The sequence below is a fragment of the Diabrotica undecimpunctata genome, chromosome 5, assembly GCF_040954645.1.
Source record: "Diabrotica undecimpunctata isolate CICGRU chromosome 5, icDiaUnde3, whole genome shotgun sequence".
Lineage (NCBI taxonomy): Eukaryota > Metazoa > Arthropoda > Insecta > Coleoptera > Chrysomelidae > Diabrotica > Diabrotica undecimpunctata.
This window is the reverse complement of record NC_092807.1, coordinates 92,874,221-93,018,399: the sequence shown is the minus strand read 5'-3', so window position 1 is coordinate 93,018,399 and position 144,179 is coordinate 92,874,221. Positions and strand designations below refer to the sequence as shown.

Below are 144,179 nucleotides of genomic sequence, written 5' to 3'. Positions count from 1 at the left end.
ATGGTTAGTCTATAAAACTATTTGTCACAACATGCCCCTGTCACAACTAGCCCCGATCTACCCTAATACTTATTCCAAGTAATACTCTTACGATTTACATTTTAGTACGAAAACGTTCTGTGATGTAGCCTGAAAGGGTCTTTTTCATTATATACTCCTTATACAGGATTTTTAAATAAAACTTCTGTGATTTATTGTATACATTCAACTACCGGAATTTTATATTCGTAGTGGATCTTCCATAAGAGTTTTAAGTTACAATAAATTCATAAGTATACCAGTAAAATATCCCAAGACTTTAATAATAGTTTTTTCTTTATTTTATTATAACGATTGGTTTTTAAGGGTGGCAACTTTTTAATGAGTTAAGCTCTCTACTGGATAACAAACGAGATAAAATACATTGTGAATGCACAATAAGTTCATTTAAAGCTGCAAAAAACGTTTTCCTATTTTTATGACACGAGGGGGTAGTTTTTAAAAATTTAAAGGGTAAACAAGTAATTTAACTTCATAAAGTATCTTAAAAAACTTGAAAATAACTTTATGCAACATACTGGAACATGAATTGAATCAAACAATGGAAGTTTTAAACCTAAAAAGAAAAAAGTACATATCGAGACAATATAACTTTTGAAATGGAGTGTGTGATAAGCTAGTATTTTTAGTAAAATTCACGCAATGCGGAAAAATTTGGAGCCTTTACTTCATTTTCAGCTTTAGTGACTATACTACTATTCGCTTGTGTGTTGTGTTCAAGCAATGATTTACCTTTGAGAATGTTAATAAAGAGTTGTAAAAGTATCCTTACTCTATAAGTATTTTTTTTGAGATAATCTATATTAAAATAAGCGTTTATGTTATTTTTTATTTATAATCAATAAAGACCGGAATATGTGCAAAATTCATTTTGTTCCATATCTGGCATATTTTGTATAAATTTCATATTTTTACGAGAAATTGCATATACCTGCATATTTTCACCAAGTAATAAAATCTGATTCTTTGAATCATTTTGGGCGTACCTGCTACTAGAATAAAATGTTTTAGGTAAACATTAAACAATTAACAACCCCGATATTCTAACAAAATAAAACATACATAAACACTTTCGGTGGGCGAAATCTTCCAAAAAAACCCAATGCGAGAAAGTGCGAAGACTATAGAATTATAAGCCTTATGAGCCATTTACTTAAAACATTTCTAAAGGTCATCCACAAAAGAATATATACAAAATGTGAGGAACAACTAACAAGAACACAATTCGGATTTCGTGATGCTCTGGGAACACGGGAGGCCCTTTTTGCTGTACAGGTGCTATTTCAGAGATGCAGGGATGTGAATTGTGATATATACGTATGCTTTATAGATTACCAGAAGGCATTTGACAGAGTAAAACATGACAAATTAATGACTCTAATGCAAGAAATTGGAATTGACAACAAAGATCTTAGAATTATCAGAAACATTTACTACAATCAAACGGCCAAAATCAAAATAGAAGACCAGTTAACTGATAAAATTGCAATAGAACGTGGAGTACGACAGGGCTGTATTTTGTCTCCATTGTTGTTCAATATTTATTCTGAATGGGTATTTAAGGAAGCTTTAGACGGTTGTGCGAAAGGAATACTAATAAACGGTGAATGGTTGAATAACATTAGATATGCAGATGACACTATAGTTTTTGCCGATAATCTGAATGACTTACAGATATTAACAAATCGCATAACAGAAGTCAGCAACAGATACGGACTAGCTCTTAACATAAAGAAAACCAAATTTATGACAATTAGTAAAAAACCAATACTAAACGCTCAACTTACAATCAACCAACAGAATATCGAAAGAGTCGAGCAATATACATATCTAGGCACCAATTTAAATAGCCAATGGGACCACTCAACAGAAATTAAACAGCGAATAATAAAAGCAAAAGCAGCATTCGTTAGAATGAGAACTATTTTCAACAGTCGAGACATATCATTAAAAACAAAATGCCGTCTATTGAACTGCTACATATTCACAGTTCTGCTCTACGGAATGGAAGCATGGACACTGACTGTTGCATCTATGAATCGGCTCGAAGCTTTCGAAATGTGGTGTTATAGGCGCATCTTACGTATATCCTGGGTTGACAGAGTTACTAATGTGGAGGTCCTGCGTAGAATGGGGAAAGAATGTGAAATTCTCATGACCGTCAAAACTAAAAAGTTGGAATATCTAGGTCATGTAATGAGAAATCAAGAACGTTACGGCCTTCTCCAGCTGATTCTCCAAGGGAAAGTAAATGGTAAGAGAGGACCGGGAAGAAGACGCATTTCCTGGCTTCAAAATTTGCGAAAGTGGTATAACACGACTACCAATGAACTGTTCCGCGCTGCAATAAGCAAAGTGAAGATAGCCGTGATGATCGCCAACGTCCGGAACGGATAGGCACTTTAAGAAGAAGAAGGTGGGCGATGAAGCTGTAGAAATAAGTAGCAGCTTTATGAATCTCCGAAACTTACAGTAGTCTTATTTATGGTTTACATATCAAACAGTGTAAACGTGTGTATTAAGGCAAATTTTTACGTAATTTTATTATGCAACCCGTGACTTCGTTAATTTGTTTATATCGCGATGTCCAAACTAAGTGCTTAGATTCATCCATATCTTGAATTGAAGCTGGATGGAGGAAAAGTATTTTATTGAGTTTGCTTTACAATTGTAAGTATTTTCATTTTAGCCCATTAGTGCCCACGGATACCATATGGTATCAAAATCCCAATCAAATCAATATTATTGAGGCTCCACTGGAATTATTTTAGTGGTAGTTCGAATGTATTTTGTTTCAAGGTTAGCAGACATGACAGACTTTTAGTATATGTCATTTGTTAGCCGAACTCTCTGTGTTTTATTGGAATGCAATTTTTTTTTCTGGAACAGTTTTTATTTTCAGTCCAAATTATGGCTGTTCAATGGGTATATTTTCGCACTAGTATTACATATTTTAGTAAAACTTTGATATAAACTAATGTAAATAGATTAAAGATTTGTTTTGAGCATAAAAAAATTTGAATCAGTTTAAATTTGTTTTTATATGAAGCGCTAAATTAGCGTGACACCGTTTGGTCCGTGAGACGAGGACGTTTAGGAATGGTGACATGTTTATATAGTAAGTGCAATATATACGGTTTTTGTTTTATGTTAAATATGTTGATGACGATATAGGGTTGGAGGGGGTACTTTTGAACGTGGGGTAGAATTGAACAATTCAAATTTCCCTCTTACAAGTACCGCAATATTCGTAATTTTTTTTACCCGGCGCTGGCTACATTTATACTACTAGTCTGATGTTGCGTGAGCGATTGTTGTTGTGTTTACAAATGTAACAGCGGAAGTAAGGTTTTCGGTATTTAAACGCATCTGTGTGTAATTTTGGTTGTAAGGATAATACAAGCAAAATATTCGGAACTGGGTGGTGTTGCTGCTAGCCTGCAATTCGCAGGCGTTTTCAAGATATGTGTTCGATATTTAACTTTGTAATTCTATCCCTAAATTTTTAACTTACCTAAATTTTAAATCTGTACTTGCGGGCACATTTGAACTACAGGAATGGGGCACTTTTGAACTTTGTTCAAAAGTGCCCCATTGCTGCAAGCTCCATTAGGAAGAATTAAAATTAATGTGGATTTTTATTAACTGAGATGGTACGTTCATACAAAAGAAAACGTGCAGAGGTGCCTCCAAGTGAAGATGATATCCAAAATGCCATACAAGCAGTGAAGGGTGGCATGAAACTTCGCACGGCTGCTGCAACGTATGGAATTACACATATAACACTATTTTATAGAATAAAAAGGAAACAGGAACGAGAAAGGGCAGAACAAAATGGTGTAATTTATAATAATCTGTCGAATTATTCAAGTTTGTATTCTACTGGTCAAGCTTTTAACAAAACTGACGAAACCCTTTTAGTTAATTATATATAAAAATCTTCAAAAATATATTACGCTTTAACATACACCCAAATCAGAATTTTTGCTAATGATTATGCAAAAAGACTAAACAAATCTATATGCAGCAGTAAATGGGATGCCAATAAAATTGATGGCATAGTCTGGTTGCAGTGTCTTAAAAACAGGCACCAAAATTTGGCATTGAGGAAACCTAAAGTCTAAAGTTTAAGTGCACTTCGAAATTTACTGAAGAAGGTAGAATTTCTATTTCTTCAAATTATTCGAAACTCGATTAGTTACGCCAAAAAGACTTTATTTAAATATGTGTTAGAAGTCATTTGCCAAAAGTTTACCGAATTCGTACCGGCACAGGTACTAGAAAAGAATCTAGCCGTAAATACTATTTTAAGAAAAGAAATTATTCAAGTATGCAAAAAATTTTTCTTAAAAACTCTGTGCGTTAGACATGGTCCAGTGGATCATGCTTTAAAACGCAAAAATCAAAATGGGTTATTTAATATGAAAGATAAAAGGGGAAGGCATGCTCCTTACAATAAAACACCAGATAATCTTGTACAGAAAGTTAAGGAGCATATTGAGAGCTTTCCGACTACAGAATCACACTATTGTCGGAAAAGTTCAAATAGGTTATATTTGGATCCCAATTTATCAATTAACAAAATGTTTGAGCTTTATATGGAACAGTGCATAAGTTAAGTTGAAGCTTATGTTAGTGAAGTCACTTATTGTAGAATATTTGGAAACCATTCTAAAATATCTCATTTTTTAATCCAATTAAAGACCAGTATGAAATTTGCAACCAGTACAAGAACAAAACTATTAATGAAGAAGATTATAAGCAACATTTACAAAGAAGGGACGAAGCAGCCGAGGCAATAAAATCTGACAAACTGCGAGCAGCTGAAGAAAAAACATTTTTAAGTGCTTCGTTCGATTTACAAAGTATATTGCAAATACCATCCTTAGATGTGTCACAAATGTATTATTCTCTTAAATTGTGTGCTTTCAACTTTACAATATATGAAGCGGCACCTCCAAATAATACACACTGCTATGCATGGACAGAGATTAATGGTCAACGTGGCAGCTCCGGAATTGAAACAGCATTGATTAAGTGGATAAAAACTCTGCCAAAAGACATCACAGAGATCAGTTTCTATTCTGACATCTGCAGCGGCCAAAACCGTAATCAGTTCATTGCCGCATTATTTTTGTATGTTGTAACACATACCCACATTTGATTTTGCAGCATAATTTTATGGAGAAAGGACAATCTTACATGGAGGTAAACTCAATGCAGAGTGCCATTGAGTCTGCCAAGAAAAATGTTGCCATTTTTATCATGCATGATTTGTTGAATATCTTCAAGTAAGCCCGTTCTACAAGACGCAACAAAAAGAGCAGCGCCTACACAGTTAAAGAATTACGGTATTCAGACTTTTTCGATCCTAAATTCTCAGCACATGTGTTCTTAAAAAATAGAGTCAAAGATAAAAATAAAGACAAAGTATCATGGTTAAAATTAAAAGTAATGCGTTGTGAGAAAAGTAAACCTGGCTGTATTCTTTATAAGTATAATTATAGTAATCCTAACCATAAGACTCTTAGAGTATGTGGCAAAGGAAGACCAGCTGTTATTCCAAAGAACATTCCAATGTTATACAATGAGCTATTGTCTATACCAGAGAAAAAGAAAAATAGCCTCCTTCAATTGTATAAACAAAATTGTTTCTTCAAAGTTCCATGAGTGGTATAACTCGATTCCAGTAGACAAGCAAAAAAAAAAGGTTTTAGTACCGGAACCAGCTTTTTCCGAAAGCGACGACACAGAAACTGATTAGATTTTAATTTTGTTTTATGTACTGATCATAGTTAATAAATATCATTTCCTAATAAGGTGTTAATAATATTTTTTGAATTTGACTAAGTCAAATTTCAAATTTTTTTTACAACAAAAAGTTACCAAGTACATTTTTTTTATAATTATTCAGTCCCAAATGTTTACATTATGGTGGTTAGAAACTAACGTTTTTAATACACAGGATATCAAAATTGCAGTCATATAAAGTTAATATCCGATTTTATATAAAACTTGTGGTATTTTATATATAACCTAAACTTTAATTTCTCGAAAACAGTGATTTTTGACTTGGTCAGTTTTTGCAGTATGCCGACGATATCTGCAAATATTATGTATATTCTTTAAAACTTTTTGCATATTTGCGCCAATTTTATGCATATATATGTGCATATTTATTCTGTTTTTTTTTGCATATAATATTCCGATCTCTAAAATCAGGTATGCTACTGCATAATTACAGGCAACCACTTTTTTCGAGCCTAGGACAACTTATATCAATTGATGTTTCTTTTTTTCCTTATGTATTTGTTTATGTATGTCATTGGGTTTCTTTGTATATCCAGATTAAAAATAAGGTGACATCCAACTAAAATGTCTTGTTTTTTTTTATTTTTCAGCACTGTCTTTTTTATCTTGCTAGAATCTTTTGCCAAATATATTATCCACAACTAAATTGCTGCCAAAACTGAATGCCGTTCGCAGTTGCCATCTTCTCATTCTTACTTCCAGGACCTATCACCTACTGTCACTACTAAAGAATATACAGACATGGCTATGTATCACTTTTGTTCACCAGGAAGCTAAATAAACTGACCCCTATCAGACTTTTTAGTTCTCATACGTTGTAAACGTTCAGATAATGTAGTTTTGAAGCTATTTTCTTGTGGATTTCGATGGAAAATTAACTTATATATTGTATGTAAATAAAACATTAAAATAATAAAAAAAATTAAGCTCAAAATAATAATTCTATAAATATATTCAATTAAATTTTTATCGCTCTGTATGTGTAGAAACCTTTTTAACATTCTTGTGTACAGAATGTCGCAGTCTGTGCGTATGGGTGATTAGTCTACTTTTCAGAAGTTCAACGACCGTTTTAAAACATATCTTGCAAATTTTGGCACTTTAAAATAATATTTTAAAATATCGATTCAAAACCTTATTAAAAAACGTTTGTTTTTAAGATCAAAATAAAAATAAAGTAAATAAACTAAACAACAACAATGTAAGTACAAACGCAATTTTCATAGAAATCACCATAATTTTAAAAAACAAAAGGATTTGCTAAAATCAATTAAACAAAAAATTGATAGAGATTCTCTTGTACTCAGCAAGGCTGATAAGGGTAATTGTGTTGTAATCTTAGAACAAACTCAATACATAGAGAAAGTAGAATCTTTTCTTTCAGATAACAGTTTTGTAGTTTTGGAAAAAAATCCACTTAACACCTTTATTAATAAAACAAAAGCAATGGTCAAATTGTTTAATGATACTATTACTAAATATAACAACAGAAAGTTAATTGTATCTAATCCTATAACACCTAGGTTATATGGACTTCCTAAAATCCATAAACACAATTGTCCCATAAGGCCTGTAGTAAGTTTTTGTAACACTCCAGTTTCTATTTTATCAGAGTTTATTTACAACACAATTCAGTCTATCACTAATTTTAAACCTAAGTTCTCCATCAAAAATTCTTTAGATCTAATAGAACGGTTAAATAACATTAGGATAGAAGAGGGTTTTTATTTAGTTTCTTTTGATGTTTCCAATCTGTTTACTTCTGTACCAAGAGATGAAACATTACCTTTAGTACACAATCTTCTAGACAATTGCAACATATCGGCAAAAGACAAAGATGCTATCTTAACTATACTTAAATTCTGTCTGGATCAGGACTTCTTTCAATTCAATCAAAAAATATATAAACAACCAACAGGTTTAGCAATGGGATCTCCACTATCACCTTTTCTGGCTGACATTTTCTTAGACAGCTTAGAACAGAAGTTTGTTAACAACAACAACAAAATAGTTTTTTGGTCAAGGTATGTTGATGATTGTATAGCTCTCATACAGGGAACCCAAGATGATGCTTTACAGATTCTGGATGATCTTAATAACCTCCATACCAACTTCTCTTTTACTCTGGAACCAGAATCTGATAAAAAGTTGAACTTCTTGGATATGACTATTTCCCGTAATAAAGATTCTTTAGAGTACAATATTTACAGAAAACCTACCCAAACAGATCATGTTATACATGATACATCTAATCATCCAACCCAACATAAAATGGCTGCTTTCAACAGTTACATTCATAGGTTACTCAAATTTCCACTTTCTAATGATAATTTTAATTCAGAACTTAATACTCTTAAACAAATTGCTTTCAATAATGGTTATGATCCTAACATTATCTATAAGCTTCTAAATAGAGCTAAACTAAAAATTGCAGAAAAGCTTGCATATTCATCACAATGTTTTCTTCAACCTACTGCTTCAAATAACACCAGATATTTCTCCTTCACCTACATTAGCAGCATTTCCAATAAAATATCTAAACTTTTTACTTCTACAATCGATAACATCAAAATTTCCTTCAAGTCACACAACACCTTAGGTTCCTTCTTAATCAACACCAAAGATAGGATGAACACACTTGACAAAAGTGGTATTTACAAATTAAAATGTGATGATTGTGATGACTGTTATGTAGGTAGAACCATTAGAAAGTTATCCACTAGAGTTTCAGAACATTTGAAAAGACCAAACTCTTCAAGTTTTGGTCAACACTTATTATCCAGTAAACACAATTTTAACATCAACACTGGTTTATCTATCTTACATGACATTAGTAGAAAGAAAAACTATATGGAGTTGGATTTATTGGAAGATTTGGAAATTACAAGGGAAACAAATGAAAACTCTCACTGTCTTAATACTCAAATTAATTTAAATTGTACTAAATTTAAACCTATTTTTAAAAACTTTATTACAGCTTCACCTCGTAGGGGACCCAGCTCGACTGTTTAGACTTCCTGCACTGAGCACATTCATGACTGTGGGTTCAACTGAACTACTTGGATTACACCCCATTTATATACTTTGCTTTCCATTTTGATTTTCAATTATTAGTATTTTAATTACATAGTCAGATCTCTTCCTTTCTACATTACAGATAGTGCTTGGTAGACCATTTTATTGTAGTCAACCACCCACTGTCTAACATATTGTTTAGTCCGCTTCTTGCATTCTTACTTTTCGTCTATTTCAGTTGCTCTCAAACTAACACCTTAAATTACAGACATGTTTGAGTGTGAGATCTGGATTATTCAATCTACTTAAAAAATATTCTATATAATTTTATATTTCATCAGTGACCTCCTATAGTAGTGTCAGTTGGACTTATGCTCAATACTTAGTTTCATAGAATTGTAAAAGGTGCAGATCACATATCTATGATTGTGACTGCTCATCCAAGTTGTCATTTGTCACATGTCACCCCAACATTTCCGTTAGATCAGGAGCCATTCTGTCTCCGGCTTCTTCAAGTAATGTAGCCTTCCTTAAATTATTTTAAAGTGTTTGTTTGTCCATTTGTAGTGTAGTGTAATGTACATTTATATGTTTATGACATCTTGTTCTTGCCGGATGGCCACAATTGACGAAGTAAGTCTATAAACGTTAATCACATAAAAACCTTTTTTCAACCATAAACTTCGAGTTTTTATCGAAGTTAATCAATTTCTTTGGTTATAAAAAAACGTTTCTTGGCTTATTTCAGATGCCCCTGAAGATGATCTAGGGATCGAAAGTACTTGGGCAAGATTTAATTAAACTGTGCTCGATATATGCCTTTTATCTGATCAAAGTTTAAATACATTTCACTTATCCGTAATTGCTTCAAAGTGGTATTTACATGTTTGAAAACTTTGGTCTTTTTCTTGAAAACTGCTTTTAGATTTTTCCTTTCTGGATGTCTCATCCATCTAAGTTTTAGTGCTTTGATGAAGCTGACGATGTCTTTTCCTGTCAAAAGTTCTATGATTTTGGGTTTCATCATTTTTCTAATTTCACCATTACGTAGATTTATTGGGCTTGCTATTCTCCGAATTCTTTTTTTAGGTCTTTATTATTTCTATGCTAAACACATTGTGTATATACTGGTCTAAATGCTGCTTTGTAAGTTTTTAATTTTGTGTTTTAAGTGAGCTGCTTAATTTTGACATTATATTTCCAGTATTTCCTTGCCAGCATTGGTTCACCTCTATGCTTCTATTATTAATTCTATTAATATTGCAATCCCTAGTTACTTAAAGTATTGTATCTTCTCGAGCAAATAGTCTTCAATAGTTATATCGATCTTACTAACTATATTTTTTCTGAAGCATACTATACCTTATTTTGTACTGGTTTATTGCTAGACCTCTCTTGGATACCTTCTTCCACAACTTCACTTTCCCAATTCCAGTTTCTACCTCTGGTTGGTATTGAAGTGCTTATTTGGTTATGTTAATATAAACAAATAAGTGAAGAATTTCTACCAAGAAGAAAACAAGGGAAACTAAAAAGAATATAGAATATAGAAGAATTCTAAACAAATATTTATGATATACCACAGTGCTCTGCTAGATTTTATGAATTTGTTACCACCTTAGTAATTTTTCACCCGTTAACCCTTATGGAAAGTCAATAATTCTAGATAAAATTTAAGGGGAAAAATTTTTTTTTTTTCAAATTCACTCTCCTTTACTTACATAAAACTGAAATAAAAAAACTGTTTTTTAAACGTTTACTAAACTTTAACTACCCTGATAATCGTGCACCCCTAAACCAATCTTATTTGGAAACGTTCTTGCTAACTTAATATTTGAGCCAGCGAAATTAGAAAAAATATATTTTTGAAACACCACACTGTTCTGCTAGGTTTTAACGAATTTATTACCACCCTAGTAATTATTCACCCCTCAACTGCCTCTTATGGAAAGCCAATAAGTCTGTTTGTTTAAAATTTAAGGTGAAACAATATTCTTTTACAATTTTACTCTCCTTTACTTATAACTGAAATAAAAACTGTTTTGTTTAGACTAAACTTTGATCACCATGATAATTTTTCACCAATAAACCAATCTTATTTGGAAACGTTCCTGTTAGCTTAATATTCGAAGCAGCGGAATTAATAAAAATTATATTTAAAATACCACAGTGTTCTGATAGATTTTTACGAATTTGAAGATGATGAAAAATCTATTTTTACACTTTTACTGTACTCTATCAATCAATATTTCTGTTAGTTTAAAATTTATTGCGAATTTTTTTTTATATTCCACTTTACTCTACTTATAATTGAAATAAAAAAGTGTTCTGGTAAGTTTTTACTACACTTTCACCACCCTGATAATTTTCCACCACTAAAGCAATTTTATTTGCAAATGTTCCCGCCAGCTAAATATTCGAACCAGCAGAATTTAAAAAATATATATTGGTGAAGTACCACAGTGTTTTGATAGGTTTTTACAAATTTATTACCACCTTATTAATTTTTCACTTCTTAACTACTCCTTGTGGGAAGTCAAAATTAAGGTATTAAGCGGAAGCTCGAATATTAAGCTAGCTAATTCAAATAAAAATTTTGAAATACCATATGATTCTTCTCGATTTTTACTAATTTTTCACCTCTCATCTAACCAGTGGTAGCTTAAGTTAAAACAAAAATAGTAATTTTCAAATAAATACCACTGTATGCTAGAAAGCTTTTGCAATTCATTTACCACCTTCACAATTGTTTAAAGATGGGATACCAAACGAGTTACTGAAATATTGTGGTGCAGCAATGCCAGAACAATTAACAACATTAATTAATAAAATTATAAAACACAATAAAATACCGAAAGAATGAAAAACGAGCGAACTAATTCTACTATTCAAAAAAGGAGATAAACACAGCCAGAAAACTACATAGGTATAAACTTGTTAAATACTACGCTAAAACTTACAACTAAAATTTTCCAAGTGCTAATAAATCAGAGGAAAAGTTTAGCAGATGAACAACAGGGTTTTCGTAGTGGAAGATTGTGTACAGATGCAATATTCGTTATAAAGCAAATTACTGAGAAATGACTAGAGTATATTAAACAAGCATTTCTGTGTGTGATTGACCTAAAGACAGCGTTTGACAGAGTAAGATTCAAAAATGTAATCCATCTTCTGTTTAATAGAGAAGTTCCCCTAAAAATTATAAAAACTATCGACAACATCTATCCAAACAATAAAATGAAAGTCACAATAGAAGGACAACTTACAGAACCTATTGAAATAGGCAGCGGAATAAGACAAGGGGATTCATTCAGCCCTATGCTTTTCAATTTGATCATGGATAAAATCATCAAAACCTTTAACAGAGGAAGAGGATACAGCATGGGAAACAAAGAAATCAAAATACTCTGTTATGCAGGCGACGCAATATTGATAGCCCAAGATGAAAATAATTTGCAAAGACTGGTCCACAGATTTAACATAAGAGCCAAAGAATTTAATATGGCTATCTCATCTCAGAAAACTAAAACAATAGTAGTCAGTAAAGAACCAACCAGATGTAAAATAGACATTGATGGCATCAGTATTGAACAAGTAATGTAAATAAAATACCTGGGAATTACACTATCTAGCTATGGAGACCTAGACAAAGAAGTGAGAGATCAAGTACAAAAAGCAAATAGACTGGTAGGATGCCTTAATAACACTATATGGCAAAACAGACACATTGATGCAGATGAAGTCAAGAATTTATAAACCCAGTGTAAGACCAATAATGACATACGCCTCAGAAATAAGACCCGACACAGCCACAACGCAAAGGCTACTGGAAATGGCAGAGATGAGAGTACTAAAAAGTATTACAGAAAATACGCTGAGAGATCAAAAGAGAAGTGAAGACATTAGAAGAAAATGTAACGTACACTGTATAAATGAATAGACAGAAAATAGGAAAATAATGGAATAATCACAGAAGAAGTATCGGACGACCGCGCAAAAGATGGAGTCACAACCTTTCATAGAGGTACTAATCCGCCAATGAACAATAGAGGTACTTCTGCTAGGTTAAATTTTGAACTGACAAAACAAAATTATAAAAAGTATTTTTAACAATTTTTTTGTATTGTACTTTTACTTCAACCTTTTACTATTTTTTGCTATATTCTTGCTATTTTAGGGGCGTTAAGTCGTTCTTTTTCGTCCGGTATAAAAAATGTACGTTTTCACATTTTAAGAGTTAAAAATCAACTATAGCCGTAATCGTGCGTAGATGAATGTGCACTGGTGTTTACTATTAAAAATTACTTAAAAACTATTGTACTCAGCATACAACACACTCAGGGACAGTACAGAGGCGCTATATGTATTTACAATTTATTGCCACCGTTAAATAATAGTGAAGAGGGCGGTATAAGGGATGGGAAAAACCTGCCGGTTTTAACCGAAAACCGGTTTTTTTACTTCGCAATAACCGGCTTTATCGGTTGTTTTTTTTGTCCCGGTTATAACCAGTTTTTTATTTTTAAAGTAAAAACCGGATATTACGTTTTTACAGTAATTAGGATTAGGTTAGGTATTATTTTGGATCCCAGTCATAATTATTATTCAAAATTATTATATTAAAAAACCAAAAACAGGTTTTTGGAAAAACTGGTTTTTTTGGCCGGTTATAACCGCCAGGTTAAACCGTAAGCAAAAAACCGGTATAACCGAAAACCGGTGTTTTGTCAAACACCGCCATCCCTAGGCGGTATCAACCTAAAATCCGATTAAAACTGCAGCCCTCACTACTTGATTGGCGGTTCACTTCGCTCAGGTCTATGGATGTACCCAATAAATACAAATCTTTTAATCTTTTAACAATAGGTGCACAAGATGTACTGACCCTCCTTTACAATTAGGTAATTAATGTAGTAGACAAGTAAAATATAATTTACATATGCTAAAAAATGAAAACAAAGAGAAACAGTTCTAGTCACATATAAAAGAAACCCTAGAACACACCTGGGCAGTCGACCAATCAAGCACGGAAATGTGGAACAACTGCAAGGAGGCTCTGAAATTAGCAGCCGAAAGCACATTGAGAATATCCCGAACCCAAGAAAGAAACGACTGGTTCGACCAAGACTGCAAAAAAAAACAGATGAGAAGAACGAGGCATTTAGGACCATGCAACAACGAAAAACTAGAACAACAATGGATAGATACAAAAACTTAAGGAGAGAGGAAAAACGCATACACCGAAAAAAGAAACGAGACTCGGAAAATGACATATTAGAATGGCTCGAAAGCCATATGAGTCACGGAGAAACAAAAAAGTTCTATCATCAAATAAATATTATTAGAAAAGTATTCAAACCAAGAATCAACTATTGTAATGATAAGGAACTTACTTACGAACAAAGAGGATATCCTTTTACGATGGGTAGAGCACTTTCGAGAGTTGCTGGAAGGGGAACCTACTAACAATATAGAGCTGGAATACCGAAATGAGGAACTCGTGGAACCCCCCTCGGTAGATGAAGTGAAAATATCTATAGAAAAACTAAGGAACCATAGGTCCCCAGGTAGCGATGGAATCCCAGCAGAGTTATTTAAGCACGGTGGAGAGCAGCTCACCAAGGTGATGCGAGAAATTGTTTGTAGAATTTAGTCTGAGGAGCAAATGCCTAAAGAATGGAGCTTAGGCTTAATTTGCCCGTTACACAAAAAGGGAAACCAACTGGAATGCAATAATTACCGCGGAATAACTCTCCTAAATACAGCATACAAGATATTGTCAAATATTTTGCACGAGAGATTAAAGCCTTATATTGAAATGTTTCTAGGAGAATATCAGGCGGGATTCAGGCGTGGACGTTCAACCATTAACCAGATATTTACACTACGACAGATCCTCGAAAAAGCGCAAGAGTTTAACATAGATATGTATCATATTTTTGTCGATTTTAAAGCGGCATATGACAGTGTCTTAAGACCAAGTCTTTACAACGCTATAAATGAGTTAGGAATTTCAAAAAAACTCATATGTTTGATAAAAGTGACAAAGGCTAAGATGCTATCAGCAGTAAAAATTCAAAACGACTCGTCAACCCCATTTCAAATACATAGGGGGTTAAGGCAGGGAGATGCGCTGGCGTGTTAGCTTTTTAATGTCGCCTTAGAAAAAGTTGTACGAGACGCTAATTTAGATAGCAGGGGAGCAATATTTAATAGATCAGTCCAAATTCTAGCATATGCAGACGACGTGGACATTATAACAAGAACTAGGGCGAGAACTGCGGAAATCCTAACCGAGCTAGTAGCAGCAGCAGAACGAATGGGGTTACAGATAAATCAAAATAAAACCAAATTCATGGCGACTAACACAAACACAAGAGCTGGAAATGTTGACACAAATTTAAACATCAATGACCAAAACTTCGAAGCAGTCAAAGAGTTCATATATCTAGGGACATCGGTTAACCCCAATAATAACACATCTGAGGAAATAAAAAGGCGAATAATAATTGCAAACAGGTATTATCATGATCTATCAAAGTACTTAGCTAACAAACGTCTGTCTCAAAAAACTCGTATAAGGCTGTATAGAACACTGATAGTCCCCGTTCTCACATATGGATCAGAGGCATGGACGCTAACGAAAACAGATGAATCCGCTCTATCCATTTTTGAAAGAAAGGTGCTACGCAAGATATTCGAAGCGGTCCGTGAGAACGGAATATGGACAATGACCAAAACTTCGAAGCAGTCAAAGAGTTCATATATCTAGGGACATCGGTTAACCCCAATAATAACACATCTGAGGAAATAAAAAGGCGAATAATAATTGCAAACAGGTATTATCATGATCTATCAAAGTACTTAGCTAACAAACGTCTGTCTCAAAAAACTCGTATAAGGCTGTATAGAACACTGATAGTCCCCGTTCTCACATATGGATCAGAGGCATGGACGCTAACGAAAACAGATGAATCCGCTCTATCCATTTTTGAAAGAAAGGTGCTACGCAAGATATTCGAAGCGGTCTGTGAGAACGGAATATGGACATGTAGCCCGGGCCCCTGAGTCAAACATGATAAAAAAGATTCTAACAGCGCAACCCGTGTGAATGAGAAGACGGGGTAGACCAAAGCTGAGGTGGATGGACGGGGTAACACAAGATGCCGAGAAGATCGGAGTCGGCAACTGGAAAATGCAAGCGAGGGACAGAATAGAATGGCGTAGAAAGCTTGAGAAGGTCAAGGCCCTCTAAGGGCTGTAGAACCAAGATGATGATGATGATGATGAATTAATGTAGTAGACATAATACAATTATTTCAATTTGTTGCCGTCTTTACGATAATATTTCTATTGTTGATTCAGTTAAACATAAAATATCAAATCTGAATAGGAAAATAGGGGGTTGAAGATTTGGGACAGAAATTATTGGGGTGGAGATAGGCTACTCAGGGTTTATTTGGAGAACTGGGTCATGGATAAGAGAAAAGGGGTACTTACATGAATCTCTTGGACAATATGACCAATTCTTCACACCTTATTAACTGCACATAAAACTTTGCACTGCTACACATTTTTCCAATAAAAAAAGGCAAAAAATGAAAATCCAATACGAATTTGAAGCTAAATTCGGAATACAACGAAACCACCTGCTTTTGGCAGCGTCTTTAGGGAGAGTGATGTACTTATTTTTAAAATTCATTCGCTCAACTTGGTATAAACAAAACATATAAACGAGAATATTTATTTAACGCGCAATATTAGGCGGCTTAACGATCAAAGAATACCAAGGAAATATGCATATGTGATATATAAACACAAATAAAAATAATAAATGAAAATGTGTTTATTATCAACTAGTCGAAATACACGGAAAATATTCTTCGGTGTTTGAACATATACGGGGTGATTTCAATACATATTAAAGAACTTAAAAATGCTACAACTTGAAGTTTAGAAAATATACCAAGAAATAATAATACAATTTGTTTTGAATTCAAACCGCACAGTATTTAACCTAACTTTAAAATTATTTTAATAAAAATACTGCATATATCTAAATTACAAATGCATATTTGGATATTATTTGTGTATATTCAGCCTGTTTTAAAATGAATATTGCTTAATATTTTAGACTTTTTCCACTGCACATTTTACAGTCTCTAATTATGAGACTGAGACATTCTTTCGAGAACTGAGAAGGAGTAATCACCATAAATGGCCCGAAAATATCCTTCGACACGCTAATGATCACCCTCATCGCTGCATCTAAAGAAGAATTAGAACTCATACGAGTAAAGGAAAAAAGTTTGGAAGTCAGTCTCCAGATTAACCAACAGAAAACCAAAATAATGATACTAAACCTACAGACCTTACATAATTAAATAACATCGAAACGGTTAACACTTTCACTTATCTTGGCTTGTTAATAACAAACCAAGGGGTATGCAGTAAAGAAATTGGAACAATAATTGCACTGGCCAAACAAGCCATGAAAAATCAAACAAAGATTTGGAAAATTCATCGTATAACAGACAAATGGAAACTGACAATACAAGACACTTCGCGAAATTACGATGCTTAAAAACAAGCTAATGACTAGGAGAAAGAAATAAATCTGTTGCCATTATCATTGGTTTTTGCGGTAATATTATAATTAGGTAGTTTTTCTGTTTGACTATTGAAGTCATCTATTAAAACAATATTTCGAGAGTTCCCAATTGTATTAACAGTTTCGTTGATAATCTCCAAAAAGAACTCTATTATTGATTGATTTATCCTCTAATAGGACATACGTGACTATTAACGTGATATTCTACTGAAAGGTTTAATATTCACTTATTAAGGATATTTTCGTTGATAATTTAGAAATAATGTTATTACAAAATTACAAACTAAAAAATATTTAAATGATTTTTTGATGATAAAGCCCTTTTAAAGCAACGTATACGATATATACGTCTTTAATAATTGTCATCAAAGTTTATTAGCCGGGTTCGTTGAACCCGTGGCTTCTTAGCGCGGTTATTCACCTACTGAAAGTCGGAGTGGCTGATTACGATTATGGTGTACAAGCCCACCCTAATAAGGCTACGTACTATAAGAAATCGGATTTGTATAAACAAAACTCCGGCGTGAAATTCAAGTAGTACCATAAACTGCTGAAATTAGCCGAAAGTTTAAATACCGAACATGTTTAGCAGATAAGCCAAATATAAAGACAATATTAACTTGCAGAAAAGTTTATAAAGCGAAATAAAGAGCTTATCTTTGTTTAAAAAAAATTTCATTTGCCTAAGTCGAAACTTCTCACTACCAGAAGAAATCTTCTGAATTTAAATATTTTTTTGTCTGATTTTTGTATGGGATTAACCGCAATTGACTTTAATGACAATTACATTTTCATTTGTTTTGGCGCTTTAAAAATTTTAAAATTAAGGAATTATTAGGATTAACTTGTTAATGTTTATAAATTTGCGCTAGGTGACAAAAACCAATTTGACACACTTGGCCTCGATTTTTGAGTGAAATTCTGAAAAGCGTTGTTGTACATTTGAATTGATATCAAATTCTGATACTTCTGTTTCTATGTAGTAGTAGTAATTATATATGACGTGTCTCTGCTCTTCTATTAACTAATTCTTATTCTTCTAGTTCCTTGACCGTTATCAATTGTTAGATATTCCATATTCGCTATCGTGGTTTTTTGACAGCAGTTTGAAATTATAACGTAGTCGATTATCAGTACCATTGTCTTAAATACTTCAGCCATGATGTTCTTCTTCTACCCGGGCTACGTTTACCTTGGATATTTCCCTGAGTGATCAGATGTAAAAATTCATATTTTCAGGTTGTCTCATAATGTGACCGAAGTATTCCAGCTTGCGTCTCCTTATTGCATTGACCAGTTGTGTTGTTTGGTTCAGACGTCTAAGGACCTCTCTATTTCTAACCCTGTTGACTCAGCTTATTCTTAGTAGTCGTATGTATATCCACATTTCTGGAAATATATAATAATATGTCATTCGAACGCGAACTAAAACCGTGTCTGCAAAGTACGTTCCTCTTTTTACAAAAGTGGCTCTAAATTGTTCTATTTGGCTTTTAATTGATATTACTGCTTTTACTATATATATATATATATATATATATATATATATATATATATATATATATATATATATATAAATAATATATATATATATATATATATATAGTATATATATATATATATATATAGTATATATATATATATATATAGTATATATATATATATATATATATATATATATACAGTATATAGTTAGATTAATAATACTATAATAAAACATAATTTTTCTATGCTTCATTGCTAACAATGTATGAATGAACACTCTTTTGTTTGCAACATTGTATAACAACCGTTAATTGTTTAATCGTATCTTGGTTTTTTGTAAGCGAAATCTTGGTTAGCTATACGGGGAGAATCAAAACTAACAAAAAGTCTATTAATATTTTAGCAATGTTTATATAGAGTTGCGACACTGCAACAAGTAAGATGGGATGGGACTGTAAAAATCAGAAAATATTATAACCCTATTAGTATTAATTCTAATCAGAGAAAAACATTAAATTAAAACTGTAGAATGGAAATAAACTTGAAATAAACGTGGAAATGCACAGATCTCATACGAATTATAATATTATATTATAATAAAAAATACAAAAGAAATACATCCCGAAAGTATTTTAAATGACACAAATTAATCTTAGTGTTACATTTCATTTCATCAAAATCAACTAACAACTATATAATTTTCTACTGTGTATAATACTGCTCAGTTATCGGTTAGTAATGTAAACACTCACCGTATTGACACACATTTTTCTGTAAATGGTTTTAATTACATAAACGTTTAAATGTTCTCATGCCTCATTTAAATTTACTACAACTACAGTTCCAACTTACACAGTATACAGTTGTAACTGTTTAATCTACCAATATGTACATTGCAGCATTACCGATTATAGAAATAACGACGGTGATCTGAGTTTATTTACTTACTTCTTATATCCTTATTATGCATAATTTTTTTATAGATTTCTTGTTATTTTATTTTAGAAAAAAAAACTATTGATTTTTATATATTGGAAGTATTTTCAGGTGGAGTTCTGGGACGATTTCATTAGAGGACACTGCATTTGATTACATGACATCAATTTTAACTTTAAAATATGTCAGAAATATAGTGAAAACATGGCACTTAAAAATCTAATGCCAAAGCCACAACCAATCATGGTAGTACAATTTTCGTGTTAATATTCCTAGTGTAAGTGTAACACCACTCAAAAAAACTAATCTGTCATACATTTAGTTTATTCCCAATACTAGCATTAAGCACACGGCAAAATTTATATTGAGTATTTATTGAGTTATTTATATTGAGTATTGAGTAATTATATTAGTTCCTGTGTCGATGAGCGCTCTGTATGTTCTTTGCCCTATTTTTAGTGATGCGAACAGTCGAATGTCATTGCTTGCTGGCTGTGTAACGGCGAAAACGAATGGAGTCGAATCTTGTTTTACAGACTGGGACGACTCCTTGTTTCTCCAGTCTGTAATTCGTTTCCCTGACGCCTAAAACAGCAGTCGCTGCTGTAAACCCCTTCTCTGCCGCAACGCGAACAAAACTTTTTCCATGGGTTTTTGCAGTTTTTACGGCTGTGACCTGGCATCTTGCATCTAAAGCATGCCGTTTTCGCATCGTACTCTGCTTGCTCCGTGCGTCTCCAGTTTCCACGGCAAATCTGATTTGCTTGGGTCTTTTCGTCTTCTAGAGCTTCGTATTCTTGGGCTAAATCCTGTAATTCGGCTAAGTTTCCGAAATCCCGGCGGCGAGCATAAAGCTTATATTCTGGTAACAAATTTTTGTATATCCTTTCGAGTTCTTGGTTTTTGGAAAAAGAGCTTTCTCGTCTGATTAATGTTTGAATCTCCGTGATATATCTATCTACTGGTTCGTTCTGTCTCTGTCTTCTGTTTCGGATTTCCTCTTCTAGTTGTAGCAAATATCCCCTGGGATAGAAAGCTTTTTTAAAATCTTCGCTGAAATCTGTCCATGACTTCCAATTTTTGTTATTGTTTCTGTACCATAACAAAGCGGGGTCTCCTAATAATTCAGGTAATGCTCTTAGTAGATCTTGTTTATCGATCTCGTAGGCCAAGCTTAATTCGTCTATCCTCTCTAAGAATTCTATTGCATCCGAATGTTTCTTGTCGAAGTGTGTGTTCCACTTTCGTACTTGATTTAGCAATTCTGGTTGCCCCATTTGTTTCGTTATTGTTAATTCCTGTAATTGTCTTCGGATGCCCGAAATTTCCTGGGTCAGTGTGTCGGATTCTGTTCCCTTGGAAGTTTTTTCTTTTGGGATTGTTCCTGTAGCTTCCTCGCGATTTTTAAAATAGGTTCTGAGTCGTGCTCTCAATTCGTCGACGGTTCCCTTGGGATCTAAGCCGCATTTTTCGGCCTTGCTCTGCAATTCCTCTTTGCAAAGTCGATTTATCCACGAGTCTGTGTCTTTATCTGTCGGCATGGTATTAATTTTTGCTCGGGCGCCAGTTTGTGATGGGTAGCTCTTTCGGGGCAACAGACTCAGTAAAACACAGGTTTGAAATTAAAATAAATCTATTAAGTATATATATACAATAAATAAAAACTAAAAAAAAGGAATTCTACGTTGTATACTTATAAAACAAATATAAAATGAATTCTACGTTTCCGTCTGGGTCCCGCGATGAATGAATTCCCCGGCAAACGTCTATAAAAGAAAAGAAATTAATTGGTACTACTAATATACTCGCTTTCGCTTCAATTCAGCGAAAGCTCCGAATATGCTCGCAAACAAAATATTTAGCTGTGCAGACCCGCGGCAATGTTCAATACACAATGCCGACGGGTTCCGCTTGGCTAAGGACAGAGTATGATCCTCAATACGGAAATCTATGTCCCGGTTGGTTCTGTGCAGATCCACGGTAATGCTCAATACGCAATACCGATGGGTTCCGCTTGGTTAGGGACAGAGTATGATCCTCAATACGGAACTATCTCTGTCCAGAATGGCTCGCTGGTTCACTACACCGGCGAGTCAGGGAGCCTAGAGCGCTAGCTACAAGACTGTCTAATTCCGCTATTCACACGCCTTAAATAGCCGTTCTGGTTCCCACTTCGTCATCACGTTGTAGAAGTGGATGCGCAAATATTGACACTCCCACGGTTCGAACTGTTAAACGATCAGAGCATCGTTACAACAGTCATGCGCTAATAGGGCTGAAGTATTGCGGAACATAAGCAGGAATCACCTCAGGGTCATAACAGGCACCAGTCGTTACTATACACGCACGTGTTACTATACACGCACCAGTCAGGGGCACCTACAGACAAGGATGCTCTTTCATGCAGACTTAGGCTGCAGACGGTCTAACACCTATAACAGTCAACCATATCTTGCATAGTGCAACATACGAGATTGCAGATGGCCAACACTCTTTGGAGACTACATAGTGACTCCAAAACATGTAGTATCCATTCATCAGACCTGTACAAACTGGTACAAGATTCCAGCATTCTGAAAGGGGTATCACTAATAAATAGATTTTATATGCATATCCTTACCATTGTAGGTATTTTATTTTTATTGACCTGTTTGCTGTTTGCTTTTGTAAATGTCCACGTTTGGGAACCATAAGTGAGAACAGGGAGTACGCATTGATTGTATACTTTGGTCTTAAGATACTGTGGATATCTTTTGTTTTTAAGAATGTAGCTTAGTTTGTCAAATGGCGCCGTTGCGAGTCTAACTCGTCTTTTTATCTCTGCTGTTTGGTTTTCCTTTGTTAGGTTTTATAGTTGTGATGAGTTGTAATGATATCCTCATTGTGATGTCTTCATCTTTATTTGTTACGATTTTGGTCTTGCTGTAATTCATATTAAGGCCTATCTTTCCAGCTTCTACGTCCAGTTCTTTCATCATTTCAAATAATTCTTCTTTTTTATCGGTTATCAATGCGATGTCATCAGCGTACCTTAGATGGTTCAAACGTTGTCCACAAATTTTTATATCTTTTTCTTCCCATTCTAATCTTTTAAAAATATCTTCCAGAATCTGATTGAAAAGTTTCGGTTATATTGTATGACCCTGTCTCACGCCTCTATTTATTTGTATTAATTTTGTTCCTTCTTATACTTTAATTGTTGTTTTGGCTTCCTTATATATATATATATATATATATATATATATATATATATATATATATACATATATATATATATATATATATATATATATATATATATATATATATATATATATATATGTATATATATATGTATATATATATATATATATATATTATATATATATATATATATATATATATATATATATATATATATATATATATATATATTGGCTATTAGTTCCGTATATCTGTGGTCAATTTTGCTGTTAATCAAAGAACTTTTCACTGCCCAATGTTCGACACGGTCGAAAGCCTTTTCGAAATCTATGAACGCTATATATAGAGGAATTTGGTATTCATTTGCTCGTTCTATAAGTATTTTCATACTTAGTAAATGGTCACTTGTGCTGAATCCCTTTCTAAAACCAGCTTGTTCTTTCGACTGGTATCCGTCGAATTTTGTCATCAATCTATTGATTAAAATTTTTTGTTAGGAGTTTATACATTACATTGAGGAGTGTTATAGGACAGTAGTTTTTTATGTCTGCTTTATCCTCTTTCTTGTGTAGGATAATGGTTACGGATTCCTTCCAGTTGTTTGGGATTCTTTTTTCTTTTAATATTTTGTTAAAAAGGGAATGTAGAGTATTAATTACCACTTTTTCACCATATCTCAGCATCTCTGCAGTTATTCCATCTTTTCCAGGCGATTTGTTGTTTTTCATTTCTTTCAATGCCTTCCTTATTTCCAAGTTGCTTATTTCTGGCTGTAGCTCTGAGTTGACATTTTTTATTTTAGCCTTAAGTTGGTTTTTAATTTCTTCTGGTGGTTCCTTTTTGGTTTTATTTAATTCTGAGTAGAAATGGTGGATTATATTTATGATGTCATCTTTAATGTTTGTTTCTACTCCGTTTACGTCTTCTATTTTGTTTGTTTCACACTTACCCAATTTGGGTCTTAAGCATTTCATATTTTTGTTCTTCTGTATTACTTCTTCTCTTTTTGTTTCTTGTTCTTTTCTCTTATTTTCTTTTATCATTCTGCTTATTGTTTTATTGATTTCTACATATTTTATAGATTTCCTTTTGCCTTCTTCGTTCAGCTTACTTCTTTTATTCATAAGCTTCTTTGTTTCTGTTGATATATAGTTGTTCTTTTTTAGATCCTTTTTTGCTATTTCTTTTCCTGATGTAATCTTCGTTGCTTTAAGTATGTTGTCTATTTCGGCTATATCTTTATCATCACTGTATAATTTTTGGGTAAGTTGTTCTTTTAATGGGTCTTTGTACTATAATAGGTCCTATTTAAATACACGGTAAATGTGTATGAACTACGAGCACATGGGCGAAACGCTGATAAAACCTGTATCCTAGATATGTACACATGGTAAAGAACTAAAACCGCTTTTAATTACTATTTAAATGGGAATAAGCCACAATTAAAGGTTAAAATACGTTTATTGACGTTTCAATTTCCACTTCGAAAATCGTTCTCAAAATACAAACATTAGTTTAATGTTTGTATTTTGAGAACGATTTCCGAAGTGGAAATTGAAACGTCAATAAACGTATTTTAACCTTTATTTGTGGCTTATTCCCATTTAAATAGTAATTAATTTAAAATGCCACAAGAAAATAGCTTCAGAACAATATTAAAACTGCTTTTGTCCATATATAGTACTTTTGGCAGTTAACGTGTTAATATAAACGAACTAGCAATTATAGCCTATTATATATCATCTAATATAAACATAATACAGTATATGGAGCATGTCGAAAAAATCATATAGACGTCACAGGGATCGCTGTTAATATAAATGCAAATTCCATTCTTTGGTGGTCCCCAAAAAATGATAGGAGGAGAGAAATTAAAAAAAAACGGATTTCTTTCGCAAACTTGACTATAATAAACAAAGGTAAACCCAGATTTGAAAGAGGTGAGTCGCGAAGTCACATAGACATTATTCTAGCAACCAACAACTGCACCAAGAAGATTTCGGGATGGGATGTGCTTGATGATAGTGTCTTCACGCTCCACAAGTACATGTTATACGATGTCGGCATTAGGGTCATAACAAGACACGGCAGGAAATTACTCTAGTTGGATAAGACCAAATTTACAAATCATATACGGAACTTACAAGACGAAACTAACGACTTTAATAACTTGGAGACAACATAATGAAAGCACACAAAACGAACAGCTAAAGCAAACATGTCACATACACAGTATCATACTGGTGAAATGAAAACATTCACCAAAAGTGGACAGAATATCTTAGACTCAGTCATACGGTACAGAGAAATAGGATCCAGCAAACTAAAGAAGCGTATAAGAGCGCCAAAAAGGAACTCAACAAAATGATCAAAAGGGCTAAACGCACATACTGGCAGAACTTGTGTGAGTCATTAGAGAACGATATATGGGGCAAAGCATACAGGACCGCCACTAAAACGCTAAGCCGCCAATTGCATCATGATAGATAAATCCCCTGGACCGGACCGTGTGCCACCAGAGACGATAAAGATACTAGTAAATAAATGCCCAGAAGCTACTAGAAGGGCACTAACCGAGCTGCTAATAAGACAAGAATTTCCAGACCAGTTAAAACCAGAAAAATTCACATTGATACATTAACCTAGTAAACATCCGGGCGAAGCCAATTCATACAGGCCTGTATGTCTCCTAGACTGACTAGGGAAATTATACGAAAATATCGTTAAAAATCGCCTCGAAGACGAACTGAGTAAAAAAGAGACTATATCCAACAGACAATAAACTTATGGGTTTATTATTTTAAATTATTATTGGGTTATTGGTAAACTGGTTTACTAACACTGTAAGGAACGTAGGTGACGACGTTTAGCATTGTATCTTTAGATGTATTGTGTTTGTGTCAGAACAACACAGAATGAGAACAAAGCTAGGAGAGATATCCCCTGACAACGTGACACGTGTTGCTATGGAAAGCAGAGAGAACTTTAAATTCCTCATAGAAGAAGTAACAGAAATTATGAAAAACATGATAAGAGTGATCTGGGGAAATTCATCTTCATTTAAAATACCATCGGCAAGGCCGTGTTTTATTTTTTATATATTTTCATACATTTTTTCTCCTGGTTCCTTAACGCTCTTAGCTAATACCTTCGACAAGGCCGTGTTTATACATTTTCCTTCTGGTTTCTTACTGTTTCTAAGTAAGGACCGGCAACCTTTTTTCCACGACCAATCAAGGCTGCACAAGGCAGTCTTATGTTTCGTTCACTTACTGAACACGTACGGGGGTGTCTAGACGAACATGGATGGTTTTAGTTAGCAGGCAGGGCAACAGGACAGTAACTGTTTGCAGGACCTCCTCTACCCAGGGGAAAATGGACGCGGATGTTTTCCTCTGCTCTAAATCCAATACACGCTGAACAATGGTATGGTGTTATGAACATTTCTATCTACATAAAAAAGGCACCGTGACAAGAAATATATACCTAGTCATAAAAAATATATATTATAATCTTTTATAAGTTTGGTTTGCAACAAAATTATATTAATTTAATAGTAATGAACAATTCACTGATTTCTTTGTTGATAATAGGCAAATTACAATATAAATCAATAAAAAACAACGATAGAAATTCATGGAAAATTCCAACATTCTCACACAATTATTAAATTCGGCAACACAACGCAGGCTTTGTAAAATTAAAGTCAGGGGATTAGAACTTCGGTTGATTGTGCTCTTGAGATGCCATTCGTACGGTGCGATGCCAGTGGGTCAGTAAGACCACGAAACAGAAGAGGTGTACCTACCGGTGGATATACTGTATGGTTTGTTCTTTTTCGATCTGACAAATTTATCGGCCATTGATATTAAACAGACGGATTTATAGATGCTTCATGAAATTTTCAAGTGTTTTTGGATGGTTTTGTTTATTTATTGTGTTTTTCTTTGTTACATAGATTAACGAGCTATACAAAAAAATCTACTTGAATTAGATCTTGTAATTTAGAGGAATGGAATTTGTAGAGTGAGATTTAAAAGTAGTATACAAACTTAAAAATAATGTTCACTACAAAGCAAAAAGCAAAAATTTATCTAATATGAATTACTTCCGGGTGTAGCTAGAGCAAGAATATTAAAGTGGCGTTAAAAGGGCACTTCTAAAAAATATTGTGCCATTTTACCACGACTTCTTGTTCTAGTTCCTTTTCTACCGTTACATAAATCGCATTTCTTGCACCAATCTTCTACATCTCGGCGACAATGTATCCAGTAAAATCTGTCTAGAATTCTGGCAAGTGTTCTTTAGGTGCAAAATGTACTTCAGAAAGTCTGCTATAAAGTTCTTGCATCACACTTTTAATGTGTGATTTAGGCAGTACCAATTGTACGTACTTCATAAGGATTTCTATGCTTCCGATATAATAGATCATTGGATAGATTCACAGATTTCCATTCAGACCAGTACGCCATTATATTTCTACTATATTTGGTTATTTCCTGCCAAATAAATCTTACCCCATTTTTAAGCCTTCTCGTATATCTTTTAAGTCATTATCTTTTTTTTTTGGCCCTTTTTAAGGTTTGCCAGGGAAGTCTAATCATTATCTTCTTTCTGCTTAATTGTGGTTACCTGAAGATTTATTTCTTCGGCTATATTCTCTTTTTCTTCAAACTGACACTGCTTGTAAACCTGTAATTAGTTCAAAACATCTTGGAATTATTGAAATTATTCATTTAACGCATTTTGCTCCTTCACCAATTTCTAGAATATATGTTCCAGATTGGATTGTACAGTTTTCGCAATATTTCGAATTTTTTTCCTTCAGTTATACTATTATTACTATTAGTTACTGTCTTATTATTATTTTTAGTGGGATTTTGCGAGAGGTTTCTATATTGTCGATCCGGGCGACCTTTTGACTTAATTAATTCTATATTCATTTCCTGTGACCGGATGTTGCAATTATTTTGCAAATTCCTCTTCTTCCGTAATTAAAATATTTCGTATTTTCATTTTGAATTTTTTGTTAGAGATCATGTAGAATGCGTTAAATTTATAATAAAATAGGTTGTTGGTTATCTGCAGTAGTGATTTTTTTTTAAATCTTATTTCTTTTAAGTTTGGAAGAGATCTGGAAATACTTCTCGTCGCTTCATACTGCTGGACTTAGATTAATGATCCATTTAGCGTCTTGTAATGTTGTTGTAACATCCTGTAGTCTATCTATGAATGCCTCTATACGAATTTCTTTCAGAAAATCTTTAGTTGCCTGAAGGTACGCTAAATATAATAATCTTTAATATCGGCTTCAAATTTTGACAGATTTTCGTTGTTTTTGATATCGAACTTTTAGCTGACTTTAAAGAAAAATCTGTTTTAGATGCTGCTGGCTATATATTGTCTCTAAAGCATGAACGAGAGAGGTATAACTGGGTGTATCTTGGAAAAATATGCGCTATCTTTGATCTAGCAGCAGCTTTGAATTGAAAACGATAAGTTTCTCATGCTGTTTCACCATCGAATGTGTGGGGAAAACTTTTCTAGTTCTAATTGTGCCTGTTTCAACTATGGTAGATGATAAGGATATTGGTTCAGATTAGACACTAGTTACTGAAACATTATTAGATGCAGAAGCTTGGGTACCAATTTTTCTTTCTAACTCAGCTGCCTGCCTAAAGTAGATCTTAAATCATTTCTTTGTTGTTTTAAATCGTTTTGTTGTTATTTTAATGCAATTAAATCGTTTTGTCGTTGTTCTATTTTATTTTCTAAATCGGTTTTTATAACATTCTGTTATTCTTCTAATTTGTCTATTTTACTAGTAATTTGATTTATTTCTAACTTAAAATTTTCGTTAATTTTACATAGGCTATTTATGATTTTTGCCATTAAGTTGCCACGCCTCTTTCTCTTCTTCTTCGGGTATACAACTCTCCTCTTTCTCTGTCTGTTCTTGTCTAAGCTTTTTTTTCACCTTTATCTTCTTGCTTACACTTGTCTTCCTTTTCTTATCTTCTTGTCTAGGCTTCTCTTTTTCCTCTTCCATTTTTAAACACCAGACGGGTATTTAAAAAGTTCTTCATCAAATTCATTAGATCTTGTATGAACTATTAACAATTCCTTAATATCTCTTTTATCCTAACGCTGTCACCAATGTGACACTTTTTTTTAATAATTTTTATTGAAAACAGAACTATTCAAAAACTCAGTTACTACTACATTCTTTCTACTCCTACCAAGACCAATATCCTCGAGGTTTCTGTGAAAATTAGCGATATCACACTAGCTAATATTTAAAAAACTTCTGCCCCATCTGGCTTACCATGTGATTATCCATATACGTAGGGGATTTGAACAACCCCCACGAGAGTTGGAGATACTCTGACAATGTCAGAATTGGCACTTCCCTTTTCGGAATGGTCAGACAAAGTATGCACGCCAAGGACATAAAAACTTTCTGAACTGAAGCCAAAAAGACAGAGTATAGCCACGAACCTTGTTTTATTACCACTGATAACAAAAGCCAACCTATACCAGTAGAAAGACATATATGCATAAATAGACAAGTATCTACGTGGGTTCTTATAAGCGCTGAGGTGGACTCTAGGCTAGTATGTGAATGCAGAGAGGAACTAAACAGACAGCCGGAACATAAGAGTGTCACATTGGTATGACTATCGAAGAATACACTGCACCAAAGTACCACCAGAAGAACATCAGCTGCAGAATATTTCGGTTCAAAGTCGGCCGTGGTAGTCCCAAAAAGCATCGTTCACGACCGGAAAAAATCCTGAACAAAAAGGTAAAGACACTCACTGGTAAAATATACCTGGTCAAACAAATGATAAAATGTATATTGGGTAAACATTATGTTAATCGAATTGAAGTGCTGCTGAAAACAAGGAGGAATCAACTCAAAATATGCGACAGTCAAGGGATAGCTGCAAACAGTAGGACTGTTTCATGTAGTCTCTGTAATAAAAGACCGTCTTCTTCTTTTTATATAGATTATATAGGTTTTTCAATGTGCCTCCAGTAAGTTGTCGTTCCATCGTTTTCGTGGTCTTTCTACTGATCGTCTTCCTATTGGGGAACCGTCTTTTGCCGTCTTTACTACTATATTTCTTGTCATTCGGCTTATATGATCGTTCCATTCTACTCTTCTATTTCTTACCCAGTTCTTGCTTTTCTCCACCTTGCATCTACGTCGTATATCTGTACTTCTAGCTCTGTCAGATAGTGTCTTGCCATCAATTTTTCTAAGTTTTTTCATCTTTGCTGTTTCTAATAAAAGACTTTAAACAGTGAAATATATCTTGGGGAAAATTCCTTTTGAAGACTATCTAGTAATTCCAAAAACATATAGTAACCATCTCCTAAACCTACACAAACTAAAACAGGGTTCCAGAGTCCTGGAATTAGTCATCATCACAGGCATTAACATCTTGGCAGATGTGTTGTGGTCCACCATTGAGCTTCAGCAGCTCGGATAGTCTGATCAATGATACTTCTCCATTGGTTGCGGTCATCTGTTACATGTACTGCCTCAGTATACTGCTTATTGAGAAGCTTTTTCGTGATGTCTGCCCATAGCTCTGGAGATCTGCAGCGTTGGCGTTGACTCTAAGGCCTTTCTTGGACCACCAACACTCCATTTTATGATCACTTAGATAAATATGACCAAATAACTTCTAAAAATTCTAGAGGAAAGAGTGCAAGTACTGGAATGGGTATCGTGAGTGAATAGAAGATGAACGGTAAGCCTGGCTGCAGTAGGACCGGTTTCTAACAGACAAGCAAGATTTGTACTTTCCCGTAGATAACACCGCCTTGTTCTGATCAAAATCAGCACTATGATCTAATTTAACTTTTTCACGCCACAAATAAAACTTTTGGAAATACAAATCTAATCTCCAGTAATATTAACAAAATATTTAGGCTGGATTAAACCAAGGAACGTAAACTATGACAAAATGATGAGGGCAATAATAACTGCTGTAAAAACAGCCATTTTTAGAGGTTACCGCAAATAATATATTCCTGCATGGTCTGATGGGAGCCAAAAATTGTACGAAGAATTCTATAAAAAGCGAAAAATAAATTTAATCGAACTGCTCTCCGCAGCAATGATGCTAAAAGGCTCGAAAAATAGACTATTTTAGTTACACCTACGCAACAGCACACCTGACCCGTCATCATTAAATGAATGACATGCTAAAATAATGATTTTATGACTAATTGTGTCCTTTTTCTTAAGGTAATCTAATCGAAATCTTTCATCACTTGAATCAGCTTCTTTTGTGACTAAATTCTATTACAATCCTTCAAAACCTAAGAAATTTTACTGTCCACAGCTCAATATTTAAAATACCCCGGGTGTGTCAAAAATTGTTTTGGTTCACCTTGTAGCAATTGCCCTCAAAGGCCTGTTATATGGTATTATTTATGTACGAGCGTTAAAGTTCAATGAACCAGTGTAATGGACCTAAATGCCAAAATATACATATCACTAAAAAGTCGCGTACTCGTACAACTTTCCAAAAGAGCAGTAAAAGGTTATGTTTTGGTTGGTTGGTTGGTCGAGAACAGTGAAGTACTATTAGGTAGTCAATTCGAACTTCTAGGTAATTCATTTCCAAATAAAAAAAAAATCTTACACACACAATTTTTATGTAAAAACTTTTCATGTTGTGCATATTTATGAGAATATTTAGAGGTTGGCATATTTTTATGAAAGTTTGCATTATTTTAAACTAGTCCAGTAGGGATCTCATTTGACCTTGTATGGCGAGCTACCCCAAAGCGTATTTTTCTAGTGTTTAGTTGACACAATTGTAGTGTAATTTTAAAATCGCGACTGAACCGCTGTTGGCCGCCATCTTTAATTTAAGGAAGAACCGGTTATAGCTCAATATCTCCGCCATTTACAACTTTTCTACAAAAATCGTACGAACTGAAATTGTTGCAAATGCGATTTCCTACAATTTCTTCTTTACCAATTTTTTTGTTCCGTCAATATATCCGAGTTAAGGAGTTATTCATTTTACGAAGTAAATGCATATAAACAAAAATGGAGAGAATTATTTTTTATACAATTTTTATTTCTTTTATGTTTTTTTTTTGTTAAAAATCAGTATTTAATATCGTACGTAAGTATATCGCGCGGTCAAAAGGTGCGAGCGTAAGACCTTGCGGGAATGGTTTTATCTGAATTTTTGTGTTCAATATCTCAAGTTTTCAACAAAATGGCATTATTAATATTATTATGGCATTATTAATAATTATATTTTCCAAAAAAATAAATACATTTTTATAATAATGTTGTAGAGACAAATTTAATGTTTTTATTATCTTCAGAGCATATTTTGTGTTTCAAATTGTCTTAACATTCTCCCCGAAAAATATTAATTTTTGGTGGTTTTCTGAAGAAATTGTAATTATGCTAACTAATTATTAATCTTCTCGAGATTTGGTATATTTAAACTAATTATTACTAAATAAACAAATTTTCATTTATCAAGTCAATGTGAAATAAAAGTAAGCTCTAAGTGAAGTGAAAATGTTTCCAACAGGGAACGGACCAGGGATTTTCAGTACCCTACAGTGCAGTTTCCAACTGTAATGCAGAACGAGCCTATAAACCTAATACATCCATATTACCAAGTTAGTCAAATAAATACTCAAGATCCACCATTGTGCTCAAATCAACCAACAGTCAACAAAATGATACCTTTTGATAATTATCAACAACAATATCAGGTACAGCCAATAGTTGCACAGCAAACTAACTTTTCTCATTCTACATCAAACTCTCAAGCTAAAGGCCATGAAATAGTGGCAGATGCCTTGAAAGTGGCTGGAAAAGATTATGACAGGTCCTTGCCAAAACTATTCATTAGATGTTTGCAGGGAGCAATAACACCAATCCAGTGGTATAACGCAGAAATTATCATACTTCATAAAAAAGGGGATGCTACCGACCTCAGGAATTATAGGCCCATAAGTCTACTTTCACATATTTATAAACTATTTACAAAAATAATTACGAAACGACTAGAAATTAAATTGGAATTTTATCAGCCCATAGAACAGGCGGGTTTTAGAAAAGGCTATGGTACAAACGATCACCTACTGGTAATAAAAAATCTTATAGAAAAATGCACTGAATATAATAAACCACCAGCTTTAATATTTTTCGACTATGAAAAGGCATTCGACACCGTAAATCAACAAAAAATGTTGGAAGCCTTGACAGAATGTCGAATTGACTATCGGTATATAAATATAATTAAACACATATATCAAAACGCAACAGCCAATGTTAGAGTGAGTGATCGTCAAACCCAGAAATTCCCGATACAACGTGGAGTACGCCAGGGGGACACCATATCGCCGAAACTGTTCACTACGCTTTTGGAATATATATGTAAAAGGGCAAAACTGACATACAAGGGCATAAACATAAAAGGAGACAAGCTTAGCCATCTAAGGTTTGCAGATGATATTGTACTAATAGCTGATAGGATAGATGAGGCCAAAGAACTTTTAAATCAGCTCTACCTTTCGCTAGAAGGGGGATTGAAAATAAATATATCTAAAACCCAGATGATGACAAATCTTGTAGTCCGCGAAGATATATGCGTAGGAACAAGATCCATAGACCAGGTAATGGCCTATAAATACCTAGGCCATGAGATCCACATAGGAAAATATAACCAAACCGTTGAGCTTCTCCGTCGTATAAGACTGACTTTGGCAGCCTTCAGCAAGCTGAACCATATTTTCAAATCGTCTGATATACCAATATGCCTTAAAAGAAAAACGTTTAATCAGTGTGTTTTGCCAGTGTTAACTTACGGTGCGGAAACGTTGACCATGACAAAGAGAACAGTTCAAAAGATCCGTGTGTGTCAAAGGGCGATGGAGCGTGCTATGTTGGGCGTTTCACTACGAGACAAGATCCCAAATCGCCAGCTACGACAAAGAACAGGAGTGGCTGATGCAGTAGAGAGAGTAGCAACACTGAAATGGAACTGGGCAGGTCACGTGGCTCGAATGACAGATAATAGATGGACAAAGCGGATACTGGAATGGAGACCAAGAGATGATGCCTACCGAAGCAGAGGTCGTCCACCAACACGTTAGACTGACGATCTAAAACGTTGTCATAGGAATTGGATGCAAGAGGCACAAGATCGAAATAGATGGAAAATTATGAGGGAGATCTATGTCCAGCAGTGGATAAGCGAAGATTGAATGATGATGGTATAAGAGCTGCCTGGCGAGATTTCGTAAAGGGATCATAACCAGATATCAATATTGAGCCCATACTAGATTTCACTGGGATTGATCATATGGTTTTATTAAATAAATATCATAATCATAAAAATATATGTCCCTTATATTTCCTACGCGTAGTTCCGCACGACACTGGTAATTAATTTCCAAATATAATTTACGATACAAATCCAGTTTTAAAAAAAGTGAAATAAGCTATTAAGATATTCAAATTGTTCAACTTCATTAATTCGAATAAAATAATGAGTTTGCGTAAAAATGTAAATCCGCTTATAATAACCACAAATCGCCTGCCAAACGTGATAAATTAAAAAACTATAAAGAGGTGTATATATCGCGTAAGGATGCGAGATCCAAATTCGGTTCATGGCCCGGTTAAACTTTTAAATATTGGATGTGGAGAAGCTGGGTCAAAGCGGTCTTAATACCAGTTGCGTGCGATTCTTTGTACGCATAAAAAAATACGGCAGCAATGAAAGAATACATATTAGCCAATTGAAGTAAGAAGTGCCAGTCCACTTTAAGTGTCATCATAAAGGAAATTAAATAAGCCCATAAGCTGATATGTAGATGATACTATCACTACAGACGAGAATATGCAGCAGCCGTTTCCAAACGGTAATAAATTATTTTTGGGGCTAAACGCGGAAGAATAACGTTGGTTCATAGCAGACGATCGTCTCTATTTCAAATAATTGAATACTATTATTTAAAGTCTATTGTTCTACAAATACATAACATATAGTCGCTAAGATGTCAAAACCTCGTATCTCAATTTTCGATGGTTTTGAGTTTTTTGGGTTCCCTACGTTAGGAATTCGAGCTTCATTAATTGCAAAACATCTTATCTCAAAGCGTGTAAAATTGCACCTGCGTTACTCGAATTTAGAAACCTCGTATCTCTTATGTTGTACACAAAACCTCATAAGTCAACACGTAACTAAACTTGTAAATTATATGGGTTTATAAAAAGTTTTGCACTTTATTGTGCAAGTTATATGGGTTTATAAGAATTGTGTTTAGTAGAACCTATGGTAAGTGAAAACATCTTAATACTTTGTTTTAATAATATATAGACGCATTGTTTTACGTTAAACAGAAATATAACTAATATTATTTTGAAAAAATTGAGATTATGATCATTCAATTAATCTATTTCAGTTGATCAACTAAAACAAATTATATAAATGAATTAAAAAAAACAGAATCTTGTCAGTCGGTTCAAGAATTTCCAAAATAATGTACTTCAGTAAATTTTTCAATGAAAAAAATTGTGATACGAGGTTTTGTTACCTACCTAAATTTAATTAACTATGCAGATTAATAAGTTACGAGGTTTCTTTAAAGAAAAATAAAGTGTTTTTTGTGTTTTATTTTTAGGCAAGTCGGGCTGCGAGAATGGTCAAGTCAATATTAGAAAGTCTAAAAGCGAATCCTGATATGGACCATTCCAAACTAATGCCACAATTTTACGAAATGATAGACTACTTTCAATTGACATTGCTAATGGAAGGAATGATAGTCGGAGTAGATGAGCCATGATAGTGGAGAAGATTGGAAAAATGCTTGTGAGCCTGAAGGTGTAAAGGTAATTGAAATTTAACAACATACAAGCTCCAATGAAGAGATCCTTAAAGACTTCAATGAAGACATCATCATCAATCAGCCAATCCCGTCCACTGCTGGACATAGGCCTCCCTCAGTTCTTTCCAGTGTTCTCTACACTGGGCCGCTTGTAGCCAGTTTCCCGCTACTCTTTTTATGTCGTCGGTCCATCTAGTCGGTGGTCGTCCTCGGCTTCTTTTATAATTTCTGGGCCTCCATTTCATAATTCGTCTTGACCATCGTCCATCTTGTGTTCTGGCTAAGTGTCCTGCCCAGTTCCACTTAAGTCTCGTGGTTCTTTCGATGACGTCTTGAACTCCTGATCTTTGCCTGATTTGTCGGTTTGTTATGTGGTCTCGGAGGCTCACATTCAGCATTGCACGTTCCATGGCTCGTTGTGTAACTCTTAGTTTATTCGCAGATTTCTGCGTGAGTGTTAAAGTCTCTGCTCCATCAAACACATTGGTTATAAACTTTTGAATCACATAACAATGAAGACATAGAATCGGAAAATACAGGCTTTGAACAAGTTTTTGCGACTTTTCAAGAAGAACCCTTCAATTTTCAGCAAATTTCTTCTTCATCAAGCTATTCACGAAACATTTAAGTACATTCCTGTATTATTTTGAACCCAAAGAAGTACTACTATTTAAACAGGGTCTCATTTAAAAAATGACACCCAAAATAGATGCCTGGTTAGTATTAATGTAGAAGATAAGGGGATAAATGTAAAGGATGTACTCAGGTGGAGAATGTCAGAAAGGATCTAACTTTGAATACCGAAAATCTCAGTAAATCTTAAATCGAAACTATAAAACCGACATTGAATTTGAAGAACCTTTTGAAGGATCAGATTCAAGTTATTATCCAAATACTTTGTTGGATTCGGCAGATGAAGCTGTCAATGTCGCCAGACGCAAAAAAATTTAAAGCGATACCTAAAACGTAAACGCTGTTTGAGAAAAAATAAGAAGAAAAGGCGTTGCAAAACAGGTAAAGCAGAGATTCTTCTACTTGGAAAAGAAATGAACAAAAATGTTTAAGAATGTGTAAAGAATATAGAGCAAAAAAGAAGGATAAATATGGATCTATAGTTACCATAAAGAGAAGCTCCCGAGAAATGAAATTAAAACCTTCACATATGTTGTTAAATGTGTCTATATTGGGTGTCTATATTGGACAAACCAGTCAACTGCTTTAATCCAGAATTCGTTCTCAAAAATATGACAAGAACAATATCTCTGCGGTCGCAAAACATAAAAATGAGAAGAATCATAAATTTGACTTCGAAAACATCAAAATTTTAAAAACCAAACAAAACAAAAACAAGAGGAAGATATACGAATCAACAGAAATAAAAAGAAATACCAATGCTAATTTTAATTTTTGGACATTACGTAAATTAATTAAAATGATATTTCCAACAAAATATTTGATAAAATTAAAGATTTAACTGACAATCTACGTTACAGTAGGTTGTATGAATAAAACAGAAGAAGAAAATTGAATTTGTGGATTATCTTATTTAAAAAAAAACACGTGATTTGTCTTTCTTGTACGTAATCATTGGATTCCAGTTTTTAAAGTGGACTAAAACTTAATTGCGATCATAAATATTAATCTGAAGGATATCCTTTTTTAATTAAAAATTAATGCTATTGCTAAACCGATTAACGGACACTAGCGCTATACACCTAGTGCCACTGCTCCAAAGACTTACAACTTTCGATTTCATAGGTAGATGATCGCTAGAAGCACACCTCTAGTTCTGTTGCCAATTTAGAATTGGCAGTGAGAAAAAAAATAAATTAACTGATCTCAAAATGAATATGCGGTAAATGAGAAACCGGTACTTTTAGTAGATGGAGATTTGCCCAGATGTGGATCGTATGAAAAGGTCTCTTCGGCACATCTCAGCGACGGTACAAATTCATTTTTTAAGGGGTTGTTATCAATTTTATTTCAATGTTAATATTTTCTTTATAATCTTGTTACAACTTAACTCATAAATAAAAAGCAAAAAGTAAACAAAATTTAGAGTACATTTATAAAAAAAAACTTCTTTATTCCAGTGAGTAGGCAATCGCTTTCAGATTCCTTTACATCCCTCTTACTCTTTGAATCACTGTAATTATTTGGTATATCATTTTTTCTTGATTTACAACCATTGTATTATTAGAAATAAACTAAGCTAAAGGAATTTCTTCTACCTCATCGAAATCCTCTTCTTCTTGGAGATTTTTAAAAAATCTTACTATTCCAAAACATTTGGAAATAGTAGTTGGCAAAACATTTTTCAAAACTACGATTAAAAGAACTGTCGTTTCGAAATTGTCAAAAATTTCCGTAATAAACTATTAGTAGTGGTTTCCTTGTTTTACACAAAAAATGTATTTTTACACGGAAAACTGAGTTTGTAAGAAAATCGAAGATTCCAGTACTTTAGTATTGAAGAGTGCTTTTCAACATACAATAAAAACAAACTTCGAGATAAAAACAATCTATTTCTGGCTTCTGAAATAAAAACAATTTTTCTTTCACAACTTAATAGCCTTTAGACCTTTATAATAACCTTTAGACCTTTAATTTTTCTTCTTCTTCTTCGTGCGACTAGGATTACTCCTGTTTGTCTGCCTCTTATTCTGTTTCAGTCGTTGTTTACTGTACATTATCTTTCTAACTTTTTGGTGGCCTTCCAACGAATCTTCCTTTAATTTTTAAATTTTTGAATTAATAATCTTTAGACCCAATTTAGGATCATTAAATTCTCGAGCCACGTCAAATATAGGAAAGCAAATAACTTACAGTGAATCTCGAGCTCGGCTATTCATTATCTCCAGGACTCTCGTAAAACAAACACGTTCACTCACAACCTTTTCTTTGTAATATATTAAATTAAATTTGGTAAAAAAAATTCTCTGCTTCTCATCTTTGAAAACCGAGTTCTTTCAAATTTTCATTCTAAGATCCTTCCTTGCTTCGTTTCCTTACTTTTATCTTTTCGCTTCTCACCTCCCAAAATTAATCCCAGTCAATCCGATTTTTTAGTTTTCTCCCCTCAGACTCTTTCTTAAATTAAAAACAAAACCCACTCTTCGTTATCATACCTTTCCCTGTCTTCTTAAAAGTTTTCGTGTAAATTAGAAAGTTTAGAAACTTAACAAATGTACCTTCTAAGAAATTATGTGAGAGCTATTAAGCCGTTTAGTTTACAATGATTTTCAAAAATTTACAATCTGTTTTCAAACATAACATTGTCTTATTTATCTATTGAAGTGTGGGCAGCTTAGAAACTTTTAAACCAGATAGAAAGTTTTATTTTCCCGCACACTACAACATTGCCCTTTTTTCTTCGAATCACTAATCACCAAATACACTGTAAACTATCTATATCTAATTATACGGTAAATATTTGGCTTTTTGCTGCAAATTTTTATTTCTAATACATTTCAACACTCACAAAATTGAAGAATCATACTCCCCTCCATTTGATGAACAGAATTTGTGCCCCATGCAACATTTTTTTTAAATTAAGTCGTCTATTCAATTTACTCATTATGCTAGATGTAAACGATTTTATTTTCAAACAAAATTTAAGCACCTTAAAAAATTTTCCGCTTATGATCATTTCTTTTTTAGTTTATGAAATTTATTCATGATAATCCAAATTTTCCCCAATTACTAGTTTTTCAGGTTCTACCTTTCTTTCTCCTTTATCAACTTTCGTTTCTATCCTGTATCGTTTTCTTTCTGTTAATTCTCCACTCTCCTCCACTTCTTCTAAATTTTCTAATAAGCATATTTTATTCACTTATTTTTTTTCCTTTCTCTATTTCATTTGTTTTTCCTTACTCGTTACCTTGCTTGTTTCGAGTTGTTTTTGTTTATTCGCCATACTAAATTTCTTGTCCAACCCCACAGAATTATTTATATCAATTATTTCTCCATTTATCTTTAACTTCTGTTCTTTAAAGTCTATAGATACATGCTTCCTTGTTAATTCATCCACTCCGACCACTATGTCGTGACTCATTTCTTCCATTATTACACATTGCAAAGAATGAAATTTCTTTCCAACTCTTAATTTAATTCGAATTTCTTCATTAATTGTTGACAGTTTTTTTATTGGCACCCACAAAAGTTACCCCAGGAATCTTGTATAATAATTTAAATAAATCTTTTTCTAAAAGTTTGTTATTAATAAAAGCATCTACATACATTGAATTTGATGTTTTTACCTCTTACATAAATTCCAGCTCATTTGATGAATTCTTTCGGATGACAAAAAATTTCGGTTTGTTTTTTAATTTTATGTAGTGGGTGCCCTCGAGAAAAAAATGACTGTTGTGATTCTTCTTTTACACTGTTCTGGTTTTCAACTTCATTTCTTTCAAAGTTAATATTGCTTACTTCTCTTCGCTATCGTCTGTGTATCGGTTTTCTGTTATTACTGTTATGATTTCGTTTCGTATTTCATTGTCGTGCCTGATTAAAATTTCTACGTGCTTTGTAATTATTTTCCCGATTGTAGTTGTTAACATCTTCTCTTCCTTGTTCAAAGTTTCTTAGTTGACGAGCTTACCTCTCAGATTGTTCTAGATCTCTGTTATACTGCACTTCTGTGAACTTTAATATTCATATTTCTTCTACTTAGCTTTTCCTTTCGACGAAATTTTTTTACGTGTAATAGCTGACACAGGCTATCGATGTCGTGATAATTTTGTGTGACGTGATCTTCCATGGTTTCATCAAAATGCCCAGCAATTAATTCTAGTAATTGTCCCTGAGAATAATTTTATTCTAAGTGCTGCGCGTTGTTGTATGTTTGTATGACACATCTTTCCTTGGATATCCCTGATCTTTCATTGTCATTCTGTAGTGCTTGATTTATATCAATTTGCTTTATTCTGTCCCAGAAATACCGGAGAAATTTTGTTTTAAAATCCATCCATGACCTTAGCTCATATTCTTTGCTTTCAAACCACAAAGCAGCGTCGTCTTTAAGACAGCTTCTTATAATTTCTTTGAAGTCATAAAAAATATAGTTTTTTAGGATTTTGATAAAAGGTATTTGGTGTTGTTTTCTGGTCTCACCGCTTAAATGGATCCTGCTCTCGCTATAGCTGTATACAATTACTTCTTGACGGTCTTCTTCTTTTTGACATTGTCCATATTTATTCTTTAAGCATTCTCAAATTCCCATTTCACCTTTTTAATCTCTTTTTGAAAGCGTTTCTGTATCTTATTCTTATGTGTTTCTAATTTCTTCTCAGTTGCCTCAACAAACCGATTTACCTCTTCTTGCATTTTCTTTAGTAAACTCATATTTTTGTCATATTTTTTCATTATGTTTTGATTAAAGTGCTCCATCTTATCCCTCACTTTGTATTACCGCTTAATAACACAGTTTCAATATTATAAAATGGTTTCAAGTTTGTAAAAATATTGAAATTGTTCAAATATCGTGTTGTCAGAATTCAAATATCATCATCATCCAGCCTCAAGAGTCCACTGCTGAACATAGGCCTCTTCCTCATGTTTCCAACCCCGTCTATCTTGCGCCGCTCTTATCCAGTTTTTATTGAGTCTTCTTAAATCGTCAGTCCATCTTGTAGGTGGTCGACCGACGCTTCTCTTGTCTTCACTTGGCCTCCATTCCAATAACCTCTTTGTCCATCGCCCATCTGTCATTCTGGCTATGTGTCCTGCCCATCTCCATTTTAGTCTGGCTATCTTCTCGATGATGTCAGTCACTCCGGTTCTTCTCCTGATGTCTTCGTTGGTTATTCTGTCTCGCAGAGTTATTCCTAACATGGACCGCTCCATTCTTCTCTGCGTGACTCTCAGTTTGGTAGCTGCTGCTTTTGTTAAGGTAAGTGTTTCTGCTCCGTACGTCAAGACTGGGAGGACGCACTGATCAAATACCTTTCTCTTTAGGCATGTGGGCAGCTCACTTTTAAAAGTTTCTATCAGTTTTCCAAATGCTCCCCACCCAAGGCCGATTCTTCTCTTCAATTCATGAGTCTGGTTATCCCTGCCAATCATAATTTCATGTCCCAGGTATTTATATCTATCTACGAGTTCTATTTCTTTCCCACCAATACTGATGTTCTGGTTGGGTACCAAATTGGTCATGATTTTTGTTTTCGAGATATTTATATTTAAACCTACACTTTCTGTAGCCACAACGAGTTCCTGTACCATCTCTCTTGCCATACCTAGATCTTCAGCTATTATAAGTATATCATCGGCGAAACGTAAGTTGTTTAGATATTCTCCATCTATTTTTATTCCCTTTGTCATCCAATCCAAATTCTTAAAAGCATGTTCTAGCACCGTATTAAAAAGTTTAGGTGACATTGGGTCTCCTTGTCTAACCCCCCGTTCTATTTTTATGCGATTACTGTTAGTATGTAATCTGACAGTGGTTGTTGCCTGCAGGTATATTTTGTATAATAATTTAGTATATATATAATCTAGCCTGCATTCTTTAAGCGCCTGTAATATTTTGCTTAGCTCAACTGTGTCAAAGGCTTTGTGAAAATCGATAAATATTAGAACTAGAGGTTTATTGTATTCCACTGCTTTCTCTATTAGGGTTTTTATACTTTGTAGATGGTCATTTGTTCCGTAACTTTTTCGGAATCCTGCCTGTTCCCTTGGTTGATAAGTCTCTAATTTTATATCCATTCTTTTAACTAGTATTCGCGTAAACAACTTATATATATGGCTGAGGAGGCTAATCGGTCTGTAATTCTCTAAATTTGCTTTGTCTCCTGCTTTGTGTAATAGAAACATAGTAGCGTTGTTCCAGTCTGTTGGAATATTGGCGCTGTGAAGGCAGATATTGAAAAGTTGTTTAATTTTTTCAAGTAATACATCCCCTCCAATTTTTAGTGCTTCTGATACTATTCCATCTTCACCCGGGGTTCGATTATTTTTCATTTTCTTCAGGGCTTCTTTGATTTCTGATTTTGTTATATCGGGCATTAGATCTGATCCTTGGTTTAATACCCCAGTTTTTAGTGTAATTGGAAGTTCCGTATTGTTATCTTTTTTTCTTGATCTGTATAACTCTGTGTAGAACACTTCGACTATTCTTAATATTTCATCTCTGTTCGTTGTTTCTTCTCCAGTGCTGTTTCTAAGTTTGTTAATTTCTATTTTCCCCTTTTGTACGCTCCGCTTCAAAACTTTCATGTTCTTATTTTGCTCTATTGCCTGTTTTGTTTTTTCTACATTGTAGTTTCTTATGTCTTTTCTTATTGCCTTTGTGATCGTCTTATTTATTTGATTTATCGCATTTTTGCTTGTAGTGTTATCTCCTTTTATTTGTCGCCTTAGTTCTATAAGGGTTTTCGTGGGTTGACTCAGTTTTTCATCTTTTTTGCTTGTCGGACAATAGTTAGTTTGAGCCTGTTGCATTGTGTTGACTATTTGTTTGTTCAATATATTGATGTCTGCTGTTGTTGTATCTTTCAATGAATTACCAATATATTTTTCGAACTCCTGAATGTTAGTTGGTTTTGTCCATTTCTTTGGTTGTTTCTTATTTATCATTTTGAGTCTTTCTTTTTCGGTTGATATCGTTATTTTAGCTCTTACTAACCTATGATCACTGCTTGTACTGAACTGGTTTAGCACATTTACGTCTTTAAATAATTCTTTTTTGTTTGTTAAGAAATAGTCGATTTCGTTCCTTGTTTTTCCATCGGGACTTTCCCATGTCCATCTTCTGTGTTTTTTCTTTTTAAAGAAGCTGTTCATTTGATAGAGATTGTTTTCCAAAAGGAAAGTCAGTAGTTGTTTGCCTCTATCATTTCTGCCTTCGCTTCCAAAATTTCCCAATATTATTTCAGAGGGGTCTTCCTTAGTGCCTATTTTGGCGTTGAAATCATCACCTATTATTGAGAAGTGGCCAGGATTTTCCTTGATTGCACAGGATATTTGGTCGTAGAATATTTGGACTTCTTCGTCTGGATGTCCTGTAGTAGGGGCGTACACTTGAATGAACTTTAGGATATATCTGGCGTTTATTTTGATGTTTAAGTAGACCACTCTTGTTGAGATTTGGTTTATTGACACAATTCTGTTAGTAATTCTTTTGTGAATAAAGAAGCCGACGCCTCCGACTGTCGATTCCTCTTCTCCTTTGTAATAAAATAAATGGCCTGATGGGAGTGAGGTAAGATTCTCTCCCTTTTTTTTCTAACTTCGCTGATACCTACAATATCCCAGTTCACTTTTGAGAGTTCTTCCTCCATTTCTTCGAATCTTTCTTCGGTAGAGAGTGACCGAGCATTGTATGTGGCGATGTTGAGGTTTATCTTTTTGACGCACATTGAATAGGGTTGGTTTACAGTGGTCGGGTTTTTGGCATTTAAACACCGTGCTTGCCTAGCATGTTGGTGAGTATTCATATTTATTCCCACGAGTAGCTGGGGAACGTTGGTCGATTCCTGTAGAGCCCCGCGTACAGGAACAAGGCTAATATTCAATGGGATTTCAACCGGTGTCCCAAGAGCATCGTTAGCGGCCGCGTGACGTGCAACCATTCAGTTTTTAGCACGATAGCTTCCACCTTAACTTACGGATTTTTTGCATCTGGTTTTCTCCATATTTTTGTTGGGTAGATGGGGAGGGAAAGAAGGTGTGGATGGGAAGAATATATTAGAAAGAAATATAGTGACCCGTCTGCCTTCGGAAACCTAATCGCCATTCGGGGTCGGAAGAAAACAAGAGTTAGCCAAGAGAGGCTGATAGAAAAGATTAAAGACATTTCACTCAAGACAAGTTGAAGAAGAGTAAAATGTGAAGGCTCTTATGATCCGCCAGGTGCGTTTCATAGGAGTATGAGTATTGATACATTTTGTGTTCCCGCTCATACTTCGGGGTGTTGAGACTACAGACTGTATGGCTCGTCCAGCATGCCATAGCATGGATGGATGGGGTGCACGCCATTTTACAATGTACACACCCCAAACTCCATGGCCTGACAGAATTCAAATATACCAGAGAGCAAACATATATGAGCAAATAAAACTGCAGAAACCTATGATTATTTCCAGTTCACCCGTAATTCCAAATGCAATACTTGATATTCTAAGGCTGACTCGTTAGGCGACAGTTATTATGGTAACCAAAATTTACTCAACTAAAATTTTCATTTGTTTTGCTCATCACAAAGAAGTTTTAAAAAAATTAATCAATTTCATAAATGATTCTCTTACGGTTATTCGTGATTCATATCTTACTGCTGTATTGCATTTAGATTCATAGAAGCCAATGGGAAAATATCCAAATATCAGAAAACCAAAAATCTGGAATATACACGAAGCACACATTTACACAATTAAGCAAATATCTTTACACAAATACATTGGCGCATGGATCACAGAAAATAATGATCAATCAATCTTCTTTATCAATCAGAGGTTAGTCCAATCTCTGATATTTCTCTCAGCCAAGATTTCTTCTTTCGTCTTATTAGTAGAGTAGAGGAAAGTATTTTCTTCCCTCTACCCTTTCTTGCATGATGACATGCAGAAGAGAGAATTTATCTTTTCGAAGTATGTGGCCCAGATACGATGTTTTTCTTATTTTAATTGTGTTCATAAGTTTTCTTCCATGTCCAACTCGTCTTCGTTTGAGACTTTTGCAGTTCAAGGAATTTTTAGAATACGCCTATATATAGCCACATTTCAAACACCTCTAATTCTTTTACGGATTGGGCATTCAAAGTCCAAGCTTCTAACCCATTTAGCAGTTATGACTATCCATAACATTCGACGAACCCTATATTTTTGCCATGATTGCGGTATCGTCTGCAAATCTTATGTTATTAATGATGCTCATTTAATCCTTACACCTTCAGTTCTTTCCCATAGTGCATCTTGAAATATTAGATGGGAGTACACATTAAATAATTGTGACAAGAGCACACATTCCTGTCTGACTCCTCTTTGAATTTCTACTTGGTTGGTCTAACTATCTTGCACACTTAGGACCGCTGTCTGATTGATAAATTTTTGATTAAATTAATATGTGTATGTGTTTCAATGCATGTACGAGTTTACTATGTTGAACTCTGACAAACGCTTTTTGAAAATCTGTATAACATATGAATACGTTTTTATTATATTCCCTGCATTTTTGAAATAGTACCGTTTTTGCACACAATGCCTCTCTAAATCCAAACTGCGTGATGTCACATATCACACATATAATATATAATATTATATTATATACACACACATATATATATATATATATATATATATATATATACATATATATATATATATATATATATATATATATAATAATAATATACAATATATAATCTGACAATGTATCGATCAATACAAAAGATATAAGATGCCGCATTGAAATTGCATGGTTAACTTATCTGGGTAAAAATGCTTCAATGTTATATTTTCTCTACCTCTTTGTATCGGGTTGAGGCCTGGTTGCTGAAAAAATCCAGCATTAAAAACCAGGAAGTATTTGAAATGTAATGTTGCTGGAACAGCTGGAAGACAAATCCAAGTTTTAAATTCCATAAAAATCAGTAAGTTGGAGTACTAGGGACACATCGTGAGGTGTGAAAAATACGAACTATTAAGGAATATAATGCAGGGCAAAACCAAAGGCAGAAGAAGCGTAGGGACGAGTAATACCTGTAGCTATGCAATCTCCGTGAATAGTTTGTATGCAGTTCAATTAAACTCTTCTGGCTCGTAATTTTATCAACTCGACGGTAAAAATTCAATATCTTTTTATCCAAGTGTCATATCGACAAAAATTAGTTGCATTTTAAAGGTAAAGAGTGAAGTTTTCGTATGTTTTTTTTACGAATTCTCGTGAGAATAATAGAATTTATTACTTATATTAACCAGTGGCAGTAAAATTTCGATTTTTAGAGATTAGTCTTTAAATCGCAAGTCGAAAAAAATGTCTCCAATAAGACATTTTTATGCAGTATATAGCAGAAGCTTGTCTCTTTTGAAAAACATACTCGTGTAATTGAAAAAAAAGTTTTAAACGTTTTAGATAGTTTGTTAGGTTAAAGTTTAAATTTAGCGTTTTTAAGCATAATATGTCAAATGCCTTACATTTGTTGTCAAAACTCAAAACTAAACTTTCATGCTATAGCTTTTGAAGGCTAGGCCCTACTCATCAAAACTTCATAGTGACCAGTCAATGAAAGAGATAGATTGTATTGATCTCATGAGAATCATAAAAAATGGAAAAATCGAGTCACGTTTATTTATTTAACACCTTTATAAAATCTGAGGCAAAATGAGTTTATTTGAGGCAAAATACAAAAAATGCATATGAAAGCTGAACTTCTTGTCTTTAAAATGCATGTTGATTTTTGTCCATAGGACACTTGAATCAAAAGATATCGAATTTTTACCGTCGAGTTCATACAAATTTTATTGAACATTGATTTCACGCGCCTAACTGACATTCAAAAAATTATCTTAGCTACATTTTTTATTTAAAATATTTTTTTTTTTCTACGACGTACAACTTCTTGGTAAATCGATTTTTTTGCGTTTTTACCGTTGAGAGGTGTTTCAGGGGGATACCCGGGGTTAAAAGTGGTAAAATTTTTTGCGTATTTTTTGAGGTCTCAAAATTAATATTCTCAGCAAAATTTAGCTTGTTCGTATGATTTTTACAGGTTCAGCATCCAGTAAAGTAGAACTTTTAGTATTATTGAACAGCTTCAGCAAAACTTACTGTTACTACAAAAGGTTTAATGTCTTCCCTTGATAAAAGGAGCCTAGGGACAAATAAGTTCAAATAGTTCATGGAAGACGTACAATAAAGCGAATTCGCTTTAGAATCGCAGGTGTCCAACGGACGTTTTCGAGAGCAAAGATAAAAGAGAAGAAAGAAACAAGAGTGGTCGATCAAGATTTAGACTGGAAATAAGAGGACTTTAGAAGTTGGAAACCGATATAAAATAATAATTTAATACCATATATATAAAATGTACAAAAAATATAAAGCAAAACAACTTATTTAGATTAAAAATATATTGAAGGAAGGCTATTTAAATTATTTCATATATTTTCCTGAATAATGGGTCACCCTATATAGGTCCACACTTATTTTTAAATCGCAGCATCTTCAAAAAATTGCAATAATCCAAATACCACCACGGATCATCTACCTATAAGAGTGAAAGTCCAGTTGGCCGTTATATGGTGTTTGCCGCCGTCGACGGTGGAGTGCCGGAGTCTCGTGCACCCACCCGGATCATTGACCCCGGACCAGAGAACTCAAATATCACCTGTTAGTCCGGTTATTTGTTATTTTTAAACTATTTTTTTCTATTTTCCAGTGCTTGAGATTCAGGGTATTTGTTATTGGTTGCTTACCGGAATACCGGGCGTTCACCTCTTGCTCGGTATGTTTGGGATGACTTGTTTTTATTTTGAACTAATGGCCAGGGATCCTCGTGGATTCATTTCACCACGTGCAGATCGAAACTTGGACTTATACTAAATAATAAAGTTTAATACTTAAATTCAACTCAAAAACAGGCTCACCTAGAGAAACTAGGGAAGAAACATGTTGAAAGCAACAAAAATACAGTAAACTTAAATGATTTCTAGCTGTATAAGTATACAATAAAAAAAGATAAACACTGCAACGAAATTTAATACTATTGTTTTATATAGTAAAGGAAGAGGTAAATAACAAGGCTTATTAAAAGAAATCCACATAGCATAAACAAAACTAAAAACGAGACGAATTACTGGATCAGGTAGTATTTCCGCTGGACTGATTAAGAATGGACCACCCATTCCGGATAAAGTAATAAAAACCATTTGAGAGGTGAATAAATAAAATTAGATGCTCCTAAAACAGAAAGTAGGATGCCAACCAATCTGTAAACCATACCTGTTTCTGACTATTTGTTTAGTTATATTAACCAAATAGTCAGAAATAAGTATTAACGGTTACCTTCCATAGATATACCTATTTTGTTTTTTGTTTTCCTGTTTGCGAGACATGCCATTATATTTTACCTTTATTATTTACTCGCATTAACTTTTTCTATTTGTTTTAAACGTTTTAACGTTTTTCATTCCTTTCCTCCAAGGCAAGAAGCAAAACGGAGCAGAGGACGCCCACCAACTAGATGGACTGATGACCTGAAACGTGTTAGCAATAACTGGATGCAAGCCGCACAAGAGAGAGACATATGAAAAGAGCTCAGGGAGACCTATGTCCAGCAGTGGACGCATAAAGGTTGATGATGATGATGATTCCTTTCCTCAGGTAGCTGTAGCTTCTCCCGTGGTTATCATAAGTTATTGCTCTGGAAACCGTCAGGATTTTCTAACTCTATAGCCAAATACAGTCCATCTAATTTACTTACCGTTGCACGTCATTATCATTGACAGAGATCGAAGTTGACATAGTTGCCAAAGTATAAAAAAATCCTGAATCTATTTTAAACCAAATAGGTCACATAATTATGGCAAAATAGCTACCATCTCTTTACAATGACTATTTAAATTCTTACGTGACATTTATGAAATAAAATACACTAATTTTGTTCTAAAAAGAACAGATTTTAATAAATAGGTAAAAATATAAAACAAGAGGTATTCACTTTAAAATTCAAAATAATAGAGTACTAAAGTGTCAAATAAGTGTTACCAATATATGCCAAAATATCACCTTCGTTCGATTACAGTTACGGTGTGTTCCGAACAAATGTTCTTCATAAAAACGCTTTATAATGCATTTATACAAATTAAATGAAACATATTATTGTGTATTTCTTTAAGTTAACATTAATAGAAATCTTTAAATATTATTTCTGCGCGTATATAATAAAATATGTCTAGTGGCTGTAATGCCAGTGTACTCAGCAAAGTGATTTTAAAAAAGAACACACCTACCGCCTAAATATTTCGTGTTGATATCATGTGACCTCACGGGCTATGATGCGGATGACGTGCAACGGTAAGTAAATTAGATGAAGTATAGTCAGAAATACGTGTTTACGGTTATCTTCCATCGATATATTACATTTTATTGTCAACACAACTTTGCAATCTTTTGTTCATAGATAACACCGATCTCCTTATGTTATATTCAACAAACTCCTTCTATGCGTGCTCAATTGCTTTACTAGTTTAATTCCATTTCGTGGCCTAAGGTTTCTTTCATTTAATTTTTTTGTCAACTCTGTTCACACGTTTTCAATGGAACTGAGGTCTGGACTCCGGGAAGGTCACGGAGAACCTTAATATGAGTTTCTTCCAATCATTCATGAACAATTCTACTCTTATGCACCGGGCAATTGTCATGTTGGAAGATCAAGTTATAATTGAAGAATCTCTGAATCACTGATAGCAACATTATATTTTCAAGAATATGTTTTTAATGTAATCCTGGTAATTTTGCTTTTATATTAGAACAAACGCGTGGGCCTTTATCACTTATCTATACCCATACACTACCGAGAATCCTCCATTATTTCTTAAATTATCAGTATTGTTCATGAAACCTATGATTTTTTAGCCTATAACATCTTATTCGATAATTGAAATATGATTCAAACACTTTTTCATCGAAAAATGCAACGTTATACCAGAAGTTGTCTTCACGGTTTATAAATTCATTACACAATGCAACACGTCTCCTCTTGTGAACCTCAGTCAAAAACGTTTTCCTTCCAGCTACACAATTTAGCAATTCACTTGTTTTAATCCTCTTACGTGGAGTGCGATCTTTTGTCCTCTTGAACCACCCAACCGTGCTATAGAGTAAAAATGATCCCATCTTTTTCATATTCACATATGGTTCACGTTCAAATCTGGAAAAACTTGCCTTAGTGACCCATCTTCTTCTTCTTCTTCTTCACGTGCCATCTCCGCGACGGAGGTTGGCAATCATCATGGCTATTCTGATCTTAGATGCTGCTGCTCTGAATAGTTCAATAGATGTGCATCCGTACCATTCCCTCAAGTTACGCAACCATGAGATTCTTCTTCTTCCTACACTTCTCTTGCCCTGGATTTTCCCTTGTATAATCAATTGAAGTAGGTTGTATCTCTCATTACGCATAACATGCCCCAGGTATTGCAGCTTTCGTGTCTTGATGGTTTCCAATACTTCCATTCTTTTGTTGATTCTTCTCATGACTTCGTTGTTTGATACATGCTCGGTCCATGATATCTTCAGGATTCTTCTATACACCCACATTTCAAATGCTTCCAACTTTTTAGCAGTCGACGCGTTAAGTGTCCATGCTTCTATCCCATAAAGCAGAGTCGAGAATATATAGCACCTTGCCAGCCTAACTCTCAAGTCCAATTTTAGTTCTCTTGCACAAAGTACCTTTCTCATTTTATTGAAGTTTGTACGTGCTTTCTCTATTCGAACATTGATTTCTTTGGAGTAATCGTTTGTGTGATTAATTATTGTGCCAAGATAGTGGTAGTTTTCAACTTGTTCTAAAGCACTACCGTTAATTGTCAGGCTTTCACCATTATTTTGGGTTTTTGATATTCTCATAAATTTGGTTTTCTTGGTGTTTATTGATAATCCATATTTCTCTCCATACTCAACTATCTTGTTCATTAGCTTTTGGAGGTCTCGGAGGTTATCTGTTATTATGATAGTATCGTCCGCATATCCAATGTTGTTAATTGGTGTTCCATTGACCTTGATTCCTGCTGTTTCTCCCTCAAGAGCTCTTTTTATAATTTCTTCAGAGTATGCATTGAATAGTAGTGGTGACAATACACACCCCTGTCGCACTCCTCTTTTAACTTCGAACTCTTCTGATGTGTGTTCATTAATGCGTACGTGTGCCTGCTGTTTATAATATAGATTTGTTATAATTCGAAGGTCATTGTGTTGTATTTGTTTTGCTTTGAGGATGTCCATTAGCTCTTTGTGGCGGACTTTGTCGAAAGCTTTGTTGTAGTCTATGAAACAGACGTACATATCTTGGTTCACATCCAAGCATCTCTGGATTAGTACGTTGAATGCAAATAGAGCTTCACGGGTACCTACGCCATTACGGAATCCAAATTGAGTTTCTTCAATATCCATATCAAGTGTTTTGTAAATGCGTTTATGAATGATCTTTAAAAACAATTTAAGTGTGTGAGACATCAGGCTTATGGTACGGTGGTCAGTGCATTCTTTAGCATTTTTCTTTTTTGGGAGACAAATGAATGTTGAGGTCAACCATTCGTTGGGTATGTCACCCGATTGATAAATTTTATTAAAAAGGTTTAAGAGGACATCAATGTACTCATTTTCTATTATTTTAAGGATAAGGTGATTGATCTTCTTAGAGTTTGGCAATTGCTCTTGTTTTTTGAGCATTATTCAAATGTATTCTAGGCATTTTGGATGCGTTTAATAGCTTTTTATTTTATTTTTCAATACTCGCAAAATTTTTGACCATCACTGCGATTTTATAGTATTACGATGTAAAAATGAAGGTTTAAACTATTGAGTGACCACAGCTGTACGTTAGGGAAGTCTAAAGGTGACACCAGTTGATGACAAAATGAGAGAGCATAGGTTTTGATGGTTCGAGCATCACTTAATACGAAAAATTACTGATCTGCAATGAAGGTGATTACTCCAGACCGATTCACAGCAAAGACTTATTTTTTTTCTCAATTTAAGCAATTTTTTCTCAAAACTTATGTATACCCCTTACGATAAAATAATTCACTGTAAAATTCAACACAGAACAATGATGATAAAGAGTCATGAATCATAAATAAATGTCCTTAAAAAATAAAAGTGCATTAACAATGGTTGCACCACAGCGATTGTTACATCACAGAATATTTAAAGAATGCAATCAATGTAACATAAGAATCAAACATTTTAAAAATCGCAAGGCGTATCAGGAAAATACCAATGACGTTAGTTGCAAGTCTAACCAATTAATTTATATTGACCTTTTGATGGTAAAAATACTATCATAGTTTATGGCTGTGGCGTTATGTAATTATTAAACCGACTGGCTCTGCATTGATATCATTGCGAAATATTCGAAATTTGGGAATAACCGTATAATATTTTTTTAGGTTTATTAATGGTTAATTTGTTAATACTGTTTAAAATATTTTTTTGAATATTCTTATTAGTGATGGACCAGATAACAGGGAAATTCCAACGTGACATCGCTAGGTGAATATAATAAAATAAATTAAATCTCATAGAATAAACAGTTAAAAAATCTTTAAACAGGAGTGATTCAGACGAAATCGACAGCCTAACTGCGAAAACTATGGTAGTAATTCTGGTGTCCCTTTGAGAGTCTTTGAATGTCCCAATATTACCTATTTGGGCGCAAACGTTAACGATAACTGGGATATAAATAAAGAAATAAGAATACGCATTGAAAAAGCCAGAGCCGCCTTCTATAAATTAAAGAAACTTCTAATATTAATAGAGATATTACGTTAAACCTTAAAATCACATTAATACGCTGCTACATATTCTACACATTGCTGTATGGTAGGGAGAGCTGGGCCCTTACAGAGACATTAATGAAAAAATTGGAGGCCTTTGAGATGTGCATTTATCGACGAGTATTATTGAGGATAAGTTGGGTTGATCGAATAAGAAATGAAATAGTTTTACATCAAATGAAAAAGAGCACAGAAATAACCAAAACGATAAAAATTCAAAAGTTACAATATTTCGATCATGTAATGAGACTTCCAGAGAGGTATAACCTTCTACACCTCATAATACAAGGTAAGATCGCCGGAAGGAGAGAGGCCCAGGCTGAAGAAGAACATCCTGGCTCCGAAATCTCCGAGAATGATATCAAGAGACCACCGCTAATTTATTTAGAGCCGCCGTAAACAAAGTTATTATTGCCAATATGATCGCCAACGTTCGATAATCGGACAGGGTACTGAAAGATTTGAACTTAGAAGTGTGAAAATTAATTAGCCTCTTAAACAGATAGTAGTACTGTAGAAATAAATTAATTTTCCTAATTGACTTGGACAACGCATCGTATATATGAAAAAAAAAAACATTTTCCGTTTTTTCGATCTAACGTTTAAACAGCAAATATTCCGAAATAAAAATCTCCAATTAAATATCTCCAAATAAAAAAAACCAATTTTACGACCACTGCCGAATGAAACTGATCACAAAAAAATTTCAATGGCCTCGGTTGCTAGCTGAGATTTGGCAATGCAGATGCCGTACTTTTAAACGAAAAAAACGTATCAGCTGATTGCCAAATAAATGTGGCGTAAAAGAGGCAGCGGTACTTCAGATGTTATGTAGGTATGGCACAGGTCCGGGATTGAATAAAAGCACATTCGCGATGTTGTAAACAAAAATTTAATAAAGCACAGCATTTTATTTAATTATATTGTAATCTCATCACGATATTACCAAGAATCTGTACGCTGTAAAAAAAATGTTTCAAATAAAAAATTTAGCTGAGATGATTTTGAACAACGTTTATCACACTTTTTGTGTAGTCACCGTTCATCGTGCCAGTTACGTCCGCGAATTCAATTTTTTTTTAATTTTTATCAACTCGACTTTAAAAATCCAATATCTTTTGAACAGAGTGACCTATCGAGTAAAAGCAAAATGCGTTTTAAAGGTGAAGAGTGCAGCTTTCGTATGAAATGTTTGCGTTTTGACGAAAATTTAATCAGTTTCTATAAACCTGTTAAATAAATAAACGTTGCTCGATTGGGTTTTGGCAACAAATATGAAGCATGTGAAATATGCCTAAAACCTCTTAATCTAAACTTTCACATTACAAACGATCTCAAGTTACGGAAAATGGTTCTACAAAAACTGCAAAGGATGAAATTTGTAGCTGAAGTTTAGTTTCGAACAAGGTACTTGTGCAATCGAAAAGAAGCAGTTATAAACGTTTTATATTGTTTGTAATTTGAAAGTTTAAATTCATTAAAATGTCATTATTTCTATTTAGGTTATCTAAAGTGTGTATACTGTTTTGTTCTAATAGAATATTAAATTTATTTAAATGAATATCTCTTTGTTTAATATATGAATTTTCATATACTATATGTAAACTAAAAATAATTTGATCAAAATCAGAATTTGATATCATATCGAAAAGTAAATCTTCAATACTTACAATATCTTGTTCAACAAAAAATAAATTACATCTATGATATTGTAACCTTTCGCGGATCATGGACAAGCTGGCTCTATGTAGAATGTTGTTCAACCTTCTGCTTGAATATGCTGGACGTAACTTCAAGCCCTTTGGTATTAGGTTGTTGTCTCTACATCTTCGTAAAAATTTGATTGAATTTTGACAATGTGCCAGTTTCTTGTATAGAATTTCCAATCTCCGAAAATTTTGAATAACGCTGGGCCCATAACGGTTTCTTAATATTGTTCTGAAGCTATTTTCTTGTGGCATTTTAAATTAATTTATATTTAAATGGGAATAAGCCACAATTAAAGGTTAAAATACGTTTATTGACGTTTCAATTTCCACTTCGGAAATCGTTCTCAAAATACAAACATCACTAATGTTTGTATTTTGAGAACGATTTCCGAAGTGGAAATTGAAACGTCAATAAACGTATTTTAACCTTTAATTGTGGCTTATTCCCATTTAAATATAAATTAATTTAAATTCATTGTTTTTAGGTATATTTCAAAGCCTCAAATTTGTTGCCTAAACAAAATCGAAATTTCATGCTATTTATTTTGAAGAATAAGCTCTAAGAACGGAAATTCCATAGTGACCAATCAATGGAAGTTATGTAACACCTTTAATAAACTGACTCATTTGCAGCAAAATGCAAAAATTGCATATGAAAGTTGCGCTGTTCAACTTTAAAATGCATTTTAATATTAGTAAATAGGACACTTTGATCAAAAGATATCGAATTTTTATCGTCGAGTTGATAAACTTTTATATAAAAAATTGATTTTGCTCGCGCAAGTGACATTCGAAATCGCTGGTTGCTTTAAGCGTTGTTTATGAGAGGCCGATTCATTTTAAAGAAAAGGTGCTAATAAACATTTTTGTTCAAAATTATCTCAGCTACATTTTTTTTTAAAACATATTTTCTACAGCGTACAAATTCTTGATAAATAGATGTTTTCAGTTTTCTCCCCTGCAATGGGAGGGGATTTTAGGGGGAATCCCGGAGATAGAAATGGAAAACTTTCTTGTATCTTTTTGTGGTGACATTCTTAGCAAAATTCAACTTCTTCGCACGATTTTTAGAGATTCAATGGCATATTCGTGTCTGACGACTGGAGTAAGAGTGATCCCAATTAGTATTGTGGTGAAATTCTATAACTTTGTTTAAGTTTTACGTTTTGTTTCGTTTAATACATTTCTCTGTACGTAATTTTGATTGCCAATTTCAGATGTATTAGGTATCCTCTTTTCATTTATAACTAGCTGACCCGGCGTCTACGCACCGCCTTAAAATTCTTGAAATTATATAATGTATCATAGTTCAGTAAACTCCTCTTTAGAGTCAGTTAATTAATAGAAATCTCTAGGTAATCAAATGAATCCGGTCGAGGGGCAATAGCGACTTTACCATTTCCAAGATCTAACAGCTGCTTCTAAATTGCACATCTTGTTGCAAAAACACTTGCATGTTATTTGTCAATTGGAGCGTCTTTACATGCGCCACAAATTTGATGATGTTAGGCATGTATTTAGTTCGTCCGCAGCAGTTACTTGGGAAATAATTATTAGATCAGGAATAGTCTTAAAATAGAATCATGGCTTAACGAAAAATATTTTTGATTATCACGAATGTACATTCATCCCAAACGATTAATTTGCACACCTGTAAAATCTTCGCCATTATAATCTGGTCTTTCATTAATGTGTATGTTTAATGGTAATTTCAAGGAAAAATGTGCAATTGGTCCGCCTTCTAATAAAGTTATTATTAATTAGATATTTCAGACTAAGACAAAGCTAGGGCTAATGCGATCTAATCCTTGCAATAACAATAAAGTTTTTTCTGTGAATCCCAGAGCATCAAGGAAGTAAATTCTACCAGCTCGCATCGTATGCAATCCTTGTTGTTAATTAAATTGTAGAAAATTTGTACGAACTATTTCGACATATACTTTAATGTTGAACTGTTGTTCTCTTTGTAACGATGGTTCTCTTTCATAAATTCAGAAAGAAAATGAATAACATTTCCTTTTATTTTTTTCTTTGGCGCACAATAATGGTGCAACATAAATTTTTATTGAAAGATATATTAAGCTTAAACAACTGAATTAGCTTTCTGCGGGACAATTAATATTCGTCAAATTTAACATTTAATTTTATTATATTTTGTTTTATTCCATTATATTTTATGATATTCTATTTTATTCTCACGAGATCAATAAAATTTATAACTTACATTGAGCCGTAATTATGGAATGTTTATTGCTAGAGCCTAATCTTATGAAATTTCAATTTTGAGTTTTGGCAACGAATATGAGGCCTTTGAGATCTGCATAAAAAACATTTACATTACAAACAAACGAAAATGTTTAAAACTCCTTTTTGAAAACTCAAGTATATATAACATCGTAAACTAATTTTCGAAACCAAATTCAGAATTTCGCTTTAATCTGTGCCTTCGACGAATTGCAAGGCAAAACAGACCAAAAATTGCATTCCACATTCCATCCATTCCATCCATAATATCTCCTCAACTAAGCAAAATTCTTAGCGAATTTATAGTTTTAGCGAATTTATAATTTCAAGTATATATATATATATATATATATATATATATATATATATATATATATATATAGATATATATATATATATATATATATATATATATATATATATATATATATATATATATATATACAGGCTACTGGCCTTGTAGGCCCCTAGTTTCTAACAACTTGGTTATTTCCCTCCTCTTTTTTACGTTCCCTTGGTTTCTCTTTCCAATTTCTTACGCCTATTTTTGACAAGTCTTGCTTAACTGCTTCCAACAACTTCTTCTTTGGACGTCCTCTTCTTTTTTCCCCATTTTTCCCTCCTTCAGTATTGTTTTAACATTTCGATTCTCTGGCATTCGTATAATGTGACCAAGCCATCTAGCTCTTTGGGCTCGTATTTTTGCCGTAATTGCTGGTTTTCCATACATCCCCATTATTTATTTATTCTTTCGTCTTCTTCAAATATTCTCTGTGGTCTTTATTCCTCCGAAGATTTTTCTGAGCACCTTTCTTTCCCAGATATCTACTTTATTTTCTTCCTGCTGGTTCATAATCCACGTTTCACTGGTAAACATCACTGTGGGTCTGATTACTGTCTCGTAGACTCGCAGTTTAGCTGTCCTTGATACAGTTTTTGCTGTCAGTAATATATTTAGTGACCCTATCGCTCTGCTTCCCATTAATCTTTTGTCTATCTCTTTTTCATCTTTTCCCGTGTTCGTTATGGTTACTCCTTTGTATTTAAATTCTGACACTATTTCAAAACTATAGACAGTCTCTGCTCCTTTCATTTTGATATATTGTAACAAATATATTTTGCCTACCATAGGGTAAGATCATGGGGTTAGAAAATAGGGACAGAAACTATGGGGGCGAAGATAGGGCAAGCAAAACAATCGTTACTTATGTGAACGGCACTCAGGGGGTTGTTGGAGAGCTGGGGTCGTGGATAAGTGAATGACAAGGGTGTCGGGATTGGGGCAACTACAAAAATATGAAACCAAAGGTCATGAATCACTTGGGACAAACAAAACAAAAGGAAACAGGAAACACTTCTAGTAATTTATAAAGAGCGCCACTTCGAGGTGCCTAATTATAACCATTACAACAGCTAGCTGTAATTAGGGAAATAATTATCAAACTTAAAGAGACATATCTTTTTCAAATGGAAACCCAAAAAAAGGTTAGTTAAAAAAAAGAAACAAATGTTAAGAAACAAAATTTAACATTTTTTATGTCTTACCACAAACAGTTATCAAAAATACAAATGGCACAAAAAATAAACTATATCAATAGTTGCAAAATACAGAATAAAAAAACTTACATGTGTCCGTTTACAAACTCCAGGGGTCGGAGATACTACAAAAACTTACAAATGTTACCGCACAGAGATTAACCTTTTTTTAAACAAACAAAACAAATAAATATCGAAAAAAATAAAGTTAGCTGTCATATGTTAACATTAAACTTAAAAAAAAACAATTAAAATGACAGCTAAGTTAAACCATAAAATTTACAATTTATTAATTATTACAAATCCTTTTAAAAAAGGTAAAAGAAATAATAAGTTAGACTTACTCACAATCAATTTAATTTAACTAATCGGACGACCGGTTTCGCTTTCTATAATATGCAAAGCATCTTCAGGTCACGATACAAAGTTAAAATGCTGAAAATAATAATCCCATATTAGGGTGTTGTCTAATAAAGATAAAAAACATAGGTAGGTGATATAAATTATATAAATTACAGTAATTATGCCAATATTACATGTCTGTGGTTTTATAAATGAATAAAAAATAAAATGTTTAAGCAGACAAGGTAAGACCCACAAATTGGTAACATCGTCTATTAAACTGTAATGAATTAATAAATAAACCACTAAATAAACATTACTTACATGCCGGTACTCTATTAATTGATGGTTGAAAGAACATGGTTCAAACTATCTTGGATTGTTGATTGGAGAACTCAGGTCAACTATTGTAATTGTTTAACAGTAAACTGGGAAGTTCTTGAGGAGACAGATTTTATCCAATGAAGTAGAGATAGGTGGAATGTATTGTTTGTTTTATGAAAGTAATGTTCTATACCATTAATTTCTTTAAAGTTATTTAAGTTTATTCTGGAGATATATTTATGAAATGTGTGTTATTTATTGAGATTTTATGTTTTGTTTTGGAAGGTGACAGTTGTAAGACAATGAATAGGAATGGATGTACAGATTGTGTGGGTGTGCAATTGTATAATCTTGTAGTTATCAAAATTTCTTTGATAAAGTTGTTGCACTATATGGCAAATTATTGTAAAGTCCAAAGATTTTTATGTTAAAATTAAATTAAGACACTTTTACACACACAGAAACACACAGAAAACACTTTAAAAAACGGGGGACGAAACAAACATTTAATTTAAAAGGAGAGGATTTCCAAAAGAACTACATTTCTTACTAGGAGACAATGAGTTTTTTATGTGCTGTATATCAGATTTTAGAGGTAAACTTGACAAATGTAGGTTAAAGTGTGACAGTTCTTCTTCTATTTTAAATGCTGTAAGTTAAGTTATCCAGTTTATGAAACAAGCTGATATTAATAAAAATCTAAAATTTTTTAATTTTAGATATCAAAGTTATTTGATGTGTTAATAATGGCATACTTTAACAAACTTTAAATAATTGATTAAAGTTTGTTAAAGTATGCCAATATTAACACATCAAATAACTTTGATATCTAAAATTAAAAAATTTTAGATTTTTATTAATATCAGCTTGTTTCATAAACTGGATAACTTAACTTACAGCATTTAAAATAGAAGAAGAACTGTCACACTTTAACCTACATTTGTCAAGTTTACCTCTAAAATCTGATATACAGCACATAAAAAACTCATTGTCTCCTAGTAAGAAATGTAGTTCTTTTGGAAATCCTCTCCTTTTAAATTAAATGTTTGTTTCGTCCCCCGTTTTTTAAAGTGTTTTCTGTGTGTTTCTGTGTGTGTAAAAGTGTCTTAATTTAATTTTAACATAAAAATCTTTGGACTTTACAATAATTTGCCATATATTGCAACAACTTTATCAAAGAAATTTTGATAACTACAAGATTATACAATTGCACACCCACACAATCTGTACATCCATTCCTATTCATTGTCTTACAACTATCACCTTCCAAAACAAAACATAAAATCTCAATAAATAACACACATTTCATAAATATATCTCCAGAATAAACTTAAATAACTTTAAAGAAATTAATGGTATAGAACATTACTTTCATAAAACAAACAATACATTCCACCTATCTCTACTTCATTGGATAAAATCTGTCTCCTCAAGAACTTCCCAGTTTACTGTTAAACAATTACAATAGTTGACCTGAGTTCTCCAATCAACAATCCAAGATAGTTTGAACCATGTTCTTTCAACCATCAATTAATAGAGTACCGGCATGTAAGTAATGTTTATTTAGTGGTTTATTTATTAATTCATTACAGTTTAATAGACGATGTTACCAATTTGTGGGTCTTACCTTGTCTGCTTAAACATTTTATTTTTTATTCATTTATAAAACCACAGACATGTAATATTGGCATAATTACTGTAATTTATATAATTTATATCACCTACCTATGTTTTTTATCTTTATTAGACAACACCCTAATATGGGATTATTATTTTCAGCATTTTAACTTTGTATCGTGACCTGAAGATGCTTTGCATATTATAGAAAGCGAAACCGGTCGTCCGATTAGTTAAATTAAATTGATTGTGAGTAAGTCTAACTTATTATTTCTTTTACCTTTTGAAATGGACTCACACAAGCAACACATTCATGATTTAAATCCTTTTAAATTTTAATGAAAGCAATTATTACTTTTAGCAAAAAAAATGTCTGTTTAATTTGGAAAAAATTAATATATTGAATGTTACCTTATTTTCACTTATTTCACTAAAAAAAGAAACTTGCTACATCTCTGGGATTATAACTAACCGGACAAATTCTCCACAGGAACAAAGGAAACCATTTCCATACTTCAGGAACGACGATCCAAGACGTAAATGGGGTTGGATCAAGCAGGCAAACGACAACAAAGCTAGTGGGACATCCTATATACTCATTTTCCAAATTTCATCAGTTCCGGTGTACTGCACAAATCTTATGATGATTACTCATTACACACAAAGAAGTGGGTCTGGATTCAAAATCCGCCAAAAGTCCTTCTCGTTTGAAATCTCTTGCTTGACTCCTCGTTTGCCTTACATTTTACAAATTCAACCTCAATAATTTCCCTTCACGTCTCCAGCCAGTTTGTGGTCCATGAACCTAAACAAATAATCTACCCTTCTTGACCTCGTTCTTAGCAACGAACCGACAAAAAAACATTGAAATATTCCCAGCTTTATTACGTTTTAGAAAAATTGAATACCTGACTTGCAATATTATATTAGGGGACTCGAATGTAAACAAATCGTTTTCATCGACAAAAACAACTCAAATTCGTAGAAATAGCACGAATTATATTGATTATTTTAAACGTCATCTTTTCGCGTCTTCTTCAAATTTCTGGAAAACTTTTTCTAAATATTTTTTTATTCTCGCTAGTATCACCACATCATCCGCATACGCTATGCACTGTTCCCTGCTATTGAAAATAGTCCTGTTTGTGCTTATATTTGACCTTCTTACGAGTTGTTCTAATAATAGGTTAAATAAATTCGTTGATAGCGGATCCCCTTGTTTTAAACCTCTATTCACTATAAACTGTCTTGAAAAGCTTCCTTTCATTGTTACTCTATTCATCGTGTTGCTAAGCGTCATTCTCACTAGCCTTATAAGCTTTGCTGGGATTTCTAGTGTGCGTTCATAACGAGGCGCCGACCCTCGATCGGACCATAGGATGGTATTATATTATCATCGCCACGTAATAAATGCATGATTTTAAATATGAGCTTTCACTGTCAGTGCTATGCTCTAAGCGAGGATACCATGCCATGGTCTCCGTAATGAATGCACCCTATAATGTTCTCATGGCCTCATATAGCATCGTTCTATTTGGCATACCTAATCCTAAGTTTTGTTCGTAGCTATTATTTAAAACCTCCCTGGTATTTTCCAATCACTTTGTTATCATATTTTATTAATCTTATCCTAATAATTTTTCTCCAAATAAGAGCACTATTCCATTGTTTCGGCATTTCTTCCTTTTGCCAAATTATTAGTGTTAAGTGAAATATCCTTTCCTTCAATCTTTTGCCACTTTTCTTAAAAATCTCAGCTGGGATACCACTTTCTTCTGCACTTTTTTTATTTTTTAGGTTTCTTATTATTTCTTTGACTTCATTCAGAGTTGGTTCCTCGCACGTCCCTTCTTCATCTTCTTGCCAATTCTCATTTTCCTCAACTTTCTCTTGTTGGTCTGTATTTAATAGAACGAAATATTCCACCTATCTGTTTAATTTTTCTGTTGTTTCACCTAGAAGTAAGCCTTCTTTACTGTGGATTATTCTTTGTAGTTTCTTTGAATTTCTTAACTTCTTGCTAGAAATTCTTGACTTCTTTGTTTATGTAGGCTTCTTCTATGTTTTTCAATTGCTTTTCGAGCTATTCTCTTTTCTTTTTTCTGCAAATTCTTTTCACTTCCCTTCTTCTTGCTACATAGTTTTCGATCTCTTTGTAGTTTTGCCCTGTTTCTTCTTGTCAAATGATTCCTAGATTCTTCCTTTACACTTTTCAGCTGCTTCCGACATGGCTGTCTGTATGGTCTGCCATTCTTCATCTATATCCTATTTGACGGGATTGATGAAAGTCGTACAATAATCGTATTAATTCGTGAATGTTCTGTATTATTGCTTAGAATTAATTTTAAGTAGAAATGAATTTGAGTGTAAAGTAAAGAATTGAATTACTCATGATGATTGGGTATGGAGACAAATCGCGAACTCAGATGGAAGTGTGTAATTTGTTTAATGATAAATATCCAGAAAGACCCATAACGCAGTCAGCAGTAAGTAAGATTAAAAAGATATTTCGAGAAACTGGTACGGTTGAAAATGCTCGCAAATCAGGTCGTTCCTCTATAAATAATTATGATACAACCTAAGATGGTCTACTTGCTTTTGAAGAAGAGTCGCACGTAAGATTTAAGGTATATTTAAAAAAAGAGCCGATGACGCTATCACCTTAATTTGTATCACCTTGTATATTGAAATTTTATTGTAAAATGTAGAACATTAAACTTAAAATTTAGATTTTTTTAAAAAAGCTTTTCATTTAGGAAATATCGAATTTATTAAATACTTTACGGACACACTGTATAAACTGACTTCATTTGTGGCAAAATATAAAAATTGCATACGAAAGTTGCACTGTTCACCTTTAAAACCCATTTTAATTTTTGTCGATAACTCTGATATCAATTCGATATCAAAAGATATCGAATATATTACCGTTGAGTTGACAAATTTTATTTAAAAAATTTCGCGCGCGTAACTCACATTTAAAATCGTCGGTCGCCTTTTGTTTGAAATATTTTTTTCTACGGTATATAGATTCTTGGTAAATCCATGTTTTCCATTTTACCCGAGAAGGGGTGTTTTTAGGGGGAAGCCCGTTTTTCCATCGTTTTTGGGGTCCTTAAGATTCAGTTTGTTTGCCTCGTTTCAACAGATCAAATATCTAACGACTGGACTAAATTAGCCAAATATAAAGCAAGATACTTAAATATAGCAAAGCAGTTCATAATTTGAAAAGTGCATAAATTGGTAATGTTAGAATGTTCTTCTTCTTCTTAGCCTTCTGTCGTCCATGTTTGGACATAGGCCTCTCCCAACTCCTTCCATCGGTCTCTATTCTGAGCAACATATTTCCAATTTGTTCCGGCTATTCTTTTAATATCATCAACCCATCTCATCTGTGGTCTTCCTTTTGGTCGTTTACTTTCGTAAGGTCTCCAAATAGGTTAGAATGTTAGAACGTGACAAATACAAAAATGGTGTAAGTTTGGTGTAGTAAAATATTTTTTTTTAATCTCAGTTTTGACAATATCTGTTTATCTTTACTAATACTACAAAATTTGTTGACAACGTTGTCCGTTTTTAAGTCTAAAGTCACACTAACTCCTTTCTACAACAAACAAAATAGCACTTTTTGATAAACTTTCTATAAAGGACCATACAAAAACATTACATATGTTTAAACATTGTGGATGTGTATTGTTAAAACATAATTAGTAGTACCCTGTTTGCAGTTTCTTTTTATAAGTTGATTTATGAATGGATTAAGTATTACATTGCCTTATGGCATTTTTCCTCTATCTGTAATACATAGATAAATAAACAGTATCAGGATTAACAATCCATTAAAAGGCATTTTAATTACCGCTGTGATTAGACTCGTTTGCTTACTATTCTCGTTATAAAAAGAAAAGACGTAAAGGTAGAAAATCGTAATATACGACATTTGATCAATGAAAAAACAAGGAAATTACTGGCACGTGAAATCATTATCAGCTTCTGCATACCTAAACGTTGCCTTAAAACAAAACTTTGCAGCAAAGAGCCGGTTTTGAGCGATGACATGTGCACATACATGTATTCACCATCATCAGTCTTTTATTTACTATATAACGTAAACACGGTAACCCGGAATAAATCCGGTTCGGAGTACGTTCACGTACCACCTACCTCCACACTATACGGTAGAGATGGACTAAATCATTCCTTTTAATGACTCTAATTCTCTGAGTTACATCAACAAATGAATTACAATTAATTAAATCCGTCAAAATGTCCATTTCCGTAGTTCACTTTTTATTAAAGTTCCTTCTAACACTATCGAATTTAACAGGAATATTTCAGTAACTCAGTACACGTTGAAATAAAAAAGTTAGAGGTGGGCCGAAATGTTCGATTAACGATTCAATTCCTCGGCTGAATATAATAGTGTCGTATTGGTAAGGGTTCTAGTTCAACAGGGTATATACGGCAATGCAAGAGCTGATAAAGTTGTCAGAAGTAGATCAGCTAGAAGTGCAAAAAGTAGCATTCGCGATCGAACACAATACTGAATCCTAACACAACAATACTCTCACTGAAAATATATCCAATCAAGTAGATGTCAAAATATATATTACGCGAACATGCGCTAAATATTGCAGAAAACAAGCAGGAATCAGCTGACCCATAAAAGGACTCCTTACTAGACGTCCACCGTTCAAGGGACAGTTCCACACAATGGGCTGCTTCTTGAAGACTTGATCTCTATAGATCGTGGGCGATAAACTCTTTTTGGAGACAACCAAGTAACTCCAAAATCGTATGAAACTTATCTACTAGAGGTGTACAAGCTGGTGCATGGTTTCAGAATACTGAAATGATCATGAATGAAAGATATACACAAAGCCATTGGTTGCAGTAGGTACGACTGGTTTATAACAGAAAGCTTAAAAAAAAGACCAGCGATCAATAAACTCAAGCTCAACAAAGCCTCAGGTCCAGATGTGATTGGCAGAAATGCTTCTTCTTCTTCTTTAGATGCAAATCCACTAATGGATGTTAGCGATCACATTTTCCATTAATTCTCTATTTCTTGCAATATGTATCAGAGATTGTATGTCGTTAATCCCTGCCAGAAATGCTTAAGGCTACAAAAGTACAATGGCCCACTGACTGGACATCTACTATGGAGTAATTACTAATATAACCTCAAAAGTTAGACTTTGGAGTTTTTTTTTTTAATTTTATGGGTATATGTTAAACTACATATTTTTTATAGATAACAATGTGGCTTGTTTGATGTAATGCTGTTTGCCGAAATGTCTATATTGATACTTCGAAAGGTAAATGCTAAGCGAAATTACCGTAGAGCTCCTCCCGCGTCCAAAGGTCGTAGAAAACCATGCGAAGAAACTCCTGCTTCGCGACATGAATAACGTCACTGATTTGTTTACGAGAGCCGCTTTAGTTTATTTACAAACTGTTTGGACAAGCAAGAGGAGTGCATATTATAGTATTTATAGTTAAATAGTTGTCTATACTTTATACACTAGGCATATCTAAACAGCTGCAGCGAACTTAATAATGTCGCATTAACTGCTTTCTTTTCAGAGAGTTAAGACATGTTAAGATTTTCAAGTTTGAGTAACTTATTTGTCAAAGATTGAGCATTTAGTTGCAATATTTTTAAACAACTGTCGGGTGATGATAAAAGTAACGTTTCTCTTGGATTTAATTGACTAAAAAAGAGTTTCGTCTATCTTCTCTAGTTGACAGACCTCTATTGTGATACTCTCGATCTAAAAATCTTCTTCCCAACCTAAAGTTAAATCGTTCAATGCCAATTTTTTTCGGCCAAAAAGCAGGAATTCAAATTTCTTCCCTTAAGTCAGGTAGTACACCTATCATAAAACATTGATTATTCCTTCTTTTATAGTCAGCTGGTAACAATTTTATTTGTATATCCTCACAGTTTGTCTTAGTTATTATGAAACTTTTGATGTGGTCACAATTTTTTGTCTAGTTTTTCGGATATTCCATGGAAATTCTTATCACCAATTCCAGTTCCCATTATTTTCTTGCGTCTTTTTGTCATAATCTGAAATCCTTCATCTTTCGTTTTATTCTCTGAACTCCCCGTTGTAATATGATTAAGACTCATTTTTGTGCTTTCCTCATTCTCAACAGTTCAATTTGTAATGTAGTCACATGTTTGTTTGGTTTGAATTTCCATTAATTGTGCATTTAATTCGTTTGTAGTAATTTTTGAAATGCCCTGTATATTGGAATTTCTTTCAACATGTTTGGTGTTTTTATCATTAAAATTAAAATTTTGTATTAAGAATTCGTTAACTGGACACTGGCCGTCTTATCTTCATTACCTTGAGTTTTTATTAAACCCTCATTAACAGTTGTTTTTGTGAGATTCTGGTTCTGGTTATTTCTGATTTCAATAAATTTAATTTTTCTAGCAAATGTTCATTATACTTATCATCTTTTTCAGCTAACAGCCTTTTTAACCACTGATTTTCTATCGCTATGGCACTAAATGATTCGATGGGTTGTTCATCACTATTTTGGCAACAAATTACACTTGAATCCCCTATCTTGACGAATTCCACTTCGTTTTTCACAGCACAAGAGATGTAATAACTATTTCCACATACTATACAAACGAGTGCTTTATTAGGCTTAGTTTGACAACATTTAAATGTATTCTCTTCAAAATCTACATCTTTTACTCTTTTACAGAGAAAGGTGACGCCACATTATTACTTTTCGATGACTTATTTGTCTGCATTTAAAATACTACACCTCAAATTGTAATATTTTTATTATAAACAAAAATAGAACAAAAAATATCGAAATTTTATCCGGATCGACCTCCACTAAATCGGGATCAGGGTCAGGAACACCAGCCACTAACAACTCTTGATAAAATATCCAAAGCTCCATAAGATTTTCCTTCTTTTCTTTGGTTATTGAAACTGGACCATCATGCAGCTTTACCTGTTGAAGTTTAGCTGCTTGTTTTCTTCTTTTTTAATAGTTAACAGACTCAAATTTTTCGCCATTCTCAAGTGACGACTTAAAATAGAGCAGCAAAATTATGAAAATCAATGGATTCCATTTATTTTACTATAAAAGGATTCTTTTGTTTACAGCTTCTTATAAGTTGTATACAATCATACGGATGGGTAATTTTCGTCGTAGTTTTCTTCTTCTCCTTTTCAATAACAGAATAATCTGAATCACATTCCACAGGGTGCGACCACTTACAAGAAACTATTGATCAATACACTCTAGTGTACTTTTGTTTTGCAAAACGCTCAGAAGCATTGCTGAAACGTAACTGTTTTTATTCTGACCTTGGCATGTATCCGAATATAAACATTCTTTTTTACTGGTTGATGAAAGAACTATGAGATGTAGATACAAACATGAAGCAATTTGTAGCAGTAGCTAAATTGAGGAGGACAGTTAGATTGTAGATATAGAGTTACCGTTTGTAAAATGAAATTCATGTTTTCAAATAAGGAGTTGGCAAATATTGTTGCAACTCAAAAGCAAATACTGCTGTCAACGAATCTTGTATAGCTAAAGTTTTATCACCTGACTGTTATATGCTTCTTGGGCTGAAAGTTGATGGATTTTCTGTTTTTCTGCTCTAGGATTAAGTCTTCCTTTTTGGTTTCTGTTTATGAAATTTTAATTTTTAGGCTATAACATATAGGACACGAATCTTTTTGGGGCTTTTTAAATTTTAACCCTCGTTCATAAAATTTTGCAGAGTAAATTGTCATTGAAACACAATTGTTATTTCAATGTATTCTTTATAAAGGCCATACATTGTAGCAATGGTCAAATTTGATTTTAAGTATAGTTTAGATGTAGTTTATCTACCATAATGACTCTCATATGCAGGAAAGCTTTGGATGTTCACATTAAAAAGTGAACATCTTATGTCATCAGAAAACCTTATTTTACACTTACGGCTTAAAGGTTGTTTAATGGGTTCGTGGTTCTTGCTGTTATTATTTTTTACTCTTTTTTGTTACGTATCACTTTACTGTATTCCTTAATATTTTAGCTAGTTTTCTCTGTTTCCTGGATCGACTTGCTGCCTTTAGCTGAATTAGTATGAACGTCTTTGTTCTTTTCCCTTTGAACTGTTGTTTTGTTATATCGCTGTAGTTTGTTTATAACACAAATTGCTATTTTGTTTGATGATGATTCCTCAGGATTACGCGCCAAATAAATATAAACCTTTACACTTAGGTTGGTGGGTAAATGATGCGGGGAAGAGAATGATTTGGGTGATGAGAACACTCTCGGTGGATCCGCTGCCAAAAGCAGTTCGGTTTCATTGTTGCAGTCGTAAAGAATTTGGTAACATCGGGAATTCAGTAATGTAAAGTGAAGTGTAGTAGCAGTTAGAGGAGAAGCAGATTGACTTGGGAGCGGTAATGATCTTTCTCGGCATATAGTTTTCAAAACAAACCGGCAAATTTTTTTATTTAATTCCATAAGTTAAGAAATGAATTTAATCTCAAAATGCTATTTGGCAGTCTTTGTTTAGTGAGTTAGTTAATCACTATTTTGTTGGATGCTGTAGTCCATGCGAAGGATTTTGAAAAACAGCGTTTCCAAAGTTTTAAGAAATCCACATGGTTTTAAGCAAAAATTAAGTAGCCGAGTTTTAAAGAATACATTTTGTTATCATCAGGATAATCTGAATTGAAATTCAATGTTTAACCTCCCCAAAATGTGTCCATTTTGTGTTTCCATGGGTCAACCAGATCATTTGCAGTTAGTATGGGACTGTGTGTTTGATTTGTATCCAATTTCAGGGTGATAAACCTTCTTAATAACTTAAAAGGAAATAATCAGCCAGTGAAGCAAAATAGTTTTGTTAAATTTTTTTAAGTAAAATCTAAGATTTTCTTTTATGACAAATTAAAAAAATTATAAATACTTAATTATAAGTTTTATAGATCAGCTAATTGTTGTATTTTAATCTTCTTTTAAATAAAGTTAACTTTGATAATTAATTAATAAATCAGAAAAGTTTGATATTTCATTTCGACGTATGATAGTCAGTATTATCCTTTTCTGCCATTCGGTATATAACTAAAATTTTAAATTCTGTTTTGTTAAAAGGTTAAACTCAATGTAAGTAATGTTGATCAAAATTAGGATATTTTGATTTATAATAATTGTTTAAATTGCTAAAAATAGTGCCAATGTGAGGTTTTTTGATAAATTTGGATAATTTTATTTGTAATTGTTTATGTTTATATAAAATAAAAATAAATACGTAATGTTTCTCTTTAAACAAGAAGTTTTTTCTTTTTTCAAAAATATTTCTTTCAAAAGATTTTCACCCTTAAAAATTTTTTAGAAATGAAAAGCCTTTCTTTCTAACCAGCAAGAGGATTTTTTAAACAGCGTCCATTTTAATTATTTTAGGAATTTTCTTGTGTATTGTTGCCAAGGAAATCTCTGTCAGTATTTTTTTAAATTTTTGTTTGTAGTTAGTTTCTCTAGTTCCTCAAATAGAGAAACCTTTATCCACGACCCAGCTCTGCAACCAAAACACGAGTCGCCGTTCGCAAATGTTTTAATTTATTTGCTTACCCTATCTCCAGCTCAATAATTGTTCAGTTTCCAATAATAAATCAAAAGAGGTTAGTCTTTGTATGTGGGTATATTTTATTTTATAAAAACCCTTAAAAGGGCAACATTACAAGCACGAACGTTTTCGGAACAACTGTTCCATCATCAGGTTTAAAATGCCTAAAATAAGTATAAACCATTTAATTACAGCAAACGTGGTTTAAAATTTTGACTAAGGTTAAAAACAATAAAATGGTTATACTTACAGGTTAACATGCCTGAGCCACCAAAATATTTGGGTAAAAACCCTTTAAATTGAAAAATGTTACCAAAGATTGTACATGATGTTTATAATATTATGTGATGTTTAATATTTTAATTAGATTTTACTTCAGGTAACATACACCCATGCTTAAGTGAGTTCCAGTGTCCGGAGAGTAAACCTCTTCAAACGGACTACGGTTGGCAACTGATTGATGAAATACTCATGAGCGGTGTCAAAAACAAAATGTCAGTGAACCATGAAACAGTGTTAGTTAAACATTATATTACTACAGCCAAAAGATTAAAAAACTTTGATGATGTTAAAATGATAACAGTAATCCAGGTGTTGGGATTTAAAAATTTTTCTATAATTATTTAATTAATTTATTTTTTGATTTAATTTAATTTGATTTGATTTAATTATTGATTTAATTTAATATTGGATGTAAAAGATGTAAATTACTGGTGTTGTTGAAGGTCATGTTTAAGAGGATGACGTATGCATTAGGCAGCTTATGTTGCCTAATAATAAATCATCTTTCAGAATGTTAGGTGATTGGTATGAACTCTCATTATTTTCTACTTGTTCTGCAATAGAGTTAAGAGTAAAATTGGCATTATTCTCCACATCTGACCAATTTTTCATTACTCGGAATTGAGTGTTTTCTACTAAAATTTTTCTAGTTAATTCATACCGATTAAACTGGAAACTGGAAGCTGAAATTTAATTGTATATATATATATATATATATATATATATATATATATATATATATATATATATATATATATATGTATATATTTACAATTTTAGAGGGAAACCCTCAGGGAAATCGTAGATTACTCAACGGATTATAGTATCCGTCAGACTGAAATATTATGATGCGAGGACATTACAAGAAGAAAGAACAATGCATTTAAACTGATTAAGCAAAGAAGAACCCAAGAAAAAGAATAAAAATATAAAAATCTCAGAGGAGAAGAGAAGTACATCCATCGGAGAAAAAAGCGAACTTATGAAAATAGAATATTGGAAGAACTGGAGGCATTAAAAAAGGACAATCAAACAAGAAAATTCTGTAAAAATCTAAATAATGCAAGAAAAGAATTTAAACCAAGGATCGGACTAGGTAAGGACAAGGAGGGGAATATACTCAATACAAAACAAAAGTATTAAAAAGGTGGGTGAAACACTATAAAGAACTACTTACTATCGAAGTAGAAGATCCTAATTAACCACCCCCAGGAGGAAGCAGCAATACACCATTGGGGCCTCCATCAATTCAAGAAGTACGGGATGCAATAAAACACCTAAAAAATAATAAATCTCCAAGAAGTGATGGTATACCAGCGGAACTCATTAAATGTGGAGGTGCTACTCTGACTAATCATATATATATATATATATATATATATATATATATATATATATATATATATATATATATATATATAAAATCATACTGAGAGCCTGGAATGAGAAACAAATCCCGGAAGAGTGGTGTATTGGGATCGTTTGCCGCTACACAAAAAAGGTGATCAATTGGAATGTAGAAACTATATGGGAATAACCCTCCCTAATACAGCACACAAAATATTTTCGAGTATTTTCTATGGTCGCCTTAGTGCATATTCAGAGGAGCTTCTTGGCGAATATCAAAGTGGTTTTAGGCCTGGTCGATCAATAACAGACCAGATCTTTGTGCTAAGGCAAATACTGGAAAAAACCAATGAATTTAATATCGACACATACCATCTTTTCGTAGATTTTAAATCGGCCTATGATAGTGCCCTAAGAAATAAATTGTATGAAGCGATGGACGAATACCACATCCCCGAAAAACTGATAAGATTGGTTATGGCTACAATGCGTAAAGTTGTTTGAAAAGTCGAAATACAGGGCAAACAATCACCGGCATTTGAAACGCATGTTGGGCTGCGACAGGGAGATGCGCTGGCGTGTCTCCTTTTCAACGTTAATAAATATTGTTCATTTTTTCTTTATATTTTACTATTTCTATAAAGTCTTAATTGAACAAACGAATTTTATTAATTTTTTTTTATATAATTTTGTTCAAAACTGACTGTCTACTTTATTTCTTGTTCTTGCCATGGATATTTTCGGAAGGGGCAGATTTTAAATGGTTTAATGCCAACGTATGGTGTGTGAATCAGTGCATTTGTCGAACGACCCATCTCTACACCTCTACTGTATATACATATACACGTTCTCTAAATAGGTAGATGTACTTTCAGATAATTTTTTCGATGCCTTAATACACCCATACAACATCACGGTGATATCCATTCATCTACCTACCTGCACCTATAATTATATAGAAACTGTATGTACCCATATCATTTATATCAACATTACTCAGAGTCACTCGCCTGAGCCCAAGGAACTGAATAGACAAAGTATGTAAACGTTGGTCCACTAACCTACTGACAACAACAAATCGGATATTTTTAAGTTCCGCTGGATTTTTTGGACGAAGAGGTTCGTTCACCTCGCCAAACAGGCAGAGCAGGCTCTGGGGACATTTACATAATTTAAATCAAAGAAAATTATAATATTATCTAATAACCTTTGGTTTCTTTAAGTAATTCTAAAAATAAGCAAAACAAATAAAACTTATTACCGTGATTATTATAATTAAGAGCCCCCTATCATTAAATTTACAGAAAACAAAGTGGACGTGAGATCTCAAAGAAATTTTTTGCCTGGCCAATGTCGTTCTTAAAGAATTATGGACCGATGACGCTTCCAGCACAAAAGCAACACCGAACAGTGACATTTTCGGGATGCATTGGACACTCTTGGATCTCATATGTATGTCACCATGAGATGATTTTAAGTCCACTGCTGGACATAGCTTTCCCTGTTTGTATCCAGAGTGCACGGTTTTGTGCAGTATGGATCTAATTTTTCGTCACTTTTCGCATTATCTTACCATGTGTAGATGGCCTTCCTCTGTTTTATTTATCTGTTCTTGATCTCCACTCCGTTAACTTTCGTGTCCACCTTCCATCCTTCATCCCCGCCACGTGGGCAGCTCGTCTCCATTTCAATCTGCAAACTCTCTCCACAAAATCTGTAACTCTGTAACTCTGGTTCTGTTTCGTTGGTCTTCGTTGCCGATCTTTTACTGTTACTCCACTCATTGAACGCTCCATCTTTCTTTGTGTTATTCTTAGTTTTAAGGCATTGTTTTTTATTAGCGACAGTGTTTTCGTACCATACTTAATTACTGATAGAACACACTGATCGATGACTTTTCGCTATAGATGCGTCGTTCCAGGAATGCAACTCAGCAGTATTGGCAATATCATTTTAGAGGCATCTACTTTAAAATGTATCTATAATATATATATATATATATATATATATATATATATATATATATATATATCTGAATTGTCAATATGATTGAGTCAGATAAAATTAAATTATTAGAAGAATTTTTCACCAAGTAACCAAAACAAAATTTGTTTTAGTTGTGTTTGTATTTTGAGAAGTGGAGACTGAAACGTCAATAAACTTGTCTTTAAATACGTTTCTAAGATGCCACATGCTGCCCATGCATGTAATATTCTTTTTGGTACCTCATCCTGTACGCTATTTATTAAAGTACGTAGTACGTACCTAGTTGAGAAGTAAACTTAGAGCATTGATACACTGTATATGTAACGATAAACAGTTCACCATAGAGAAAGAGATAGAGATAAAGATAGGTGGTAATAAGAAAACCATACACAAAAACAATACGAAGGACTCGTTGCTTAGTATCAGCAGCGTCATTTGGGGTGGGTATGATTATAATAAAAAGATAACAGTTTGACCAAAAAGAAACCAAGGAATACTAAATACTACGAAACTGCAGAGATAAAATAGGGCGCCAATAAATCTTATCCAGAGATTTATAAAGGACTCATATTCGTTAAAAAATATATAAATCAATACTCAAATCAAACTATTAATATTAACGTGCTTACCTATATAAAGCAAAAAAATAGTCAATAAAATAAAATAATAAACAATAATAAACATAGCTTTAAAAACTGTATTTATTAATTATTGTTGAAAATGGGCATATATTGACAACAATTAATTTTTAAATCAATTAATTATTACTTAAAACTTCATAACTGATAAATAAGGGTTATGGACCACAATTTGTCAACAAAAAATACGTATCTTTCTAATAGTCGAAATTAATACAAATTTAGTCATAAAATGTCCATGTATACTTAACTTAAAATCAGCCTGTGGGTGAACTGAAGTCATTCAACCCTAGGGGCCACGTGTTCTGAAGCAAAAAGGTAAGTACGACTTCAACTTTTAAATGCAGCACGTGGTAAAACTCTAGAAAGATACGTTCTTTCTATATTTTATTATAAAATAAAAATGACAAAAATAAACCTAGAATATACGCAGATTATACATGTCCGGGAAACTTGCAAACACTAAAGCAGAGATGAGAAGAATGAAAATAGACATCTTGTTGATAAGTGAAGTAAGATGGACTGGTTCGGGAAAACAAAAAATGGATACATCTGTTATTCAGCAGGAACCGAGCCAAAACATCAATATGGAGCAACTATATTAGTATCGGACAAATTTGCGCAGTTAGTCATAGACTTCATCCCTCTAAATGTAGACTAGCTTCTTCTTCATCTTGCAGTACCGTCTCCTATCGGAGGTTGGCTACCATCACAGCAATCTTTACTTTGTTGGCGGCAGCTCTGAACAACTGTATTGAACTGCACCCATACCACTCCCTTAAATTTCGCAACCAGGAAATCCTCCTACGTCCCACATTTCTCTTTCCCGAGATTTTTGAAAAATCTATGAAACATACGTAGAGGTCTTGGTTTACATCCAAACATCTTTGCATTAACACACTCAGACCAAACAAAGCTTCCCGTGTTCCCAGTCCACCTCTGAATCCAAACTGTGTGGCGCTTATGTCCTCTTCTATTTTATTAAATATTCTTTTGTGAATTATTTTTAAAAATACTTTTAGTGTGTGGCTCATCAATGCTATAGTTCTGTGGTCTGAACACTCTCTGGCATTAGACTAGCAACGTTGAAATTAAGAACAACCCATAGAAACCTAAATGATATTCCTGAAACCTGACAAAAATAGGCGACATAACGATGATCAGGGATGACTTTAACGCCAAAATTGGTCGTGGTGCTAAAGAAGACAACATAGGAACATACAGTCTCGGTATCAGAAACAAAAGGGGAGACAGACTTTTACAATTCTGCGAAGAGAACAACTTGTTAGTAGCCAACACCCTCTTCAAACAACATCCTAGAAGGCTATACACTTGGAAATCACCTGCAGACAGAAAAGAAAAAATTGTTAGAAATCAAATTAATTTAATTTTGCTCGATAAGAACTTCAAGAACTAGGTACATAAAATCTACTAAAACATACCCTGGAGCTGATATTCATAGCCATAACAATCCAGTTATAATGGAGCTTAGACTAAAAAGGTTTCTTAAAGTTAAAAGGTAAAAGGTGTTAAGAAAAATGAACACCTCACGACTGAAGAACCCTGAAAAGAAAAATGAAATAAGTATCACGGTTCAGAAAGAAATAGAATCGCTAAAGAACTTGGTACAGACAGACGTTAAAGTAACATGGACTGCTCTAAAAACGAAAATAACAAAGATACAAGAAGACGAAATCGGGTTCATGAAAAACAACAGAAAACAAGAATCAAAAATATCTTTGTTTCGGTGCTCCATCTACTGTATAGTTCTTGATAGACATCTTCCACTGTTCTTAATAGTTCAGTTCTGTTAATTATTATTTGACCGTTTTTTTTTTTAATTTAACTCCGTCCAATTTTTATCTATTGAAAACGCAGTTAATGTGACCGTAGTAAAAAACAACCGAATGTAGGAATAGACAAAAAAATGGAAACATTTAAATGAAGAATAATGTAACATATATTTTGCTCAACAACTTTATTAGACTTTTTTAAATCAAGAAGTAAAAAATTCAATCTGTACACTCCATACAATTGACTACACCACTGTAATTAGGATGTAAAAAATATTTCCTCCGGGCATATATCGATAGTTGATTTATTTATGGCATATCTTTAGCTATGCATGCTTTTGAGGATCATTTTTTGTTATTATTGAGTAAGTTGACGTCAAAAAAAGTCCAAAACCAATTTCATCTGTTTGAATTTTGCAACAACTTTTATTTATAAGCCTGTCTAAGTACATTAAATTATTTCGGCGTCCTTAAGGCAGAACTTGTTTTTTATTTTGTGGGTCAATGAAGTCTTGTTTAACAATTTAATGTTTTGAAACCAGACTATTAACTAAAATATGCTTTAGTCCAGTAAAATGAGGAAATTTTAATCCGTGATGAATAGAAGTACGGGTATTTCAATAGTGACTTCCGACATCTGACAGTTGGAAGTGACCATATTGTTGAAGTGTTAAAGCTAAAGCTGTCAAATTGGTGTCATTTATTCAGTCTGTTTTTCCAAATTCCCATGGATTGATAAAGTGTAAAACACGAAAAGATGATAAAATTATTTTATTAAAATACTGTTCATTTTAGGGTTGCTATAATTGTTCTATCGAGAGGACTATTCGCAGTGTGATAGTATGTACACTATTAACCAACAGCCGTACGTCGACTAAACGCAAGAACTGCCGAAAACATCGCCGCTGTGCATAAGAGTATGCAGAAGAATCCGAGGTAGTCGATTTTATAGCAGCCGCTTACAAGAACTCATTCTTTCACATACCACAACCTGTCAAATTTGTGAACTGCGATTTGGTCCTGTTAGACTTGGACATTTCGGATGTATGAGAATGGACATTTCGGATGTATGCAAACGAATAAAAAATGACGAGGATTTCTAACACACACACTTCAGTTCCATTTCAATTTAAAAATAATTAAGAGCTTGTAGTAAACATGAAATGAAATCATACATTTCCATTATCCCGGGTCATAGGACACACAGTCACCTTCTCTGTCGCTCATACTAGTAATTCTTGTCTGCCCTATCCAAGTCGCGGCAAGGGGCTACACATCCCTTGCTTGAGTAGGTCGGAATTAGTACATGACTAAATTCAGATAAGGACCCAGTTCCGTGGGGTATAACACGCCCCCTTGCTCAGGGATATGGGTAAAGACCCCAACGATAATGAAGATGGAGAATAGGTATATTATTTGGTACATGAATTTAACGAAAGTGCCAACCCTGTTTCTAGGGATGGTATAGAAATAACCTGGTGAAGGACAGCAGTGATCACCAGTACCTACTAGGATTAGGCGCAAAGAATATGATCCTAAACCGCATTGTATTCCTTAGGGCATCCGTCCGTAGATTTTTTCTTGTCATGTTTCCTTTCTTCTTTTTCTTTCTCTTTATGAGCAATTCTGCTTGTTCCTAATATTCCCAATATAAACTAATAATAAACTGTAAAATGTGGTGCTTGCACCAAATGCTTAGAATATCATGGAAGGACTGAGTCAGAAATAAGGAAGTATTAAGAAGAGCGGGCTTCCAGGGTGGGAAACTTTTTGATTAGGTATGTAAAATCCCTGATAAATGGCTAGAATCAGAATTCATAGCGATACCTAAAATAGAGGGGGCTAAAAAGTGCGAAGAATATCGAACAATCAGCCTAATGAGCCACATGTTGAAACTATTTCTTAGAGTCATCCATGGAAGAATTTATAAGAAGTGCGAGGAACAAATATCGGACAGACAGTTCGGCTTCATTAACGCAGTGGGTACCAGAGAGGCACTTTTCGGAGTACAGGTACTGATTCAAAGATGCAGGGACGTTAACTGCGACGTATACGCGTGCTTGATCGACTATGAAAAGGCATTTGACAGAGTTCAACATCAAAAGATGATAAACATTTTAAAAAAAGCAGACCTGGATGACAAAGACCTCAGAATAATTTCAGAACTATACTGGAATCAGACCGCATACATGAAAATTAACGGAGAAGAAACAGATCACATAAAAATACTACGCGGAGTTAGACAGGGATGTATCCTATCGCCGTTGATATTTAATATGTACTCAGAGAAAATTTTTAACGAGGCTCTTTACGGAATAGACGAAGGCATCCTTCTAAATGGTGAAAGAGTAAACAATGTTAGATATGCCGACGACACCATGGTGATAGCAGATAGTTTAGAGGGACTTCAGAGGCTAATCGACAGAATAAACGAGTACAGTCAACAGTACGGACTAAACATTAATACCCACAAAACGAAACAAATGATTATCAGCAAGGAGAATATAAATGGGGCTCATCTTTACATTAATGGGACGTAGATAGAGCGAGTAAAACAGTATTGCTACCTGGGAACTATTATAACGAACAGTGGAGCAATGTACAGGAAATAAAGTGCCGCATAGGAAAGGCAAGAACGGTCTTTAACAAAATGAGCGCCATCTTCAAAAGTCACAACATATCCCTAGATACAAAAATGAGACATTTGAGATGCTATGTTTTCTCTGTGTTGTTGTACGGGGCGGAGGCATGGACGCTTACAGACACCACTATTAAAAAACTTGAAGCATTTGAGATGTGGCTTTATAGAAGAATGCTGAGAATATCATGGACAGCAAGGATCACGAACAAGGAAGTTCTAGAAAAAATGAAAAGAAGGAACCAGAGATTGTGTTTACGATCAAACGCATAAAATTGCAATATCTGGGACACGTTATGAGAAATCAGCACCGTTACTCCCTGCTGCAGTTTATATTGCAAGGTAAAGTCAAAGGTAAGCGTGGACCCGGTAGAAGGAGAATATCATGGCTGCGGAATTTAAGAACATGGTTTAAGAAAGACAGATACAAGATATTGAAGAACAAAGCGGCTTTCGTACCGGGAGATCCTGCCTTGATAATATATTTATCCTACGACAAATAATTGAAAAGCGTGTCGAAAGAAGTAGAGAGACCCATTTGGTATTTATAGACCTTGAGAAAGCATATGATAGTGTCCCGTTAAAGAAAATGTTTGAGGTCCTCAAAAGGTCCGGATTGGATTCGACGTATATCCGAGCGATATATAAATTGTACGAAAATGCAGTTAGTTGTGTAAAAATTGGAACCAGAACCTCAAATGAATTTAAAGTCACTAAAGGCCTAAAGCAAGGATGCTGTTTGTCACCGACACTCTTTAAAATATACGTCCAAGAAGCATTGAGGAATTGGAGAAATAAATGTAAATTTATGGGCATCGAAGTGGGACAATAAACTCTGTATACATTGTTGTTTGCAGATGATCAGGTGGTGGTTGCAACCGATGAGGAAGATATAAATTATATGAATCGAAAATTATTTGAGGAATATGCCAAATGGGGGCTTACTGTAAACATAAGCAAAACAGAATATTTAAAAATTGGAGGAAATACCACAGATCTGAGGCTTGAAAACGCAGTCATAAAAGGCTGCAACCAGTATAAATATCTAGGAAGCATCATATCAGCAGATGGCAGAGTTAAGATAGATGTACAAAACCGAATAACCCAAGGGAAAAAATGCATCCGAATACTGAATTCATTACTGTGGTCTAATAAAATAAAGATGCATACCAAACTTCGCGTATACAGAGCAATTGTAGAACCAATTACCACATATGGTGCCGAATGTTGGACGATGACAAAGAATGAACGAGATAAAGTAGACGTTGTGGAAATGGATTATCTTAGAAGGTCATGTCGAGTATCGAGAATGGAAAGAATCAGGAATGAGGAAATACGAAACCGTACAGGAATTAGAGATACTCTTTCAGATAGAATACAAGGAAGGCAATTACAATGGTATGGTCACGTGATGAGAATGGAGGAGGAGCGGTGGCCAAAGAAAGCCTTAATGTATGTTCCGCCAGAAAGAAGGAAAAGGGAAAGACCACCAAATTCCTGGAGAAGAGAAATTACAAAAACAATGCAATCTAGAGGCTTAGAAGAGGGAGATTGGAGACATAGGAAAAGATGGAGGCTGAAATGTGGGAAGCGGCAATCGCCGTAGGACCCCCGTTATATGATGATGATGGTTTAAGAAAACCTCAACGGAGCTGTTTCGAGCCGCAGCGAGCAAGGTCATGATTGCCAATATGATTTCCAACATCCGAAACGGATAGGAACCAGAAGAAGAAGAATGTAAAAAGTAAGAAGACGGCATATTAAGGGTACATACTGGGAGAACGATAAAATTCAGCAGCTAGTACTAGGAAGAAAGATAGAGGATAATAGAGCCAGCTGTAAGGTAACGGGAAAAGTCTAGGACGCAGAAATGTAATGCCTGTATAATATTTGCCAATAAACAGGAATTCACAATAGGAAATGCTTTGCAATGCTGCTAGAAATAGAATAATTTAATCCTACTATCTAGCACCTCAGCTGACAAGCCAATGAATGGTGGACGCCTACGTAGACACCTTAAGAAGAATAGTAAAAATATTAAGCGAAATAAACCGATACGGTCTAAATTCTAATATACTGATTATCAAAGTCTTTCTAGTAAATCCACAAGTTATCGATGTTAAATCTTGTCAAATGCTCTCTCGGAGTATATACAGCACTTATTTCCATTTTTGTGCCTTATTAGAATTATACGATGCTAGTGATCATCATGGTTATATACACCCCGAAAGAAATATTTTCTTTAAGTTAATAACATTTAGAAACTTTATCTATCCTTTTTTAATCTTTTCAATACGTTAGCTATGTGTGCTGTCCAAGTAATTTTTAATATTGCCTATGTATCCAAATTTATTCCATTTAATTTCATTCCAAAGTTACCAAAGATCGCAACCATTCTTTGTCTTAGTGCTAAACATATGGTTATTACAAAGAAATGTTTGTATTCTTTAAAAAGTGTTTTTAGCCATTGTAATTTGTATATGTATGAGAGTTCCCAAATATGTGATTTTTGTTAAGCCTTTGTATTGGGACTCCATTTATTTCGCGTTAAACATTTAGGTGTAAATTACAGCTGCAGAGTAAAAATTTGGTTTTGTTTTCATTTATTTTGATCCATATTTCAGCCCCTACTTCGTGGATACGATTCAGCAGAATCTGAAGGTCTTCAATACTGTCTGAACTAATGATGTCTAATTAGATTAAGCAATGCCCTAGTTATTTTATAAACATATAGTTACATTAAATAGACTATAAAGTGAATAAAACTGGGGATCAAATACAACCCTGTCTAACTCTTCATTGTATAGATTTTTCGTTAGTTATACTATTAATATCTCTAGACATGGGACCCTACCAAATGCTTTTTCGAAAAAACAACAAAGCTTGTTAATTGATGTCCTGAGCATTTTCTTGTTCTCTGTTTTTTAGGGATTGTTGTTCAATGTTTTCCATTTTGAACCTGCCACAAGAGGTTGATAAGCTGATCCAATATTAGGTCCCGCAAATCTGGTGATTCTTCTGACAGGATTACCGACACATTTGGATTGGTTTTATAATAAAATAACAATATTCTGTTTTGTTGTTGCCTTGTTTACCTCATAACAATTATGTAGTAGATAATAAGTACTAGAAAAATCCAAATCATTTCAATAAACCAAAAAGTTTTGGCTAATCAGCTGATTATTTCTATGTCCAGTATTTACTAATGGATGCTGTCATGTTTCTTATTGGTTTAATTTTAATGCTGAATATGCCAAACTTCCAAGACTTCATTTGTACCTTTTGTCATTTTAATGGTATGGTCTGTAAGTTGACTCTGAAGACAAGGTTGAAACAAGAAATCACATAACACTGTATCAATATCTGCCATTTGATTTAGATTATCAGAAAGATCCAATGTTAAATTCTTCTCATAAATTTATTAGACTTAATCTTAGTCAGAAAAAAGGATAAAACTTAACATGGGATTACTTGGAAAAGTAAATTGCTTGTATTACATCCTAAATTATCTATATTTCCATAGAAATTTTGTTCTTAAAATATATTTACATCAATATGAATTATTACTTTCATAATAAACATAACATAAGTACAAAAATATTTCATTTTCAACTTTAACCAATATTTAAAATGCTTTTTTCTTACTACTAATTCTCTTAACAGGTTTCTCTATTGGAGGTCCGTCCATAAGCTTTTCCCTCACAGCCCACCTTAAATCCAAGTGGTTGTCTTCTCCTGGAAATTTGATATTTTTCCATTCTTCTTGATACTGGTGATAGAGAGCTACTGGGTCTGACTTTCGTAGGGGTTTTATATTGGATTTATTTTTAAGAACTGCAAAATATATACAAAAAAATGTTAGTGCTAATATTATAACTTTTTTTGCAGCATACATAGAACTACAAATAAGGACATATAACTCTTAAAACAAAAGATTCTCCAATATGTGGTGCTACTACTATACAAATTAAATAAAAAAAATGTGCCTTATCAATAAAACAATAAACCACATATATGAAGTTGCTACAATTAGCAACAACTTGTTATAAAAAGAACCTCACCAAAGCACTGAACGAATTTGTATACTGGGAGTGCTCCTTAATACTGAATATTAATACTACCACAGAATTTGAACAGCAGATGCGATTTTGGGCTCGAATCTCCTCCTTAAATCCACAATTATATCGAGAAATACAAAAATTAGACTCTACAAAACAATAATATTCCCAGTTCTAATATATGGGTCAGAGACCTAGATTGTAAGAAAAAGTAATTAAAACATGTTAACCTATTTTGCAAGAAAACTACTAGAGCGAATATATGGATCAGTAAATGACCATGCAGTGTCGAGAAGATGATACAACTTCAAACTTTATAGAATATACCAGGAACCAGATATCATAAAATATATTAAGATAGAAACACTTCTTGATAGACCCATTGGTCAGAGAAGAAGATCCAGAACAAGGTTCCCTGATAATATTGATGATTAAAACTTATGAATGTGTGGAACCTTTTGAATGGAAAACAAGAAATGAGAAAGGCAATTATTACAACATGGTTCAAACTCCCAAAGCCAAAATTATACACTTGGAAAACACCAACACATACAAATGTCTTATATGCAATCAAATAGATTATACTAATAAAAATCCACACAGGACTGTGATAGGATTAGTAACAATATATTAACATTCATTAAAATAGGACAGCTGCGTTAAAATAGGACATGTAGAAAGAATGGAAGAAGGCGAAATATCAAACAAAATATTTAAACAAATACCAGTAGGAAAACGAACAAGAGGAAGACCGAAGCTGAGATAATTAGAACAAATAGAAAATGATATAACAACCTTAAAAATAAAAAACTGGAGAAAAAAAGCATGAAACAGATCAGAATGGAGAAGAATTCTGGAACATGCCAAGACCCAAAAAGGGTTATCGAGTCAGTGATGATGATGATATGCAGGATCAGACCACAACCTATTGGGTGTACTTTTAAAATTAACATTTAAAAAATAACCAGAAAATACATTCACAATATTATAAGGCTGCCAAACATATATTTTAACTACCAGACAAAATTAAACAAGGGAGAAAATACATAAGAGTTATTTAAAGATAAGCGGACACTTCATAAGCTGGAACAAAATAACCATCAAAGACCAAATATCACAATAGAAGACATCAACTATGCTATTAAAAATTCAAAAGATTGAAAAGCAGTAGGACTTGAAATTCCCACTGAAATATTAAAGACTGTGCTAAACAATATATTGGCAAGATATAAGAATTTAAAAAAAAAACCCTAAAATCGACTACAAATTTTAATGACCTACAACATTTTACTTCACAATGCATTATTTGATTTACTGTTAGTGGTTATGGCATCTCACTTTACAACAAATAGCATAAGCATCTTCTACAAATTTTAATGACTGCCAAAATCTCCCTTTACAATGTATTGTTTGAGACCTAACATGTACTAACTAACTAACTAAACTAATATGGACTCAAAAGCATTGTAAAGTGAGATGTCCTCACCATCATCATAATTCTGGTTTTACAACCCTGCGTGGATGCTAGCCTCCACAAGAATTTCTCTCTAGTTGTCCCTCTCCATCGCCTTTCTCCACCAAGAACATATTCCCACATGCCAAGCATGTGAGATGTCGTCAGTCATTAAAATTTGTAGTAGATTACAAGGTTGCCTTAAATTTTTATATCTTGATTAGAAAGAAAAACAAAGATTAGAGCACCTTTAGATATAGTATACAAAATTAATCAATTGTAAAAATTTTGGTTTTTATTTAAAACAAGCAGTAAGTATGGTATATGGGCTAAATTCTAAAGCCAATAATATCAAGACCACATGCCACACACAACTACTGTTAAAAACACACCAGTGCCTTCTGGTATTGCAAAACTTTATCTGCACTAATGGTAAAGAAACAATTCTTCTCAAAAGTATATTTAAAATATATATAAAGATGCATTATATATCAAATTAAACATCATCACTATCAAACAAATACTTTATTAAAATCGAATCTTGTTCAGTACCTGCCGTTTTACTTTTTTTTAATTTAGAACTTGGAACTGAGGAACTATTAACACTTTGCTTGGACATTGGCCTTAACTGTTTAGTTGTAGATGGTTCACTACTATTAGGTTGAGTCTGTATATTTTCCTTTGAATGTTTTTCAGTACTCTCAACAATTTTATTAAAACCTACACTCAATGCATCACTGCTTGGTGAATTATCTTCTATGTGAACACAATGTTCATGATCCACATTTTTATTTTTAGCATGTGTGATGTGAACTTCGATTTGATGTGCCCGCTTATTCACCATTTTTGCTTTTGATGCTTCTGTAGGAAGATTGTGCAGTGTTTCAAAAATGTCATTGCTTTGTGTTTTCCTTGGTTTTTGTTTTATATCTGGGTAAACTGGGTAAATAGGAGTACTATGACTGTAGCTTTCTATCGGATCAAAATGTGCTTCCACTTTCCGTTTCCTACGGTCGTATTTCATTATTTTCTTTAGATCTAAAAGCAGTTAGAATGTAGATATGTAATTATTTTACAAAAATATTTAACTCACCCATAATAAATTCCTTTAATTGTTGGGCACTTAAATTTGTATATCCTAATTCGTTAAGATACATTAGGACTTCTTTAGGATCAATTGAGTTGGGCATTTTTATATATAATAATAATTTTTTTTAATTTCTAGTTAATTTTAAATATTTTAGTGTCTGTCTTCTGTTTTATAAATTCATAAATCGCAATTCTGTCATTTGTCATTAAGTATTCTTCTTGTTTATATAAATCATATTCCAAGTTCACATCTTTCTTCACATTTTGTTCAAATATGAAGAAAATACATGTTAATCGCCGTTAAAACTGTGTGATATATATATATTTTTTTTGTACTAATTTTGAAACCATCATATTATCAAATAATAGATTCTTATTCTGGTATTTTATGTATTACTACACCGAGCTGTGTAGCCACGATAACTTGAACCGATTTATGACATTAATATTTTACTTTAGTGTCATTTAGAGAATAACAAAGAGAATCAAAATAAACAAAAACTTTTTGATCCAGTTGCAATGTGATTTGTATTGCATTATATTTGCTAATCCTTTAAATTACGGTAATTAAGGAAAGTTACTGTTTGAATTCGAGGATAAAAATGGACAAGTACGAAGTTATTGGAACACTTGGGGAAGGCTCCTTTGGTAGAGTTTATAAAGCAAAAGAATTGTCTTCTGGATCTTTTGTTGCTTTAAAAGTAATAAGTAAAGTAAGTATTGTACCATTCTATACATTTGTATGCATTGGAATATGAAGGTAATCATCAACATTTTCCTTTTAGGGATTTCCTTATATTGTATTTATATTTGAAATATTTGTTTCTAAAGTCTTGTTTGTATTGGTAACATATTTCTCTACTTTTAGCGAGGAAGATCTGCTAGAGAATTAAAGGGCTTCAGAAGAGAATGTGAGATCCAAAGGGATTTGCACCATCCTAATATTATTCAAATGCTAGACTCCTTTGAAACAGAAAATGAGGTATTTGATATCCAGTTTTAAAAAAAAAACTATATATATGCTTTTTTTAGATTGTAGTCATTACAGAGTTTGCTCATAAAGAACTCACAGCCATCTTAGGAAAAGTGGGTTACCTACCTGAAGATAAGGTGCAGAAAATTGTATGGGATTTGGTTTCTGCTTTGTACTATCTTCATTCTAATAGAGTTCTTCATAGGTAGGTAAATAGCGTTATGTTTTTGTTAACAAAAGGCAAAAGTATAAGGTTATATAAATTATATAAAATGAAAGATTACTACATATATTGTGAAAAGAAAAAAGTAGAGATACATATTTAAAACACACTAATTTTCTGTATTGCTCCAATATTTTTTATTTTTTAGGGATCTAAAACCTCAAAACATTCTTCTTGATATGAACAACACTGCTAAATTATGTGATTTTGGATTTGCAAGAAATATGAGCACTGGTACACATGTATTGACATCTATTAAAGGTAATTCAGGAATTTGTTTATAAATAATCTGCTTTGGATATAGTTTTCAAAAATAAGTACAAATTTTATTCATTTTGAACAGGCCACAAAATATACCTACTATTATATAAGTATTGTTATGGTAAACAAAAATAGGAATTTTAAATTATAATATTTTAAATCAATGATCTTACCTATTCGATTTGTCTCAGGCTGTACTTTTGTGGCTCAGTATCTTTATTTTTGTATTTGAAAATATAAGGACCAAAAGAAATAATGAAAACACAAAAATATCAAATGTAAAATCCATCAATATTATGTATCAACATAAGAATAACATAACTGTTATATAAAAACAAAATAAAATTTTTCAACAAAAAAAAAATATACCATAAATTTTCAACCTCTACAACACACAGATCAGATGTTACTATGATGATCTCCAGTTCTAGGAATGAATGAGATACTTAACTGTTTCTATTCAATCATCTATAAAATCTTTTTAATCTACTGTAATCTACTGTAACTCCCTGTGAATGTCTTGTGAACATTAAAAAAAATTAAATTTATAATTTCGTTGGTTTACTGCCAAAACCAGATAAGTAAAATTTTGTTATTTTTGTGAAAATCAAGTTTAAAAGTTTAAGCCTACAGTAAAACAAATACATGAAAGGAAACATTTAATAACCGATAAAATAACATAGATTGTGGTGCTGCGAAGATAATTAACTCCAAAAATCAGAAAAAAAAACAGGAAATTTTAAAAAATTTAAAAAAATGCAAAAAAATCTGTACTTAACCTATTTTGCCTGAACTGATTGGCGTAATTTGAAACTTATCTTAAAGTATCTTTAACTTAAATGTCAACTTCAGGATGTTTAATTGCTGGTTCAGGAATATTGTCTTGAACATCGTCGGAGGATGGTAAATTATAATAATATGAGTGAAATTCATCTGGAATCACACCCGATTTGCACAACTTCGATAAATCTTGTTTTTTTTTGGAACTTCATAACTTCGCATCTTCATATATGCATCTTTAGCATTATTTCTTTCAAATTAGGTATTTTTCGACTTCTCCCAAAAACTTTTAATCTCTTTGTATTCTGAGGTATGATCATACCTATACCCAAGGATTTCTGGGTTAGCTTTTTGGTATCGATAACATTTAACTTTTAACCACTTTACCTTTTCGTTTTTCATGTCTCTCGTTTTATTTTTAATAAGCTTGGAAATGCCTTCTAAGTCAAGAAAATCTTTATACATGGATACTGAATCAGTTAGAGTATTTTTAATATTTTAACATGAAATATTAAACTGGATATATGGTATTCTTATACCATAGGATAAAAGTTCATTTTCCACCACAAATGAAAAACAATTTGTATTTCTTTATTTTGAACTAACAAATTCTTTAATTTTTTAATTTTATGTGATACAGATATTGCAATATCATGGTTTTATTTTTATTCTTTTTATTTTGCCTTTGTGCTATACATTACAAAATATTTTTTAGGTACACCGTTATATATGGCCCCCGAACTGATAGATGAACAACCATATGATTATACAGCAGATCTGTGGTCATTGGGATGCATTATTTATGAACTTCTGATGGGCTCTCCACCATTTTGCACCCCATCAATTCTACACCTGATAAGGCTTATTAGGCATGAACAAATTCAATGGCCAACATTTTTGTCAGACAGCTGTATCTCTTTCCTAAAAGTAAAAATATTTCCGTTACTAAATTTTTTATTTTTATACTATTTCTTATATTAATTTAAATGTACTTATATTTCACATAGGGATTGCTGCAAAAAAATCCTTCAAAAAGACTGAAGTGGGACGAAATTTTGGATCATCCTTTTGTAAAGAATCACATTAACATCACTGAAAATACATCACCTGAATCTCTAACAGTGCCTCTTTCTCCAAGTGTTTTGCATGCCAAAGAACAGCAACGCAGGGAAAGTATGAAAAATAAAGCAACCAGGTATGTTCTTATAATTATCAAATAATTCTCCAAGTTCTACTTTGCTATATAACTCAAGTTTCTATAAAAAGTGTTCACTGGTATTAACTTGTTTCTTTTTATATAACGCATTGTTTTTTATAGAATTCCATCAAAAACTTACGAACAAACTTCAGCTAGTAAACCAGTTACATCAAAAACCAGCAAAAATTCTCAAGAGAGTTCAGCAGACGCTTTAAAAAAGTCTTCGAACCAGGACTCACAGAACAATAACGTATTAGAAGACTCAACTAAAAGTCGCACAACAAGTAATGTTAATGCGAAAGGAAGTTCATTGGAAAACAGTTTTCAAAATATAAATCTAAATACCAGCAAGTCGAAAAATGCTGATGGAGAAAGCCAGAAAAGTCAAGAGAAAAGTAAGTTTATATGTTTTTACACTAATAATCCACTTTTTTACCATAGCAAATGTGTGGGCAGTTTATATTATATACTCTTCCACTCTGGTAGTGTGAGAGATAGTGGGGTTGTATGTCTGGTTGTATGTCTGGGACTAGTATCCATATAATTCTTTTTTATTGTTAGATATCTTTCTTCAATTCATTTATAGGTACTGTTGTTAATGTTCTTTATTAACTTGTACCTAATATGTATCTTCTATTGCTAATTTATAATCCAAAAATATTTCTAGCAATATTAGTAGATTCATTACTTCATTGTAGCAGTTTAGACAAAAACATAACTATGATTATTTCATCCCTCTTCTCTCTACACTATAAAATATTATGACTTAAAAACAATCATTCTGATTATATTTCACCATTCATTCAATTGCATTAGTCAGCCTTAATTTTCTCTTTGTACTCCAACTATGGTATTTTTTATGGTTTGCCATATATTTTCTATTTCTTTGTGTTCTATTTCGATTGTTTTTTCCAGGTCTTCATTAAGTTTAGTTGCTAGTTTCTCTTAATTAGCTTCATTTCGAAGTATATCAATATGTATTGCACTTCTTTGGTTTGTTTCGGCGTATTGTTTTTCATTTTTGTTTGAGATCGATAACAACCACTAACGACTGATTTAAATCTATGATTATTCAAAGCAAAATCAATTTTATTCTTTACAATATCTTGATTATTGTCCTGAGGTGATTTCCATGTATATATTCACCTGGGAGGTAGTTTAAATAATGTCTTTGCGTGTATCTAATTCGTTTCCTCCAGTGAAATCAGCTACTTTTTCTTTGCCGATTTTTGCATTAAAGTCGCCTAGTATCATGTTGATGTGGTGTTTGTTGAGGCTTTGTGTGATGTCCGGTATTCCTGTATAAAATTCTTCTACCTCATTCTCACTTTTGTCTTCTTTGAGTGCATGTACTTGTATTAGATTGAGTATAGTGTTTTTACATTTAAGTTGTAGCAGCTCTATTCTTTCTGAGTAAGAGGTAAAGTTTTCTAAACTTATACAGAAGTAAAAAACTTCACAATTTGTATCTTGGTATAAAAACATTTAATCCAAAACTTGTTAAAAGTGTCGTCCAAAATTCATAGATGCAGATGCACAACGTTTTCGATCTAACTCAGATCATTCTCAGTGCCTTCTTTTGGTACTTGAAGCTAACACTAAAATTGCAGCGGAGACATCAATATATGGTTTTACATATTTAAATTTAAATTATAATGCGACCCCAAGTAGATGACAATGGTTGAAGATTTTAATTTTTAATGTTAAAGTGTAACATGTTTCTTTGCTCGACTTGAACACGTGGTTCTTGTCAGTTAAAACGACACAGACCAACTCTAAAGTACAACAATTAAAGTTTTCTAGGTTTATTAATGTTTTTGTGTATGATAAATGTGACACCTTATTGCTGTCTTCCAGTACCGGACCATCTTACTTCGCTTAATCTTAATATTTCATTAGTATTCCTGCTCATTTTTTGAATTATATGATTGACCTTTCCTGCTCTTGGTAGGCTTTAAATAGTCCATGTTCCAATTTTTACCGGTTTTTTATTAGAGCAAGTTCGGAGATCCTTCGCACCACCGCTTTATTTAAGAATCGCCGGTACGTAGGGTCATTGTTGATTTTATTTGCCATGATGAGTGATTTTCTTAAGATATCCATAAAGGATCTTTAATACAGTAGTTTTTTCTTGCATTCTGCATACTGATGCCGTTGACCTTATTGATTCTTCCACCTTTAGAGTTAATTTCTCTATGTACTAAAGGCAGCATAGTGCCCCTACTTTAGACCACTCTTGTATCTATTCAAGGAAGCTGTTGGTAGATGTAAAGGGGACCGTTTATACTGATGGACTATAACTGGCTACCCTCACTTAGTTTAGTCTGCAGACCAATGCAGTTATCCGGGGTGTGACACGTGTAGCCATAAGTGAGAGTTGGGCGTCTTAAGAGAATCAGTTATCAAAAACCATGTCCCGTCTATGATGTGGCGATGTGGCAGTTCTCATAAAAGGTACTTACTACCCCTATAACACAACCCTACTTCCCTGAATTATTTTAATATGTTTAAAATATAAATAATAAAATCACTATTCAATATTCTCTAATTTTAAAAATACAGAAAATATAGTATGAAGCTTCGCGCTGGTCTACTGTATCGTCTACTGTACTGGCTACTGTACCATCTTTTTTATTTTTTATAAATCAACATTATTTCAAAACATCTTTAAAATAAAAATATTTGGCATTAAAAAAAGTCAGTATTTTTTTTGCTTTAGATAATTCGGTTATTCTCTCTTTGAAAATTCCATAAAGTATTCAATGCTGTTCTTGCCGATTTGACGGAATCTCATGGAGCACATGTAAAATTATTCAAGTCTTCTATGTCATCTAAATCAATATTATCGGATTTTTGAGCTACCAAATAGACAATTTCGTTACCAGATAAAGTCCCAGCAGTTATAACTCCATCATCGTACATAACAAATGCTAACAAACAAGTCCTCAAAAAATATTACTGATTCAGATTCCACTGTATTTCATTCTGCAGGAGGGGAAATAGAAATATCTTCGGTTTCAACTTCTTCTGTTGACGGCGATAGAAAACACAGTGTACCTACTTAACATTTTTTTTTATCGCCATTCTCATGGCTTGAAATACATATAGAGTAGAATTCTTTTTTCTTCCATATTATCCAACATGTTTCTGACAACTTTCAATCTTTGACAACTTCTGTTATTCAACAGTTTTACAACATTATGTTTCTGAAAACTTCTTCGCGATATAATGACTTGAAGTTTGTAATGATAGCTTGATCCATAGGCTGTAATTTTAATGTGGTATTGGCGGGCAAATATTGGATTTTAACTGCTTTTATGTGTGCAGTATCATTATGGGCTGTACATCAAGGAATAACAAGATTTTTCTTCTTGCAATTCTTTTTTCCGTTTGTCACAGGTTTCAATTTTGAGACTTACACTTTTTATACAAGCTTTTTAAAAGTAATTTAAGTTTAATAAAGTTTTCTTTTGGACTTTTCTAGTCATCGATTACTGGCTCTGAAATTATCCACTCGAATGATTTAGAGTATATTTCGGCTTTTTCTTGTAACGATGTTTTACTAACACTGATATTTCGGCTCCGAAATTACCTAAACCATTTAAGTAAGCAGTCCTCCAAGCCCGTAAAATTCTTCAATTTATTGTCTTTTGCAGGACAAATCTTACCGTTTTGAATTTTTTTCATAATGTCTGATTTATTATTTATTGTTGTCAGAGTACCCATGGGTAGACTAAATTGGTCAGCATCATCTTTCTTCTTTTGACAGCTCTTCACAGTTTCGAGGTAAGCTGTTGTACAAATTGATGTGTATTGCGCTAGAACCAAACTACTTCTGACAATTTTTCAATCGACAACAAATGACTTGCTTTGCTAAAGTTCAAATGAAATCAAAAATAATAAAATTAAACTGCTGCTTGATATCAAGCAAGCGCGTAAGCACCTGTTAACGTAGGTAATAAATTCTTAAGTGGTAATCCTATTTATTGTATACAACTACATTGTTTTCTAAGAAACAATGGTGTACTTACATTATCGATCAATTATCAAAGTTGGTAACTTGTTTTTCTTCGAACTATAGAGCAATAACTTTCAAATAATCGATTGTAAAGGTTGTAAAATTTTAAGTGTCTGAAGGGCTTATCAATGGGGCCTGCGCCATAACCAGACCAATAAGGTTGTAAAATAAAACATTGCTGTATTCGAGATGCAGAGGCCCAATTAAATTTTTCGAGTAATGGAGGAAAAATATGTACCACAATGGCTTGGCAGGACTCACTGATTATTTTGACTAATAGATGGTTGAAATTTCTAGTCATGGAGGCTTTGGGGCTTGAAGGGAAGGGGACAAAACGTGTATTAGAGGTTAATACACTAATACCTTTTAAGTCTCGAAGACAACGTTGCTCAGTCTTTGTAGATAATGGGCGAGATCGTTTAGGGAGGTAGAGAACACGCGAAATATAAAAAGTACTAAAAAGATACCCAAAAATACTAAAATAGAAAAGAGACTAAAAAATTGGTCGTCACTGTTTTTAAATATTTGAATAAAAAAAAAACAATTGGGATGCTCATAATAGGTACATAAAGAAATACTAAATGGAAGGACCTATATAAATGTCAAAAAAGTTAGCACCTTTGTGTCATTTTAGGTCCATTGAAAACATTCAATTTCATTGAAGACAACCAACCGATAGAAACCGAAGAATGGATAGTTTTTTTAACGCGAGCGATACAGGAAGTGATGAACGGTGAAATGATATCGCTGACCCAGTCTACGCAGACTAACGTTCTAGTGTCGCCATTACGAAATCCGAATGCCAGTCCAAAAGTGTTGAGCTTCGTGGCGAGACTGTTGTCTATACCTTTCGTTGTAAAGGGAGTTTCTACAGATTGTTTATTGCAGATTAGAAAGGTAAGATTGAAATTTTATTTTTTATGTATAAAAATTTACCATATACATATAATGGGAATTGATCAAAATTTCAGTTGGAAGTAAGTTTATATTGACGTTTCGATTTCCAGTTCAGAAATCGTTCTCCAAATTTTAATTAAATAAATTATTTCATTTTTTATTCGATAATCCAAAAAAAAATCTTCCAATGATTCACTCATCTTGATGATTGAGATATATATTATTCATTTTAAAGTAGATGACTTAAAAATGATATGAACATTTTTGAGGTGCTCATCAAATTATTAGAAGAATTTTTTTTTGTATTGTTACGTTTTTCTGTGGATTCAGGGATTAAGTGAAACACACTTGGTTTAAGGTTGATCTTCACCCACAATTAATTTGTTTCTGATCCTAGAGATGGCTCTACTGCTGCATGAGCTCTGGTAATTTTTTTAACTTAACTGTAGATTTCTACATGATGACTCTGTAATATTTTCAAACCCTAATATAAATTACAGTTTTCTATCATTATATCCACTGGCTGAGTTGCCAAGTTGTGTAGACAGTAATTTTATCAAATACCTAGTAGACTAAGTAAGCAAATATATCTTTAACAACATCTTTATGTATAATATTTTACTGCTCCGCTGTGTCAATCGGAATATATTAAAGTTACGCATTTGCAAGAATATAAAGTTTCATTCACACATATCATTGAAAAATGATACATATTTATTATCTAAACATTTTTATCGACAAAGAGGTACTTAGCGCCATTTATTATCTAAAGATTTTTATCGACAAAGAGGTACTTAGCGGCGCTATCTGTGAATATCGTATTACCATTAAATTTATACATGCAATCATATATTAGATTTTTGTTGATAGTTAACAATTAAATTATCTGGTAAACTTTATTAATATACTTTATTGTTAGTTCTTTGTTAAGTACTTGATATTTTTCCAGTTCCTCTCGCAATTTATTCAAATAGTTTAGTTGATATTTAGTTATGTCATCCTTCAAAATTGAACTCTAGAAAATTTGGTTCTTATTCACCTTATCTTATTGTGCAACATAAATAATGGACTATTATTATCTGCAAATTTAACCGTTAATGGCCTAGGCTTATTACTATTGTTAACCTGCTAATACGAAAAACGTGGAAACTGATAACGAATATTTGCTTCTTGTTACAATCCTCGAGTTACTCAATTGAATTACTTTGAGAAAGTTGTTCCAAGGCCTCGAGACAATCCTTAATCGATGCGAATCTATCTGATAACTTAGAAATTAAATCAGATAATTTATTGAACTGATCTTCGAATGTATAGCAACTATTACAGACGATTCTTAGTGACTTCGATTTTGTCCTAGTTATTCTTATAACTTCTTCTTGTGCAATATTTAGACATTGAATATGAATACGAATATGAACAAGTTCGTTTGAAATACCTTCTATAATTATTACACCAGCATCCAGTCAGTAGCGCACCTAGAATTTACCTATAGTTTACCTCTGGGGAGGGGTTTTGGTTGGTCACCAAATTTTTTTTTATGATGTTACCTCCATTTTGAGTCCTTAAAATGTGTAAGTAACAGTGTCGGAATAGGGTCCTGGGGGGGATGCACTGCATCCAGTTCAAATACTTCTAATATGGCACCCATTTTTGATGTTAATAAAGATTTTTCTATCTTACCAGAGTACGACGGCAATCCAAATGAATCACAATTTTATTGATGTTATTTCCATGCTTCTAAACAATTTTTAATAAAAATATTAAAAAAATATATAAAGAATAGTAGAAAAATGTAACTTGTCTTTCACACACCATACAAAAAATCCAACAACGCTAATTGAATAATTAAATTACCACGTTAAATATGCAGAACACAATAATTATTGTATAAATACACAATATGATATTAGATATACATATCTAATATTAGGCTTATAACAAAAGTAGACAGGTGGTAGACATTGTGGACTATCACGGGTTGTATTCCTCTGCATGTGCTAGCAGTAGAAAAGAGACATCTCTATGAGAGAAGAGAGCATTTGACAACAGCTATAAAAAAAAGAAGAAAGGAAAAGATCAATGGAAAGATAGCAAGAAGAGGAGAACAACAAGGAAGATGTTGCCCAGCGCACCAAGGTTCAGAAAGACAGATATAGATAAATGCCTATACTGCGAATATTCCGACATTGTTACTCACACAATGCTGGAGTGTAATGGATGTACAGTAGAGAGAAACAGAGAAAGAAATAGGTATGAACCCTGTGACTGTAAGAGAGATGCTCGTGAAGATGACTGGAAGTACGGAGGAATGGAATAGTGTTCACTATTACATCCGAGCAGTCATTAAAAAAAAAAGAAGAAGAGAAACACCAACCGGGCCAACGACCCGGTTGGTGTTCATTGTCATATGAAATTAGTCTTATCGGCAAGCGAGTGTGTATTTGAAATTTTACGGGAACGTTGTATCGATTTAATAACAGCGGACGATAGGTACAAAGAAAGGAAAGGAACTCAACACGTCCCTTAAGTGATTCGGGTTAATAGGACACTCCTCGACAGTCTCAACACGACTGCTTCAGAGTACGGGTAGTGAAGAGCTCAACACGCTCTTCGGGTAACGGCGGTATGGGACGGAACAACTTGTGAACTCAACACGTCCACAAGCCGGGGTAGGGAAGAAGAGAACCTTCAGTCAACACCTGTCGATTCTCTCTCTATGAGGAAATGTTGCGGTTTATATAGCGGAGCTTGGTAATTAGTTTTGCCCTTTCTACTGTCGATACATTTCTACTTCATGGGTTGGTTCGCGCGCACGCTGGTTTAACGGTGATGGCTTGGACTCATCGTTACACCCCCTCTTCCTGGAAAAAAAAATTTTGGAACAAAAATTTTTTTATTTTTATTCCTTGCCAGGTACTTGGTTACCCTAAAAAAAATTTACAATACATCGAAATAAAAAATGTCCGCCCTAAAAAAAAAAAATAAATATCGTCTTCTTAAAAAAAAAATCGTCTTCCTCTCTCTTAAAAAAAAACGTCTTCCTTCGTGGGGCTTCAATTATTGGTTTTTATCCTCAGCACCCGGTTCGGGAGTCTCAGTCTGTATTTTTTTCCTTTATGCTGCGGCGGAATTAGTGAGAGCAGCGGGATTGACACTGGAATTGACTGGACTTTCTGAATTTTTGTGATGCCCATGGTTGGTTCATCGAAAAGGTTTTTAAATTTGGAAATAGCCTTTATCAGGGGCTCGCAGCCTTTGCCCGGGGTGTTAGGTTTTGGTGTGTTCCCCAATGGTGATATTAATTCTGGAACGGTGTATGGTGGCGGCGTAACTGTGCCGTCCATTTCTATGTCACTGTAATATATTTCTAACGTGTCATCACATTATATTTGAAGGTTACTGGTAAACTGTATTAAAATATACTGTCACTACTTGGTGTTGACTGTAAGTGCTTGGACTGATTAAGGAGTAGGGAAATCGGTAAATGCGGGTTTTAGGTCTTTGATATGAGCTGTTATTGTACGGTTTTTATCGTCGTGTTTTAATTTGAATATTACATTAGAACACACTTTTGTTATAGTATATGGGCCTGAAAATTTCGGTGCTAATTTGGCGTTAAAATTTTTGGCGGCATTTGAGAGTTGGTATTCCCTTTTCATGACTTTGTCGTTTATTGTGGGTTTCCACTCTCTTCGTCGTAAGGTGTAGTAATGGCTTTGAGTTGTAAAAGCTTTTGCCAGGTTTGTACGTACTAGTTCGAATGTTTCTCGTAGTTTATGCCATTTTATGTTTTGATCGGTATGTTGTGTGTCGTTTGGGGTTTTTACGACTTTACTTGGAATTTCTAGTTCGTGTCCAAAGTTCAGGAAGGCTGGGGAGAAACCCGTTGAATCGTGTTTAGCTGTATTATATGCGAATAGTAGTTCTGGAAGGCTCGTGTCCCATTTCTTATGGTTATTATCGCAGAACTGAGCTATCATTGTTTTGATTACTCTGTTTGTTCTTTCTACTGGATTATTCTGGGGTGAATATGGCGGAATGTTTCTTTCAGAAATCTGGAATTCGTCTAGCAACTTTCGTACTTCCCTGTTATCGTATGTTCTTGCGTTGTCTGATATTAGCTCTTTGGGTGATCCGAATCTCATAATGATTTTATCTTTTAAGTTCTGACAGACTGCTTTTGCCGTTGCTGTTCTGATCGGTATGGCTTCGACCCATTTTGAAAAGGTGTCCTGGAATGTCATTATATATTTGTTTCCTTTGCTGGATGTTGGAAGGGGTCCTATGATGTCGGTTGAAACGGTGTGCCATGGATGTGGCGGAATTTGTGTAGATTGCATGCGGCCTGGGGTTAAGCTTTGTTGCGGCTTAAATTGCTGACAGTTCTTGCAGTTCCTGACGAACTTTGCGGCGTCTTTAAACATCCCTGGCCAGTAGTATTTTCTAGCTAGGCGGGTTATTGTTTTGGCTATTCCTAGATGTCCTGCGGTCGGTTGCTCGTGGTTTTCTGCCAGGAGTTGTTGTCTCTTGTGGTTTGGGATGCATAGTTTCCAGGGGTTGGATACCTCTGTCTCTTTTAAATCGTATTTGTCCCAGAAGTGTTGATAGAGAAGTCCATCTTTGATAGAGTAGTCTGGAAATAGTTGCGGATTTGTCTGGATTTTATTTAAAGCTTTATTGTACCATTCGTCGGGTTCTACATCTTCTACGTTTATTATGCAAACCAGATCTACTGGTTCTCTAGAGAGCGCGTCGGCCAGGACGTTCTGGGAGCCCTTTCTGTAAATGACATCGAAGTCAAATTGTTGCAGCAGCATTGCCCATCTAGCTATTCTACCTGTAGGGTTATCCATTGTTTGTAAGTATGATAAGACTTTGATGATCTGTGATAATTGAAAATGGGTATCCTTCGATGTAGGGTTTCATCTTTTCTACACCGAAGATGATCGCTAGTAGTTCTTTTTCTGTCACGCTGTAATTTTTTTCGGCATTTGTTAGGGTTCGACTTGCGTAAGCGATGACTTGTTCCTGTCCTTCGTCGTTTGTTTGTACTAAAGCTACTCCTAAACCGTGGTTCGAAGCGTCCGATTGTAAAAAAAATCTTTTCTGGAAGTCCGGGCAGATCAGTATTGGAGCTTGTGTCAGTAGTAATTTTATTTTGTTAAATGCTTCCTCTTGGTCTCTGTCCCAAGTCCAATGTTGTTTTTTCTTTAGTAGCTTTGTTAAAGGGGCTGTAGTTCGTGAAAAATCTTTTATAAATCTCCTATACCATGAGATGATGCCCAAAATGCGGCGTAGTTGTTTAACGGTTTTTGGCGCGGGATATTAGACTATAGCTTTTGTCTTGTTGTCGTCCACTTTTATTCCCGTTTTGTTTACTACATGGCCTAAATAATTTATCTCTTCTTTGCAGAATTTACATTTGTCTATATTAATTCGTAGTTTGGCCTGCTGTAGTCTGTGAAGTACTTCTTTTAAGTTTTCCATATGTTCCTTGAACGTTTTCCCCAGTACTATTATGTCGTCTAAATAGGCGAATGCATGTGGTTCCATTTCTGGGCCGATTATTGTATCTAGTAATCGTTGAAAAGTAGCGGAGGCGGCGTGTAATTCGAATGGAAGTAGTTTGAACTGGAATAGTCCTTTTCCTGGTGATATGAAAGCGGTCAAGGGTTTACTTGCTTCGGAAAGTGGTACTTGCCAATATCCATTTTTTAGATCTAACGTGGTAAAATATTTTGCAGATTTTAACTTTTCTAGGATATGATTGATGTACGGTAATGGGTAGGCATCTTTTTCTGAGATGTCGTTGATTTTCCTAAAATCGATGCAAAATCTGTATCCGTTGTTATCCTTCTTTTTTACTAGGACGATGGGGGAACTGTACGGGCTATTAGATTTTTCTATCACGTTCTCTTCTAGCATCTTATCTATCTCATCGTTTATGATCTTCTGCATTGCCGGGTTTCGGGGCCTGTATCTTTGTTTGATCGGTGTATTATGTTTGAGTTTTATTGTATGTTCGGTTAGATGTGTTGTTCCTTTAATTTGTTTAAATTTCTCCAATTCTGTTAGTAACAATTCCTGTAATTGTTTTTTTTCGGTATTGTTTAATGTAGTACTGATGTCGAGCTGCTCTCGTTTCGGACTGTTCGTGAATTCCGGTATGTATGACGGAATATCTTCGGTCTGGTCGTCGGCCGCGGTATCGGTCGGTAGTTCGGTATATCTTCGGTCTGGTTGTCGACCGCGGTATCGGTCGGTAGTCGGTATATTTTCGGTCTGGTCTTCGACCGCGGTATCGGTCGGTAGTCGGTAGGTCGTTTTGTTATATATTTTGCTTCTCTGTTGGAGCGGATATCTTGCGGTTGGTGTTTCGTTGACCCTGGAATTGGTCGGTATTCGGTTATTGTCTGCATTGTACGATCTGGATCCATGTTCTGTCCTGGTTGGGTATTGTTCTCTCCTTCTTACGCGATTTCTATTTAAGATGTTTGATAAATCAAGGCCCCATCTTGTTATTTCATGCATTCCCAGTACTACTTCTGAAGCTAGGTTTGGTAAAAAATGTAGCTTGGCTTTTCTCCAAACGTTGTCCTTGGAACATTTTGCTGTAAAACAGATTTCTATGTTGCTGGTTTTTCCATCTGCCAGCGTGATCTTTAAAGCTTTTCTGTCGCTTTTTGTTCCACATTGTTCCAATATTTTTTTACCTTTTTGTCCTATAAACGAATTTTTGGCTCCTGTGTCTATTAGTGCTCTTAACTTTTTACCGTTGCTGAACGTTATCGTTGTGTGGGGTCGTTGATCTGTATAGTGTGCGTAGCTGGAGGTTGTTAGGGAGGACTCTAAATGCTGACTGGGTTGCCTCCTTCTTGTCCAGTCCTGTTGGAGTTTTCCGGTCGGCTTCTACATTGGCAGTTATTGGAAGTTCTTCCTCGGGTTCCGCAATGGCTGCAGAAGAGTACAGCGATAGCTCTGCAGTTTCTTCTATTGTGGCTTCTGTGGCCGCATCTCCAACAACAAGTCTGTCTGTCGAAATTCTGTATTTTGTTATTACGACTATTTGCCTGTGTCCAGTCACACCTTGTATTGTTTCTGTTATATATTTCTTTTTGGACCATATCATATTCTTCCGCTAGTCTGATGATGTCCTGTGTTGACGATACGTCTTGCCTCTTTATATACAACTTGTATTTCGGGTTCATATTGGTGTATATCCTGTTTAGTTCTTCTTGGTGATTGAATTCACCATGTCTTCTGATCATTGTTTGTATATCAATGATGTAGTCTTTTACACCTTCGTTGTTTCGTTGGAGTCGGTTCCGGATTTGAGCTTCCAGAGATTGCGTGAGAACGGAGGAAACGAAGAAATTGCGGAAATCTTGTTCGAAGTCTTTTAATTCGTTCCAATATTTATTATTGTTTCTGTACCATAGTAATGCTTTCCCGTTTAATGTTTCTGGTAGAGCTTGTAAAACGTGGGTGTCTTGTAGGCCGTAAGCTGTCTGGAGTTCTTTCAACCGTTCTATGAATTCTATTGGGTCTCTTGAACCGTCAAAGTGTAACCCCCATTTACGTACTATTTCCATCTTTCTTTGTCTGTCTTCCATCTGGTTTTCTTCTATTTCCTCTGGGTTTTGGCCTTTTTGAGTTGGTGCCTTGATGATCGCAACTAATCTCGCTCTTAGCTCGCTGAAATTCCCTTCCGTCGGCTGTTCTCTGTTTGTTAATTCGGCTATAAGTTCGTCTTTCTTTAATAGGTACGCCCAACTAACCTTCGACGTTTCCGGAGCGTCTGTCATTTTTGAACTGTAAATCACCCTGTATTTGATTAAAATTTGAAATGTAGTACTGTCTCATGAAAATAAAATTCGGAATTCGGTCGGTATTATTGTTTAAAACGTATTTTTCTGCTCGGGCGCCATTTGTGATGTCCTCTCGTGGGAGTCACTATCCGGGTAGCTTTTAGACAGTCAGAGACAGAGTTCAAAATAAAAATAAAACTTTATTGTCTTCCTTAAATTAAATTGACAAAAATCTTATGTACATATTTACAATTTGGTTTAGTCTTCTCAGTACCTGGCCTATTTATTCAAATTAAGTTTGACCTTGTCATATGAAATTAGTCTTATCGGCAAGCGAGTGTGTATTTGAAATTTTACGGGAACGTTGTATCGATTTAATAACAGCAGACGATAGGTACAAAGAAAGGAAAGGAACTCAACACGTCCCTTAAGTGATTCGGGTTAATAGGACACTCCTCGACAGTCTCAACACGACTGCTTCAGAGTACGGGTAGTGAAGAGCTCAACACGCTCTTCGGGTAACGGCGGTATGGGACGGAACAACTTGTGAACTCAACACGTCCACAAGCCGGGGTAGGGAAGAAGAGAACCTTCAGTCAACACCTGTCGATTCTCTCTCTATGAGCAAATGTTGCGGTTTATATAGCGGAGCTTGATAATTAGTTTTGCCCTTTCTACTGTCGATACATTCCTACTTCATGGGTTGGTTCGCGCGCACGCTGGTTTAACGGTGATGGCTTGGACTCATCGTTACACCCCCTCTTCCTGGAAAAAAAAATTTTGGAACAAAAATTTTTTTATTTTTATTCCTTGCCAGGTACTTGGTTACCCTAAAAAAAAATTACAATACATCGAAATAAAAAATGTCCGCCCTAAAAAAAAATAAATATCGTCTTCTTAAAAAAATCGTCTTCCTCTCTCTTAAAAAAAAACGTCTTCCTTCGTGGGGCTTCAATTATTGGTTTTTATCCTCAGCACCCGGTTCGGGTGCTGAGGATATATAGAGGTATAAAAATTTACCATATACATATAATGGGAATTGATCAAAATTTCAGTTGGAAGTAAGTTTATATTGACGTTTCGATTTCCAGTTCAGAAATCGTTCTCCAAATTTTAATTAAATAAATTATTTCATTTTTTATTCGATAATCCAAAAAAAATCTTCCAATGATTCACTCATCTTGATGATTGAGATATATATTATTCATTTTAAAGTATATGACTTAAAAATGATATGAACATTTTTGAGGTGCTTATCAAATTATTAGAAGAATTTTTTTTTGTATTGTTACGTTTTTCTGTGGATTCAGGGATTAAGTGAAACACACTTGGTTTAAGGTTGATCTTCACCCACAATTAATTTGTTTCTGATGCTAGAGATGGCTCTACTGCTGCATGAGCTCTGGTAATTTTTTTAACTTAATTGTAGATTTCTACATGATGACTCTGTAATATTTTCAAACCCTAATATAAATTACAGTTTTCTATCATTATATCCACTGGCTGAGTTGCCAAGTTGTGTAGACAGTAATTTTATCAAATACCTAGTAGACTAAGTAAGCAAATATATCTTTAACAACATCTTTATGTATAATATTTTACTGCTCCGCTGTGTCAATCGGAATATATTAAAGTTACGCATTTGCAAGAATATAAAGTTTCATTCACACATATTATTGAAAAATGATACATATTTATTATCTAAACATTTTTATCGACAAAGAGGTACTTAGCGCCATTTATTATCTAAAGATTTTTATCGACAAAGAGGTACTTAGCGGCGCTATCTGTGAATATCGTATTACCATTAAATTTATACATGCAATCATATATTAGATTTTTGTTGATAGTTAACAATTAAATTATCTGGTAAACTTTATTAATATACTTTATTGTTAGTTCTTTGTTAAGTACTTTATATTTTTCCAGTTCCTCTCGCAATTTATTCAAATAGTTTAGTTGATATTTAGTTATGTCATCCTTCAAAATTGAACTCTAGAAAATTTGGTTCTTATTCACCTTATCTTATTGTGCAACATAAATAATGGACTATTATTATCTGCAAATTTAACCGTTAATGGCCTAGGCTTATTACTATTGTTAACCTGCTAATACGAAAAACGTGGAAACTGATAACGAATATTTGCTTCTTGTTACAATCCTCGAGTTACTCAATTGAATTACTTTGAGAAAGTTGTTCCAAGGCCTCGAGACAATCCTTAATCGATGCGAATCTATCTGATAACTTAGAAATTAAATCAGATAATTTATTGAACTGATCTTCGAATGTATAGCAACTATTACAGACGATTCTTAGTGACTTCGATTTTGTCCTAGTTATTCTTATAACTTCTTCTTGTGCAATATTTAGACATTGAATATGAATACGAATATGAACAAGTTCGTTTGAAATACCTTCTATAATTATTACACCAGCATCCAGTCAGTAGCGCACCTAGAATTTACCTATAGTTTACCTCTGGGGAGGGGTTTTGGTTGGTCACCAAATTTTTTTTTATGATGTTACCTCCATTTTGAGTCCTTAAAATGTGTAAGTAACAGTGTCGGAATAGGGTCCTGGGGGGGGTTTAACCCCCAAAACCTCCCCCTCGGTGCGCCACTGCATCCAGTTCAAATACTTCTAATATGGCACCCATTTTTGATGTTAATAAAGATTTTTCTATCTTACCAGAGTACGACGGCAATCCAAATGAATCACAATTTTATTGATGTTATTTCCATGCTTCTAAACCATTTTTAATAAAAATATTAAAAAAATATATAAAGAATAGTAGAAAAATGTAACTTGTCTTTCACACACCATACAAAAAATCCAACAACGCTAATTGAATAATTAAATTACCACGTTAAATATGCAGAACACAATAATTATTGTATAAATACACAATATGATATTAGATATACATATCTAATATTAGGCTTATAACAAAAGTAGACAGGTGGTAGACATTGTGGACTATCACGGGTTGTATTCCTCTGCATGTGCTAGCAGTAGAAAAGAGACATCTCTATGAGAGAAGAGAGCATTTGACAACAGCTATAAAAAAAGAAGAAAGGAAAAGATCAATGGAAAGATAGCAAGAAGAGGAGAACAACAAGGAAGATGTTGCCCAGCGCACCAAGGTTCAGAAAGACAGATATAGATAAATGCCTATACTGCGAATATTCCGACATTGTTACTCACACAATGCTGAAGTGTAATGGATGTACAGTAGAGAGAAACAGAGAAAGAAATAGGTATGAACCCTGTGACTGTAAGAGAGATGCTCGTGAAGATGACTGGAAGTACGGAGGAATGGAATAGTGTTCACTATTACATCCGAGCAGTCATTAAAAAAAAAAGAAGAAGTGAAACACCAACCGAGCCAACGACAGAGATAAAATCTAATTATTATTTTAATGGAAATAAGCCACAATTGAAGGTTAAAATAAGTTTATTGACGTTTGAATCTTTGATCTTTGATCTTGCACTAATAACTTGTTTATACTCCAACAATTAATAGAAAAAAGAATAGTAGTTGGTACCAAAGTACATCTAGCCTTCATCGACCTAGAAAAGGCGTATGATACAGTTCCAAGACTTAAATTGTGGCAACAACTCGACATTAGTCCATACCTTTTAGGAATAATTACAGAAGTATACAGGGAGAACACTACTTACCTAAAAATCGGAAATAGACTATCAGAGCCAATAAAAGTAACTAAAGGACTAAAACAAGGATGCAGAATGTCACACTCACTGTTTAATTTATATATTGAGGCAGCCCTCCATAATTGGAAAAACCACTGCCAGGGAATGGAAATCCCCATAGGAAATGACGTACTGTTCTCCCTGAACTTTGCGGATGACCAACTCGTCCTAACTCAAGATTTTTATGATCTAAAATTTATGATAAAGCGTCTATACAGAGAATATGTAAAATGTAGTCAGCATGAAGAAAACAGAATATTTAGTTATCAATTCAGATGCGAGGTTTGAAGTGTTGATCGACGAGGACGTGGAAATCAAACAAGTGGAAAAATTTAAATATTTAATTGCACTCATTGCTAAGAACGGCTTGGGACAAACCGAAATTAAACACCGAATTACTCAGAGACGTAAAATTGTAGGATGTCTGAACTCCTTATGGTGGGATCACAACATTTCCAAAAGGAACAAAAAAAGAATAGAGCAAACCATGGTTGAATCAGTTCTTTGTTATGGCTCTGAAGTAAGGACAATTGTCAATGCAGACCTGAAGAGAAGATTGTTAGCAGTTGAAATGGATTATTTGAGAAGAAGTGCTAGAACATCAAGGCAGGAAAGGAAGACCAACGCTACAGAAGCGGTCATTGACAGAATAGAAAAAAAGAGGTTCTAAATGGTTTGGACACCTATTGAGAATGCCTGACGAACGTTGGCCCTAAAAACTTCACAAATGGAAGCCCCCTGGAAGAAGAAAAAGAGGTAAAACTTGACGCTGATGGAATGAAGGAATTAGAAGAGAGATGGAATCAAAAGGTTTGGAGGAGGAGCATGCATTAAACCGGCAGGATTGGCGGAGAAGAACGGGAATACGGCGATAGCCGTCTCCAAAATGTATTGTATTTACAAATTGGCTTATTCCCATGTGATGTCCTCTCGTGGGAGTCACTATCCGGGTAGCTTTTAGACAGTCAGAGACAGAGTTCAAAATAAAAATAAAACTTTATTGTCTTCCTTAAATTAAATTGACAAAAATCTTATGTACATATTTACAATTTGGTTTAGTCTTCTCAGTACCTGGCCTATTTATTCAAATTAAGTTTGACCTTGTCATATGAAATTAGTCTTATCGGCAAGCGAGTGTGTATTTGAAATTTTACGGGAACGTTGTATCGATTTAATAACAGCGGACGATAGGTACAAAGAAAGGAAAGGAACTCAACACGTCCCTTAAGTGATTCGGGTTAATAGGACACTCCTCGACAGTCTCAACACGACCGCTTCAGAGTACGGGTAGTGAAGAGCTCAACACGCTCTTCGGGTAACGGCGGTATGGGACGGAACAACTTGTGAACTCAACACGTCCACAAGCCGGGGTAGGGAAGAAGAGAACCTTCAGTCAACACCTGTCGATTCTCTCTCTATGAGGAAATGTTGCGGTTTATATAGCGGAGCTTGGTAATTAGTTTTGCCCTTTCTACTGTCGATACATTCCTACTTCATGGGTTGGTTCGCGCGCACGCTGGTTTAACGGTGATGGCTTGGACTCATCGTTACACCCCCTCTTCCTGGAAAAAAAATTTTGGAACAAAAATTTTTTTATTTTTATTCCTTGCCAGGTACTTGGTTACCCTAAAAAAAATTTACAATACATCGAAATAAAAAATGTCCGCCCTAAAAAAAAATAAATATCGTCTTCTTAAAAAAAATCGTCTTCCTCTCTCTTAAAAAAAAACGTCTTCCTTCGTGGGGCTTCAATTATTGGTTTTTATCCTCAGCACCCGGTTCGGGAGTCTCAGTCTGTATTTTTTTCCTTTATGCTGCGGCGGAATTAGTGAGAGCAGCGGGATTGACACTGGAATTGACTGGACTTTCTGAATTTTTGTGATGCCCATGGTTGGTTCATCGAAAAGGTTTTTAAATTTGGAAATAGCCTTTATCAGGGGCTCGCAGCCTTTGCCCGGGGTGTTAGGTTTTGGTGTGTTCCCCAATGGTGATATTAATTCTGGAACGGTGTATGGTGGCGGCGTAACTGTGCCGTCCATTTCTATGTCACTGTAATATATTTCTAACGTGTCATCACATTATATTTGAAGGTTACTGGTAAACTGTATTAAAATATACTGTCACTACTTGGTGTTGACTGTAAGTGCTTGGACTGATTAAGGAGTAGGGAAATCAGTAAATGCGGGTTTTAGGTCTTTGATATGAGCTGTTATTGTACGGTTTTTTCGTCGTGTTTTAATTTGAATATTACATTAGAACACACTTTTGTTATAGTATATGGGCCTGAAAATTTCGGTGCTAATTTGGCGTTAAAATTTTTGGCGGCATTTGAGAGTTGGTATTCCCTTTTCATGACTTTGTCGTTTATTGTGGGTTTCCACTCTCTTCGTCGTAAGTTGTAGTAATGGCTTTGAGTTGTAAAAGCTTTTGCCAGGTTTGTACGTACTAGTTCGAATGTTTCTCGTAGTTTCTCGGTTTATATAGCGGAGCTTGGTAATTAGTTTTGCCCTTTCTACTGTCGATACATTCCTACTTCATGGGTTGGTTCGCGCGCACGCTGGTTTAACGGTGATGGCTTGGACTCATCGTTACACCCATTAAAATAGTAATTACTTTAAAAGCCACAAGAAAATAGTTTCAGAACAATAGATAAGATTTAGATAAGAGAAGGGAGTGTTCCAAAAAGTCTTCACCCCACTTTTGGAATACGGTACGTGCGACAGTCAAATGCACACAAGTAAGGGAGGGTGGTTTTGGTTGGTAGACAGGATAATAGATACCTGAATCTTTGGCACTGATATCTTTAGTACTTTAAATTAAACTATAACCCAAATTTTAGGGACTCAAAATGGAGGTAGCATAAAAAAATAAAAAAAATTCAAACCCCCCCCCCTCAGACAAATTCTGTGTACGCCACTGGTTATGCAAGAAACAATATTTTTATAAATACTAAAATAATTAACTAAAAACGCCTAAATAGGTTTTTAAAACTAAGTAGGTTTTTTATAGATATATTACTTATAGAGTGTAAATTTTATGATATCCTACTTTCAAAATAAAAGTTGCAGTATCTACTATTCTGTAACTCTGTAAGTTTCAGCATGACCGGTTCAAAGTTCAAACCGATAACATTCCTATTAAATTTTGTTGTTATCTGCCAAAGTGTTGTACAAAGTAATTGATATGGCAACCCTGTTAGTGTGACGTTTCGCTTAAAGCGTTTCGAAGCCGAACGTAATGCTATCTATCGATGATAAATACTACCATTGCTTCAGATGGAGCCATCTCCCTACATTACAATTTGAAGGCGGCAGTTCAAGACATAATTCTTGTTTAACGAGATTTTTCATATGTTTAGGAAAAAATATTTAACTTTTTGTTGCAAATATTTTCCACTTTTACAGTTTTATATATGTTGCTATTAAAAAATTTTTCGGTTTCTTACCGATAACTTTATTATAAGCAGAAACATATTATTTTTTCCTATTGGAACAAAACTGTAAATTCAAAAATTTTCAAAAAATTCATAAGTATTTCTTATAATCATATCTTGATGCTGTAAAAAAATTTACAAAATCCTATGTTTGGTTTTCCCGCTTTATACTTGGAAAAAAGTAGTTTTTTTTAGTTTTTTCAAAAATCAAAAAATGAAGTTTGTTTAAAATACTTCTAGTCATCACATATACCTTCTCAAATTTTTTAAAATTTTTTGAATTTGGGGTTTGTCTTTTGGGGGGTGCAGATCAACCTTAACAAACTTCATTTCAACTCCAAAACATTCACTAAATTGCAAATATCATAAATTCTAATTACATTAATAATGATCGCCTACAATTCGCACTGATATCGCTTACAAAACAATTATCTGATACTAGCAATAAAAGTTCGCCTAAGTGGGCTTATATAAGGATAACGAGACGTTCTGGAAGCTTACCATGACTGGGACATAGACGTTTCGATAGCAACGGATCGTGGAATATTTTTGACGGTGAAAAGGTCATCTAAAACAGATGGCTGCAGTAAAGGGTATGTAACAGTATTATTAACTAACAAAATTTAATGTAATTTGTATTTTGGGAACGATTTATGAAATAAAAATTGAAATGTCAAAATTTTCAATTAAAATTATGCAAAATTTTAATTAAACTGTTTTTTTACTATTCTCAAAACATTTTTAACTAGAGGTAGTTATGGGTTTAAGAAGCACACGGTTTATTAAACGTTACAATGGTTTGTAAATGCATAATTTTTATTTGTTAGGTTTACCTGGAAGTAAAACTTGTTCCAAACTTGGTATACGCCACTAAGCTCCTTTTACGTGAATGCCGAACCGATTCATCCTCGGATACCGCGTCTCCCATAAATTCTCCTTTGCCATTATCAGCTGAACTATACAAGAGATGTGCAGATTTGACAGAAGAAGATTTTCAAACGCTGGAGTACATATTTATACTTGTCGACCATCTCATTCATCTCGACGACGATTTTTTGATACAATTCTGTGATGCAGTTGTTGTTTTGTCGATTTACTTGTTGATGAAGCTCTTTATTTCGTTTACATGTAAGTGTTAATCAATTTTTTAATAAAAGAATATAAATTTGGCCAAGTTGTACATATATAGAAATGCTAAATCAATTTTTTTTTTCAGATAAAACAAAAATCCGTATCGTAACAGATATCCTCGCCATTTTAACTCGTTTGATGAGTAGACTACCTGAAAATAGTGATGTCATAGAAAGAACGTTGTTGGCCCAATCTGAAAATCAAGACGTCAATCGGATCAAATTTATAGACTTACTGCGACATTCAGATGCTCTCGTTAGAGAAAGAACCTGTTACTTTTTGTTGTGGTTTGGCAAGACACAGCATATCAAGACTATTAAGATGTTCTGGAATTTTGAGGTTAAGGACACTCTGGAAGCTTTGATGTACGACTCTATGGAAGCGGTTAGAAATGTAAGTTCTCAGAGGTATCAAAGGTAGTTTTTTTGCAACCCAGAAGTATAATTTTCTGGGCTTTGTGTATATATCGCTACGTAAATAGATCTTAAGACACTGGCGAATTTCGACCTTTTACCTCACGCCCACTACACTTCATTGTACAGAGCATTTCCAATACTTTTTCGATGGTTTTCACTTTTTTCTCGTCGTTTTTTCAATTTTTGGTTGGTTTCCCAACGCTTTTTAATTCTTTTAACGCTTTCGACGTTTTTTAAATTGATTTAGTATTTTAGACAGTTTTGATGGGTTCCCGGTATTTTCTCATTAGTTTTAGATGCTGTTTCTTCACATTTAGAATGTTTTTCTGGCTGTTTAAACGCTCTTGTCTCTTTTTCAACGCTTTTAATTTCTGTTTAAGAACTTTTGTCGCTTGTTTTACGATATTTTATGCTTTTTCGATAATTCACGCTTTTCCGATCTTTTTCCAAAGTTGTTTTCACTTTTGATACTTAAGGCTTTTTCGACTCTTCCTCAAACGCTTTTTTCAACTCACTTTTTTGTTTTTACACTCTTGTAAAAGGTTACAATGTACCGAAGAGGTTTACTATCTACCTACTATTAACTTAAGACCAAATTCTTGAGTTACGTTTTTCCATAATTTCTGTATTTTCTATTTATTAGTTTCCCAAAGCTCTTAATTTTTTTTAACGCTTTTGACGGTTTTTGAATTTATTTATGCCTCTTCGAAACCTTTGACGCTTCTTCGATGTTGTCTTGTTTTTTTCCAAGACTGTAGGGACAAATCAAGGGATACATTTCCCGGTAAGTCTATCTAAGGATGTGACAGTTTTCCAGGCGGAAATAACTGCAATCCATCACTGCGTGGAAGAAATCGAAAGGTAGGAAAGAACGTTCTGTTCAGTTACCATCTTCACAGATAGTCAGGCAGCGCTTAAGGCACTCAATTCTGTAGAGGTCAATTCTAAGCTAGTATGGGATTCCCTTTTTCCCCCTTAATAAACTAGGAGACTGTAGCAAGGTTACGGTAGCCTCGATATCGGGACACGAGGGTCATAAGGGCAATGAAAAAGCAGATGAAATGGCCAAACAAGGCTCATCAATGCCATTCATTGGACCGGAACGCTTCTGCGGCGTTGCAAAGTCAGTACCAAGAACAGCTACAAGGAAGTGGGTAGCTCACAAATCACAAAGCTCACTAGGACCTAGTAGGTCTTCTAACAGGGCAGTGTAAGCTGAATAGTCACTTGAAGCTGATGGGATTATCCGATGATGACCTGTGCAGATTCTGTCACCTCGAATAAGAAACAGCAGAGCACATTTTATGTCAGTGTGACAGTCTGGCAAATGTGCGGTTCTTTGCATTAGGAGACGAAAATCCACCGGCAAATAGATACATGTAAGGTACAGTCTCGAAGCTACTAGACTTTATAAAAAGGGTCAGGCTAGAGAATGTTATCTAGGACTAGAGGACCGCAATAGATCTGAAAAGTTGCAGTGGAATAGGCCGAAAGGCCACCTCTCTTAATCTAATCTAATCTAATCCTCATCCGATGCATTTTTATTCTCATTTCTTTTAATAATTCGAATATTAGGTCCATATGTTCATCTTTACTTTTTTTTGTTGATGCTATTGTTACACATTTTCTTAGAACACTTGGGGTTACTTCGCCATTGTCATTACTTCTTTTACTCCCGTGATTTCCATCCATTTTGATTGAAATGATTTCTTCAAATTAATATTTATGTCGCTCAAAACATTATTCGTTTCAACCCTGATTTGTTTCTAACTCATATATTAAATAAATCATCGATTTTAATTAATTATCTAATTTATGAATTTTATTAGTTTCAATTTATGAAATAATTTATTGAACACTTATAACCGCATACCACAGGAAATATTTACGATACTTAAATTCCATTAATTGCTGATACTTTCATCGTCGAAACTACTGCATGAAAGCCATACTACTTGTATTTTTTACATCACCATCACATGTTGCATTTCTGTAGTACCACGATTTCTATGGTATCAAGATTTCCGAGTTTATATTAAGATATATTATAACGAGTAATCCCAAATTGAATTAATTGAATTTATGTTTTTGATTTAAGGCCGCCGATTATGCTGTATCCGAGCTCAAAAGTAAGGACTTCTATAAGGATGTCAAGTGAATCAAAATTCAACGAGACGAGTTGTACAAATAATTTTACACGTTGTGATGTGTAAAAAGGCTGTTAAGGTCCAGATCAACAGTGATATGTACAAATTATGCCGATTAAAAAGAGAGGACTGCTTTCAAGTTCTTTGATGAAATTATTTTAGCGAAGAGAAATGTTGGTGTTAAAGAACAGTATATTAATAAATGATAATCTAGTATTTTGTCTTTGATTTACCTTACGATCATAGTAACTAGAATAGTAGAAGAGCAATATATGTCTTCGTACATAATTAATCATTTTCTCATGTAAATCTCCATAAAAAAAACTAAGGTCCAAAATATCAAGGTGTCAAGGAGTTAACGAATCGAACGGAACGATACAGTACAATTAAACATAACTTCGTGTCAGATAATTTTTGAACTCAATTGAAGATAATTTAAATTTGCGCCCAACTTTACACTTGATGACTCTGAACTTACTGAACCTGTTCTGTCATCATATTTGTACTTAAGTTTAAAGTATCTTGCACTGTATTGGCTCCAGGCCTCGGAAAAGCGATAAAAAATGTCGAGAAAACGTTTGAATTTTTAAGAGTGTGTCGAATGCATTAGAGAAGCGGCAAAAGTGTTAAAAGACAGAAGTGTGAAAAGCTTCATAAATAAACGAAAAGCACTAAAAAATGTTAAAAGATAAAAGAATGTCAACAAACAAAAAACAACAAATACCTAAAGTTTACGAATTAGTGTCAAAAGCGCTACAAAAGCGACACTTCTAAAATGCACCAAAAGCATTGGAAAACTGCAAAAAGCCTCGAATATGTATCAAAAGCATTGGAATAACGAAGAGAAAATTGGAAAAAATGACAAGTATTTAAAATTGACAAACTAATGTCAAAATCGGTATAAAACGACAAAGAGTTTAGAAATTCGACAAACGCTTTGGAGAAACGATGAAAAAAATATTGAGAAAGCGTACGAATTGTTGAAATTTTCGCTGGATGCATAAATTTATGCTTAGTTAGAAAACAGATGTCATCGCGAAATCCAAGTCCTCTAACTGATTATGTAGGTTCCACATAATATTTTTGAACAAATCTTTTTAAAAAAATTTTTAGTTATGTGTTATTCTGTTGATCTATTTAGATTAGCAGGTTTAAAATATGAATTATCGAAATACTTAGAGATACAATATTTTTGAAGATTATATATTATGAATACAAATAAGTTCACAAGAAGGTGTATCTATCTTCACATACACATATTTTGTAGCAATACTATTTATTAAATAATTATAGATGATAACGATCAGATATTTGGAAGACATTTGTAATAAAATTAAACAGAAGTATTGATTAGATTTATCTTAAGTGGTAGTATGTGCACCTGCACTTGATAAATATATAACACAAACACAAACACTATGTTCAAAGTAAACCAGTGCTTACACAATGAAACTTTTGAAATTCTCTGCTGTGGTGGCTTTCGTCGTCTTTGTGAAGGGTAAGAATAATTTACATAGTGTTTTACGACCTTTTGAATGTATTTGTTTATTACTTTATATAAAACTCAAGTATAAATTAACGTGTCAAAATAATATGAAGGTCAAATTTGAGTTATACCCTTCTGGTTTAGGTTTTTAGTGTTAACGACCACGTACGTTCGAAGAACATTCCGGGTGCTCAGCTTGCTACACCAGTACAATTTTTTATCACTTGGTGGGAAATCTGAAGACGCCGGAGGTAAACATTTCTGGTAGTGCTGGGTTCCTAAACTAAAAGAAAATCCTTTCAGAGTCACGTCGATCAACTTGGCATTAGGTCGGACCTTCCTGAGCTCCGTAACTCTGATGTAGCCGCTATTAGCTAAACCCCACACCTTTCTATCTTTATTTTGCTCGATTTTCAGTCGCTCATCATCACACATCAGCTCCTGTTTCTAGCACCCCTGCGACCACCATGTTCGCCTCTGCCTAATTATGTTTTGTTGTTTGCTCTCTTTTCTAGGCATACATACGTGTAGTCTTTGTCGTCGTCTGTCTGCATCTCATTCCACTTGACCTGTCTCCCTCTCTCTCTCATGTCTCTCGCCGTTTCTGCCTCTCCCTCTAGCGTTTGTATTATCAACCACTTCATCTTCCAGTAATCTCATACCTAGAGACTGTTTTTGATGTTACTTCTTGTTCTGTCCGACTTCCTGTTCCATATTATTGATATTCTTCTTAGGATTCTTAGCCGGGTGTCTTTAAGACATGTACTTGCTTTTGCCATTTGTTCCCTAACTTCTTCCCGTATATTGTTTTCACTTGATCTTGATTTTTTCGAGGAACCTTATCATATGCTTTCTCACGATCAATGAATACCATGTGAGCATTTGATTCTTTATTCCTTTATTTTACCAGGTATTCATTTATTAATTACTCTCCCCCATATTTTCGTGAAGTGACTAAGGAATTTTACGGCTAGTTTGTGTATTGTTGTATCTTCTTCTTCTTCAAGTGCCCTGTCCGTTGCGAACGTTGGCTATTAACATGGCAATTCTGATCTTGTTTGCGGCGCTTCTGAATAGTTCGACCGATGTGAGCCCGAATCACTTCCTCAGATTTTGGAGCCACGAGTGTCTTCTCCTGCCTGGCCCTCGCTTACTGTCTTTTTTCCCTGGACAATCAATTGCAGTAGATGGTACTTATCGTGTCTCAATATGTGGCCTAGATATTCAAGCTTTCTTTGTTTAATTGTATTCACGATTTCTTTCTCCTTTCCGATTCTTTGGATTACCTCTATGTTGGTGACATGTTCGGTCCAGGATATACGAAGACTGCGTCGGTACACCCACATTTCGAATGCTTTTAGTTTTCTCGTGAGCGTCTCCGTCAGCGTCCAGGCCTCCATACCATACAGTAAGATCGGAAAAATGTAGCATTTAACTAGACGTAGTTTTAGGGGAAGAGACAAATCCCTGCTTATGAGGAGCTTTTTCATATTGCTAAATACTGCTCTAGCTCGTTCTATTCTCGCCTTAATTTCTGTGGCCTGTTCCCATTTTGCATTTACGTTGGTGCCAAGGTACATATAAGATTATTGCTGTATATCTCACTTATTTTTGTAAACAGCTACTAATATACTGCTTCTTATTTCGTCTGGCACTTCTATAATTATATTAAACCTTTTAACCATCTTGGTTAAGTCTCTTCTAAATCTGTTGACATTTCCCCAAAGATATCTGATCCAAATCCTTTTTTTTTTTGAAGTTCCTAAACAACTTCCTCGTTTGTTATTTTGACCGTTGTTGTTACTGTTTCTGTTAATTCAAATAATTTTTTGTACAATTATTCATTTAATTAACTGTCAAAGTACTCTTTTGCATCTATTTTTGACATCCTTTTCGTAAATTAGTATTTTATTATTTTCATCTTGGATACATCTAATCTGATTAAAATCTTTTGCCTTCTTTGCACTATATTTACATAACTTTGTTAAATCCTTTCTATTAAGCTAATCAAATAAAAGTTATATCAAATATTGCTTAGCTCTAACATCCCCCAAAAATATATCCGACTAGTAAAAGCAACAATTGATTCATCAGCAGTAACTATCAGAATGAAAAATGAGTTCACTGAGAACTTTTCAATAGTCAAACGATTAAAACAAGGACACGGGTTGACAACCTGTCCCCCGAATATGTGATAAGACGGTTGAATATAAGAAGAGCTAATCTAACAAATAAATTAATACAGATTGAAGCCTATTTCGATGACATCAGCATTATATCTCGTAGAGCGATAAAGGTGGGAGACATATATTTCCAATTAAAACAGGGCAGAAGAGACCGGACTAGAAATAACTATCCAAAAATCAAAAAAGCTAACACAGGCAAAAGCTAGGGAAAACAGACGCACAGCTGAATTAGAGACGATATTGAAACTTATAGAAGATCGGCGCGGGACCGGCAAGGTTGGAGGCACAGTTTGGAGAAGACCAAGGCTTTTTTCTGGCTGTAGTGTCATTGGAGAAAGAGAGGGAGAGAGAGAGAGAGAGAGAGAGAGAGAGAGAGAAATGCAGTTTATTACTTCTAAAAAGCAGAATGTATTAGAAAAAGATTATATGTATAAACAAAAATAAAATGAAATAAAAAAAAATAGTTTCGTTACTTCCAAATCATTTTGTTATATTTTGAAAAGCTGGAAAAAACCGTAAACACAATGCAAGCCATCAGCATGTTTAGGATTTTTTGTGTGGGTGCCCAGGCTGTAAGTGAGCACCTCCGCCAGTTTATTCATTGCCTTTTTTGTTAATTATGATAATTCTTTTTTTATTTTCATAAAAATAATTAACGTTGTCATTTATAATTTTCTATGTTAATTTTCTTTTTACTAATATAAAATTTTACTGTAGGCAATATGCTAAAGAGTATGAGTAACAATTATTAAAAATCCGTGTAGGTAAAATGAATTCATAAAAATTCACTTTTAGTTTATTTATAAGTATTATAAGTACCTTGAAACATGAAAATAAAACTATGATGAGATTCTTCTGTTGAAAAGCACTAATTTCTTGAATTCCTCTAAAACCAAATCGGTTTTGTTTCTTTGTCGATCAAAATTCTTTTGTTTTACGTTTTACCTCTTCCATCGTAGGGGTTCTATATTTGCGGCGTCTCACTAAATATGCGGCATGTCCATTTATTCTTCATTTTATTGCGTCCCTAAAAGAGTTGGTTTGGAAATCAGTCTGGAAATAGTTTTTCAGAATGATTTTATTTCACTTATATCGCTGATTATCTGCTTTCTTGATTTTTGTACATATTTACTCAGGGTTTTTTCATTCTCTTAAATTACGTAGGTATTTCTTTGTATTACCATTTTTATATTTTCATTTCTCTGTTGGGCATATTTTATTGGCCATCTGGCTTGCATCTTCATAGATGGGTCTTCTTTCTCTGATTCTTCTTTGCATATATTTCTTGTGTATTTGCTTTTTTTTCTGTATGGCCTTTACACTTAATATTGAACCTTTTTTTTCTGTTTTTTTTTTCATTTTTGTGATCATGATCTTCTTCCCAATATTCTGTGGTTTCTAGACTGCCTGTATTTGTCATTGGTTTGTGTTATTTCTCTTGATTATTTAAATCAAATGCGATCATTCCTCTACTAGAACATAGTGTACAGCGCAACAAAACTATGATTTTAGTGAAATATATTAAAAATAATGTCTAAAATACCAATACAGGGTTACCTCGACATACGAGTGTAATTCATTCCGTAATCTTGCTCGTATGTCAAATTGCTCGTATATCAAAGCAATTTTCCCCATTGAAATTAACTGCAATGTCATTAATCCGTTCCAGTCCCCAAAAAAACACGTTAGTTGTTTTTGTTAAGTGTTTTTAAGAAAAATGTATCTAAAAGAAGAAACATTTATTTATAAGTAACAAAAATACATACACATTTTCTGTAAAAACATAAGAAAAAGTGAAGTGCTTATGGAAGCGCTTAATTTTTGTAAGTTGTCTTCGCTTTTTTTGTCACACTTTGCTTATTTTCATCTACAGATCGTTTAAAAAATTTGTCCAAGGAGGCTTTTTTCTTCCTCTCTTTCAGAATATTGCGGAAATGTGTTAGGCAAATTTCGTTGAACAACACCGATGCACCACCAGTTGTAACTTTTTCGTGGTGATTTTTATCCACGAACTCTGCAACTTTCTCTCACATTGCTAGAATCTCCTTTATATCTCTTGTAAAGATAACGTCTTCCAATTCTGGCTCCTCTTCAAAAATAATTTTTCGTTAAACCACCGTATGCTGCTGTGAATGTAGTTCGTCTAACTTTTTGGTTGTCAGCTGTTGAGATTGTTTCTTGACAAGTTCGTTCACATCTCTTTCATCCATCTCCAGACCCATGAATTTTCCAAGAGAAACAATCTCATCTACCACTGGCACTTTGGGTTTCACTCCTTCGCAGGCCCTTTCATCTACAGCCACAGCTTCTTCCACACAGAGCTTATGGTCCTTATTGTAACACTATGTGCTTGGTATACAACTTTAACTTCTTAAAATTAGAAATCACTTGCTGATTCATGGGCTGCAATATAGGGGTGGTGTTGACTGGTAGGTAGAGAATCTTTATAAACTTAAACTCTTGGAGTAAATCATCTTCGAGATTTGGTGGGTGAGAAGAGGCGTTATCGAGGACAAGAAGGATTTGCATGAGTAGGTTGTTTTGCTGTAGATATTTTTTAACAGAAGGGGCAAACACCAGGTTTATCCACTGCACAAAGAATTTCCTGGTGACCCAAGTCTTTGGATTTGCCCTCCACATAACTGGCAGTTTTTCTTTTAAAATCTTATCTGACTTAAAGGCTCTGGAATTTTCTGAATAGTACACTAGAAGAGGTTTGATTTTACAGTCGCCACTCGCATTGGAGCAAAGTAGTAGAGTTAATCTATTTTTCATAGGTTTGTGACCTGGCATTGTCTTCTCCTCTGCCGTTATGTAAGTCTTATTCGGCATCTTTTTCCAGAAAAACTCTGTCACGTCATAGTTGAAGACTTGCTGAAGGATGTATCCTTTGGCTTCTATCAGTTCGGAAAATGTTTTGATGTAAACCTCAGCTGCTTTCACATCCGAACTTGCTGCCTCACCATGCCTGACGACGGAGTGAGAGCCGGTCCTTTTTCTGAAGTTGTCAAACCAGCCCCGTTAAACGAGTCTTCCGATTCATCATTTGTGGAAGTGTGTGGGATCTGCTTCAGAAAATCTTCGTAAATCGCTCGTGCCTTCTCACATATGATGCTTTGTGTTAAGGTTCCTCCTTAAAGCTGATTCTCTGTCAAACACACCATTAGTAGTTTCTTCATCTTTTCATGAAGAGAAGTCCGGAGCTTAGAAATTATTGTAACGCCCTTAGCTGGCATTATATCATTTATCACCTCCTTTCGTTTAAGTACAGTACATATCATTGATGTGGTACGCCCGTACATCCTCGCCAAGTTAGTTACTCTTACATCTTGCTCATGTTTTTCAATGATTTCACGTTTTAGTTCAATAGACATTATCTTCTTCGAACTCATGGTTGTAAAAATAAATGTAGTATTGTAATGTACAAAAAGCACAAAACGCAAACCCCATTTATCAACAACACTTCGAAAATGAGGGAAACAAGCAAAGCAGACAGACTGAGGTCTATAGTAAAAATTTACACAGTCTAAATTACACCGACATCGAGACTGAAATATGGTTAGTATTAGAATCCGAATTTTTGTCGGATTTAACTTCCATTGACCATTTAATTTGTCGGTCCAAGTAATAGTCACGTACAGACCCGTAAAATGATCTTTACGGCTTCGCCTATTTCCAGTAAAAATACCTTTTATTTACAAAGCAAATTAAAAGTAGTCAAATAATAGGTATGAATTTGAATAAAAACCGATTCCTCGTATCTAAAATATTGCTTTCAAAATATCGCTCGCTTCGCGGCTCGTATCTCAAAACACTCGTATATTAGGACGCTCGTATATCGAGGTACCACTGTATTTTTGTATTATATCTATTGACTAAAATCATTATAATTTTACCATACGTTGTTTAAATTTTGAAGGTCACCAGTTAACGGTGCTACACAATGCGTTAAAAACTCAACAATGTATTTATCTACTTTTGCGCAAAATATATTTTGAAATCAACGTCATGTTTAATGTTTTTGTTTATTTTTAGCAAGCGACTTGGACGATGCTCGTAAAATCCTGGATTGTGCTCAAAAGGCTCTGACGATTGGAGTCCCTGAATTGGATTTACCAAGTTACAATCCCCTACATTACGATAAAGATATACGATATTTTAATGATCTGACAAACGAGTAATTATCTTTATATAATAACATATTAATACTAGAATTAAAAGGATTACTACTTATATGTTAAAAGTAACCTTTTTTTAAATTTCATTTAATACTAGCCGACATGGCGAACTTACCGCCGTAGAATTAAATACTGTATCAAAGTTCAATAACTAAAAGCTTCCTTTCTTTATAAATGTAAATCCCAGTAATCCTAGTAGTAATACAGTACTAATAAAAACATCTGATTTGTGTTGTTTTCTCCTACAAAATAATAATTTGTTTATTTTTAGACTTTCCTTTTTATACCACAATACCACAATTTATGGAATTCCAGATTGGCAAGTAAAAGAAGTTAAGCAGATAAGTCAAGATAGTGATGCATTTGCCGTGTTTAATTTTAGTTTAACCTTTCCACAGTTTAATGCGACTAGTGACTTTGAACTTAATTCAACAGTTTTCTTTTTCCAAACAGAGTTTACTGGAACACAGACGTAAGTTTCACTTTTAGATTAACTATACTATGTAACAGAAGATGAGGGAAAAATTCATTTGTAGGAGTAAGCCAGCATTCATGTATTCATATCATCATTGGTGCTAAGGCCTCGCGTTGACCTCGAGTTTCCTAAGCTGATTTCGCCGGTCCTATTTTGTGTAGCTCGATGCTAGTTGACAACACCAATCTTTCTTGCAACCTCATCTACACCATCCCTCTATCTTAATCTTGTACTACCTTATCACTGGTTGCCCTAGGATATGGGCTTTGACAATAAAGACTCGTCGTGCAGGATAGCGTCCATTTTCTCTAGCTAGATCACTTGCCCATCGCAGTCGTCTAATTTTTATTGCAGTGACTACATCTCTGGCTTTGGCTAATTCTTTACACTTATTGTATAGTTCAGTGGGCCTAAACTCTTTTGTAGTAGGCAAATATCTACTAGTACTAATTTGTAGTCGGTTTCTTTTTTATGGCTAGACTGTATATCCAATAACTAAGTCTATATACAATACAAAAAATATTCCCAAAGAATCGTTGAAGTCGAATTTTATTACATTGCTTAAAAAACCAAATGCAAGAGAATGCTCCGAGGCGTGAACTTTTGACGTGTTACGTGTTCTTTTTGTATGCAGTGAAGGCATGGATGCTAAAGCAACAGATCTCTGATAGATTGGAGGCTTTCGAAATGTGGGCTTACAGAAGAATGATTTAATAAACTGAGTGGACAGAGTTACAAATAACGTAGTATTGGAAAGAATGACAAAACAAAAACAAGTCCTAAATACTAATAAAATTTGAAAGTTGCAGTATTTGGGCCATATTGTGAGAGTTAAACATGTTATGAGTATGGTTTTACAAGGATAGGTCGATGGAGTAATGGTGGCTGGTAGAAAACTCTCTAATTTAAGATTTGCTGGTGCCATTTCACTTATAGCAGCAAATAAACAAGAAATTCTAGATTTCTTGCGAAGAGTTGAGTTAAAAGCATTAAACTTGGTCTTAAAATTAATAAAAATAAGACGAAAATGATGGTAATGGGCAGATTTAACACTATTAAGCTGAGTAACCACTTGCAGAAACAGTTAACTAGTAGAAAGATACAACTATATCGGATCTAGTATAGTTAACGATGGCAATTGTAAAGCAGAAGTTCAAAGACGCATTAATATGGCAAAAAATGCGATGAGTCGCCCAACTGAAGTTTGGAAAGACAGATCTATCTCTCAAAAAATCAAAATGAGACTGATGGCTGCACTTGTATTCTCAATATTTCTATATAGAGCAGAAACTTGGACTCTTCGCGCACTAGAACGCTAAAAATTGATGCTTTTCAAATCATAGCTCATCAGACAAATGTTTCCATTCTTAAACAACTTGACATTAAATAAAGGTTGTCAATTACATAGCTTCAGTAAATTCTACAGTTTTGGGTGGTTAACAGGGAAGACGATAATTTAGAGAGATTAATTGTTTCTAGAAATGTTTCGGGTAGGATACCAAGAAGACGGCTTCCAACCAGATGGTCCAACCAAATTCAGAATTCAGAGGTCCACTCATTCCGCGAAACTCTCTTTTTAGACCAGCTGAAGATAGAGACCAATGGAGAAAATGTGCTAGGAGTATTGGAGGGAATCACGATCACGAATAATAAGTAATAAGGAAACGACGAAAGAGAGAGAGAGAGAAAGAGAGAGAGAAAGATACAGAGTAAGAGATGAGCGCTACGAAATGCTGAAGGTGATCATGCGGGGGAATATACAAGGAAGAAGAAGCAAAGGTAGAAGATGAGTTTACTGGCTAAATAATCTAAGAAGGTGGTTCAACTGTATTTCCAGAGAACTGTTTAGAGCAGATGGTTACCAAACTTCTGAGAGGAGACGTCACGTGATGAAAAGAAAAGAAGGAACAATGACTTTCTAAGTTTGAACAGATTATGAAGCGCTACGCAAAATTACATATTTCGCTTTCACCACACTTTCATCGTTCAAGACATAGCAAAATGTTCACTTTTTAAAATCATCACAATCTACAAATAATGATGACGATTATCTTACCGACTCTTCTCTGATCTCCCAGTGTTTTAATTTTTAAAAATATTTTACTTTAACGTTAGTATAGTGGAACTGCGATGGATTTTACCCTTGCTTAGAATGCTTACAGTAATTAATTAACAATATCATCTGTCTTCAAGAAACCAATTTTAAGGAAACACATAGACATGAACTTATAAATTTTGAAGGTTACCATTTTCTTCGGGCAATGTTTACAAGAGCAAGCGAAAGAACATCTATCTATATCTGTGCCGAAATCTGTGCATAACACTTCCATTCTTCTTTGCTTCTTCTTCTTTAAGTTTCATCTTCTATCGAAAGTTGGAAATCATCATGGCTATGCGGACCCTGTTCACTGCCGGTCTAAATAGATATTCTACCGTTTGGCGTCTTTGCTTGGGCGCTTTAAAATCTAGTCCCATAGACAGCCTTTACTGCGAGGCTAATGAAGCACCTCTTTGGATTCGACGATAGTATGTTATACAATCTTACTTTGATTCCGTATCCGCTAATCCATCCAATTCAGTCTATCGTTTAACTACCTCAACTTCGCCTCCGGAGGCCCCGCATAGGATCCAATCAATAATTAACACCCAGAAATGAACTCTACGAAAAACCATCGACCTTACTAAAACATATCCTTTTTGAATCCCGAATACTCCCCATTGGAATAGAACAATCCCACAGTCACTCACTTTTTCCTTAGCAAACACGAGACTCTAAGCCTTCTCATAAGGCAACGCTTCGAAGAAATCATAAACAGGAACCAATTCCAAAAAAATATATACAGATGCATCCAAAAGCGAAGTAGGTGTTTGATGTGCCGTTACCACATGTCACGAAATAAAAGAACCATCTTTATTACCGAATTTATGCAATGTATAGACTGGAGAACTCTATGGGATACTAGAAGTTTTTAAAAACCTAAAAGCAGACGATAAGAATAAAGCAATGTGCATAGATTTTCGCTCGTTACTACACTCGATAAAAAGTCTATATGCTCGGCATCCCTTAGTTCAAGAAATCCATAGGACTTACGGTATACTCGCTTCTCAAGGTGTAAAAGTCACTATCATCTGACTATTATCGCATATCGACATCCCCGCTAATGAAAAAGCAGACCAAGTTGCCAAATAAGTTTCTTGCATAGACAGTCAATACTCAAAGGCCCAAAATATTGAAATCCGTAGTGATCTAAAGCAAAGGTTCAAGTAAAAGCAGTATCATACCTGGCAAACCCACTGGAACACAAGCAAGAATACATTACATGAGATTCGGCAGACTGTTGAAAAATTTGAACTTTCAACAATCTCTGAAAAGAAAAAGCTGTCATCCGAAAATTAAGAATCGGATATATACTCGGTTCGCTATTCCCAGTCCTAACTGTCTAGTGAATTTAGTAATTATTTTTTTGCGAAGTTAGTTACTTTTTGACAGACTAAAAGTGGCTGGAAATTACTATACAACCAAGCACACGTACTCATTGCCAATATTAATAGTAAATAAACTAAATAGTAAATAAAATAGAACTTTGCGAATTACCGACAATCAATATTTATTTATCTGCACCATATAATAAATAGTTATGTTAAATTATAACAACTAAAATATATTTTTCAAATATATACTACCCAAAATTTGATGGGTTTAGTATACACTTCCACTATTTAGAATAATTCTTCTTTTTTTAAAGAAAGAAGTCTGCAATAGTAGGATACTTGAGCTATTAATACTGAGAGGTTTTTTTTTTTTTTTTTTTATTAACATTTAAGATTTTTACAATCTGTTATACAGTGAAAACAATAAGTAAAATTTTTTGTCTTTACATGACAGAGAGATGTAAGGTCCAGTGACCAAATCATCACGACACAAATTGGCTTTTTACCGGTAGGATGCGCACATACACTGATACGCGAGCACTAAAAGCGGCACTGATCACAATGGCTGGGTGCTGTTGAAGGCGTAACTCCCACTGCTGTAGGCTCTGTCAGGATAGGTGAGGTAGGTTCAAGGGTTCATGTCGCTTCAATCTCTTCGCTTGTTGGTTGTTGAGAAGATTGTGTGCCAGGGTATTAGGATGCACCCGCAACCTGTTTTGATATTGTTCAGAAGTTTTTTTGCACTCTTCAGAGACTGTTAGTACCTGAAGATCTCTATGTATTGCATCATTCTGGATATACCAACGTGCATTAGCGATTGTTCTCAGAGTTTTGGATTGGAATCTTTGTATTATCATAATATTAGATTTGCTAGCTGAACCCCAGAGCTGTGAGCCATATGTCCAAATGGGTTTTATTATTGTATTGTATATCAGCAGCTTGTTGTCAATCGATAGGTGAGAGTTTTTTCCCAACATCCAGTAAAGTTTTCTGTATAAAATTCCCAATTGAAGCCTTTTCGTCCATATATGTTTGGTCCAAGTTAGACGTTTGTCAAGGTGAATACCTAAGTATTTTACGTCATGCTTTTGGGGCAAAGGATGTCCATTGAGGTTAACTTGTGGACATGTACCTCTTCTTAGAATGAATGTAATTTGTGTAGATTTTGAGGGGTTTACTCTAATTCTCCAGAGTTTAAGCCATTCATTTGTTTTGTTCAGATGTAGTTGCAGTCTCTCTGATGCTATTATTGGGTTGCTATGTGAGGCCAAGAAAGCAGTATCATCTGCGAATGTTGCAAGTGTTAGGTTATTGCTTATTGGCAAGTCAGCCGTATATATCAGGTACAGAATCGGTCCGAGCACACTACCCTGAGGTACACCAGATAGGATGGGGTAGAGTTTTGTATAGGCTTCACTATATTTTACCAGATATCTCCTTTCTGTAAGGTATGATTGAAGCAGTTTAAAGTAAGGTTAAGGTAAATTTTTCTTTAATTTGTACAGAAGTCCTGTGTGCCACACCTTGTCAAAAGCTTGAGAGGCGTCTAAAAAGGCTGCAGTACAATATTGCTTGTTCTCGAGACTACTTCTTATTGTTGTGTATAGTCTGTGAACTTGTTCTATTGTACCATGTTGGTTACGAAAACCGAATTGATGGTCAGGTATGAGACACTTTTCGTCCAATATTGGTTTGATTTTTCGTAGTAGAAGTTTTTCGAAGACCTTAGAGATGACTGGGAGTAGACTAACCGGTCGGTATGAGTTGACATCTTTTGGATCTTTACCAGGTTTTTGAATGAGTATAATCTGTGCCACTTTCCATTGCAGAGGGAAGTAATGCAGACTAAGCATAGCATTGAAGATCATAGTGATTATTCTGTAACAGTCATTGGTTAGTTCCTGGAGGATCTTACCCGTTATGAGGTCGAATCCCGGAGCCTTATTGGGTTGTATCTCATTCTTTATTATCTGTTTTACTTCTTTAATATTAAACTTGGTGATTGGTAGATCCATTTGATATGGAGCCTCAAGAAAAGAATTAAATGGTTCTTCTTGTTCTAATGGCACTACTGTTAAATGGACTAAATACTGTAGAAAGATGTTCAGCGAATGTCTCAGATTTTTCTGTGTCTGTTCTTGCCCATTTACCTTTGACATTTTTTAGAGGAGGTATGGCGTCTTGTGGACCTTTTACCTTTCTCGTCGCCTTCCATAGAGAATAATTGGTGTCTTTGGACGGAGTCAAATTTTCTAAGTAAGTTTGGATCCCTCTGTTTTTCTCTTCTTTTAATAGATTTTTAAGTCTTCTGGTAATTCTGTTTAAATTTTGTTTGTCAATAGGAGCGTGTGTGTTTTGCCACTTTTTTCTAAGTTTTCTTTTCTCATCGATCAGGTTTTTTGCACTTTGCGAACAGTTTATGCTTTCCTTCCATGTTGTTTGTTCGGGAGTAGAAATCCAACCTGCCTTTTGTATGGAGGTAGTAAGTTGTTGTACCGCATTTTCAATTTGTAATTCTGTTTTAAGTGGCAAGTTCCTTGGTATTTGTTCTGCTAGTGCGCTTCGGAATATTTTCCAATTTGTTTGATTATTGGTTAGGACTGGAGGCTTATTTCTGAGTATGATTTTGGAGTCTAGGTCAATTAGAATGGGAGAATGATCTGAAGAGAGGTCCCAGCATGATTCTATTGCTAAATAGTTAAGAGAGATACCTTTAATCACACAGAAGTCTAAGAGATCTGGTGTTTTATTTGGATCTGTAGGCCAATAAGTTGGTTCTCCTGTAGATATGTGTTGTAGGTTGTGTCCTGTTATTGACTTCAGCAGTTGTCTACCCCTTGTTGTAATTACCCTAGAGCCCCAGTGATGATGTTTACAGTTAAAGTCCCCTCCTGCTATGAATTTATGTCCAAGAGAACTGAAATAGGTGCTAAAGTTGTTTTCGTTGATTGGTTGACCAGGAGGACAGTAGACCGCAGATAAGGTAAGGTTGCCTAGCCAGTCTTCGATGACAATGCTAGTTGATTGCAGGTACTTTTCACTGAGCTTATTTAACTCATTGTGTTTTATATTAGATTTGATAATAATAGCTGTGCCACCGTGTGCCTTGTCATTTGGATGTTTTGTGTAGTGGACAATGTATTTTGGAATTTTGATATAGTTTTTGTCTGTTAGATGAGCTTCTGATACAAGCATAACATCAATTTTCTTCTCGTCGAGGAAAATTTTTATTTCTTGGATGTTCGTTAGGCCATTTGAGTTCCAGACGGCTATTTTAAGTCTGTGTTGCATTAGTGCATTTTGGAAATCATAGTCATAAGAAGATTAAGCATAGTGTCCATTCTCTCTACTAGTTTTGTCATCAGGTTTTCAAGGTTGGCAATTTTCGTTGAATGGTTTGAGCCGACATTAGTTTGTTGATTTGTGATTTCATCCGCTTGACTATTTCCTGAAGTTTTTTGAGCGTAAGAAACACCAGGGGTTACTCTTTGGCTATTGGTTTCATGGGTGTCTGTTCTGTGGGTCTCTTGATTCTTTCTGAGTTGGGGGAATTTTTCTTTTTGTATTTGTTTGTATACGCTGCAGCCCTTATAGTTGGCCGGATGGTTTCCCATACAAAGTACACATTTTACGTTATTGCTGCGTTCTTTTCGTGGACAGTGTAAAGTAAGATGATTACTTGCACACTTTACGCATCTTGGAGGCATATGGCAGAGTTTTTGTGTGTGACCGTAGCGTTGACATTTGGTACATTGGGGAACCTGACGTTTGGGATATGGTGGTTCGAAGGACACAATCATGTTCTGGAGTGCTCTCACATCATATATGTCTTTATTATTTGGCTTAGTTTTTAATTCTATATAAAAGAGCGGAAGCGCTATTTTGGATCCATTCTTATATATATTAGCTATGTTGGTTACTTCGTGTCCCATTGATCCTAGCTCATGTACTAAAGCGTCTTTATCTGCTGTCTGATGCATATTACGAAGCACAACTCGGAATGTTCTTTCTTCCTTTGTTTGGTAGGTGTAATAATGTGTATTTTTCTCATTGAGTGCTTTGGTTATGTTTCGCTAATATTCAGAAGTTGAGGGCTGGATCTTTACTTGGTTGTTATAGAGACATTTGATGGAATATCCCAGAGGGGATATTGTTTCTAACAATTGTCGAAGAGGTTGTATATCACCTACATCTGAAACAAATATGGGTGGGGGTTGAATACTTTCTTTAATTGCATCAGTTCTGGTTTGGTTGGTCTCATCAGGTACTTCATCTAAGCTAGCAAATCTATTAGACGTTGGTGTGGGTGCTTTGAGCCAGTAATCGCTCATTATTGTTTGTTTTAGTTGTTTATCACCTCCAGGGCTGTCATTTCTTGCTCGTTTGTGGGCTTGAACAGTTTTCCATTCTTGATCTTGGATTTCTTGGCTATCTTGTGGATTAGCGATGTATATTTGTGACGGTAGATAAGAAGAAGAAGAAGCATGATTAGAAAGAAAAGAGTTACCTGGTTGTTCATGTTGATTCTCAGTTGACTCTGTCTCTTGGAGTACTATATTGGTTGAGCAATTTTCATTCCTTTGTTGTTCGCTAGACAAGGTTCTGTTGCTCGATGGTTGTTGCATGGTAGTTATTTGCAGATTAGCAATGTGTTTTTCTGAAGTTGAACTTCTCGGCGGAGATCTGCTCACTTTGTTTGAATTTAAGAACGGATTGTCTATGTCCATCCTGTATCACGATTAAATATTTTATACATCACGAACAATTATTTATGATACGCCTATGACTTTTATTTGCCGGTATTTGGCGTTTGGAAATAGCACTTGTTTTATTTTGTTTGCGTTTTTAGAACACTGATAATTAATATTAGTAATTAACGATATAGTTTCCAATAAGAACTGGTTACTATAATAATAGATATTTTTGTACTAGAAAAACAAATTTATGCGATCGTCTCCAGCAAAGGTTGGAACGAGAATAATATAATACTGAGAGGTAGGAATTGTTGTGTTGTAGGTTTCCGACAATGAATCTGTCAAAATATGCCCGAGCTAAGCGAATGGAGTTTACCCGATTCACACATGACTACTTACTCAAGTCCCAGCTGAAGCCCAATTGCCAAATTTGCTCAAGTGTATTAACTACGAAACACATCCTTCTCGAGTGTCCCCGGTACGCGAAACACACAGTGCAACATAAACTTAAGTCAAATATTAAAGAGGTTTTAAAATTATCCGATGAAGTCTTTAACCTAATTGGTTTCTTAAAAGACATTTAGTTGTTTAACATTATATGACCCTTTATTGTCCATTTACTTTACCTTTAATTTATAGCCTAGTGATAAAACTTGTATTTAGTCATAGGTTCTTATTTAAAGCTCATAGATTAACTGTAGCAATTAGTAATATGTTCCAATTATAATTATTATACACAATACTTAGTGTTTGTGTCAGTGGCCATTGCAGCCAAAACACTAATTTAAATAAAAAAGATCTACCATTACTTCAACACCGAATTGTACCTTGCTTTGACGATGATTAATTAATCTGAGTTTTTCAAAATTAACCACTTTGAAGAAGTTTGTTTTTCGTCCTATGTTGAGGACAAAGTTTATCAACATCAACACAAAGATTGTTAGATGGTTAGAAGTCTGTAAGGACTACAAATGGTCTTTTGTGTACCACATTTGGCAATAGGATCCAAAAAATTTAAAAACAGCATGACAGCATGATTAAAAAAGTAGAAAATGATTATCGTATGATGAAAATATAACAAAAACTTAAATTTTCTAGGATATCTTTTTATATCAGTTTTCCCTATTTATTGATGAAACAAATCTCAAAAACATTTATAACTATGCTTTATTTCGTCGACTGTCTAAATTTAGCAGTTGTTATCTCATGTATAACTTACTTGTAGGCTTAAACTATTTACGAATGAATGGACTGGTTCTATTAATGTCACCAAACCGAACCAAGACACTGCTGAACAAATAAATGATCTTCAAATCAGTTGGCACGCACAACGTCTCTTGGTAAGTAATCTTAGTTTTTTGAGTAAGCTTCTTAATAAAACTTTAGTTTTCTCAGTCATTTTGATATTTTCAAATATTCACTTCAAAAAATGTTTTTATTATATCTCTTTATTTTAAAATAGTTGATATCGTTGACCAGATCCTTTTACCAAATCTCTGCTTGGAGCTTAGATCTCTTGTTGCTATATTTTTCGTTGAACTAATCGCGAACATACATTTTTTTATCGATACCTAGTACACGTACTAGGGCATCCATAGAATATGGGACACCCATAAAATATGGGGCACCGAAAGAAAGTAGTAAGCAGATCTACATCAACAAATTACTATAAGAGCTGCGTTTTTATTTTGCAAATGTAACAAAATCAGATAATATGCGTATTACATGAAAAAAATGATTGCATTCGAGGATTTGAAGAGAACATTCGATATAGTAGACCATTGGTCAGAAAAAAACAATTATAGATTTATATAGACCTAATATCTCATATGTACGAAAAAGCAACAATTAAATTAGAAAAAGTCAATAAAAATAAACCACGAAATCAGAAAAGAAGACACCATGTCATGAAAGCTGTTTAAACAAGCGTTCGAGAACATATTTAGACAAGTAGGCTAGGAAAACTGTAGGAGGTATTAAAAACGATTGAAGAGTTGATGAAATAGATAACGAATCAAGAAAAGTTAATAGAACAAACAAATTTAGAACTAGTAAATTATTTAAATGAAATGTATACTTGGGATATATCACACAACTGAACAACAAAGAGCACAAGGAGGATATTAAACGAAGATAACGATTGGTTTGGGCAGCATTTGGTAAATTCTCTAATATATTGAACAAAAACAAGGATTACGATCAGTGTATACTATCTGTTCTTACATATAACTGTCAAAATTTGACAGTTAAAATGACCTCACATTTGTTTGCATTTTTAAACTCAACGATTTATGATTTTTTTTTAATCTAATGATACTGTTTTAGCCTCTTATACACGCAAAACCAACAGGCTATGACGATCTCTTCGCATCTGTATTTAACTACACCATTATGACAGACCTTAGCAAACCGAATACATTTGTTGGTGATTTTCTTCAAGAAAAACTTAATACAGATTGGTGGCTCAACGGAAAAATATGGAAACTAGTACAATGGTGTCAAGATAACGAGTATATATAAATATCGATAGATTTTACTTATATTGATAATTTTTTTTGTGTACAATGTACAAATGATCGATGTAATATATAATGTGTGCATTCAATTAATTGTGTATCAATATTACCATTTTTGAAGCGAATCTTCTATATTGGCGTTGTACTACTTTTTCTTTAATTAGTACATAATTGTTATTTATTCTGTGACTTTAGCTTCTTTAAATAGCGGTCTTCACATTGATTCACTACTTTCTATATAATCATACACTAAATGTCATCCAATTAATAAAAATATTGAATCGTCTATTTAAAAACGTCTGATTTCATAATCAATTGAAAGTGAACATTAAATTTAAAGTCTCCTTTATGTATAAATTTCAGTTTCATAATATTACTTAACAACTTTAACTTAAGTGGTAGAAATCTGTCAATTAACTTGTAAAGTTCACTTTAACCTCAAAATTCTGACAATCGTTTTTGACTTGGATCAAGTTTGTTTAAAATGTTACTTTTTTCAAGTTTAAAATAATGCTGATTACTTCTTTAAGTTCGAATTTCTTAGAAAACGAATTTATATATGTACATCGCTTAAAAATTTACAGGAAAAGAATTAATTTATTAGACTAACACGGTGATTTATGTTCCTTTGAAAGCTTTCTTGTGAACAAAAAAAATATTCTTAGAGAAGCTGTTACATCAGTTTAACAGTTACTATTAACATTGATATTTTTTGCTTCTGGTAACATGTAAATATCAGTAGCTGACTATTTGGGTATTTCGAGGGCAACAGCTTCAAGTATTATCGAAAGAATTTTACAGCAGTTGTATCATTAAGCAGACAGTAAATTAAAATGTATTAAACAAATGATAAAAACAAACAATTAGACATATTGTTGCAAGATGGCTGAGTTCTGTACATGAACAAATAATATTTAACAATAGCGACATACAAAAATTTGAAGCTAGAGACTTTGTTAGTACTATTTTTTTATCGTTTTACGAGAGTGGTTACAGTTTGAAATCATATTTAGTGACATGGCTAGACAAGATGGTAGAACAGAAGCAGAGAATCTTATTCTATACAATACTAATTTAAACATTCAAGTTTACTTTTAATAATGAAAAGCGCTCTAGGTATTCTGAAACCGGATGTGACACTAAAGTGCACTTTACTCTAAAGTAAACATTAGTTAAGATTTATTTAGGTTATCATTATGAAATCGGGCATTAATTTTATTCTATATAATTCTCGTTTTAAAATAATTTGATATAAATATAATGTCCGATTTTTACAAAGTTTTTTAAAGATTTTACAAAGTACATATTAAGTTGAATTTTCATATTTATAATTTGAAAGAGATTTCTAGTTCATGAGTAGCTCAGAAGCCGCGTTCATGCCCAGAGCCGGTCCCAATCCCAGATAAAAGAGGAGGGTTGATGTGCCAGGTTGGCATCCTATACATTGTAAAAGAAAACAATGCTCAAAGAACCGATATAAAGCCTCGGAACCAGATGGAATCTAAGATAACGAACCACGCAAAGAAAAGGAAAACGAGAAGTAAAAATAAGCTCATAATCAGATAAGCAACATGGAACATTACTTCTTTTAACAAGGACCAAGAGATAATAAAAGAACAGATAAATAAAAACATAGATATTTGTGCAATCCAAGAAACCAAGAAGAAAGGTAAAGGCAAAAGAGACTATAACCAATATTTTCTAGCAGTGAAGTGAAGAAAGAAGAACGAGTACGAGCAGGTGTAGGTATACTTGTCCATAAAAAATTTAAAGACAACACAAATAACTGCCGTTATATCTTTGAAAGAATAATACATATGAACATCAAAATGGACTATCAAAAAATACATGTCATATCTATCTACAGCCCCGAGAACTGGGAACCTAAGGAGGAACGAGAGGCATTCTACGAACAATTGCAAAACATTCTGGATAAAATACCTCATGAAGAGCCCTTAATTCTTATGGGTGACTTTAATGCACGAAATGAAATAATTCCAGGAGTAAAACAAAGATTTAATGAAAACCATGTCAACGCAAATGGAGAACTCATGGCTAATATCTGCTTTTAAAGAAATGAGAATCAATAATATATTTTCGACCATAAGCTCTAGTATAAATATACACTTGAAAACTCCAGGGGGCATAAAGCTATGATTAATTTTATAGTCACTAATAGAAAAATCCACCCAAAGCAAACTCTAGATATCCGAACTTTAAACTCAGTAGACGCAGGGAGTGAACACAAACTAGTACTAGCAAAAATTAGAATGAAAATAACACCAAAACATTTTCTACAAGAAAAATTCAATGTAAAATCATTGTGGAACGACTCTACAAGAGAAATGTACCAAAGGCGGCTAGCACAGAAGATACAGCTGAAACAAATAAACGAAATCGAAGATATAAACGCGAGCTGGGAGAAAATTAAAAACAACATTGAAGAAGCAGCAACAGAAGCTCTAGGAAAACGCAAAGTCATCTAAAACACGGAGGTGAAAGTGTAACCCTAGAGATAACAAAACTTATACAAAAACTAATATTGTACTGTCTACTGACTATAAATCTACTAACACCGCACTTAAGCTTACCACAATAGTCCTAACCAACAAAATCAATAAACTAATAACTTTATCAGATGATCAGGATTCAGATCCGGAAGATCCTGCGTAGACGCTGTATTTGTACTAAGACAAATCACATAAAGGCCATCGAGTACAATAAACCAGCATATCTATGTTTTATAGACCTGACAAAGGCTTTCGATAGCATCCAAGTCGAAGACGACCTACACCTACTGTATAAAAGATACATACCATCAATATTATACAAACCATCGAAAACATCTACTTCCATAATCAAATACAGGCAAAGATAAATGGAAAACTAACATAGTGTATACCAGTACAAAGCGGAGTCAGGCAGGGTGACTCGTTAAGCCCACTTCTCTTTAATATAGTAATGGACTAAATAATACAAGCAGTACGTAAAGGTCATGGGTACAGAATGGTGAACAAAAAAATCCAAATATTATGTTATGTAGACGACGCCGCATTAATAGCCGAGACAAAAGACGAGCTCCAAAGATTAAAACAAATCTTCAATACAACAGCCAAGAAATACAATATGATAATATCAGCAGAAAAAACCAAATGTATGACAATATATTAATACCCACTACGGCGTAAAATCGAAATTGATGGGAAAATTATTAAGCAGGAAGCAAGGTTTAGATATCTGGGAATAGATATAACTAGTTACGGAGATGTTGAAGAAGAAGTACGACAACAAAGCTTAACAGCAAGTAAAGCGGCGGGATCTCTTAATGACACAATCTGGAAGAACAAACACCTAAGACAAGACTCAAAAACAAGAACCTGTAAAGCAGCAAATAGACTTATATTAACATACACGGCGGAGACAAGAGACACATCTAAAACGAGATGACTACTAGAAACAATAGAGATGAAAATTCTCCGACGAATAACAGGGAAAAGTATGTTGGATAGGGAGAGAAGCGAAAATATAAGAAGAGCATGCAATAGCAATATAAGAAGAGCATGCAAGAAGACATAAATGGATGGGTGACAAAACGGAAACAGCAGTGGAACAGACACATCAGTATAATGGCGGAGGATAGGATAGTACGAGTAACACGAGATAAGTCACTAAATGGACGAAAAAGTATTGACAGACCAAGAGAAAGATAGTGCGACAATTTACACAATTAAGAAGGCTAATATTAAAGAAGAAACAGGCTTTAAAGTCTACATACAAGAAGGAAGAATAAGAAGAAGAAACAGATTTTTAAATCAGCAAATATTAAATATGGTTTTTTAAGAAAAAGTAGTCACAGTAAACAATGGAAAGAGTCCCTTTACGAGACGAGGGGTGTCCGTGATATAACATTTTTGTACAACTTTTTTAATTTCATTAAAATCTATAAAAAAATAATAAACGAATAATAAAATTACTTTATTTGAAGCTTCGTGCTAGTCTTCACTATCGCCTACTGTATCAGTTTTTTTACCTGAAAGCTCAACGCAAGTTTCTACAACCAAAACGAAAAATGTACAACTTTACAAAATTATTTATATATGGAAATAAACAGTGGCGGCTGGTGATAATTTTTTTAAGGATTGTGCCGAGTTGACAATACAAAAAAAAAATAAATAAGTACTTACCAAAAGTCTACTTTATGAAATGAAACTCAATACTTCGAGATCTTGATCTCCTCCAATACTCTCAACACATTTTCTCCAGTGGTCTCTACCTTTCACTACTCGAAGTGTTTCGCAGAATAACCATCTGGTTGGTGACCGTCTTCATGGTCTTCTCTCCGGAACGTTTTCAGAAACAATTAATCTCTCTAAATTATCGTCACCTTTGCAAACTCCGTGACTGTTGAAATTGCTGCTGACATGTAGTGGATAGCGTCTTTTGAATGTTAAGTTGGTTAAGGATAGACACGTTTGTGCGATGAGCTGTCCAAGTTATGTGCAGTATTATTTTCCAACATTACATCTCGAAGAACAATTACATTTTAATTTTTTTTTTAGTCAAGTGTTATTCCTTTCATTTATTTAAATTTGCAGCCTTAAGATACGAATTATCGGAATCCTTGGAGATAAAATATTTTTAAAGATTACATACGATAAATACAAATAAGTTTACAAGAAGTTCTATCCAACTTTACATACACATTTTGTTTAATAACACTTATAAAATAACAGCTAAAGATAATAGTGATCAGATTTTTGGAAGAGTTTTGTAATAAAATTAAACAGAATTATTGATTAGATTTATCTTAAGTGGTGGTACGTCCAGAACTTTTTAAGTATATAATACAAAGACAAACACTGTGTGCAAACGTAAATCAGTTCTTAAACAATGAAACTTTTGAAATTCTTTGCTATGGTGGCTTTCGTCGTCTTTGTGAAGGGTAAGAGTAATTTACATACTGTTTTATGATTTTTTTAATGTATTTGTTTATTATTTTATATAAAACCAAGTATAAATTAAAATGACAAAATAATAAAATATGAAGGTCGCATACTAGTTGTAATGTTCTGGCTTAGGTTTTTAGTAATAACGACAACTAACGTAGCCGGAGTGCTTAGTTTTCAGTTGAAAAATTGCTGGTGTCTGCCGGGATCGAACCCCGACCATCCGGCTTAGTAAATCAGTACTTGTTTTATTACTAGATGAGAAATATGCAAACAGACGTCGTAGGTAAACATTTCCGGCAGTACTGGATTACTAAACTAAAAGAAAATCCCTTCAGAGTCACGTCGACCACCTTGTCCCTGAGTCGGACCTTTCTGTCTAGTAGAACAAAATACGACGAAGATAGAAAATGGAGTACAGTATGGACTAGTTAAGAAAGAGAAGAGTAGAATCCAACGATCATATAAGCTGAATGACAACACATAGAATAGTAAAGACAGCAAGAAACGGTTTCCAATAGGAAGGCGATGAGTAGGATGACCACGAAAACGATGGAACGACAATTTACTGGAGGTACATTAAAGAACAGACTTTATGGACTATTGATTTATGGTCACAAAAGTAAATGGATCCACATCGTGCGCGTACATACGAAAGTGGTAAATAGTAAAGTCAAAATTATATTTTCGTTTGAAATTAGCTTATTTTATTGCCAAAAAACTGTATTCTGAATTTAGGCTAGTTAATTTTATTTAAAAGTTTTTACTCTTAGTAAAGTAGTTATTTGGGTTTTTTTATCTACAAGGTAAGTAATTTAGAATAATTATTATTATTAGCAGCTGTAAAAATTTCAAAAACCCTTTCCTTATTAGCACTATAATTAGTTTTAAGGAACAAAAATAATTTGGGAAATTGGTCACATTCAAAAATAAAAAATGTATTAAAAAAACCTTTGCGTTACAGTTCTTTTATCTGGAACAGAAAATTGAATAGAAAGATTTTTTTAATTACCCCAACAGAAGGTTCCATATACAGGAACTGCAACATAAAATTATACTTTTTAATGCATTTTTTATTTTTAAATGTAGCTTTAATTCCCCATGTTATTATTTTTCCATCAAAGTTGTAAGGCTTTTATATTGTTTCTAACAGTTATCAATCTGTTATTTATCTATTTATTCTATTTATCTAAATCTCCTTCTTTCATATTTTCTACGTCACTATCATCATTCAACTCATTAATAAATTTATTTCCACCATTCAAGTAGAAGTGACCAATCTTTTTACAGTATTCTACAATTTTGATCACTTTGCCGATTATTTTTTGACAGTCTTTTTTGGTAATATTAGATACTTCTTTTTTCATTACCTTTTAATCAAATTTACTAAATGTATTTGTAGGCCTCATACTTGATTTTAATTGTCCCCAAATTAACTCTAGAGAACTGAACTCACAAAAATCTTCGAAATACAAATCATTTTCCATTAGAAAACTTTGCATCCCATCTTTCTTTGAAGATGTATTTGGTATCTTTATCTTATAAAAGTATAAAAATGGTTATACTTACAGGTTACCATGCCTGAGCCACCTGTAAGTATAACTATTTTGCCTTTTTTAACCTTAGTCAAAATTTAAAACCACGTTTACTTTAATTAAATGGTCTATACTTATCTTAGGTATTTTAACCTGATGATGGAACTGTTGTTCCGAAAACGTTCGTATTTTTAATGTAGCCCTTTTAGGGTTTTTACAAAATATACCCATATACAAAGATTAACCTCTTTTTTGTGATACGTGGTATACAGCCAGCTGCAGGAATTATTTTCCTTGTGGATTTTTTTTTATCTTATAAAAGTTTTTCTGTCTTTTGCAACATGTAATAATTCGTCTACAGTCATGTTTGTCCAGTCTCGAATATTTCGCAGCCGTGACTTCCTATTTCTACCTATTCCCTTTTTGCTATCGACTCTACCCTGCATGCAGAAGCTGCAGAAGACTATATTTATCATTCCTCAGTATGTGTATGAGGTATGCAGTCTTGCGTACTTTTATTGTTCTCAACAATTTTTTGCCTTGACCCATCCTTCTCAGCACTTCCTCATTGGTTACCCTGGCAGTCCATGGAATTCTCAACATTCTCCAATATATCCAAAGTTCAAAGGCTTCAAACTTCTTAACTATTTGCGTTTTTAACGTGTCAAACACTCAAGGAGTGTTTGACAATAATTTGTTTATCTGCTTGTTACAGATACTAGTCTGCAAACATGAGCAGTTCTAGGAATGTAATTAACAGTCAAGGTCGAGAGATTATTTATATTGTTTATAAATTTATGCGAATCGAAAAAGAACTAAAAGACTTAACAATTCCTCTAAGTAATCTATAAGAGAGAGTAGCTAAAACTTGTAGAGTTGGTATCGGTATCACTATTGTAAAAAGCATAATTTCTGAAGCTAAGTTACCTGGTACTTATTTTAAGTCACCTAGAAAAACCATAAAAAAACCCTCAACTTCCAAGTAATCAGTTAGTAACTTTGTGGAAGAAATAATTTAAAAAATAATCTACTCTTATACAGCTATTCATAAAAGAAGACCTAGCATGCAAAGGATATTTTTAAAGCTGTTAAAAATGAAAAGAAAATAATAGACTTTTGGTAGATAGAAGACAATAGAAAAGTGTTGATTGGGAAATATGTCATTCAACCTTAACGCATTCAATATTTACGAACATTCAAAAAATATAAGAAGGAAGGACGAACCATAGTATATTGCGATGAAACCTACATCCACAGTTCTTATACGGTACCAAAGACGTGGGACGATGGCAAAAATAAATGTTTATAAATCTTCAGTGTCCTAGGAAAGACGTTTCATCATTATACATTCTAGAGGTACATTAATATTTGTATCTAATGCGTTAAATATGTTTACAAGGGGAAATAAATCAGGCGACTACCACGAAGAAATGAATTCAATAAATATATAGTCGCTAAAAGACAAATGTATCACTAATATTTTATATAAAATAAATGCTTTAAAAGTCGAGTTGTGTGCATTAATTAAAAAGTATAAACCATCTTATAAAAAAAATATTGTTGACACGCTTCTAGAGTAGCATGATATTTTTAACATTACCACTAAATCCCATTTATTGTTTATATAACAAAATTGATATAAATTATGTACAATATTACTGTAGATATTGCTTAACTGTCCACTGTCTGCCTTGTAAATTTACAAAAACAATTTTTTTTGTAACTATTTTCTTGCCTAAAAGATATAATAATACATGAACAATAGAATATAATTAAAAAGAAAATCAAAATAATATTTTCCTATACTGGGATTTAATTTCATTCGTTTTTACCAATGAACCTTAATGACATAAAGATTCATAAGAACTACTTGAATTTGTCAGCGCATGCGTTCTGGCTAAAACAGAACCTCACTTTTAAACTTTCTAACAATCAAAAATTTAGTTATTGTCGACAATTCAAAGAATTACCTCCTTTTAAATGTAGTTACATTGGGTTTTTCGATTAACCTTAGGTAAACCTTTGCGTTTTAAGTTCAATACATTTCATTTCAAACCTTGACTATTTAGAGTCTTTCTTGCAGATTTCCCCAATACTTAAGAGTTTACTATATATATATATATATATATATATATATATATATATATATATATATATATATAGTAAACTCTTAAATATTGATATTGGGGAAATCTGCAAGAAAGACTCTAATGTGTATCAATTGTTTCGCCGAACGTTTTCGCCAAAGAGAATTAATTTGGCTTCTTCAGGGCTGAAAGAGAATAAATTATAATTAGCTACCATATATTATCTATTAAAACATTATTGATCTTACCGTAACTTAGAATTGTAGAGTTAGAATATTAAAAAACTTAGCTAGTAACATAGTGGTGTTTTTTGTTACTATGTGCAAAAAAAGTTTTTTTTTATAAGGTTCGAAATGTATGGTAGCTTTGAACTTGACACGTAAAGGCTTACCCAAGGTTAATCGAAAAACCCAATGTAACTACATTTAAAAGGAGGTAATTCTTTGAATTGTCGGCAATAACTAAATTTTTGATTTTCAGACAGTTAAAAGTGAGGTTCTGTTTGAGCCAGAACGCAAGCGCTGACAACTTCATTATTAGTTCGTATGAATCTTTATGTCGTTAAGGTTCATTGGTAAGAAACGAATGAATTTAAATCCCAGTAAAGGGAAATATTATTTTGATTTTCTTTATTTAATTATATTATATTGTTTATGTACTATTAATTATATTATACAATATAATATAATTAAATAAAGAAAATCAAAATAATATTTCCCTTTACTGGGATTTAAATTCATTCGTTTCTTACCAATGAACCTTAATAACATAAAGATTCATACGAACTAATAATGAAGTTGTCAGCGCTTGCGTTCTGGCTCAAACAGAACCTCACTTTTAACTGTCTGAAAATCAAAAATTTAGTTATTGCCGACAATTCAAAGAATTACCTCCTTTTAAATGTAGTTACATTGGGTTTTTCGATTACCCTTGGGTAAGCCTTTACGTGTCAAGTTCAAAGCTACCATACATTTCGAACCTTATAAAAAAACTGTTTTTGCACATAGTAACAAAAAACACCACTATATTACTAGCTAAGTTTTTTAATATTCTAATTCTACAATTCTAAGTTACGGTAAGATCAATAATGTTTTAATAGATAATATATGGTAGCTAATTATAATTTATTCTCTTTCAGCCCTGAAGAAGCCAAATTAATTCTCTTTGGCGAAAACGTTCGGCGAAACAATTGATACACATTAGAGTCTTTCTTGCAGATTTCCCCAATATTTAAGAGTTTACTATTTAACTAATCTGCAAAGATTAAATTTCTTTTCTATATATATATATATATATATATATATATATATATATATATATATATATATATATAGTTTCTACTAGAAAAATATTAAACCCTACTCAACACACACAACAGTGTGAACTTTAACTGGACTATTGCAGTTAATTAATAAAAGAAAGAAGAAGTTCAGGCAATGATTTAGTTTTTCATTTTAGTAATTTTCGACCAGCGGACTCGCAGATATTTTTAAGGTCATAGCCGTTTTGAAAATCCACAAGCTTCTAAGAGCCTCTTAAGTACCAATTTTTTTGGTATTACTTCTATTGATTAAAATCAGTTTAATTTTATTGTCTTATCTATTTGTTTATTTTCAGCGAGCGACTTGGATGATGCTCGTAAAATCCTGGATTGTGCTCAAAGGGCTCTGACGATTGGAGTTCCTGAATTGGATTTACCAAGTTTCAATCCTCTAAATTATGATAAAGATATACGATATTATAATGACATGGTGGAAGAGTAATTATATTTATATATAATTTTATAATACTATAGTTAAAATTTACTAGACATAGAAAGAGAGAGGACAGGTAATGTTCATTTAATAAACCTTCTAAAAGTGAAGTCAGTTTCGATGTGACCGCCATGTTTTGTGACTGTTCGTTGCCCATTACTACCTCTCGCAGGGTTACCAGGTCTACTGATTTTTCAGTAGATCTACTGATTTCGACTTCAATTTACTAATTTACTGAAACACTAAGTATATCGATCTACTAAAAAATATGTAATGACAAAATCAGGTTCAAGTGATCATTATGTCAGTATTTAATTATAAATTATAAAAAAATCTATTTATTGATATTATATTCAGTATTCTCAATCTACTGAAGAAATAAAATATGACCTGGCAATTTTCTGGTGTCGGTTGGTGCCAATTTAGGCTTCAGTCAATTCCATACGATTACGCGTCCCCTCTCTTTCCTAGTCTAAGAGTTAAAATGATTATTACTTTTAACGTTTTTTAGCTTGGGTTAATTTACCAATTAATTTATTTTTATTTGTAATTTTTACACGCATAGATTATCCCTTAAAATTAAAATTTAAATATTTACGTACATCACAGATATATGGTGTTCCTATTAGTTTCCTAGAATTCATTTATCTACACTTCGGTGCTTTAATCCTTTAAAATCCGGAAATAACATAATAAAATAAATTTGTTCCTTTATCCGGTCGAGATGCTAATAATAAATCTCCATTGAAATGCATTATATCTACAATAGGGTTTTCCATTATATTGTAATAAAGCGAGGTGGGAGGTAAACGGAATAGTAACAAAAACTACTGAGCAAATGAGCAAACTTTTCTCTCGAAAACTATGGAAGAAATGTTCGAGTTTGACAGACAATTTGCCTTGACAAAAAAGAGTTTGAGGGAAAAGATAACAAAAATGAGTGAAACAAAATAGCACATAGCACATTCTCGGGTATGTAAACAAACGTACACATAATATTATAAATAAAGTCCAGAACCTGCAGGACCTTGTCATGATTTACTCGATGATGTTGCTAGTGAAGAGTACTTCATATCCTTTGATATGTTGAATTTAATTATGAGGACACAAATATTATTTATATTGACGATAAAAAGGAAAAATATTCAGAATTCATCGCTGTGTGCAAGTACTAGAAAGGGATACGAGAAACGATCGTGCGCATGCAGCAGTGAAATCTTGCCACTTTGTTAGCATATTTCATAAGTAGTTATTGAAGAAAATGGATTTCGCAAATGCTGTGTTATAAATTGTGAAAATACAACAAAAAACAGTAAATATAATTTCTATCGGTTTCCAACTTCTAAGCACATATTAATGCCACGAGAAAAGTGGGTTTATATCATAATAAAGCAGAAGTAAGCAACATAACCCAAATTCTGCATTCTTCGCCCGATTTCGTAATAAGTTTACGTGAACATTAAATTAAAGTTCACTTTAAAGTGTAAATTTCAATAATAATCATGTTGGTTCTAGTTTGTTTACAATTTTAATTCCTTTTTTCAAATTTAAAAATATGCTAAATATTTCTTCAAGTTCGGATTATGCCTAAAAGTTGACGGGAAAAGAATTAATTATTTAAACCAATGTGATGTATGTTTCTTTAAATGGTTTGGATTGACAAAATATACAGTTATATGTATATATATATATATATATATATATATATATATATATATTATACAGTGTTTATTGTTGGAATGTTGGCGCATTGATGGAATTATGTTA

At 33.7% G+C, this 144,179-nt stretch overlaps 4 protein-coding genes across 4 annotated transcripts in view; 3 read left to right on the top strand and 1 right to left on the bottom strand.

Moving 5' to 3' along the window:
- Positions 1-83,020: 83,020 nt before the first annotated feature.
- Positions 83,021-86,323, bottom strand: Hyls1 (Hyls1 centriolar and ciliogenesis associated). The gene is made up of 3 exons (XM_072532199.1): positions 86,131-86,323; positions 85,590-86,075; positions 83,021-83,360 (listed from the first exon to the last, which is right to left on the bottom strand). The coding sequence occupies exons 1-3, from the start codon at positions 86,225-86,227 to the stop codon at positions 83,152-83,154; spliced, it is 792 nt and encodes a 263-aa protein (XP_072388300.1). The 5' UTR covers positions 86,228-86,323; the 3' UTR covers positions 83,021-83,151.
- Positions 86,324-86,566: 243 nt separating this feature from the next.
- On the top strand, positions 86,567-113,339 carry fu (STKc_STK36 domain-containing protein fused). The gene is made up of 11 exons (XM_072532198.1): positions 86,567-86,839; positions 86,995-87,108; positions 87,159-87,304; positions 87,471-87,583; positions 89,079-89,290; positions 89,371-89,558; positions 89,682-89,956; positions 94,214-94,476; positions 110,257-110,557; positions 110,646-110,953; positions 113,075-113,339. Exons 1-11 carry the CDS (start codon positions 86,729-86,731, stop codon positions 113,132-113,134), a joined length of 2,091 nt encoding a protein of 696 aa, XP_072388299.1. The 5' UTR covers positions 86,567-86,728; the 3' UTR covers positions 113,135-113,339.
- Positions 113,340-114,465: 1,126 nt separating this feature from the next.
- Positions 114,466-132,179, top strand: LOC140440690 (uncharacterized). Its single transcript, XM_072531050.1, has 5 exons — positions 114,466-114,621; positions 120,831-120,972; positions 121,245-121,445; positions 130,800-130,914; positions 131,900-132,179. Exons 1-5 carry the CDS (start codon positions 114,570-114,572, stop codon positions 132,092-132,094), a joined length of 705 nt encoding a protein of 234 aa, XP_072387151.1. The 5' UTR covers positions 114,466-114,569; the 3' UTR covers positions 132,095-132,179.
- A 4,691-nt stretch (positions 132,180-136,870) lies between these two features.
- LOC140441465 (uncharacterized) overlaps positions 136,871-144,179 on the top strand; it is a 13,528-nt gene continuing 6,219 nt past the window's right edge. Inside the window, exons 1-2 of the mRNA XM_072532200.1 lie at positions 136,871-137,032; positions 142,276-142,417. Of these exons, the coding sequence (XP_072388301.1) occupies positions 136,981-137,032; positions 142,276-142,417 (194 nt within the window). The 5' untranslated portion in view covers positions 136,871-136,980. The remainder of the gene's footprint in view (positions 137,033-142,275; positions 142,418-144,179) is intronic.

Coding starts and splice junctions, on each gene's coding strand:
- Hyls1 (XM_072532199.1), bottom strand. CDS start 86,227: ATGCCCAACTCAATTGATCCTAAAGAAGTCCTAATGTATCTTAACGAA. Junction 86,076..86,130: donor ATTAAAGGAATTTATTATGG/GTGAGTTAAATA, acceptor AACTGCTTTTAG/ATCTAAAGAAAATAATGAAA. Junction 83,361..85,589: donor AAAAAAAAGTAAAACGGCAG/GTACTGAACAAG, acceptor TATATTTTGCAG/TTCTTAAAAATAAATCCAAT.
- fu (XM_072532198.1), top strand. CDS start 86,729: ATGGACAAGTACGAAGTTATTGGAACACTTGGGGAAGGCTCCTTTGGT. Junction 87,305..87,470: donor TCTAATAGAGTTCTTCATAG/GTAGGTAAATAG, acceptor TTTATTTTTTAG/GGATCTAAAACCTCAAAACA. Junction 87,584..89,078: donor TGTATTGACATCTATTAAAG/GTAATTCAGGAA, acceptor AATATTTTTTAG/GTACACCGTTATATATGGCC.
- LOC140440690 (XM_072531050.1), top strand. CDS start 114,570: ATGAAACTTTTGAAATTCTCTGCTGTGGTGGCTTTCGTCGTCTTTGTG. Junction 121,446..130,799: donor GAGTTTACTGGAACACAGAC/GTAAGTTTCACT, acceptor ACTTACTTGTAG/GCTTAAACTATTTACGAATG. Junction 130,915..131,899: donor GGCACGCACAACGTCTCTTG/GTAAGTAATCTT, acceptor ATACTGTTTTAG/CCTCTTATACACGCAAAACC.